Source organism: Dermacentor albipictus, chromosome 1 (genome assembly GCF_038994185.2).
Source record: "Dermacentor albipictus isolate Rhodes 1998 colony chromosome 1, USDA_Dalb.pri_finalv2, whole genome shotgun sequence".
Taxonomy (NCBI): Eukaryota; Metazoa; Arthropoda; class Arachnida; order Ixodida; family Ixodidae; genus Dermacentor; species Dermacentor albipictus.
This window is the reverse complement of record NC_091821.1, coordinates 349,745,314-349,889,492: the sequence shown is the minus strand read 5'-3', so window position 1 is coordinate 349,889,492 and position 144,179 is coordinate 349,745,314. Positions and strand designations below refer to the sequence as shown.

General features: G+C 45.6%; 4 protein-coding genes across 7 annotated transcripts; all 4 read left to right on the top strand.

Annotated features, from left to right (window-relative positions):
- The first annotated feature begins 12,041 nt into the window (after positions 1–12,041).
- LOC135909651 (glutamate receptor ionotropic, kainate 3-like) lies at positions 12,042–25,213 on the top strand. Its single transcript, XM_070529962.1, has 7 exons — positions 12,042–12,107; positions 15,333–15,672; positions 16,445–16,662; positions 19,080–19,190; positions 19,642–19,823; positions 23,397–23,643; positions 25,031–25,213. Exons 1-7 carry the CDS (start codon positions 12,042–12,044, stop codon positions 25,211–25,213), a joined length of 1,347 nt encoding a protein of 448 aa, XP_070386063.1.
- Positions 25,214–43,762: 18,549 nt separating this feature from the next.
- Positions 43,763–64,535, top strand: LOC135909649 (cytochrome P450 2B4-like). Of its 2 annotated transcripts, XM_070531789.1 has the most exons (10): positions 43,763–43,968; positions 45,605–45,684; positions 46,015–46,191; positions 47,456–47,549; positions 48,155–48,310; positions 55,346–55,554; positions 57,211–57,336; positions 62,073–62,177; positions 62,684–62,815; positions 64,119–64,535. In XM_070531789.1, exons 1-10 carry the CDS (start codon positions 43,883–43,885, stop codon positions 64,469–64,471), a joined length of 1,518 nt encoding a protein of 505 aa, XP_070387890.1. In that variant the 5' UTR covers positions 43,763–43,882; the 3' UTR covers positions 64,472–64,535. The 2 variants fall into 2 exon arrangements, with proteins under 2 accessions (XP_070387890.1, XP_065297750.2); XM_065441678.2 differs by lacking the exon at positions 45,605–45,684.
- Positions 64,536–79,422: 14,887 nt separating this feature from the next.
- Positions 79,423–97,212, top strand: LOC135909661 (cytochrome P450 2B15-like). The gene is made up of 9 exons (XM_070531791.1): positions 79,423–79,637; positions 80,973–81,149; positions 82,680–82,773; positions 83,373–83,528; positions 87,603–87,811; positions 89,477–89,602; positions 90,674–90,778; positions 91,197–91,328; positions 96,816–97,212. The coding sequence occupies exons 1-9, from the start codon at positions 79,472–79,474 to the stop codon at positions 97,166–97,168; spliced, it is 1,518 nt and encodes a 505-aa protein (XP_070387892.1). The 5' UTR covers positions 79,423–79,471; the 3' UTR covers positions 97,169–97,212.
- A 2,183-nt stretch (positions 97,213–99,395) lies between these two features.
- Positions 99,396–120,835, top strand: LOC135909662 (cytochrome P450 1A1-like). 3 transcript variants are annotated; one of them, XM_065441699.2, is made up of 10 exons: positions 99,396–99,571; positions 103,244–103,454; positions 106,346–106,522; positions 108,059–108,152; positions 110,835–110,990; positions 112,690–112,898; positions 114,765–114,890; positions 116,472–116,576; positions 117,307–117,438; positions 120,250–120,835. In XM_065441699.2, the coding sequence occupies exons 2-10, from the start codon at positions 103,289–103,291 to the stop codon at positions 120,600–120,602; spliced, it is 1,518 nt and encodes a 505-aa protein (XP_065297771.2). In that variant the 5' UTR covers positions 99,396–99,571; positions 103,244–103,288; the 3' UTR covers positions 120,603–120,835. The 3 variants fall into 3 exon arrangements, with proteins under 3 accessions (XP_065297771.2, XP_065297770.2, XP_065297772.2); XM_065441698.2 differs by having other exon boundaries at positions 103,241–103,454; XM_065441700.2 differs by lacking the exon at positions 103,244–103,454.
- The last annotated feature ends 23,344 nt before the right edge of the window (positions 120,836–144,179 follow it).

Sequence of the window (144,179 nt, the reverse complement as noted above, 5' to 3'; positions counted from 1 at the left end):
GTGTGCGTATCAACGCTCGCCTCTCCTTCAACTGTGCGCGTAAGCACAGCTCACTTGAGACACTAACTACATGCTTGTACATTACGGATTTTGTTCGTGGCAACAGACAACGCCTCCTCAGTTCTTCGCGCTCTTACTACAAGCGTGCTGTTGCCCGCCAGCTGGGATCCAAGGCGTTGGCACTAATTACTTTCTCGCACATTTAGGAACGGTTAACAAGCGCTCAAGCCTGCCTGCCCCACTTCGGCTTGATAACGCTTGCCTCGAATTTTGTTTACCTATCAAACCTGCGTAGACGTGTGCCCACTGGCGTAATTCCTTATGCGTATAGCATCTATATTTTTTGTCCTTAAATGTTTTGGACCAGGAAAAGCAGGGCCATCTCAGGCTTTGCACGTTTATTATGCACGCGCTGGCATATTTTGTATGTATTTTTCTTCGTGACACTGTTTTAACCGACGACTGTCCATCCACTAACCTAATCTTGATAACTGACGTTTTCTTTGTCTAAGCTATCTTGCATCATTTGCTGAGTAAGACCGGGATAATTAGGTTCAAAGTTGCGAAATGGGTCATTGTACAGAAAGTGCAACTCAGTGATTTTATTCTTATGCTTGGTGCTCTTGGAGGACGGCAGGTGTCCTTTAGTTTATTGCGCCATCGCATGACATTGGGTCAGTAGTTGTTTATTTTTCATCATTGTATCGCTGTTGCGATATCCTCTAAGAAAATTCTGGTCTTTCTCTTCGTTTGTCCTTACGCCTGATTTTTGCCTGTATTCATAAAAAGTGTTCTTATACTGGATCGGTTAATAAAAAATGTGTGTTAGATAATCGTGATGATGAACATGTAGTTCGGGAAAGCAGCCGGCCGTACGCAGACAACTGTTACTGAGCAAAAAGCGTTTTATATATATATATATATATATATATATATATATATATATATATATATATATATATATATATATATATATATATATATATATATATATATATATATATATATATATATATATATAGGCAAAGAGGGTTTCTTCAGGCTACCTTTCAAACGTAAAGAACTTGAGTGGTGCTACAAGGTAAACAGAACAAGTATTTAATTTCGACAGTTTCGATCGGTGGACCGATCTTCGTCAGGGTTTACAAAAAAATGGCAGTTCGGCCGTGGTAGGGAAGACACCAGACCGGGTACCCGGTCGTTCTTACATACCACAAACCGAGATTGATGTATCGGTTTGTATGTATGTATGTATGTATTGATGATCTCGGTTTGATGTATGACGTCGTGTATGAAATTCCTCTGTCCTGCGGAAAATCCTACATTGGACAGACGGGGCGTTGTGTCAACGACCGGCTTAGGGAACATGCAAAAGGTATAAAAAATAATGAAGGTGAGCGACTTGTTGATCACTGCAGGGCTTGCACCGATTGCGTTCCACGGTTCCGCGAAGCGAGGATTTTGGGTAGAGGCAAACATCAGACATCGCGTGAAACATTGGAAGCCTTCTACATCAAGAAAGCGGGTCCTAACTGTGTTAGCGATACATCGGTTTTTCTTTACGAGGCTGAGCTGAAGTTTCTATCACGCCTACTTTGATAAAACTATGTACTCCATGTTGCCTTGTACGCATGCGCGGTGTTTTGGAAGGCTATATATGTCGAGTGCTTTCACCCTCATTAAACAGTTGAAGTAGCGCCCGTGGTGTTGTCGTCTTTCTTGTGTGTGTTGTGTTTTTTGGCGCAAAATCCTTTCAGTATGTAAGTGCTTTTTTTGAGCATGCGTTGTTTCTAAGTGGCAGATAGCGTAATGAAACCACTACGCTGTGATAATATGCTCGTTATCGTGTCGCAACTGTGCAATGCGCCTTCTTCGTATATTTCTGCATGTGGTATGCACTATGTGCATCCTGACGAAATTAAGCGAACCGTTCCAGTAAAAGTTACGGACGCCTGCAGATATCACGAAAGGAAAGCTTGTGGGGAGATTAAGCATTCTTAATTTGTTTAGGAATTTACCAATCAGCTTACGTTCAAGAAGGCAAATGCGCGGCGTTTTTTAATTGTCACAGAAGCTTTCTTTAAGTATTTTAGTCTATATTCGGGTACAACTTTTAAAAAAAAGGAGAGGCCTCGCCCAGGTGACCGAAGCGCGACAGCCGATTGCCTCCGCGACTAAAATAGTCCCGCTCAAGAAACCGTGCTTCTAAAACGCGTAATTCTGGGTATAAACAAATACTTTCATATTTTGATGACTAGTTTGGTAGAGCTCTCATGATTTGAATGCGACAGCACGTCGGATCGCGAGAGAAGAGTAACCCCGTGCCTTCTACAACGCTGCAAGTCGTCTGCTTTTTAGCTTCATTGCAAGGGCCAAAAGAAGAGAGAGCAGCTCTGCATGGCTTTTACGTTGGTTTGCATGTACACCACACTTTTAGTACTCGTTTTCCGAGCTTAAAATGACTCAGTTCCTATTTAACGAGCATTTAAAAACACCATGGATCAAACATGCAGGATGTTTGTTTGTAGCGGTGTGCCGCCGCGGGATCCTGTTTTAAGACAAAGCGTAGCGCAGCGCCAGCGATGCTCGTTGCAATCTTTCGTCGCTGGATCACGGCTCAGAAAAAAAAAAAAAACGCATGCAGCATGAATGGTGCATCGTAGCTCATAATATTTCCGACTTGGTAGACCCCCATGAACCGTTTGTGAATTCACTCTGACGAGGGGCAGACGCAAACGAATGACGTGATTCAGCCCAGTTCGAAGCCTGGGCGGCCATCTTCTCCATCGGCGGGGCCACCGGCATCCGGCTCATGACGTCAGTCTAGAGCGCGCGCCCATTGGTGGAGGCTTGTGTGCATCTGCCTTGGAGGAGTAAACGCCCCTTTTTTCTAAAGTTGTACCCGACTATAGTTAAGCATGATGCCTTTTGCCAACTATCGCGATTAAATAATCAGTTGACCCAAGAATAATAAGATATATTTCATGACTTCCTACAAATGAAACCATCTCTTTATTGTTTAGGTTGAGGACAGGGCGCGCTGGTATAGCACACTAGAAGTTGGACTGCGCAACATTTTGACAAGAGAAGCGCAGAAGAGAAACAAACACAGCGGAGCGTTTCGCTGTGTGCTTTTCTTCTATGTGTCATGTCAAGATGTTATGCAATCCGATTTCTTGGTTGTTACCACTTTTCGGTTCTCCTCTTGGGACAAACTTGTGATGCAGTTTCATTAAATATTTAGCTACATCTATAATTTAGTTACCTTATAACCCATACTTCAGTTAAAGTGTACCAACATTAACTTGTACAAAGATTGCCAGATAAGATTTTTTTTGGATGTAGGAAAACGCACGAATAATTTGTTTCTGAGGAGAGAATTCTAAGCCATCGTTTATCCTAAGTTTGGAAAGCAAACCCACTAATGTGAAAGGAATATGACCTTATAGAGATGATTCCGTGCGCTGAATCAAGTTATATAACGCTAAATTTTGCGCAGATATTGTTTTAAACCAGTGAGATAGGCTAAAATCATCGTTAGACGGATCTGAGGTGACATTTTATGTTATTAAGTTTTAGAGACATAAAATTTATAATCAGGAGGCAGTGTCCCGGAAACTCCGAAGTGCTTCTTTTCTTTTTCCTTTTTTTTTGCAAGACACTCCATTCACAACGCAGCTGCTATGTATCTGTGTTTTATTCGTCAGGTTCGACAGCAACATCACTGCTAGGTTTGAATGAGACCATATGGTCATATGCCTCCCGTTAGCACACAGCCATCTTTCTCCCAGATTGCCGAAATTTGGACGCCTAATAAACTATGACCTACTCTGTACTCCCCCTCGGCAACGTTTCCATCTCCGTTACTCACATGTCGGCGGCAAGTAATGAAAACGAGAGTCCTCTTCGGAGTTGCTTCGGGAATACAAGGTCAAACATTTCGCGCACAGCGCGCTCCGCCCACAAGGCACCACAGAGATGGCATTGGTTAAGGCTCGCAATTCCCCGTGGAACACCTGCATATAGTCCGTCATGGAAACATGGCCCGGTACCTGATTTGTGAGTCTTCGCCATGATGACGATGATGGGCTCTCATAATCACGAGCGTTTTACAATTATCCTCCCCGTCCGTGTACTGTTTGATTCGAGTAAAGCAGCTCTTGAACGATACCGGCCGTTATCCTCTCGTTGTCGCCATGTCCGTTAGTACTGACAGGTTCTCTATGTTGGTTTTTCGTGGTTCCCAGCGTGAAAGCAGTAAGTCTTTCGGCGCTGATGACTAGAGCGCTAAACAGAAAAGAGCAAAATATTACGATCGGAAGGCACCCGAGAAAAGAAACCAGGGGGGAGATCTGCGCATCTCTCAGCAGCTACGCATGCTAAACGGCGGACAGCTGGTCAGTATTAACTTACCCCTTTCGAGTTTTTATTTATGAGTGATGTTCATACGCACTTGATTTCTGCACTGTGGCGCCGTGCACCGAAGGGCGCAGACCGCGTTTCACTTCTTTACTTTCAATGAAGGAAGTGAGTGGTTTAGAGGGACCAAGAAAAAAAGTGAGAAGCTACGATCGATACCTACAGCAGAAAGCTTTTCACAGCAACTGTGACAGCGTACATAACCTATTAAAGTACGTGTAATCGTAGAATTTTCTGTCCCACTCCGCTGCACCAAAGCATACTGAACTCGCATAACTTACAAAGCACTCTTTATGCTCGAGCACTATCTAGATTTGTCTCGGTGCTAAACCTGCTTCGTCACATAGCTGAGTCATTCTGCTTAACCTTACACATTCGATGTGGGATACTTTAAACGCAATTCCCCTGAAATGTGTGAACGCTACTCTGTATACGTAACAGCGGCGCAAAACTATGCACCACTGAGGCACACGCATTCGAAGCGTCACATTGCGATGCCAAGACGTTGCAAGGAGATAAAATAAATCGCGCGAGAAACGCCTGCAAAGTTACGTTGGCCCATTTCTGTGGACAGCTCGCACGGCCAACTCATGCAAGATGTAAGAAACGGGGCAAAAATGCTGGAAACGAAATTAGCGCCCAGAGCGCCATCTGGCGCCGAGGCACGCAACATTATCGTTTGTACGCACAAAGGTCGGCGCAAAGTTGCACTGCGGAACGAGCGATGTCTTTTTATATCGTAGCGGTGACTCGTCCCTGCGCAGTGCGCTTGGGGACGCACGTGGGCAGGCGCCAAATGTGAACGTAAGCACCGTCCATTTAGGCGGGCGCTTAGCGACACGTGCCCAGGAAATGCGTCCACGCTAGACGCAGCAGCAAATGGATGATGCCGTGCGAGTGATGGGTGTGCGTTGCCAAAGCAGTTCAGGAATGCTTTCATCACGGGCTGTCTCGGTCACGGTATGCCTTCTTTCAGTGGCTTATGCAATTCTCACGGGGCGCCACTCTCGCCCTTTCCATCATGTGACTGAAAAAAACGTTACGCAGATGGATGCGCACAGGCGGCGATCGTGGCTATTTTGCTCCAGGCTAGCCAACGTGCGGATGCATGCATTAGTCTGTGCGTACGTTTCTGCGCTTGCGTAAGCGCGCGCGTGTGGTCACGTGTGCACGCGTTTCTTCAGTATATATATTAAGGCGAAAAGACTTGCGTATCTATGTTGGCGGCTGATCTTGTCGGAACTGCGCCATGACGAAAAATGGCCGACGCCGCCCTGAGTAGGAACACGTCAAAATTTGCTCGGACGGACGTCACATTTCTCAGGAAGGTTCCTGTAAATAAAGTAAATCAGTGGCTTTTAACAGAAAATTTGCTACATTTAGGTCTGGGTGCGAGTCGAGGCCGCGCCTCCGCCGTGTTAGGCGAGTACGCTTCCCTGAAGCCACGGCTGCTCCACGGCTCTCGCTCGCTGAAGGTGTGGCTATGATGCGTGCGTCGTTGGGCGGTGCACGTGACTCTGCGGAAGAGGTGGCGCCACGTCACGAGTGCATAAAATGAGTGCGTTGATGACGTTCCGACGTCCACAAACGGTAATATGCTTTCGCGTTCCCACACGTAAGCAGTCCTAAGTGTTTGCCGAATCTTAAGTTTAGTAGTCGCGTAATGGCGAGGACGGCCGCGCATGTACGCCACGGGGTAAGAAGCGCGTGTCGCTGCTTCTGCACGAGCACGAAGGCAGGGGGATCCCGAAATGTGGAGGAAAGAAGCAGAACAACGACGGGTACGACGAGTGGAAGAAGCGGAGCGACGACCACCCCGATTGCATAACTTCTTCACGTATTACCCTATTGGCAGCAGGCTTTCGCCTTCCTGTGTTACAAAAGTGTGAGAACTGAAGATGGTTGACTATATATATATATATATATATGGTTTTTCATCCACTTCAATTTTCCTTAGTTTATGGTTTCTTTCATTTATTTATTAAGCACAAGTAATTTCCCTTATGTTGTCCTTGTTGTCAGTGTTTGTTGCCATGGCTTCTTATGATATGACTAATACAATCGGGCTCCTCGGTTAACCCCCTTTCTTCCCGTTTATATATATATATATATATATATATATATATATATATATATATATATATATATAAGTATATATACACACACACGGGGTGTATTTATATATTTACAGAGCTTTTTAAAAGACACTTGCAACAGGTTTCACAATTATGCTTCTTGAGCTGGATTACGCTCAGAGGCTCGCATTTCCACGAGAAATTAAAATCAGTATTTCACTAGTTAACCGTAAACTAATGACATTGCAGTACATATTGGAATTTGTGACTTGCATCTGGTGGCTTTCAAAATCATATTCACCGAGAACGAATTCTGCGGATGACTCCAGTTTCGAGAGATACGTTCCCAATGTTTGCGATGAAATGCACTGGTGCTTCAATAACTTTGAGCTGCAATGTATAGCAACCACCTTCGTGAAAAAAGTAAGTGGAAGAACAGCGCATTTTTACCACAGTTGTGACTGTGCTTATCTCAAGAGTGGTGCTAGTTACAAAATTATTTCCAAGTGGAGGTGCCTTGTGAAATCACTGGCTTCCATTCGTATGTTTCAATATTCGTCCTAAAGTAATTACTTGAAGATATGATCAGCCAATTTTTGTTAATTAGTCAATTCTGAATTTTACTTTTTAGTCAAAGTAATGTGCTCCTCTTCGAGTGATCCAAATTACTAAGCAGATTTGTGCTATATGCCACAGGCAATTAAACAAAGTTCTGTTCACGTTCAAAGAATGCACCTGATATATATATATATATATATATATATATATATATATATATATATATATATATATATATATATATATATATATATATAGTACGCAAAGGGGAATTCTGCAGATAACCTTTCAAACGTAAGGAACTTGAGTGGTGCAACAAGGTAAACAGAAAAAATATTTCATTTCAACAGTTTTTAGATCGGTGGACCGATCTTCATCAGGGCTTACAAAAAAATGGCAGTTCGGCCCTGGTAGTGCAGACATCATACCGGGCGCCCGGTCGTTCTCAGATACATCAAACCGAGAGGGGCAGTTGTGACAGTGATTGACTTTCGGCGCTTTGGCAGATTTACAGCTGCCTTTGGCAACTATGCAAGGCAAGAGGAAGGCGGAGTCCCATGTATGTAGAGCAAGGAGCTCAGTGAGAAAAAAAAGAAAAAAGAGGAAAAGAACAGAAAGGAAGAAAGCACACAGGAGGAGGGAGACGTAGGTCGGAGAGTGAAGGGGGCGGGAAGTAGCGGCAACTAGGTTCCTTTTGACCCGAGGTAAAGAGTTAGAAAACGGTCGCTGCGCAGCACCAGTGCGCGTGCTGCCGCTGTAGCGGGAGTGAGGGCAAGTTGAATAGAGCGGCGGGGGCCACAATAGAGAAGGGGCCCAGAAGGAACACATAAGAGTGGCAACTTGTGGAAAGAAACACAGTGTCACAGTACACATATACAAGGCACGGCCCGTTCCGGCAACTCTGTGGTGCAGCTACGGTGTCAACAAAATATATCGTTCCAAAAAGAATAGATGCGTGCGATTCGCAAAGCAAGTGCACCCCTGGGCTCATGTTTAGGGAGCCAAGTTAAATAGACTCCTTGTGGTCTAGTTTTTGAATCTTTAACCGACAACTGACATCAAGTCAACTCGTGCGGATTGCAAGAAGGGGCAATAGGTCATCCAGAATGACCACTTGAGTGGCAGGGTACAGGAAACTGAATTTATTGGTTTTCCACTCGCCCCCTTCAGTCGCATGCGGAGGGACGCTGGCCACTGCTTGGCCAGCGTCTCAATTTTAGAGTACAGAACATGTAATTGCACTTCCCATGAACTCTCACGGCATATCCCAGAGGCACGTCAGCCGCCCCGGACTCTCAATAATTCCTTTAGCGTACATTCCAAATTTATGGATGAAAAAAGATTCTCTCTGCTCGCGTGCACGGGTGTGCTGGAAACCAGATAGCAAGAGCACAATGCCCACGCGTTCAAAGGAGTGATCTGGCCGCCGAACGTGCCTGGAGAAGGGTAAATTCGGGAGACTTGTCACATGCGCGCGGTGATTGTTGAACCGCAGGCGGAAAGGGGTCTCTGTTTGTCCGATAAATGCCTGTGATATATATATATATATATATATATATATATATATATATATATATATATATATATATATATATATATATATATATATATATATATATATATATATATATATATATATATACCATAGTGCTTCTTCTATAACGAATAAATGCAGTTTCGGGGTGTGGTGAGGTGGGCCATGCTGCGAAGCTGTGATTCGACAGTTCGGGCAACACTGTAAACGTAGTAAGTATCGAACATATAGCTGCAGATTGCCAATCGAAGGTTTCACCACTCAGTCCCTCCGCCGATGCTACAGCAGAGAAGAATACTGTGTCTAAAGAGCGCAGTGACGTGGCCAGCGGCTATGACTGGCTGACGCGTTATAATTGGCTGATGCCACTCTTTGCTGCATACGCATCAAAGCGGAGGTTTTACTCTGACTCCAAGGAGACACACGCCTCTCAAAGGAAAACGACTTTGTCGCACCAGTATTTGGAAGCGAACTGAGCTCCCGAAAGGGCAACATACCTGAACACGAAACCGTTAAAATAGTTTGCACTTGCACAATCTAAAGAGGACATAAATGCTTCCTAAATATTCAAATAAGATCACAAAATGAAATCATGCCCCCGTGGCGCCCATTGTAAGTAAAGAATACAAGTATCTTTACTTGCCATTGAAAATACGTCACGAAACGTCACTGCCTACCCACGCCTTATAATTAGTACCACAAGTATCGCTCCCTTGAAACATTCCGTGTCAAGCCGCATCTGACCTCCTTCCTAGCGCCTTGTCTCTGGGAATAAATGCCAAAGTATTTGACACAAAAAAGTATGTCATGTCATGAACCAAACATATTTTTGTGTTGCGAAATATCGAGTTATACCTGATGGTCCTGAGATGCATTTAAATTATTTAGAAGCCGAAAGAAACATACAGGGGTCTTTTTCATTTCTAGTTCATTAAATAATGTGCAAGTACCAATTTAAGATCGGGACCGTTTTTCAGCATAATAATAAATATAGCTCTCTTTGATATACTGTGATATAAAGGATACAAACCGAGATAGGATGTCTCAGAAAGGTTGGCCAACGTTTTGATAGGAGGACCGATATGCCTTTATACTGGCCAGCCTTTCTTTGGCACCTTATCCCTGTTTATAAGCTTTATGGAACAGTGTGCTTCTCCATCTGTCAGGCCCATTCTTCATTTTGGATCTCCCTGATATAGTACCAAAAGAGGGAGCTGGGCATTGCCAAAGCCCCATAGCGCAGCGTCATTGACCTTCGCAAAAGGCAGTCGAGTCCCGGGCAGTTTAAATGAGTACAATGTTTATACACATGTCATTAAGGACAGTTGCAACAGATCAGACAGCAACAAAGTTTCCAAGTGGTTCCACAATGATGCTCTGACCGCAAAAGAACTTAGTTGTCTTCGACTATTTGAACATTCGTTTCGCAATGGCATCTGAACAGTCTATTGGTTGAGTTTTGCAGATACCGCAACGGATGCGCTGACCCGGAGGTCGATTTCAGCGAGCGGGAGCAGTGATACTCATGGTGGCATTACAATGAATAGTGCTTGAAGTAGGCGTATGTGTGCTGTGCTTGCTAAAGTTATCTTGATTTATTGCCCTTCATGTCTAAGCTCGTACCACGAGCCCTCATTCGATGTCAGGCCGAAGTGAGCCTGTCAAACATTTTTCCTTTCCCAAAATTATTGTCTCCTTTAGTCTGATGAAATAATCTCATCGGTGCCGCCTTCGGTCCTTAACTGTCGTATGTAGCTGATAGGAGTCGCGTTTGTTCCCATCTTTGATGGCCTTCTGTACCTGCACAAAAGAAAATAATTAATATTTGAACGTGTGTTCAACTGCAAGTCTTGAAGAGGGATATTACATATGGGCTTAACACAACGACTAGCACGTAACATTTAAAAATATCCCCATATAGGCAAAAGGACTACTTTCGGAATGAAATCTGTTGGATTTCAAGAAAAGGAGCTGAGTAATTTTATGTGCAGAACGTCTATTTAAACCTGCAGCTTTTCTTGTAAAATAAAGCTGATAAAAAGAGCGAAATCACAATTCCCAAGAAAGGATGTAGCAAAACATCAAGAAGGCTTTCCTGTTGTTTGATATTCTTGTGCACCAAGAAGTCATTCCCCTTTTACCCATTCGCTAGGTGCGACGAGTCCCTATAGTTGTTCAGCAGTTCATTGTAATAGACACTGAGCATTCATTTCATAAAACAAAAACAATGCAAGAAGCAAAAAAGGAAGCAACTTTTCTCATAGTGCGCGATAGGAAACCGATGCGAAATTCCTCTATTATGCATGCATTCGTCAGCTTTCTACAACGCGGCTAAAGAAAACAAGAACAAAAGAACACATAGAAGTTCGACGCAGTTTTGTGATATATTATGCAACAAATGTCAAAGGAATCATCACCAGTGAACAAACACGCTCACGCACCCCAATGCACACTTGTACTGACAAAAAGAACAAAAATCCGCGGTCTTCAGAAACCAAGAACACTGGAATATACAGAAATACTTCAGGAAGAAAAAGAAATAGCTAAAAGCCACAGCTACTGAGACCCAGCGGCGGGTGAACGCACTGTAATTGGAGCATTACTTTTCTTTTTCCCTAGTAGTATCAACACATTTAGAGTTGTACTGAATGAGAGTTCTTTATTCGGGAACCTAACTGAACAGTGATGCAAAAGAGATGGCCCATTTCATAAACGTCACACCAATCACTGCCCCAGCTTATGCACAGTTTTATATACTGTCATGTTTGCCAGCAATCCAAATTTACATCCTAATCGTTCTTTTTTCCAGAAAAACGTTTTCATACGGTTGCTATAACAATGACTTCGTAGAACGTTGGAGGCTCGGTTCTTGAACTCGGAGACCAGTAGCAACAACACTCCACAACGTATGTGTTTGCGTTCTGTAGTCGTTCTCTTTTGATCCTATTGCTGCCGGAGCTTGAATTGAAGCATTCTCATATCAAATAGAGCTACTCTCCTGTTATTTTTTATATATATGTATATATATTATTGAGAACTGTAAGTAGATATATTTTTGATGTTATCGCCAGTAACCCTTTTGGTGTACCCAGATTTCGTAAAGTTGTAGCGTAGGCAGCCAGTTTACGGCACAGGAAGACAATTTTACCATTGTTTTTTACGCACGTGGTCTGTAACAAACTTCAGTATCGACAGATCTTTCTGTTCGCATGACAGTTACGAAAGGAAACCAAAAAGTTCTTCAGTTTTGTTTACGCATAGCTGCTACCTGACTGCGTATTGAACACTTTACGCAAGTACGAGCACACGTATCCATAAAACCTCATGTCTATCATTATTCTTTCAATGCGGGGAATGGCACGAAGCAACCGAAAAACTGCAGCTAGGACACTGGTATAAAACGTCGGCATTTCCTTCCAGAAATAAACGCCTGAGCCAGGCTCGAATGTTAAGCCATGGTCGTGGCTGAGAACACCGGGGCGATGCTCATGACACGAGATGTTCGCGTTACGTATGTCAAGGTAAGTGTACGACATTGTTTGCCCAGCCGATATTTTTTTACCTATTTTGGGTAACTTGTCGCACAGACTACTTAACAAAAAAGTTATTCAGCTCGTAAACGTTAAACCGCTTAGTATGCAAAGCCAAGTTTTGCGGCGAAGAGAAATATTGCTTAGAACCTGCAATTATTAGCAGTGGCAAGATTGAGACTTCGTGTGGTACCTACAACAGGAACTTTATTGTCGTTATTATTATTATTATTATTATTATTATTATTATTATTATTATTATTACTATTATTATTTTAAGTAGTAGTAGTAGTAGTAGTAGTAGTAGTAGTAGTAGTAGTAGTAGTAGTAGTAGTAGTAGTAGTTCTGGTATAACCCGAAGCCAGGCAGGGACCCTTCTGTGGCCGTAGCAATAGCAATACCTTGCATTCTGCAAAACATAACATTCACAATACTTTGGTAGCTTATCTGAGAAAAAGACACATGTGAAGCACCTTAAGTAACTCGCAGTGCGTTTCAGGCGTTTCCTTGTGAAACAGACCACCATTTTCAGAATCTGTGTGTCCTTTTCCTCGCTCTCCCCTCGACATAAAGCGCCAAAGCCTATATCTTGAAGATGCTAGAGCTGCGAAAAACACATGTATAGTTCTGATGTGCACATCTGTTGAATTTCATTGGCATCCTGTTCATTACGCTGTCGGAATGTTTTCACCCAGATTCAACTTTGTTTAAGAGGCCTCGAGCGAGTGCCTAACTGATTCCGATTACATGTTTCATGCACGTCGGTCCAGCACATGGGTTTCCTTATCTGATCAATTGCTGCACTCCCCATGCCAAACACAGAAACTGTTGCAATCTGTATTTTGCTGCTTACCTCGCAGTTCTTGCCGTATTTGGACGTCGAAAAGCATGATGGCCAAACGGTTCTCACTGGTATTATTGGCGGCTTGACAATGCTTATCATCGAAGCACTCAAGCTCAAGTATGAAAGCTTTTCTATCTTCGCGCTGAAGCTCCTACACATGCATAGCAGACAGCTGGATGCGTAGCAAACGTGCCTCTTTACCTCTTTGGGAGCAGATTTTCTGGTTCCAAATATGAGAAACTTTTTGGGTGCATGAAAAATTAAATGCGTTTTGCGAAGGCGCTTGTAGTCGTAGACACAGTCTGAACCGAATTTGGCTGCCGGTGACTTGAAGCAATTTGAGGAGACGACAACGCATGGTTCAGTTCGTAACTATTTGTGGAGGGATACTTTAGGCGTAGACACTTGACCGGCCGGCCCCCAGTGACCTAGTTACCTAGCTCCACCTCTAGCCTTCGCTAGTTGCGATGGCTCCTGATAGACCCTGCATGACTTGTCGAGCTACTGTAATGAAGCCGACGTGAGCGAACTAACGCGTCGAAATAGCCTTCCAACTTAACGAGTGTACGATGGCGTGTTGTGGTTGATGAAGTCGAGAGTCTGACGAAATATGGACTGGTCAGGAAGGGGAAGAATAAACTTAAAAAAAGAAAACACTAGCCGGAGTCGTCTTCTCCTATCTTCCTTGGATCATGGTAAAAGAAGAGATACCAATGAAGTGAAGAAATTTGTTGCAAAAAATTTCATGTAGAAGTTCATCGGGAGCAATGCTATCGTGTCGGGGCTTAAACGTCAAGTTTTTAATACTTTCTTCGCCTTGTTCGGCGTTTGTGTTGTTTTCTTTTTCTTTGGCTATGGCTGCTTCGAGTTGGACAATGTACGGCTAGCATTGTAAATCGGCTCGCTTAAAAAGATGCTCTCGATTACTTTCTAACATCAGAGAAAGGCTTATTTGATTCTTGATAGTTTCTGGGTTTCACTGCGCTCTGATCTGTTAACAATCTATCAAGAACAGAAAATCAATCTTTTAAAGCGCGCAGTGCAACATCAACAAAGTCTAATGTATATTTCACATAGTTTCAGCGTGCCATCACCATGACTATATCGCGGCAAACCAATAAAATCCCACACTGCTGTCACTTTAAGAAGATACACCCACTTGCCGTCACTCAATCTGATAATATCACGACCCACACACTGAACAATATGAAAGACCCAGGAATACCACGGAAAAAATACGTCGCGAATATACATTACATCTGGTTTTAGCTTTACTCTTCTCATCCTTTTTCCTCCGCTAAGTGCAACTTTTGTAGAGCCAATGGATGGCGTGTTCGGGGTTGAGCTGCCCAACGGAAGTTGGTCCGGAAAAATGGGAATGCTCGTTAGGAACGTGAGTATGCTTTATTCCTACGCAGCAAACTCATTTCGTTATTTTTTCATGTTTACAACGAAGGAATTGTCAACGTTTGCCTTCTCCCGCATAACAAGAGATCAGTTTAATCAAGGAGTAACCTTAGGCGCCACGTTAATATACGGCTCAAAATATTGTGCCACAGCATGTTGTAACGAAAAACTGGTTTTGTTCATGCTCCTCTAAATTGTGGGGTTTTACGTGCCAAAACCACTTTCTGATTATGAGGCATGCCGTAGTGGAGGACTCCGGAAATTTCGACCACCTGGGGTTGTTTAACGTGCACCTAAATCTAAGTACACGGGTGTTTTCGCATTTCGCCACCATCGAAATGCGGCCGCCGTGGCTTGTTCATGCTCCTCAACATTGACTTGGCAGATAAATAGCTTTCAAAAAATAAAAAAAGAACCATTTCAAGACATGAAGGAACGCATCATGGCCAGGAGATAACCAACCTGGAGAAAATTCCCGCTGCTCTAGTGGATGGTAATAGCAAGCTAGTGGAAGGCAGTACACATAACATCTATTTTATAATTTCTGTCACCGAGTACGCCTATAAGTGTTCCACCATATTCGTCTAAGCGACGTATAATTACTCTAGCGCAGCAAACCTCCGCGCTTTTGCGTTTTGCAGGTACCATACATGTTTATGAAATTGAGATCAGCGGGAGAATATATAGAGAATAAGTATACACGTGTGCGTGCGTGCGTGCGTGCGTGTGCGTGTGTGTGTGCGTGCGCGTGTGCGTGTGCGTGTGCGTGTGTGCGTGTGTGCGTGTGTGTGTGTGTGTGTGTGTGTGTGTGTGTGTGTGTGTGTGTGTGTGTGTGTGTGTGTGTGTGTGTGTGTGTGTGTGTGTGTGTGTGTGTGTGTGTGTGTGTGTGGGTGGGTGCGTGTGCGTTGCCTTTCCATGCTCAATTTTGCTCGTGTCATCTTAATGTCCGAGTACAATCGCTGTAGGAGGCCGACTTCACTGGAGGGCCACTTATGGTCACCACGTCTCGTATGGAAGCAGCCCAACCGTCCTTCCCGATATCCTACATCGATGTGGTCATCTTCGCCGGTCGTCCCTTCCACTTTTCCGAGGAAGTCTTCGCTTTTCTTCGTGCCTTCACCTGGACCGTCTGGCTCAGCACGGCGCTCGCCTTCTTAGCCCTCTGGGCCGTGTACGTGGGTATATCCGTGGTTTCGTCTGCGCCACGATCTGCGCACCCAGAGGACAACGGCCTTGGGCATTTCATGAACCGCGGCAGCGTTCTGGAATCATTTGATATGCTTGCAAGCTCCCTTCTCTCGCAAGGTAAGCCGGCAAGGGCCGTAAGTAGACGCCTGGGCTAGGAAGACAGGACTACGTATTATGGTTTGCATAGATTTTCACGTTCCGTCGTGCGAAAGAACATCACTATTTAGCCATAGGTTTATTTTTTATGTCTGTAACAACTGACGCAAATTTTATGGCCGATCACGGAGCATAAATTAGAATTCTTGAACAGCTAATGAATTTTCTACTTAAAATCAGTATTCTCAATTTCTTATAAGGAACAAGGTACGCCCAGATTGGGTAAGTAAACGCTACAGTAGAATGGTATGTATCTGCTGCGGTCTGCTTGCACGTAGGGACATCCCTATTTGAGCCCACGAGCGTGCAAGTGTTTTACGTGAAAATATGGGCTGGAGAAACTTTGTGAACATGTGTTAATTCTCCCATATGTGTCCACCACACTTGCACTTCCGAGCCTGTTTCATGATGTTTCAGCTCTCATGAGTCCTCTGGGCTGCTGTTTTTCGGGGCTGTATTGTACTGGAATTCATAACTTTCATTACTGCGCTAAATATTATATTCATTGCTTTCATGCAATATTTTACTCTTTAGCTGCACAAAAGATATATAGAGAGTATACACGTACCTTAATTATTTATTTCTATTTATCCATTTTATAATTGTCAGTTATGCTGAATGTGAAAGAATCTACTGTTTTTTATGCCGCAGGTCATCTATACAGCAATTTTGCGTCACCGGTACTAGCAACATAATGAAATAAGTATAGAAATTTCCCCTCAAAACTTCGCAGCCTCACCTCACGGTCCCACTAGGATGTCGCAGAGAAATTTGATGGCTGTATGGCTTCTCTGCCTCATCGTGCTGCGCACGAGTTTCATCGGGCAGACGAAGGCCTCGCTGGTTGTTCGCGCCGATGTTCGGAGCATCGAGGGCATTGAGGACCTTGCCAGGGATCCAAAAATCACGCCTATAGTTGTTCCCGGCTCTGGATTTCTGTGGCTCCTTGAGGTAAGCATGGTGGCCTGGGGCGCTACGACGTAAGGCTATTCCATACTTTTCGATTAAATTTCTGCAAAGAGCCCTCCACGATCGGTAAAAATTATTTCGGGCCACTCCCACTTCGCTTGCCTGTCACGCGACGTCAGGAAAACTGCGAGAACTCTCCATCTGATATTACCCATACACACTCCCTACGTATGGTTACGCCGAACCAAAGGAAATTAATTATTTCTAATTCTGCGCCTTCTTCACCATCAGCCGTTCGCTATTGGTCAAAAGATTTCGGGCAGCACCCACTTCGCCTGTCTGTCACGGACCGGCACAAAACCACGTAAGCTCACCATGTCAAAGTGGCGTGTGCGCAATTGAAATGTCATTAATATACCGAAGAAAACTGAATTTTTTTTCGGAATAGCCGGAGACTCCCCCGTTCCAGAATAAATAGATAGTGGCTGCCCGCCAATTGCTCTGGCACTTGGTGCTCGGAGCTGCCGAGGCGAATAGATTTATTTGTGTATAATAAAGCGTTTTGCGTGGAAGATAAAGTCGTCGAGCACTTTTGGCACGTACACGACATCACTCTGCCAACTTTTCGTCGCTGCGGATCCGTTTTGAAAGGGGAAGCGGGCCAATCGCCGACACCAGCACTGCTCTCCTCAATCGCTTATATAGTTTCACTGTCATAGCTTGGCCCCATCGAAACTCTCTCCACGTCTGCGTGCTCCTTGCCTTTGGTCAGTCCATAAGATAAAAGTCATACGAGTCAAAGATACGAGTCAAAGTAGGCAATGCTATTCTCTTTGAAAGCAAACAAAAGTGACCTACTATAAACTAGGATAGCGTGTGACAGGGCTATTTAAACAATGCGGTGTGTTACCGCGCGGTGCTTGCGTCGGGGGTTACGGAAATCTGACGTCAGGAGATTGGAATAAAACATATTGAAACAGTTTTACGCGATAGGGCCCCTGAGTTTCTTTCAAGAGCCGAATGATTTAAGTTAGTAACTTCTGCATGCTAAATGATCAGAAACTTCAATTTCCTCCCCTGATAATCACACGGTGCTGTATTTCACAGCTATCACTTGTAGTTGGAAAAGAAATGACGTCGAGGTCGTATTCGTAAATTTCTACTGCAATGTATTCACTGTCTCAATGTCCGTGCACTTGAATCTTAATTTTTCGAGAGCTGACGTTACAAAATATGCAATACAATAAAAACAACAAACAGTCCCCTATTAGGATAGTGGTCTGCGGCTGATGTGTCACAACGTTACGATGATCCTCGCTCATGTAAACCAAGTTGACAATTTTGGCGTAACATTTCGCGTCTGTATCAATGTCTCTAAATAAGCGCAATATGGGCTAGAGATTCGACGATGAGAGATAGAAAAAGTGTGAGGAGAAATTATTTGAGAAAAAGCGGAGATGTTGGCCGTAGGTAAGTTTTCTTAAGCGCTGCTTTGAACGCTGCTTTGAACTTACGCGCTGCAATGAACTGGCATCGGCCAGTTCATTGCCTGTACTCAGAACCCACTGAATTGTAATGTGGTGGCTGTTCTCTTCCGCTAGAGTGTATAGCTCGGCAGTCTGAAGAGCCAATATTCTGTAAGCGCTTTCTTTCATTACGACTCTAAGTATCTGCAAAACTGGTTTCGTGTCACTAAAGACTGTATACTTGAGGAGGCTTTTGCAAAATATAGTGCAGTGTCTCTCTGATTGCCATTAGTTATGTGGATGTTGATGTCGTCTTGTTTCGCAAACGAAACCATCGAATGACTTGATGCGCAGACATGACGAAAGCCGCACCAGAGGCATACGAAGAGATCGATCCGTCTGTATACACGTTCACGGATGAACCACATTGTTTTGACATACATTCAAGTGTTATATGCCTGAAGGCCACGGTAGGTATTGGCGACTTTCTAGAAATTCCTTGAAACGAGAGACGTATCCGTATTTTAGACATTACCCATGGAGGCATACATGGAAAGTCATCAGGGGCAAAGTATGATAGTATGGCAGATTATAGGCATTTAATGGCTCTCGAAAAAGTGGAGTTCACATGTCGGGAAGTGTCGATAAGGGGTAGCAAGCAGAAATGCAATGACTCATAGTCCAGTGTGAATGTGTCGGTGCTTAAAAAGAGCGGTTAACGCTTTCTTGTTGCAGACATAATCCTTGCGATGCTACACCAATTCGGCCTAACCGATCACCCAGTGGCGTACGTGTATCAATTTGACATTATCGAAGAATGTGTTTGCAGTTGCGAGGGACATAATGACCACCGATCACGACAATAAATGTGCTCGTACCCATGTTCAAAATTATGTGTCACCTCCGTGTCGTGTGCTAAACCGCTTCGCTGATCAACCACCTTCACAGGGTGGGATGGCTGCTGATTTTTGTTTACTGCTTCCTTTGTTGCAGACATCGGAAACGGACGTCTTCAAGAAAGTCCTCGAGAAGATCAGAAGCCGGAAAGCAGTTTTCAAACGGCATGATTTGTTCAGTGTACCAATCCTCAAGCGAATTTTGAAGGCAAGTCTTTAATCCTTTCTTTTGCTATTTCTTTAACGAACATTAAGCAGGTGTATATGTTTACCTTCCTTCCGACCGCATAACAAATCCTACGTTTGTTTTTTTCTCCCTAGCTTCCTTTTCTCGTAGCTTGGCGCGCCGCAGCTTCCACTGCTCAAAAGCCGACATTGTTTATACACGTTCTTTCAAAGAATCCGGAAAATAGCCACCACTTTGTCGGCACATATGCATGTCACGCGAAGCTATGCTAAATGGCCAAGAAATAAGACAAGCGAGAGTTTGAGGTAAACTGAACATCCGCGTTGTGCATGCAGGCTTTGATGATAACACAGTACTGTGCGGTTTGGTTTATCGCATTGAAAAAGAGGTACGAAGAGCCTCTGTAAGACTGTGTATGTAGATATTTGTACGCCGTTCGACTGGTACAATGCTGCCGATCCTTTTCTGGCAGGGCGAGGCAGCCATGATCTTCACCCAACAACCCATTGCGGGAGAGATGAAAGAACGCTGCAGCCAACTGGGAGACATGGACGGCGAGTTCTACTACGCGCCGAAGTTGGTGGCGCAGCTGCCGATTTCCTTGTTCATGAGGAAAGGACTGGACAAGGAACTCCGCGCCAGCATCGGAGAAAAGTAAGTTAGGCCACGCGTGTACACACATGCTCAAGGACACATCTGTAATTCATATATTTGACGATTTTAAAGCGAAGTTGTCAGCCTCTCCATGGTCGGTATTTTTCGTATCCATGTACGCAGGCAAAAATGTGGGCCGATCCAGCCTAATACTGGGCAGACTCGCGGCGGAGTTGAAGCGAAAAGTGCATACATTCTTTGCAATCGCGCATACAACATACAGAACAGCATTCGTATCAATAAACGTCATGCACAAAACAAGCAACCGAACCACGTCACTGATACCACGCTCCTGATAAAAAATGCGAAGCGCGTTGCACTCCCCGCTTGCGTTTTCCGGTAAAGATTATTGTTGTGCAAGATGCCGCGGCGACGCAGCTTTCGACGTGGAGAGTGACTTCTATAGCCTTTCGTATATAAAAAAGGACAGCCAAGCAATTGATTTCATTGTTGTTGCAGGACCGCTATGCATAGGCAACGTATTCACTCAACCCCCGAGAAGCAACGGCAATACGAGGAATGGCAAAAGGAAAAAAAAATCGACAATGCTTCCAGCGGGGGCGTGCTGACAAAATTACCATTAGTTCCATTACTACCATTACTCTACATTTCCATTACTGTCATTGGTCTGAAGTAATAAACCATTGCATACACCTTCGGAAATTGTAATGGTAGTTTTCGACAGCTTTTCTGAACATCCACTTTCACTGCGTCGGGATGGCGGGTAAATATTTTTTTTACTCTTTTAGGGTTCCAGGGGAACGCTTTTTCATTAAGATGTCTAAGCAGTGTTTCCAATTACGAAGAGAGGTGTCACATGAAGCATCGACCTCTATAGCGAGAAACATTTCCCCAAACGTGTTTGCTGGTGGTGTGCTACATGCCAGTCGAATTGTTACCTTTTCAAAAGTAAATAGTAAACAGAGCGATAGACTAGCACTCCTTATTTCTCAGCTAGAATGGAGTTCAAGCATGTTTTATGGTGTTAAGGTGTGCACGTGAGAAGCTGAGAAATCACGGTGGTTAAAGGATTTCATGATTGTGGGGGTCACTGTCTTCAAAACTAAGCAACCGACAGACTGCATGTGCCCGCAGAAGCGACCCTCAGACTGAGGATTGCCTGTGCCTGATCAACAGCCAATACCAGTCCTGAAGTTATTTGCTCGTGTCGATATTATGGCACATTGTACAAGACTGGATAATTGAGGACTCATTGAGAAAGAACAAAAAGAAAAACTAAGCTGTGTTCATGAAGCGAAAGAAAGAAAGCGAGTGAGAGAGAAATGTTCGACATAAGTGCACCACTTTCTGTCTGTGTTTTATTCCGTTTTCCGTGCCCTATATTTTGCGCCTAATACCATCATTAAATTGCACCACAAAATTCATTTTCAAGTTATAAACCAAAGTGATACCTGAACTACTTCAGAGAAGGCTAGTAAAATATTTTGGAATCTAACAACTGCGAGTTCGTTTGAGGTAACATGTGTTACTACTCCATTTAATGTAACAGCGTGTACGGGACTACACGTGTACTGGACCAAATATTTAATATAATTCCAATGCCTTAAAGACATCAGTGCTGTCTTGATGGCGTAAACCTTAACAATAATCTATTGCTAAAGCTCGCCAAATTGCACGGCTTGCTTTGCGAACTGAAGGCACACTAACTTTATGAATTTCCGGTTGCACCAACGATCAATTTGCTTGCTGAGAAAGGATGACCATATTTATCATAAGAGACAAAAAGTGCATGCAGCTTTTTAGTAACATAAGCAAAATCAGAACTTTAGGCGAATTCACTGATTAAACTTAGACCAAATAAGGAAGAAGCTAATGAAGTTCGTCTACAGAAGGTGGTACAAGGAAAACAGTCGAGTGTGTGTAGAAGTGATGGACAGGGTAAGGCCCCTCAAACTGCGATAAGATCACATGTGTTGTTTGTCGGGCATGTTGAAATAAATGAGGTTTCTACAAAGCATGTCACATATATTGCCACGAGCATACGAATTATGGCGTCTTCATTCTTTTATGGCTAACGCCCTCCCCTCCAGCATATTTGTTAGGACACCGGAGCTGCATATTAAGCTTAGACCACTTGTTCAGCGATCGATTGCGGAGATTTCGCTTCACGTGAGTATTCTCCCCCTGGCTGTTAGAAATTACAAGTATTTTCATTCTTCATGACAGAGCTTGTGGTAATGTGGTTGAGTGCAGGGTTGGGATGACTGGACAAGACATGCATAACTGCTTCCCCTCCACGTCACACTATGAAATTACATCGTACGTTAACCAGCTGATGACCCGATCGCAGCCTCACATCAGTTGGAGGCATGCTAGCAGCGTTAGAGATTTGTCTATTGCAGCTTACAGCCTGTGACTACGGTAAATATCTGAATGACGCATGTCCACACTACTCCGTCGACAGAAATAGATGTAGCTTTTTTTGTATCTTGTCCATACTTGTCGACAGCCAGTCGAAATTGCATAGGCCTGAATGGTCAGCACTTGTAGATGACAGCCATCCTTTGCCGGGGACTGCGGGAATCGGCTGAACGAACGGCTGTGACAGTACCCATCTTGTTTTTTTATCACATACTTGCCGCCAGTGTTCGCTTGCCATCAGCTGTCATGTGATCAAAACCGCCGTCCGTGTGTGGGCCATGTCAACGAACGTTGGCTGGGTTCGAGAGAGAGAGAGAGAGGATGCATAGAAAGGGTGGGAGGTTAACAAGAGATAGTTCCGGTTGGTATATACCCTATACGGGGAAAGGAGTAGTGGGAAAGAAACAGAGAGTTGAACGGGAGAGCAACAGAGACGGTTAGTTAAATGTGCTTTAGTGGCGCAAAGGCGGCAACGGCTATACTGCGCCAAACACGTAAAGAGAGAGAGAGAGACGAACACTATGTACTCGCGAGCTCTGTAGAGCGGTAGGGGGGGGGGGTGCGGGAGGTTTGATTGAGGTCTATACTAAATGCACAATAATGAGAAAGGTAACTTGAGCTGTAGCAGTAACTTACAATTTGACAATGCGAAAAATCCACTAGTACCATAAGAAGAGATTTGGTCAGCCAGAAAATACGCAAGAACAAAAAGCGGGTAGCGACGCCACACCGCCTTGAAGTCGCCCCACCAGTTTGTCGTGTTTTCATAGATTATTGCAGCGTTTTCTCGAGCCTGGTTAATTTTTCATCCGTAAATTTGAACTATATTCTATACTATTAGAATATACAGTAGAATGAACTTGGAAACCTTAAGAAACTTTTATTGCCCCGCAACGAAGCAAATACAAAAAGATGCCTCGAAATCGGCGTCATTTCACTGATGTACTGGAGTTTTTGTTATGGTGCGAAAATAAAAAAAATACAATTTAAACTTCAATTTTTCTTGTACCGTGAAATTAACCAAATATTGTTTTTAAAGAAGGCTTTATTTGTCTAAACAGAGTTATTGTTTCTTTTTAACATCCCTTTAACTGCACTTTCTCTAAAAACGGGTGCGAGATAAAAAAAAGAAAGGAAATTAGGGCTGCAGGACAGAACTTCCTGCTGACAGTTACGCTCCCCTGATCGCAGGATTGAGCTGTTCATCGAGCGGGGATTGATTCACAAGCTGTTCCGTGACAGCGGCCACGAGGAGACGCCCTGCCTGCGGGAGTCGGCGCTCAGCCAGCAGAAGGTCAACACTGACCGAAGCCAGTTGGACGGTCTGCGAGGAATATTCTTCACCTGGTTCACTGGACTGGCTCTCGCCGCGCTAGTTCTGGTCGCCGAGCAATCGCACTACCGCTGTCACAAGGCCACTGCCTCGTCACGGCCCAAAGTACTCCGTGCCAGACCAGCGCGTCTGCGTCGGCGTGGATTTCGCCCCGTCTTGCTGCCGTCTAATGCGTCACTCGTCCCAGTATTTCCTCAGTGATAAGTAGCATGCAGAATTGATAAAAATGGTTACTCTGTGGCACCTTTGGTTGTCATTTATGCTATGTGAAGGTATGAAAAAAAATTTCCGTCTGGAGAAGCAGCAGTAATTGTGTGTTAGGTGCGATCGCAAGTGGCGTGACGGAGTCGTATTGCTTCGGTTTCGATTCTGCTGTTATGTGTTCACGGTATGAGTTTCTATATGGAATATACAGAAACAGCCGTCTTCGACAGGCAGCCGTTAAGGCTGCAAAGGACATTGCAGGTGACGCGACTGTACCTAATAGCATATTTTGCCATGTTCATGCCATTGCTAGGAGCGCCGCAAGCAACGCATAAATTCTTGATAAATATATTTTGAGATAAAAAGAATGTTTGTGGCTAGCGTTGTCGTTTAGCTTGCATTTTGATATTGCAAGAATTGAAGGCCACAAGAGTAATTTTTTCGTACATAGACAAGTCTATGGTGTCACTTAGATTCTGGCTTCCGGGGCAAGTTTACGACGAGGCCGACCCTGGGACTACATCTAAGAGAGAGAGAGAAAGTAAGGAGAGGAAAGGTAGGGAGATCAACCAGACGACAGTCCGTCTTGCTACCCTGCACTGCGAGTTAGGGAAAAGAGGAATAGAAAGAGAAAGAGTCGGCGAGGGTGAGCCTCGCACGAACACAATAGGATGCACAGTAGGACTGTACTATCGGTCGCTGTGGCCGGCGTTACAAAAAAAGAAAAAGAGAACTGCTGTAGCGCATGAATAGTTTTATGTGCGATCAATGGATGTTGCCAGGGTCCAATCATTTTGTTGCAGAAAACGTTCTGTAGTCCAATTCGTTTAGTGTGGTATGTAAGGATATGCGCTGAACGTCGTGTTGAGGGCGAATCCACAACAGGTGCTCGATGGTTTCTCGGGACTCACAAGAGTCACACGTTGGTGTGTCGGCCATTCCAAGGTTGAAACAATGCGTGCCCGTAAATGCCACATTGGTAGAAAAGTGTTGCCTCCCGACCGAATGTAACAAATTCTCTTTCTTGGTCATGAAAGCTGTAGCGGACACCACCACAAAAAGCAAAGCATGGAACATGAAGGCTAAGGGCAGAAGCCGAACGTCCGAAGTTGGGGCTGGAGGTCATACAATATATGTAAGTCCAAAATCAAGAAAGGGGCTGATAGATGAAATAGCACGCTGTGGTATAAATCTTTATACCCCAATATGTGTGAGAGGTGTCACACAACATTGGTAATGTTCCTAACTGTCATGATGTGCCTCTTGTTCTTTTTCTGCCCCCCATAAGCTTTCTAAGATGTGCCCTCGAAGTTGTTGTGACAGTAGACGAGGCTCCCGCACAAGGCACAAGAAGTCTTTCGTCAAGTGTTCCAGAGGTGTGGAGTATGACATCCCCATGACTTGTGGCAGTGGGTATATCGGCCATACCGAAGTTTTTGAGAACGACCACTTACGGAAGCAAGTGGAATAAGTGAGCAAGAAAGAGGAGACGGGCGCATATATGTTAAACCACGTTACTGGGTGTAGTTTTGAAACTCGATTCTCGGATAGAAGCATTTTGGGCAAAAGCAGTGACACCAGAAACACCTCTTCAAAACTTGCGCTGGAAGCTTATTCTTCAAAAAGAACCAACACAGTTGTATAAGTAAGCCGCCAGTTGCACTGCACACCTCACACTATGAATTTTTGAGCACTCGTCTTTGCACTCATGATGAGTCATCATGTGACAGTGTTGTATTCTTTGGGCACATGCGTTACCAGAATATATATGTAAAACACCTCCGGCTATTAAAAGTTGAAAGTAGCACTTGTCTTCGTTTCTGGCTTCCGTTGTGTGTGTCTTTTGTTGCGATAATTCTCTTCATCAGCTATGCAATACCAACTAACTTAGTTCTACTTGCAAATATTGGCGTTTGCGGGTTAATTACGGCATTGTACAAAAGATGCTCATGTTATCTCAGTAACCTAAAAAAAGAAAATGTGACTACAAGAAAGTTAACTTGCTGCAGGAAACGATGACCGGGTGGCAGTCATCATGAGTGACATGCGGGTAACTTTTTAAAATGTACGGTTCAATTACTGCGATTTAAAATTGTGAAGTCGACTGCTAAAAAAAAAACAGTTTTGCTGGAAATTAGGCTGGGATCGTTCAAGATCGGCAAGTATGCTGTGCTTTTTTTTCTATCTCGCTTTTTTAAACGTTGCTATTAATCATTCTAATGCATTTCTATCCTGCGTGAGAGCCACGAAGAAGTCGTGTCAGCAGGGTTATATAGTGATGAATCATCACTAAGAACAGCCAGCAAACAGACCCCTAGTTCTTCAGGCGAATGTTCTGATAACTCGCGCTTATATAGATTGGCTGTCTTTGGTGTACCATTTGCTGAGATTGGCATCCACCAGCGAAGGTTTTAAAGCGAATAGGTTTCTTTGGCTCTTTCGTCCGCTTTCGTGGGCGGACTTTCACCGCCCATAAGAAAAACGCCGACGCGAAGTGTGTGCGCTATCGACGTAATCTAGTTGCGGAATGCGTTCCATCAGTGAAGGCCATCTAATATATATTCCGTTCTATACAGATTAGTCAACGCTGTGGAAGGTATGCAAGAAGTTCGGTCAAGAAAAGTTATCACTCCGCGCGTTCCGTCTAGGCTTCGCTGCGCGCCAACAGCGTTCGCTCGCGATAGCATGCACGTGAGGCTCCCCGCGACCGGTTGGAAATATAAAACCCGAAAAGAACAACAAAAATAAAAATGATCTAAAACAAGGCATTAGCAGTTGTATACCACATACCAAAGTGTGCTTGTTTTTGAGGATTAAAACTTGTTCCATTCAATAACGAGCCTATATAGAAACCAGTCACGCACAATTGCGGTCAAGAATCATCGAACTATACACAAGTGCGAACTTGTGTATAGTTGCAAGAAAACTGCAAGAAGTCTCTCTAGCCTACCCACCGTTGACTGTTACGTGTGGAACGGAGTACAGCTCCGTGAGACGCACGTGCTGTCACGCAAGAGCTTTGGGGCGTTTGATGGTTTACACGTTATGGTGCAGCGCTCAGTAAGGACCGCCCTCCTCTTCTCCCGCTACGCTCCCCCTCTGTGGCTGCTACGGGAAATGAGGACGGCAGTCGCCTTTCCCGCTGCGGCTAGCTCCACTGGATACAATCGTCCAAATATGACGAATGAACTTATATGTACAGCCGCCTGCGCTAACGCTACGGATGCCGTGGTTAGCAACATTATTCTCCATGGGATCACGCAATGAAACAAACGATGCCTAACTATTCTCGCGACAGCAAATATATATGCCTTCGAGTACATTTTTCCTTTAATAAAACAAATATCATCCCAAAAGCGCTTAGCTATTTACTTACGTTGACATTCTTGGTCACTCTCCTTTTATTCGTACGGATATTGCCGCAGACCTTCCCTCGTTTCATCTGTACCAAATGATTTTGTATTGACCGAAGGCGCCATTTGTAATGAGTGGAATTGTAGATTACTGATTTGTTATCTATGGCAGAAGTGTGCATTTAATTTGACGTGCCAGGCGATTCCATTGTGTTTCTACCGTCAGAAAAAACTCCCTATGGCCGTTCGCACAACTATTATTGCAATGTTCAGCACACCAGGGCTAACGCTTGAACAGAGGGTTTCGAATGACTGGAGTGCAGGAAAGAGCAAATAATGTTTAGGGGTCTCTCGAAAAGTTCTCTGTTAGATGGTTTTGTTTCGTAGCAGCCACAGAATTTGCAAATGACATTTATTTTCTTTTTCACCACTTGGCGTCAAACGTTGCATATCAGGAGCTTCTCTGATGCATGCCAGCTTTGTATTAAGTAATGTGTTCCTGCCAATAGTTGGCTCTGTAGCTTCATGCAGCAACTAGATACACAACCATGAAGAAATTTAGTGATGGCTAGGTCACAAACTCGGTACTCTTCCATCATATCGTGCTGGCGTAGAAAGAATGTAGGTTTGTTCTTTAGTGGGGAAGCGGGGTTCTTAAGTGGGGTTCTTAAGTGGGGTTCTTAAGTGATGAACAATTCATGGTAGGATGAACATGCGCTGAGCTTCCTTGTCCCTTTATAAGCCTACAAGACCACTATAATGTCAGATCGTGTCTATGCATCTTTCTCGCCCAGGCTTCCTAGCAACTTGAAGCGTCAGAACAATTTTGAGTGGAAACAAACACCACTAATTCCCCCCGCGCCCCGCCCCCCCCCCCTTTCTAGGAATCGCAGTACATCAGCTTCAGAGGAAGCCACTGCAGTGGTGCATGAAGTCAGTCAGTGAAGCATGCAGGCTTACTTGCAACTAGATTGCTCACACTTGATTTCATACCATATTTTGCGCTTATAATGATTCTTCAAGCATGTGCGGCTTTTTGGTCAGGTAAATGTACAATTAGGAACAAGTGGGGGAGAAGGAAAAAGAGCAAACTGCGGTTCAGCCTCGAGCTACCGGCTCGCTGTTTGGTTGCCACGCAAATTCAGCAGCATGCTCGCCTTTTCTCAGTTTGATTTTTGCCCTTGCATTTGCGGCCAACGAGATGATACCCCGGACCCGAGGCAAATTGTTCTTATCCGCTGTGCGGGATCATGGACGAAGAGCCGTGAATATTTTTATTTTTCATGTTAAGTTGGAGCAAAGGAGGAACTGACACGGGGACAGGGGATGTTTGCACCCGCCTACAAAGGCGGAGCAAACACCAATGCAGAAAAGTGGTCTGGAAATTGTTTTAGCGCCAAGAAACACGGACACAACATAGGACAAACGACAATACACAAGGCCCTTCGCGTGTCCTGTGCCCCTTCTTGTGTGCTGAAACAAACATTGCAAATGCACCCATCCAACGTCACGACATCTGGGAGGTTCCTTAGTGAGAAAAATCCAATAAAACTCAATTTAAAGAAAGAAAGGAAGACTTAAGCAACCGCATCAAATCACGTTGAGAACAAGCAGTCGATCAGCTTACACACAAAGTGCACTATTTATTTCCCTTAAGCATAATAAAGTTTATTCAATCTGTGCTAACCCCGGACCCTATGAACCACTGCATAACACCGCGTACCGTGGCTACATGTACCGTATACAAACTGTAGCACCAGCTAGTGTTCCTGTACAAGGTCACTAACACCAGCGCGAGTGGGGTGCCCTCTGTCGGGAAGTAACTATTTCTCACCAATAAAAAGCGGAAGTTTCTCTCTTTGTCCCTCAGTACCAAACGAAATGCTGGAGCTTCCGTGATCGTAAGTCTCTGCACAACCTGTTTGTCATGCGTTTGTCAAAGCTGTTTGTACGCCAGCACTCGGAAGGCGGCAGTAACTGTCACCACTTTCTTCAACACATGGCTTCATGGGAGAATGTTGTACAATAAAAGACGAATCGTCTTTTTTATCATGTAGTGTTTACGGTAGGGCACCACATCAGCTTTAGTGTTGGACTTCCTCCTAGAAATAGGTTGTCGCTGTCAAGCTTGGCCAGTTCACCTGTATTCTTCGCGCAGATGACTGAGAGGGCAACAGGTCCGAACGAAGCGGCGTACGTGGTTTCGCATGCCGGTCAAAACATTTAACTTTTCGAAAAGTCCCGCCAGAACAACTGGCGTCGACGCTGCCTGCCTTCTCACGGAGGAAAAGAGAATTACAGCTGTCGGAGCGCTAGTTCTTCGTGTTAGATGGCGCAGCAATTTCGAACTCTGCCCGTCTGACCCAAGCATCGCTGCTGTGTTGCTTTCTTGTTTGCTTGTTTGACGTTTGGACAAAATACTGCTAACTATAGTGCACTGAAATAATGCTAACGCTTCCATTTGCAAGCCAACCACTGCCCTGACTTGTCGAGAAAGAGGCCACACATCAAGTTTTCTACTGCAAGACTGATTTCCGTGATGAAATGGTTCTGTGGGGTAACTACTGTGGCAGTTATCGCCGGAAGAAAACAAGATAAACTAAAAAACAAGATAACAAAGCTAACCGAACTTCTGAGCTGAGGACCTAATTTTAATAACAATCCAACACTTTACTCCCGCGCTCAAATTTCCTCCATTACTGTGTTGTAAGAGTTAAAACAAAAAAAACAAATTATGGGGTTTTACGTACGTGCCAAAACAACGATCTGCTTATGGTGCACGCCGCAGTGAGGGACTCTGGAAATTTGGACCACCTGGGGTTCTTTAACGTGCACCTATGTTTAAGAATAAATGAAGAAAGCGTTCTGCAGATCCCGCGTACTGTGGGAATCAAAGTTAAGCAACGCATTTTGCAGGTAGATGGCTATGGCGTCGACCCTGCGACGGCGCGCCTCGACCGGCTCCTTGATTCTCTCGATGACTTCGAGCAGGCGCTCATTGTGGAGCTCAGGGATGGCGAGGGTCAGAAAGAACGTGGGCTTGCCTGACTGCTCGATCATTGCGAACACGTTTCCCTTACTTGGCAGCAAGTAGTACCCTAGTAGTACGTCACCCTCGAGCTGCTCAGGTAAACTTCTGAGGAATGCAATGTCCGAGTTGACGTACTTCTTGACGAAGCTGCGGTTTTTCAAAGGCTTCTTTGTGAGCGTCGCCAGCTGGTAAGCGTGCATGGTGTGAGGAACTTGCTTTTGAATCACTGTTCCTACGCAGGAATGAGGCATGCCGCAGTGGGAGACCTAAACCTATGTACGCGAGTGTTTTTACATTCAGCCCTCATGGAAGTGAAGCCGCCGCGGCCAGGATCGAACCCGTCATCTCAAATTCTGCAGCACAACGTCACGTATACATGGCCGCTCCACTACTGAGTGTTTTATCGGAAAGAGTTCTTTGCCTAATTTAGGCACCTTGAATCTATCTATCTATCTATCTATCTATCTATCTATCTATCTATCTATCTATCTATCTATCTATCTATCTATCTATCTATCTATCTATCTATCTATCTATCTATCTATCTATCTGTCTGTCTGTCTGTCTGTCTGTCTGTCTGTCTGTCTGTCTGTCTGTCTGTCTGTCTGTCTGTCTGTCTGTCTGTCTGTCTGTCTGTCTGTCTGTCTGTCTGTCTGTCTGTCTGTCTGTCTGTCTGTCTGTCTGTCTGTCTGTCTGTCTGTCTGTCTGTCTGTCTGTCTGTCTGTCTGTCTGTCTGTCTGTCTGTCTGTCTGTCTGTCTGTCTGTCTGTCTGTCTGTCTGTCTGTCTGTCTGTCTGTCTGTCTGTCTGTCTGTCTGTCTGTCTGTCTGTCTGTCTGTCTGTCTGTCTGTCTGTCTGTCTGTCTGTCTGTCTGTCTGTCTGTCTGTCTGTCTGTCTGTCTGTCTGTCTGTCTGTCTGTCTGTCTGTCTGTCTGTCTGTCTGTCTGTCTGTCTGTCTGTCTGTCTGTCTGTCTGTCTGTCTGTCTGTCTGTCTGTCTGTCTGTCTGTCTGTCTGTCTGTCTGTCTGTCTGTCTGTCTGTCTGTCTGTCTGTCTGTCTGTCTGTCTGTCTGTCTGTCTGTCTGTCTGTCTGTCTGTCTGTCTGTCTGTCTGTCTGTCTGTCTGTCTGTCTGTCTGTCTGTCTGTCTGTCTGTCTGTCTGTCTGTCTGTCTGTCTGTCTGTCTGTCTGTCTGTCTGTCTGTCTGTCTGTCTGTCTGTCTGTCTGTCTGTCTGTCTGTCTGTCTGTCTGTCTGTCTATCTATCTATCTATCTATCTATCTATCTATCTATCTATCTATCTATCTATCTATCTATCTATCTATCATCTTGCAGCGACCTAGTGGCCAAAGTAGTCTACCTGCTGGAGCCACTTGGTACGTATGTGCTCCTTTCATTCCTAATGACGCCAGGAAACAAAGCCTGATGGCACGAATGCTCCGAAATCTAATCATGAGCCCAGACAATGTTTCCGCACATCTTTTGTGATGCGCCGTGGCGCCGAAGTGTTTCTTGTATGATGTAGGCGAGTACATTGTAAAGACAGAGGTGCAGGGTTGGGCACACGCATTGTAAGTTCATCAACTTGAATTGCGTCAAGAAAACCTGTACAAGCGTATGCCCCTGCTTTATCACAAGCGTACTGCACCATGAATATACCAGTGGTAGTTTTTAACGGCACCAAATTTTAAGGAATAGGCAAATATAAATCTTCCTGACATTGTTGTTATCATTCGAGTGTTCAGATGGTAACCTCCAGGTACGGAGCAAGTTGAGCAGTTGTTCACGAAGCTACGCTAACGTTTAAGTAAGTGATCTTGGGTGGCTAAAGCAAATTAGTGGTTTGGAGCCTGTCTTTGATATTGTGTAGCTGAGCGAATATCAGTTTATTAAACGTGCTCCAGTAAGAGCTAAGAACAAATATTTTGGAATTAAACGCTTTCTCAAAGTGTAACTGACGCGGAAAAAGATCGTCGGTAACATCGACCAGACCGTTTCCTGCCTCTTGTGATATTGTCATCAATGGTAGGCCTCGGTGAGCATGTTCCTCGCGCCCAGACGACTCTCGGTTTTTATTGACATTGTTTTTCCGAAGGCAAGACATTTAAAGCTGAAATGTCATTGTAGCAGCGAACGTACGCTGCCGAAAGCTTGCTTGGTAACAGGAATGGTACACGAGTCAATGATGGTGCAGATTTGGCGCAACACTGCGCTCAAGACATTAGAGAGTCGTAGGTCAGCGAGCCAGCGGGCCAGCGCAGACGCCAGTGCGCATGCGTGGTACATGTGCAGTACCGCATCTACGTTGTACCGCTGGGCCCGCTGGCCCACAGAGCTATAACCATAGAGAAACGAGAAGAAAGGGGGTTAACCGAGGGCTCCGATTTTTATTAATCATATCATGAGTGGTTTATTGGCTTCTCATAACATCAACAATTTCTTTCTCTATGCTATAACTCAATATTGTGCTACCGCCGACGGAAGCAAGATAACGAAGGTGAACCGCTTAGCAGCTTCTCACGGGGCCGTGCTGATCAAGGGCGGCAATACTGACGTCACAGGTGCTTTCTTTCTTTTTTGTCGATTTCGCTTTCAGAAAGAGATAAGGCTACAAAAGAAGTGTCATGCGTTCTGGTCTCGTGGATTTAAATATGGGTTTTATTGATCTCTGCATTACCTTTGGTCAAAGAGTAGGTATTAGCCAGAAAATGTTCGTTCACTCCTACAAACACCGACGCACACACACACACATACGCCCATACACAGCCCCACTCACACACTCTATCCACCTCGCACGAACACATTCTCTGCCTCGCCACGCACACATGCACACAGACGAATTCTCTCCTTCGCCGTCGCGGTCGTTCGCTTAACTGAATGAACCATAATTTGATTTAAATAGGATAAGCCTGGGGTGGGGAGCGGGAGAGGGGGCCATGCTTGCAAGACATGACTGAGATTGCACGACATAACATAACATTCACGACATGACATAAGTGTCATGATCTTACGCCGGTCGTGATGTCATCGGAGTCGCTTCTTTAACTAGATATACATCAGGATAGGTATGGCATGAACGACATGGCACGACGTGAATCGTATGATATGTATATGATATGACGCGCATGGCATGGCATTTAATTACATGACTATTTAAATGTCGTGACAAGACATGAATGATATGACACGTATGACATGTGTGACACGACATGATGCCATCGTCTTGCTTCTGTCGCAGCAAGGAGGCTCGCGTAAAACACAGAATTGCTGACATCGTAGAAACATGTTCACCCATCCGGCAACTCTTAAGGGACCTCGAAACGGTGCCGGATAGCCAGTCACCTGCAAAATGCTTCGCATAACATTGATCCCCACAGTAGGTAGGATTTACTCATTTTTCTTTTCTTGTATTTATTTAGTATCTGCACAACTTCAGCTTTGACAATGACCGTGATATGTCCATTAATACAGGTTCATTTAAACACAAACAAATATGAATAACCTACCTGATAAAAAAAAGGAAAAAACGACAAAGCACGGAAGTTAAAACTTCCTCAAACGTACAGGTTAACCTAATTTGGTAAGCCAGTGTGCCGGCTCATGTTGCGCTTTGTAGGCCTCACGGATGCATGCAACGCGTTCTACACAGCTTTCTCTGGAAGAACGTGCATTAGTGGCATGCAAGTGCATCATGGCACTAATCTACTGCGGCAAGTGAAACCAAAAAGATGGACTAAGTTGCAGGTAGTGAAATATGCCGCTGGGTAAATTTCTTCGCACATTTGTAAGATAATCGTAGCATTTACATACTGCGGCTCTAAGGCTTTTAATGCTGTTTTATATCATTATTCGGCTAATGTACGAGAGGTAACGCAACGGGTAGTTCCGAGAAAACAGTCTACCATGCCCTTCACGTGGGATCACCTGAAGCTTTTGCCGAGGGACAACAAAGAAGAACTGGCTCTATATGAAAATAGAATCTGCTCTCCCGCACTGAATAGTTCAGGTGCCAGCAATGAGGGAGCCAGTTATGGCCTCCGGAGCAGAAGCTTGAAGTGAAAAATATCCCTGGGTGAATTTCTTCGCGCACTTGTACGATAATAGTAGCATTTACATAACGCTACTCTAAGGCTTTTAATGCTGTTTTATATCTTCATGCGGCTAATGTACGAGAGGTAACGCAACGGGTAGTTCCGAGAAAACAGTGTACCACTAGAACATGCCCTTTATGTGGGAACACCTTAACCTTCTGCCTCTATATTAAAATAGAATCTGCTCGTCCACCGCTGAATAGTTCCGGTGCCAGCATGACCTCCGGAGCAGAAGTTTACGAAATACCATCCCTGTTACTGCCACTACAGAGGGCATTTGCTTTAGCAAAATGAAATGAGTTCAGCGTGAAAAGTTCGTAGTGCATATAGAGTAGCTTGCCATAGTATATTCAGTCACTTAAGTACAAAAGTTGGGCATCATGGCTCAGCGAAGAAGTCTAAATCGGAATCACGCAAGAATCCTTAAGCTGCAATACAGACCGTACTTTAAAATGTCCTCATACTTCATAGTAACCGAGAGTAGAGAAAGGCAGTATCCGGATCTCACATACGGTGACAGTAATATACATGGAGCTTCTGTGATGTAAGTGCTTGTGCGAATGGTAAATCTTTTGACGTTAGGTGATGTTACAATAACTTGGATACTAGAGCACGTTAAGTGGATTACATTTTTACGTTATTTAGATGCTCTGCGGATGTCATGCATGTGATAATATTGGCTGTTTTTAAGCCATACACGAAAATCGATTATGTTGGCTTCTTTGTTCCTTGATTCCTTGATATTCTTACTTAAACAAATGGTAATTTTGTTTCGTATACTAATATTGTCCTTGTTGGTACGAGCTGTTACATGCTGTACCAGAGCGCCTTTATAACGCGATGTTATTATCAAGATCAGCCCGACGGATTTGATCGCATAGCCTTCGAGGTCAGCCGGCATTACATATCACAACAAAGGCTTGCGAACGCACATATTGTGCACTACACGTTTCAGAATCGTCTCACCAAGTCACCCTCTTTGAATACGTAGTCTCCAGGGTCTACAAAGTTTTGATTTGATCATCTCCGGGATCGACGCAGTTTTACTGCTTGGAGCACAGGAGACGCCATACATTGGGGAGGTAGGCAAAGAAAGCTTCAATTTTCAAGCGGAATGCCTTTGTACAATTAAGAAGACTGCCATAATGAACAATATCGCTCTTTAATAGCTAACACTGCATTGTCAGATGGATGGATGGATGAAAAACCTTATTAGGGTCCTTTAGGGCGTGCCCTAGCGCGCAGCGGGCCGCTCCCACGTCGGGACAGAGCAAGAAATGTTTCGGCAGTGGTCACAACAAAACTGCGCTCTAAAGGCAGCCACAGCGCTAGTTCGCTTCCTGAGGTTTACGAGCCTGTGAGATAGGGACTGGTATAGTGACTTGTGCCGCTTCAGTTTCGCGCGCCCATCCCAGTGTATATACTTGTCTAGCTGTCTCGCTTCCCGTCTCTCCGAAGGGCCACACACTAAGCCCCATAGGAAATTGTAGTACTACAAGATAATTTCTGAAACACTGTCTATGGATCCTACTACCGAAATAATATATACCTAATCCGTTTAATATTACAGGAGATAAAAGAAATTGAACGCACTGTAACCATATCGTACGGAGGTGAGCGCGAGTGCCAGCAATGTTCCTGTATCTTAAGAAAACTAGCGATGACAACCGGCATCTCCTCGTGGTTTACGCCGAGAGAAACATATTTAAATTGTGTGTGCCTGATGCACAACGTTACAATAGGCGGACGGTTTACATCATGAGCAAAATCCGCTAGCTCGTCGTCTCTTTGAAATTTGTTCAATCGTAGCTCCTCTTTCTTTCTAACGCTTTGCGTGAACAAGTGAAGAAGAATCCGGCAAGTGAAAAAGGGCGGGTTGCCAAGAACCGATCTGTGTATCTTTGCGTTGGTGGCAGCTGTGTAAGGATGTTAGCTGATTGGTCGCGAATGGAGAGCAATAGCATGTGTGGCCTGCTAGGTGCCCCTGGCTCCCACCAGGAGGCACGCTGAAGTTAGCATCCGATCGTGGAGCTAGGCCGCGAGATGAAAGCCTTTCGCTACTTCTCGATGATCCAGAGGCTTTACCTAATTCTTTACCAACAGACACGCTCTCTCTCTCTCCCTGCCTCGAGTAGTGCCCGCAATAGACGTTCCTTCTCGGCCTTCTCCAATACCGGAACCGAGGGAACTCGTCAATTCACGGGACGAGCCCGGCCTTCTTTTCAAAATGCGTAAGCATTTCTATACGTACCCAATGGAGAAACCCGTCCGTCCGTCCGCCCGCCACGTAAGATGATTGCTTTCAAGGTAAGGCCCGAAGCAGTAAGCGAATTCACCTTCGTGCCGCCTTTCGGTTCAACGCAAACTAAGCCGCGAGAACACAGCGCACACGAAGCTATAAGCAATCGGCACGCTCTGTCCCCATCGCAAATCGCTTTCAAGATAGGGCCCACGAAAGCGCGCCATACGCCACCACCGCCTGAGTATGATTGATGACGTTTGATAACGGTTCCACAAGAACGAATAAGGCTCTATAGAGCGATAATGGGTTATAATGATCAGAATATCTTCAGCACTCCTGGCGCCCTCACGTGCATTAGTTTTTCTGACGTCATGAATTCCCTTTGCGTCGCCGTTCGCAGCTTCTGGTGTCGCCGCAGCGTTGCAGTCTACAGTGGTCGGATCCAGTTTCATAACATGGTTAATAACACCGCGCTGCGTAGAGACGAGCATGTGGTATAATGCCCACCCCCCCTTACGCATGTATAGAGAACTCCTCGAGGAGTTTCTGCGTCAATTTTTTTCTTTTCTGCACGGCGCATTCACCAGCGGTGGCAATGCGCGCTCTGCAGTGAATAATTTACCGCAGTCACGTGTCATGGTGAGAGGAAGGAAGTAAAACAGAAGGCAGGGAGGTTAACCAGAATAACATCCGGTTGGCTAGCCTATACACCGGGTGTCATGGTGAGTGACGCTACTATGTACTGTGTTTTACGTCACAGCGTTTGTGCGTGTTACCCCGACTCGGGCTGGAAGCAGTCTAACTCGAAAGGGGAGGCGCACGGCGTTTGGTTTAAGATGTGAGCCGAATTCGCAGCGTCGTGCGCAGTGCTTTTAATATTTTGCAGACACTATGACCAGCACGTGAAGTATACGCAGCGCTTGCCTGTTTGAAATGGCCAAACGGGGGAGGACCCCTTCAGACCTCTTCTTGCTTTCCCGCGAGCAGGGTAGCAAACTAGGCGGCTTTGTCGTTAACCTTGATGCCTTTAATTTGCTTTCCCGTCTCTCTCTACATCTCTCTGACCACCCCCTAGAAAAAGCACTGGTCTTGGTTTGGAAGTTAGTACGTGTCCAAAACTTTCACAACAATGCCTACCAAGCTGCTTCGAGAAGATACGATAAAGATTATTTGCTTATAATTATTTTTTAACCTTTCGCACTCCGGCTATCTCGTCGCGACAGTTGCATTAATTAGCCCATAGGTGGCCGCTGTCCGCTTCGTTAACAAGCCCACAATTGAGGCAGCGTTGGTGGCCCTCAGCACTCAAGGACTCTTTGAGATCAATTGCGGAAATACACGTGCCGTGTCTCTCGCTTGTTCAGCCTGCACCGTAAATAGCGGAGCGAATGGGGCCGTGAGTAGAGAGAGAAACAGTACGGCACTGAAGGAGAAGGTTGCGGAGAGAGAGAGAGAGAGACGGAGTGAAGGAAAAGCAAGCGTCGCTGCGGTCAGCGCGTGGACCCAAGGACGCGCGCAGACGCAACTGCCGAGTTTGTGGCAGCGTGGTTTCGTGTTTTCACTCACGAAGGCGTGCGTTTCAGGCGTGTCGGTGCCCTATGCGCCAGTGACATTTAAGACTTGCCGTCACAGTGTCCCTCTACACCATACGTCGCATCCTGCCAGGGAGTTCTTTTTCATTGAAGCAAGGTTACTGCGGTAAGTGCAACATAAGTTGGTATGATCGGCTGAGCAGAAGGGACGCTGAGCGTGGCTTTTTCTTTTTTGTCAGAATTCTTTTTAAGCTTGTGAATTCATGCGTCACTGTTGTTCTCGCCTTGCATCAGTTCGAGATTATCAGTTGCGAAGTGAGATTTAAATTTCCAATAGTACTGGTGCAATACTTACTGCCCGTTTTGGGTCCCTCAATGGTGTGGATTGAAAAAAATTAATATCTCACCTCGGAACGACAGAATAAGCACTTCGAAAACGTCCGAATGATGGGCTGTGTACTTGCAATGGCATTTTGCCCATTAAAGGACGATGCCGGCATGCAAACTACACAGAAACGACACTCTTTTTCGTTTCTGTGTCCGCCTTAATTGTCGTGTTTTCTGGGGCACTGTGCGAAACGTCATGACCTCAGCAGAGAGTGCACGGGGTGTTGTAGAGTTTCCTTATTTTTGACGAAATATACACCGTTCGCTGTTTTAAATGAACATTGCCATCCCTAAACACGCTCCACAAAAGTTTCAGACGAAAGCTATCGAAAAGAATTTTGCAATGAAACGGACCTATAATATATGGTCGTTCTGTTAAAAAAAATTTTAAAATAAATGTCAGCTTCCATGTTGCTGTTCTTTTTCGCTTACCATGAGAGGGTTACGTGCATACTGGACCTTCTGCCCCTGAAATATGTAGCAACAGGAGTTTTTGTTTTGATACCTATTAAAACCAGAACAATCTGAATTTATGATTTTACGGCAACTGTAATCGTTATTCAAGGAACGGCGCTGCGCGTATTGGCTTTACACTATAACACGTACACATAAATATAACACGTAGATGGTTGTAAATATTTGAGGCACGTGACTTAAACCTTGAATTCGCAGAAGCAAACGCCACTTGCAACTTTTATTTTCCCTGATGCACAGAATTGTAAGTACACTTTTTTTGGCTTTTCAGGGCAAAATTGCGATCGCACGCCGTAGTGAGGGCTCCGGAATAATTTTTAACACTTGGGATTTTTTACCGTGTACCCAATGCACGGCACACAAGCATTTCTTGCATTCTGCCCCCATTGGAACGCGGCCGCCGCGTCCGGTATCGAACCCGCCTCCTCGAGCTCAGCCACCCAACGCCGAACGGCGAATGAACGCACAAATTCGCAGTGACCCCAATTGTAAACCGCAATACTTATAAATACAAGTACCACCTATATATTGGCTGGAGTTTTCTAGCAGCCAAAAGAATGCGCAACTGTGCCTGACACAACAAGTATTTAGGGAATGTACAATCATAGTTTCAGCACATATGGATTTTATCACCCACAATTGCAGTTGCTGCGTGACGATCATTCAAATTTACGCAGGAGGGGTGAATAAAGCATCTTCCTTCAACGATACCTAAATTATTCATACCTAAAGCCTTCAAAAATCAGCCTACGTAATTTATGGAAGCAATGCTTTGTTTCTTTTGTAGTTGTTGTTTGGAGGATGGCAGGGGCGTTTTTCGGAGGTTCGAGAAAGATCTTTCAAAGCATTCTCGTAGTTTTCTAACGTACAAAGCACTTCTAAAACTTTAATACGATAATAAGCTTGTCTATTAACGTTAATCAGGCTTCATTCAATTAGGCTTCATGCGCGCTATGAAAGTTCGTGGCTGTCTTACCAGGCCTCTGATGCGCTTCCTGGAGCACTATCAAACAAGCAGTTCAATATTCGAACGATAGCACGGACAATCAAATGTTCTGAGTTTTAAAATGGTGTACCGAATCACTCAATGGCATCTCTTCCTTTAAGAAGCAAATAACCTATCCGTAACCGTCTCAGGGGTGCTGCGAGCATTCATTACAGCTTGCATCTGAAGAATTCGTGATAAGTATTACTATTAAATCATTATGCAATAGTTTGTATCTTCACCCTACTCTCCCTGCGGCAATTTAAATGCAGGCTATCGAAGTACGTCACATTTCTACAGGATGTACTATCAACGTATAACTAAATGGGTGAACATTGGCAGTTGCGTATACTGTTGGCCTTTCAGAACAGAAGCAGCGTTTAGCCGAAGTGACCCGCCGTCATGATGCAGCCTTCGCTTGCGCACCTATAGGCTCACGGTATCGACTACCGTTAGCAGTGGGTATACATTCTTATAATTGCATAGTGGAGAAAGGCTCCTGCGTATTGGAGAGACGTTGAAATCCAAGTTGTCGCAATTATCTTGATTCCCTCGTTACAGACACTGTTCTTCTACCTAGGAACTGCAGTGCTGACGTAGTGGCTATGACGTTACGCTGCTAAGCCCAGGGGGCGGGATCAAATCCCGACCGCGTCGACCACATTTCGATGGGGGCCAAATGCAAGAACGTCTTCGTGCGGAGCATTGGATGCAGGTTAAGAGAACCCCACCTGGTAGAAATTATTCCGGAGTCCCCTATTACGGCGTGCCTCATAATCATATGGTGGTTTCGGCATATAAAACCGGAAAATATTGTTTTTCTGCCTGGGATACTTTTCTTAGACGTGAGTGATCAAGAGTGGATAGGCCGCTTGTTCTCCGACGCTATCAGTTTCACCGCGTAGTACTAAGTTGCAATTTCCCGTAGGCATGGTTATTTTTCCCGTTCCTGCGCTACATATAATGCGAAGATGTGACTGCTTAAAGAAGAAAGTTGAAGTGCAACAACTTGTGAGCGGGCGCACGCATCATGCGTATATATACTAGACCGCGCACTGCGACACAACGACACAACGTGATGCCCTCATCGTTTAAGCCTTCCTCGCAAATAGACGTGGCCAACGGACTCGCGAAGGCCACCCCAAATGGTGGCGGATGCTGGCGGCGACCTCGAAGCAAGAAGTAATGAAAACAAAACGAGAAACAGTGGCGCGTACATACATATGTGGCGACCACCGATTGCTTGCTTTCTACAGACGCGTGGATAGAATGCGGGGTTGAGTGAGGGGATAGGGTGAGAGGCGCCCGCAAGAGCATGCGCACTGGGAGCCTAGATACGCGCGCAAAGAGACGGTATCATCTCTTCGCGCGCGTGTGCCCTCGCATTAGGATGCTGCTATAACACAGCTACTCCTGGCGCTTCCTCGCGCAAAAGCAAACGGTCCGATACACGTTGCCGAGAAGCCACCATTCTAGGGATGAGAAACATGTACTACGATATCCACCCATCTTTCAGTTGAGGAAACCACGATACGTCTTATCCACTTTTTAAAACTCCGGTGTCGAAGAAACTAAAGGACATCTACTGTGCTAGTGCCCATCTTTTGAAAATGAAAGACATGACCTCTGCACAGCTCTCAATCAGTTATGGATAGAAAGCCGTTCACCTTGAACAAGATCTTGAGACCATGGCCTCGCATATCGCATCTACAGAAGGCCACATAAGCGCGGCTGCGATATTTGGAAGCTACCGGATTGAGTCAGCGTCTGTGATCCGGACTGAGTGATCGAATGATACTCCGAGTGGACTTTTCTTCTATTAATCCTTCCATCGTCCTTTCCCTTTCCCAAGTTTAGGGTAGCCAACCGGGCTCAGTCCTGGTTAACCTCCCTACCTTTCCTTTATCATTTGCTCTCTCTCTCTCTCTTAGAAGCGAAACCTACCTTACTGGCCAAGCCATACTATAGTGGATTTGCCGCAGCCATGGAGGAAGGAAAACTGAGAAGGGGCCCTTACGTCACTTTTTGTGCAGCTAAGTAAAGCCAGAAGTTGGCGTTGGTCCGCCACTATATCGGGCCAGTTCTCCTCTATCGTTTACATTTCTCGCGAAACCACGCCGCGTAGCGTGCAACCGGGCTGCTCGGACGCGCCCGCTCCGCAGCAGTATAAAACAGAACGATATAATCGCGATGTCTCATTGCATATACCGTTGCCTTCCGGAATGATGCTGAAAGAAGTTCATAATTAACTTCGAAAATTGGGCCGTGAGGTCGAATCCGCTACTTTTACCGGCTTTTATGAAAATAAACATGCTTTATAAGGTTAGCCAACTGAACGGTTCTCATCAACCATAGGTACCAGCCGTTGTGCAGTTATTGCGTGTTTCTTTTTTAAAGGTTCACTTTTAGAGCTGCCTTCTAATTGCTTTTCTCTCCTTAGGCTTCCTGGGGCTGTAAGACGGATTTGCGAGCTAGACGTCGGGTGATACGAAAAAAATTTACTCATTCTCACTGCACTGTAAGAACACATTTGCGATCCATCTGGAGTTTATGAGCACAAATACGTATTCTCGGTGTGGCTTGAGGAATCGTCGTGCTTTATTGAACAAATTTCGGGTTGCCGCGCCTCACTACGACAGCGCGCCGGCGAGGAGGTAGAATGTAATTTCTGACTCCGCGTTTAGATTCATTGACTGCGGCCTGAGGTGCCTTCTTCACGGAACCAAAGTTTTGCGATAGCCGGCGCACGGTGCAGAACAGTGCGCGCGTAGAACGGGCCTACGTGCGTCCATGGAACAGCCGTTTGATGTGTTCGCAGGCGTACGTTCTGTGGAGCTTTGCTCACTCTTGCAGCGCTTCCGCTAACCTTCACATCCCTGCGCTTCTTGCGCGCACAGATAAGATACGCCTGCGGTAGGGAGGATTCGTTCCTTAAGTCAAAGCAGCCGCTTCTTCCCCATATTACCGCATCAAGCGGTTACTGGCCGGCGCACGGTGCCGAGGGCAGCAAAATGCACATATTCTGCGTAACGCTGTATCAGCACGTGTATTGTGGTACACCTGTGCAGATGTCCATGAACTTCAAACGTGCTCTGCTTAAAAGACTACGTGCTGTCGCGAGTACTGCGAGAAACAAGCAACAGTTAAGAAACAAGTGTTTTATTATGCACAAAAGCAAGTTGTTACTGAACACAAATGTTCTAAAACCAAGACTATGAATTCTTGCATAACGTACGTTCTACGGGCAACAAATGCACCGTGCGCTGTCAAAACCAGGACCCACTGACCTGCAAGGCGTTCTTTGTACATATTTTGAAACGCATCGGTTTCGGCCTGCGATGGCACGTTAGCGTGATTCCGCCGAAGAGCGCAAGATTTCCCGCGGAAATTCCTTCGTCCGCTGCCATTGCCGTGCCGCGGTACATTGCGTACAGCGTTGTATGCGCGTTCGTTTCCCGAGCTTTAGCTCCTCCTGTCCTACCTCAACATCCGGGAGAGCACGGTTCAGATAAAACAGCGCAACAAAACACGGAGACTAACTCAAACCAAGACTAACACATGGCGCCTTTGCCACGGTACAAAACCTACGGAGCGACACGCGTGATCACACAGAACCATAACAAAGCCGCTATTGTGGCCCGAAAGATGGCTGCTACAGCAAAAGAAATAAAAAAAAAAACAGACAGCAAAAAAGGAGAACCCGCTACGTCATTTGCTCCACACTTTTCTCCTAGCGCGCGGAGGGAGTAGGGCCTCTCCTCAGTTTTCCTTCCTCTATGACCGCAGTAGTCAGGCGCGACAATGGAGGTCGAAGTTGCGCTTCTGGTACCTATTAAATGCGTTGTATCTACGCCCGCAATGACGTAATGTCTGCGCAAATGCTGTAGCAGACACACACACACTCTCTCTCTTTCTTAGCGCTGACCTGCAAACTCGCCTACGGCTATACTCGGGACAGCGGAGCCAGCCAGCCATGAGCGCTCTTCTAGCGGGGCTCGCCCTTCCATCCCTCTGGGACTGGCGGTGGATCACCACAGCGCTGGTCGTCGCAGTATGCTACTTTGTCGGCCGCTTCTACTACCGGGTGTCCAAGTATCCGAGGGGGCCGTTTCCTTTACCGCTTGTCGGAAACCTTCTCAGTAAGTGACGCAAAACACCGCTTCTATAAAAGTGGTGGGAGTTGGGATCAGGGAAGGTAGAGCCAGTTCTTGTATCTGCCACCATACGATGCCTTCTTCGATCCCACTGCTCATGCATCACCAATGCTCCATCACCAACTTGGCCTATCTTTCGGACTTTCTGAACGTTTCTTTCGTAATGCGTTTGAAGTTTTCCACGACATTTACTGTTTATAACATTTTTTGTTTTATTATGAATGGGAAACATAGCTGCGTGTGTTCATGCCTTAGATCCATTAGTTTAACTTCATATGTTTCTCTGTGGAATTAATTTAGTGTATTTTGTTATGTTCGGGTATATTGCTTAAGATTAACGAGGAAGGTAAGTTCGTGCGTTTCTAAGTGTGCTACTTGAATGTAGTATATTTCACTCTTCCATCATTCACGGGAAAATTGATTGTGAACGCGTAAGTTTTCACATTCTATTGGTAACTCTTTGTTAAAGTGCCTCTCCTGTCTTCACACTCACGCTTTCAAGCGGTAGAGAGCGTTCGGCGTCACTCTACTATATTTAAAGTGCAGTCTCCCTATTTTCTGACGTTACGCCAAAATCTGGATTCTGCTCTCTTTCAGTAGGAAAGTGAATGTCAGTAGAATGACAGAGCCATTTAGTCTTTCCATTTTCTCCTATACATTCGCGAGTGCCTTAAATTATTTTTTCTTTTTAGCGTTCTCAAGCGATAACTGCGTATTCTAATTTAAGCTTAACGACAGTCACGTATGCTATAAGTTTGGTTGCTGTCAACGTGTTCATTAATTTCTGTCGCTGTCCTGTGATACAGTAACCCCTTTGCCTCTGCACACCCCTGTTCAGGTATCAGCTACTCTGGCTAGGCAGTTATGGTGCAGCTGGCAGTAATTTACCTTTTTTTTTCTATTGCATGCACAGCTTAAAAAGAAACCTACTAAATACAGCTGTTAGGTAAATTCAAATTCCACCTAAGAGCCTTAGTTATTGTGGCCGTCATACATTTGTAACCTGTGGCTTGAGTTAGCGGCGACGAACAAATTTCTACGGGAACGACAGAAAGTTGCCCTTTCTGATTATTTTCATATAAACATCTTTATCATCGGTAACACTTCGCAGTTTATCTAACATCTTCCACGTATTCCTCTAAAGCAGTTTGACATCATTAAATACGTAATTTGGCTTTATCAAGTTGCAGGCCTGAGTGATCGTTTCGTTTTCTTGCTCACATTTTTCCACTCACATACAAAGCAAAGAAGCTCGTCATACACTCGTGCGTTCTCACAAAAATGTAGAACACCAGCCAGAGTTGAGATTACAGACTGTTGTGACGCCTGTTTCTCGATCCTCGACTGGCGTTACTATTGGGTGGCGTGGCGTTGTCAGCGGGCAGCAGGCGTCCGGTAGACCATGGCGACTAGGCAAGGACAAGACGATTTCTAGGGCGAAACTCGCACTGTTTATTCAATAGTTGCTGAAGGATGTAAAAGAGAATGAATGAAGTGAAAAAGTACATTGCCAGGCCTCTTAAATAGGCCCACTAAATCCTAGGCGAGATCTTGCTCACGTCAACGTCACATGACAGGCACTGAGTCTGGTTGTGGATGGGCGGCTAATCCCTTCTCCCAGGCGAGTTTGCACGAGATTGCCTCCTCTGGCCGCAACCCACGGAGTCTGGTCGGGGATAGGCGGCGGATCCCTTCTCCCAGGTGAGTTGTCACGGGCTTGCCTCCTCTGGCAGCAGCCCGTGGGTCCTGTTTGGTTCACGGAAAGCGCTCTCCCCTAGAGTTGGACAGTTCATGGAAAGGGTTCTCCCCTTGGTCGCACACACAAAGGGGCCTGTCATCATTGCGGGGTGCCTGCCAGACCGGCAACCACACGAGATAACCATAGCAAATCAGGGACCCATCCTCCGTTTTGATTAGGCATGGTCTTTAAGCATCCTTTTTGCCCGGCCTCTTACACGTCAACTGTAACAAGACGTGTCGCATAGACTAACATGGTCAGAGAGGCGCACATTGTTTCCACGGCCTTCGCAGGCCTTCGCAACGTCAACTTGCCCATCAAGGCGAGCGAATGGTCCAAGGTGTACGGAGACGTCTTCACCGTGTGGATGTCCCACAGGCCCATGGTTTTTCTCAACAGCTACGACGCCATCCGTGAGGCTTCCCTCGACCGCCGGCACGAGTTTGCCGGGCGCTTTCCAACCAAGATGGGTGAGCCTTCGTGCAAATGAGTTCGTTTGCAACGTCATATTTTACGTCTAGTCGCTACACGCTTTCGCGGTCATTTACTTCAATTTCACCTGCCTCATGCTTACCTTAATTTCTTTGTTCATGCTTATATTTTAGTCGCAGAAGCGGTACGCGGCTATCTTCGATCTTCTACTCGCTGTATTCACTGTTCGCCTAACAACATGCATCGGCGATACACGAACACCACCACCGTCATGAGCGCTGGTTGTAACGTTTAAAGACAAGTCCGCTGATACTTTGACCCCCAATCTATAAGCAACCACAAATTCCATGTTTACTCACTACAGCGTGCTGCACTGGAAGTGAATGTTTTTTTTTTGTTTAGATATCAGAAAGGAGCCCATAAAAGTGCTCGAAAGGTGCCGCGCGACAAGTCGCTCGGTAATACTTTAGTATCGCGGGCTTTACTTAAAAAAAAGATAGCTATACAGAACGTATTGAGCGACAGAAACATGTATCTGGGGTGTTTTTTAGGACCGCCTACAATTTCCTGTTTCACGATCTTCTTCTTTAAAAAGGTAATTAAATAATAATGCCTAATTCTTTCGTTTACCATAATGCAAAAAAAAAAGAATAGTTTGACTTGCTCCAAATAACGGCAAGAACAATTAACCTGGTTCTGTCCAGCTACGTAACAACCGCATATTTTCTTTTAAATTTTGCCACAAGTTACATAGGGCACCTTGAATGTAGCAGAACACACGCATGCAAGCACACACGTACACATGTATACACACAGGCGCCGAAACACATGCACATATACACAAACAAACATGTCCGCCGGCACACACACGCACACAAACACACACACACACACAACCACGCGCACGCAAAAAAAAAGAACACTGAAGTGCGTCTTATGCTACTAGCAAATGTACCGCAAATAAATGCGATGCTTCAGGTTTTGCCCGCTATCAGCGTTGATGACGTTAACGAGGAGCTGGTGTAACTTTGCTATTTCAATCATAGAAGCCAATGTCTTAAAAACAGGGACCAATATTTTTATTTCGGTTGTCCCCCAATGCCTGGCGCAGAAAGATTTCCGAATTTCGCTGATTGACGGGATATATGAATCACCATTATAAGAGGATGTTGTACTATGTGCTTTCGTGACATTGATGCATATGTCTATTAATAGGGGAGCTGCCAATACGTGCCTTAGACCCTGCTCAGTCTCGACATGTTCAAGCTTCGATTTTTTTTTCTTTTTTGCTTTGAATTCCAGGTAGCATACAAACCCAGGGAAATCACGATATTATGTTCGAGGATTACAACGCGCGTTGGAAAGCACTTCGAAAGGTGGCCCTCCTTGCTGTGAGGTTTGTATTCCTTATTCACGGCGGACGCTTCGGTTACAGCTACTCGGCATGTGTGGAATTCATATTATTACAAATGGGAAGCTGATCGATGCTTTGAAATTGTCGCAGTGCTGACTCGTTTTACACATTCAACTTCATCAACATGCGACCAACCCTGGAATACAATGAATTCTCGTAAAGATCCCTGGAGATAGAAATTGTAATGTGCTTAACAACTGCACTTTAGGCGTTTAGAATTTAAGGCACTTTGTGCGAAGGCGTTGAAGCATGAGTAAAACATACGTTAATAAATTCGATGTGCTATGCATACAAGCAACGTGTAAGCAGGCATTTCGGATGAGCGCTCTTCTTTTTTTTTTTTTCAACCGGACACATTCGTAGCAAGTTAACCGACTATGATGGAGCCGGCCACAAGTATCCAGCTCTTGAATCCTTTTCTTCTTCCTGTGACAGCAGCGCGCTCTTCCTCTGCGAGCGGCGTTAATCTGTGACACTAAATAAATATCACATGCAACACGCTTCCCCGTGATGGTCGCAAAGCTCGAGTTGTGCTTACTACCGAACATTACTATTTTCCGTTTTACTTGTTATTTGTTCAATCGCAGGAAGTACGCCGTCAGCGAGTCCCTCGAGAAACTCTGCACGGATGTTGTCGACTCTTACGTGGACTCCCTGAAAGAGGGCCCGCAGGTTGTCGAATCGAGGGAGCCGTTTCTACACATCCTGTTCACCCTCGTTGGAGTTTCCGTCTACGGCACAACGTACGGACCATTCTTTGTCATTGCGTTTTATTTATTTATTTATTGCAGAATACTGCAGGCTAATAGTTATGGCGCATGCAGGAGGGGACATACAAGGCAGGCAAATGCACTGTGACATAAAAAGAAAAAGAAAGAACGGCAGTTTAAGACCAGAAAATAACAAGCAGAAAAATTAACAAGCAGGAAAATATGTATACACATACACATATTTATACATGTATACACATATACGCACATCATCATCATCATCATCATCATCATCATCATCATCATCATCATCATCATCATCATCATCATCATCATCATCATCATAATCATCATCATCATCATCATCATCCTGGTTAAGCCTACTGCAGGGCAAAGGCCTCTCCCATACTTCTCCAACTATCCCGGTCATGTACTAATTGTGGCCATGTTGTCCCTGCAAACTTCTTAATATCATCCGCCCACCTAACCTTCTGCCGCCCTCTGCTACGCTTCCCTTCCCTTGGAATTCATTCCGTAACTCTCAATGACCATCGGTTACCTTCCCTCCTCATTACGTGTCCGGCACATGCCCATTTCTTTTCTTGATTTCAACTAAGATGTCATTAACTCGCGTTTGTTCCCTTACCCAATCTGCTCTTTTCTTATCCCTTTACGTTACACCTATCATTCTTCTTTCCATAGCTCATTGCGTCGTCCTCAATTTAAGTAGAACCCTTTTCGTAAGCCTCCAGGTTTCCGCTCCGTACGGGAGTACTGATAAGACACAGCTGTTATAAACTTTTCTCTTGAGGGATAATGGCAACCTGCTGTTCATGATCTGAGAATGCCTGCCATATACATATATAGCACTCATTCACTCACAGAAATGCTCTTCTAGAGCTTTAACAAAATTAGGGGACTGGAAAATGGCCCCGGAAGACAGTTTCAGTCGGAAACGGTCCTCGGGAAAAACTGTTTGAAGGTTACAGTTCTTGCAAAAATTGATTCCAGTAAATGACTTCCTGTGTGGTATGCTCGTCTAGACTATAGCTGTTTAAGTACTGTGGTATGCGAAATGTTTATTTTATGTGCTAAAACAACACATGTGCATGAACAACAAACGGGACATTTTCCTACGTACTTGAAGTAGATGGATGTGATTTGCGTTCATTAGTGTCGTATGTGAATCAAGCCTTCTGTATTGCTCATAAATAAACTTAATCGCTTTCCTTTGCACCATCTCAAGCTGGTAAATTTCCTTTATGAACGGGTCCCATGAGACCGACGCGTACTCAAATTTTGACCTAATAAATTTTATGTATGCAAGCCGTTTAAGCTTACTTGGAGTGCCTCTAAGCTTCCGCCTCAGAAAGCACAGCTTGGAAAATGGTGAGGAACAAATGTCTGAAATATGCGCAGACCAGGTTAAATCGTTTGTTATTGTAACCCCTAAGTATTTATGATGTGTGGCATCCATAATAGAATTATTTAGGAGGCTGTAAGAGAAAGGAGAAACCTGCTTTTTGCGCGAAATTCGCAAGATGACAGTTTTATCTAGGTTAAATGGCATATTCCATTTAAGGCACCATTGATGAACGACTAATAGCGAATTTTGTAAGAGGTAATGATCATTACGCTCGTTTATGCTCTTAAAAAGAATGCCGTCATCTGCAAGAAGGCTGACCGACATTTTCGGAAATAGCAGCCGGCAAATCATTAATATAAATTAAAAAGAGCAGCGCGCCTAAAACGCTTCCTTGGGGTACACCTGACGTCACTGGAAGCACTTCAGATTTACAACCATTAACCTCTACGTACTTTAAACAAGCAATAATCCAATTAATAAGGTAAGTAAGCACGCCAATACTTTCCAGTTTATGAATAAGTTTACTATGGGGAACTGTGTCAAATTCCTTGCGGAAATCTAAAATAAGTACATCAATCTGGCCTTATTTATCAAGCACAACACAAAAATCATGAATTTTTGTAACTATAACTGTGTCACAGTGGTCATTTCTTTCCGAAAGCCATGTTGCACAGGCGATAAAGTGTTAATTTCAGCGAGATATAGGAGTTAAGATAACCAGAAACTATGTGTGCAAGCAACTTGCAACAAGAGGAAGTGATTGAGATTGGTCGATAATTAGAAATGATTAGCTTGTCCCCATTTTTATGGATTGGCACAACGTGGGCCACCCTCCAGTCCTCCGGCACATCACTTGAAAGTAACGAAACTTGAAAGAGCCTCGTGAGGAAAATAGATACCAGTGCTGCAAAACGCTTCAGAAAGATATTTGGAAGCCCATGGGGACCCGCAGATTTGTTATCTGCGAGTTTACGCAGCATAGACACAACACCGTTCACAGAGATATATTGGTACGTCACCAGGATCTTCAACTGGAATTCTAGCGGGGGTTGCCCGTCCCATAAGGAACACGCCTTGAAAATACGAGTTAAAACCTTGCGCTATGATTGTGGAGTCTGTTACAACGCTGTTATTAACTCGAATTTTGGTCAAGTGGTCACTCCTGCGACCTATAAAATACCAAAATTTTTGGGATCACTTCTGATAAATTCGGGAAGCGTCGTGTCAAAATAACGGGACTTTGCTAATTTTAACTTATAGGCAAGTTCCTCTTTTAGGACCTGGAACTGTTAAGGACAAGGTATTTTTTTCTTCCTACTGCGCCTTACTTTGCGTTTCATTTGAATTATTTCGCGACTTATTCAAGGATTGCGAAGATCAATACGAACCTTTCTAAGGGGAACAAAATGTTAATTGTACTGTTCTGTATTTTTAAAGTGCTGCCATAAACTCCGAAGGTCATTGTTGCAAGGGTTATCTAACTGTGATTGTAAAAAGTCCATTATTTCGTTATCGTCAGCACGTGCATACCCCTTGATCATTTTAACCGTACGCATCCTAGAAACAACTGGCAAAACACAACAGAACCACAGACGATGGTCCGAGATTCCAGCTTCAACACTAAGCACTCCATCAAAAAAGGTTTGACTAACAAAGAAAAAGTCTAGGACAGATGCGTCTCTGGTGTATGCACGAACGGTTTGCTTAAGGTTTAAAGAAAACATCAGATCTAGAATAATATCGCATGAGGCAGACAGGCCACAATGCGGTTTATCCCAATCGATAGCAGAGAAATTAAAATCACCGGTAATAATTAAGTTCCGGTTTTGGTAAGGTGGTAAGAGGTCAAATAAACTATACATGAAAGAATTCTCTGCATCAGGTGCACGATACACAGCACAAAGAAAAAAAGTGAGACCATGCGCAGTTACGTGCAACAACAAACTTTCATGCTGATCAAGTTGTTCAAGCAGCGTTACGTTTACTGCTCGCTTCGCAGGCACAGCAACGCCTCCACCACGTGAGGCGCGACCTCGTCTGTATACGACGTAGTCCGGTGGCACAATTTCTTCAAAAATACCACTATGTAACCACGTCTCGGAAATCACCAGTAGGTGGGGATGGTAAAAAAAGAGCAGAACTTCAAGGCTATCTATTTTTTTTTATAATGCATCTAGCGTTCAAGGATATCACACGTAACTGGCACGTATCTGGCGATGGGGTCGTCTTGCCGTCAAGAGAACTTGGAGCGTTAATATTAGTCGACGGCGGTTTATGCTTAGTTTGATTCGGAGAACCGTGGGCGTAAAAAAAAATTACCGACGATTACGTTACTTCCTAATGCGAAATTTGAGCGCAGCAAATAAGCTGTTTCACCTTTTCGATAGATTGAGGCAAAGAAATCGAGCAACACATGTATGCGCTATCACAGAATTTTTTTGTCGCCGGAAAGCATTTGTTGCACCCTGACTGTTTGCGAGCCTTTGTTTGCGTTTGGCCTCGGCCTCGGCCGCGCGAACGGTAGAGTCTTCTCTGCGACGGCGATGAGCTTCTGCTTCAGCCTCGCTTACTGCTGGTTGCTCTCGACGGCGGCGATGAGCCTCCGCTTCGGCGGTGCGAACGGCAGGGTCTTCTCGGCGGCGGCGATGAGCTTCTGCTTCAGCCTCGCTTACTGCTGGTTGCTCTCGACGGCGGCGATGAGCCTCCGCTTCGGCGGCGCGAACTGCAGGGTCTTCTCGGCGGCGGCGATGAGCTTCTGCTTCAGCCTCGCTTACTGCTGGTTGCTCTCGACGGCGGCGATGAGCCTCCGCTTCGGCGGCGCGAACGGCAGGGTCTTCTCGGCGGCGGCGCTTAGCCTCTGCTTCGGCGACGCGTACTCCTGGATCATCTCGACGGCGGCGACGGTAAGCTTCTGCTTCGGCGGCACGCACCTCTGGATTCTGACGGCGACGGCGCTGGGCCTCTGCTCTGGCAGCTCGTTTAGCAGCAGCAGCAGCAGCAGCAGCAGACGGAGGACTTCCATCGGTCGTCTCGCTCATGGCTCAGAAAGAACTGGCAGATAATTTCGCAGTGGCGAACGGCAGCGGCAATTTCGGCTCGGGCGGTGCACATATACAGATCCGCCGCCACCGATCTGGCTCTCTGATTGCCACCGCACAGGGCGAACGGCAGCGGCAATTTCGGCTCGGGCGGTGCACATATACAGATCCGCCGCCACCGATCTGGCTCTCTGATTGCCACCGCACAGGGGTTGCATTGGAGGAGGAGCGAAGAAAGGAATTAAGTTCGAGCCGGCGCTTTGACAACCGGAGACTCGCAGGAAGAGGGGGGAGGGGGGCGGCGTGTACACCCAGCGGCAAACGATGGGGGCAGAAGCGCGCGCAGCAAGCGGACAACACGATAAAGGGAGGAGGGAAGAGATAGCAGCGACTGACTGATGCCGCTGACGCCGATAGTGAGTCAACCCCAGCTGCGGAGTTGGTTTCAGGGACAACGCCGCCGATGCCGACACAAACAATATGATACCCTCGCTTCCGCAGCGCTAAGAACCAGGTCTAGCCATGGGAAGGTGGTCACGTATTCGTCGACGTGCCGGGGCCTACGTGAAATAACCGGCGTGTCGGCAACTGAAGAGCACCCTATCCGCCACACAAGAACAGGGGGGGGGGGGACCCTTTCCTCCTCTTTCTGCATGGCGGCGACGGTGTTCTATGCAGTCACGTTATCTTGACTCTCTAGCGGCGTCAGCGGCATCCAGCGGTATCAGTCGGTCGCTGCTAGCGCTGGGGGGATGAAAGGGGGGCGGAGCTGGTTACGAGGCCGACGACAACGCCGACGACGACGCGAAACCCAGGAACGGACGCCAAAGAGCTGCGCTCTAAAAGAGCGATTCTGAACCTGTGGCTTGTCAAGTACTAGAAGCATTGGCGCGTTTCCTTCGCGGACGACCTGCATTTTTCTCCTGTTGTGAGGCTTTCGTTACACCACTCTCATAGCTGTGATCAATACCGCATGAAGCGGCATCAGGTACTTTAAAGCTTTAATTTTTCCTTTCGTCCCACGCGTAGACTTCTTTGTTAATGACTAATTTGTCATACTTAAGGTACACTTTATCTTCAGGCTCATTATCTTTAGCAGTAGCCCAGTGCAGCTTTCTCATTTTTCTTAGCCTAGGTGAGAAGTTTTCCGAAATGTACATTTGAGTTCCTTTCAGCTTCGAAGCATTTCTGAGAAGTTATGCCTTTTCAGTGAAGTCAAAACCACATAATCACCGGACGCGCTTTCCCTACCGCTTTTCTTCCTAGGTGGTGTAAACTTTCTAGGCTTTATACTTTTATTTCAAGTTCGCGTTCAAAAATTTCTGCTAGAATATGTTCTGAATATGTTAGTGTTTCTCAGTTGACTTTCAGTTTTAGTGTGACATTATTCTACTTACGTGACTGGACTTTGTTACGTAATACTGACGTGATAAGACGTGATACTTATGTTACCGGAATTAGTGTTGTTATGATTTAAATGTTTTTTGTTATGACTCATACTATTTTTTTAAATGCCTGTGTGAAAAGGAGTAGCCGCCGCCTATTAAAGGCGACATCTCCTAAACACCATAAAATAATAAAAAAAACGGACTTCCACCTAGGGAGACGTGTTTTTAGGTACTGTAACTGTACGAGACACTGCTTAATAATTAAAAAAAATAACAAAAAAAGCAAAGAAACCCCAAACAGAACGTGCTAAAATATCGTGTCTAAACTTGTACCAGTGTAGCTCACGTGGTGGATCTGTGCTTGGGTCCGGATTTCTCGTAGTCCAGCGGGATGAGAGCAACAGTAAATACATTTTAATAGCCGCCAAGTTAGAACGACCCATTCAGTGGGATTCGATGTAAAGTGAAGCAAAACCTACTTATTATATTTTACAAGCGGTCAGATATTATTGATACTTAAAATAACACAGTTTGCTGTCACATTCGACAGGAAGCACTATAAGCATCCATAAATAAATCATTCATCTTCCTAATGTAATATGCCTATGCATTGCCCTTGTAGTTTGGAGCAGCGTACTAGGCATGCGATCCCGCAAATGTCTCCAGCATATATTAATGCGTTCGCCGTAGACGTGTCACAGTAAAAAAAAAAGCGCATTTGTGTGAAGTGTGGGAATCTGATCATGTGGGAAAGGTGCGTGTGTGTGCGTATATATATATATATATATATATATATATATATATATATATATATATATATATATATCGTTTTTAATACGTAGCTTAGGCCATGGATCCGGGATCTCAAAGAGGAACGACATAATGCTCTCGCATTTCTCAGCCATTCTCCGCTAAATCGCCATTGAATGCTTTTACAGAATGTCTCCTTTTTGCTTTTAGAATTCGGTCTTATCGTTGGATTCGGTGACAGCCACACTGCCTATACGCCTAAACAGTGCTCTGAACAATTATTGGGCTTGATGCAATGTAACACTTAACTGAACTAAATGTCTCCGCATGCTTTTGTATGTTAGATAAAAGGGAAAATAAGTTAGGTGTCAAGTAATTTAGACGCTTTGGTGTTCTAGCGGTCGGCTAATCTGAAAACTTTGAAGCTGGACTGTTGCGGGTCGTCTTCAACAAGGAGGCAATGGTCACGGCAACCACCTACCGTCGCGTAGTAGTAACACATGACGGCGCTGGCTTCTCTGCACAGGGTGGACGAGGCAAAAGAGGATATCAATATAATGAAAGAGTTCGACCGCAAGTTCTTCGAGATGGCCCCTAACGGACTACCGAGCGACATCGCGCCCTGGCTGGGAATATTGTACCGGCGCAAAGAAAAAGAGATAGAAGATCTCTTTCGAGATTTCACTGCAACCTTTGACAGGTTGTTCAGCTCGGCTGAAGCCACTTATGCACCAGGTACGTAGAAGCATACGCGCTTACTTCCGAGGAGCTTTTATAATGTCTTTAGACGAGAACTTACGGGATTATTATCGTTATCTGAATTTATACCTGCGTTGACGACAGTGCCTGCTTCGATTTGTCAAGATGATGCTGGTGTCCCCAGTTGGTCGATAAGACTGCGCATCTGTAAATAACAAACAGTCAAACATAGTATCTTTCTTGCCTCTATACAGAGTGCTCTTTTTGTGACGCTATAGGCTTACACTTGTTTATAGATAGGAGGAGTTTTTTTAAAATGATTAGAGTTTTCACTTGACGGCGAGCGTTAAAGGGTCGCGCACCTATAAGAGCCTAGAGAGCATACAAAATTCTTTCGAAGGGCTCTAATTCGACAAATACAAATGACTTGGAACCTCTTTAAAAGGCGTAAGCCTCAAAAGTCGAGTGAATTCAGTAGCAACAGCGCTCAGTTTCCCAGCACTTGTATTTTCTGAAACTCATGGCTCCTAGAGCTTTGCTGGCTGCTATGCGAATACCAACAATGACACTACTAAAACAGTTATACTGCTAACGTGGCCCACTACGCAAGCATAATAAACTGCATATCTGTGTGGAGAATCAAATAAAAACAAGAGCTCGCACGCCAAATAAATAAACTTGACAGAACACCCATGACTGTTTATTCTTGCCTTCCGGTGCTATGTAACAACTTTATCGTAATAGCCCCGGGATAAGCGGAGTTCTTTATTCGAAGACAATGGCCGTGATGTCATAATTTCTTCGCAGGGAGCACAAAACACTTTAATGCGCAAAACAGTAAATTCTAGCCTCCCCCACCCCAACCCACGCCCCCTCCTCTCCCATCCACCGAGAGCAGCCCGAAGCAATATCAAAGGAAACCGTGTGTGGGTTCTTCACGAAGAAAGTATGGCACCTGACGAAAGTTGCCTCCTATAGTCCAAGGATCGAATACAAAGCGGCGCAGAAGAAGGTGGAAAGACGCAACGGGATTGTGTTTGACTGGTAAAGTACCACAAGCGTACCACTTGGTGCAGCGAATCCTACACAACGCGTTTAAAAGGTTAAGCGAGTGCATAACCCAAAGAGATCCGCTCTGCTGACGCGTGGTGTAGCCGGGCTCGTATTCGTGATGTGATCCATCAATAGGACAATGATTAAATAAAGACATCGAGATGCAGCAAACAGTACAAGGCAGATTGTCATGCATAACTAAACGACGACTAATTAGTGCAAGAAGGAAAGAAGTTTAGCAACGGCTGCTGCACATTGTCAGCAGTGACTGAAAAATATATATTAGTGGGCCTGCATCAAAGTTAAACTTGAAACGGGCATTAGGTCTTAAAGATCAATAGTATTTATTTTACCTGTGTTGTGCTTAGCGTATTCAGCATATGATTACCTCATTTTATGAATTTCTATATTATTCTATCGATTCGTTTACGGAAACAATGTTTATTTGGGAAGTTACGTTTTTTTCCGACTTTTGTTTTATAAATGTAGTTTATTACTACTTCTTCTACAAACTTGTCTTGATAGCAAAAAAAAAAGAGAAGGAAATACAGAGGTACGTCCCTGCGTGTTGGTTATGTTGTCTTTTATGTCGAAATATCTCATCATTACAGCGTGGTCTGAGGTTCTGTTTTCTTTCAGGCAACAAGGAGAACTTCACTCATGCCATGTTGTCCGCTCGTGAAGAAGCTATACGTGAAGAAAAGGGTGACGCCGAATATCTGACCAAGGGCAACATGGTTCAGGTTCATTTCAACATATTTGGAGGTTGGTACGTCGCGGGATGTTCGTCCGCTTGTTTCCCCGCTTAGATCACGTCCCACAATAAGAGTCAGCGTTGGCGTTCTGTGTATTACAAGCAATTCACGAGTTACCTTAACATCTTCACAAGGGCAATAGTAAATGGGCTTCTTGGTCAAGTGAATGAATTTCTTATTTCGTGGCTTCATGCCACTTACTATAGCATAGAAGTCTTATCGAATGTAGCAAAACAAGAAATGACAATGGTATGTGTCTTTCTTTTAACGTCAGCCAGAAATACCTGGGAGGTTTCTCATGTAACACTGTTCTTAAGTGCTGCCTTTTGTTTTAATTTGGAGATTGCGCAGCATATACACCCGAATTTCATGTTGTTGTCCAATGTAGAGTATCAAATAAGAACGCGCATTCTCGGTCTTATGCACTATTACCAATGCTAAAGATAAAGGGATAGTTATATTACCGATATATTGAAAGGTGTACTTATTTATCTTTCTCCGGTGACCGCTTTTAACCGTCTAACAAATGGTAAACGTTATCGCCCGGCACAGGACGAGCCAGCATGTATCAAACGTTTCTGACATGTTATTGATAGTTCCATCTGTTGGCTGTTGTGACCAAACCTTTTGTAATCTAAATGCATACGCGACGCGAATTGTCTAGTAATTTCTGCAACATGATGATGAATCAACATTTATTGGGCCCAAAATAAATCGCTGGTGCACTCAGGCACCAGGCGGAGTGGTTCTCTAGTTACGGGACCCATATGTTCCCAGCAGCCCCTGGCCACTGTCCGTCAGTGCGAGCTGTAGCGGTAGGGCGGGGCTGGATAGCAAGGTCTCCCATCGCTCAAGGAGTTGGGGATTGGGGGTGTTGGTGGGAAGGGAAGGAGGGGCCTCTTGAGTTCTGTGCACTCTGCCAAGACGTGCGGCAGGGTGTCCTTTTCTCTGTACAATACAAATGAACGGCAGGGTACATGCGGTTCATCAGTACGGGATGCGCAAGCGATCCCGCCTGCGCTCGACGCAGGATTGTTTGTTGTTGCCTGGTGAGCTTGGGGTGCGGTTATGGCAGTCTGCACTTTCCTTCTCGGTACAGCCGGGCAATGCCCCGAAAGCTGGTAACTGGATGCGGTAGCTCTTCCGGCTCCTGCTCGGCCCGGATTGACATTTCTCGGGCATGGTAGTCGGCGATGGTGTTGCCTGCTGCCTGCGAGTGAGCCGGGACCTACACGAGCTCTATGCCTCTTCCCGGAGGCTTGTGCTTGGATAGAATGGCTCTGGCCGCGGAGATTACCCCTCTGAGGAAGCTTCCGTATACGCTGTCTTTGAGTCGGTGACTACGGTGTCTTCGCTCGGCTGTGCGACTGCGAGGGCCATGACTGTTTTTTCGGCAACTGCGGGGTCTGTTGTCTTCAGGAACGCGCTGACGATCAGTCTGTCTTTTGACGTAACCACCACCGCTGCACGGTCACTGCGTTTTCGGAGCGAGGCGTCTGCGTAGAGGACCCTGGGGTTCTTTTCCAGCTTCCGGGCTATGGCTTTGGCCCACGCGGTGCGCCTCTCGTCTTCCTTGCCCGGCGTCATCTTCCGGGGCAAGGGTTTGGTCTGAATAGTCGTCTTCCAGTCTTCCGGAAGGGCCGCCTTGATGGGTACTGGCTCGATCTGCCATCCTATCTTGCGTAGGACGGCTCGTCCGTGTTACGTGTGACTGAGCCGGATTCTCTGATTAGAGAGGTAGTCAAATTCATACTGCCGTTGTGACGGGCGGCAATACGCGCTCATTACAAATAACTTCCGCGAGCTGCCAATTTCTCTCGCATGAACTTCGACCAGCTTGTGCTCGCACGCGCCCTGCGCCGCGACATGCTGAGTTTCCGCCATGTTGCTGCGGACGAGTACCGCCTTTCCGTTCTCCATGGGATCCGTGTAAGTGACGCACCCCGGGAGTTTTTGTTTCCTGCAGAGCGATTACATCGGGCTTGTTTTCTTGCCCGTCAATGTGTAACATTAGTTCCGCTTCTTTGTTGTGAATCCCGCGGCAGTTCTATTGGTAAATTACGATGGCATCCACCCTGGTCTTCTTCTTGTGCTCCTCTCTTGGCTTCTGCATCATCCTTGGTCTGGAATCGATTGCGCCTTTTCGTGATTGCGCCTTTGATTTTTTTCGTCCCGCTCCTTTCTCAGGGACGCGAAACGGTTCCTTACCGATGTTGAGGCTACTTTTGGCGCTAGGTGCTTGTGCTTCACCAATGGCGTGTGAGGCTGACTATCGACAGCTTCGAGTCGGGCGTCCATTTTGCCAAGCCTTTCGTTAATTTGGGAAATTGCGGTCAAAATGGCCATCAGCTCTCCTTCTCGCGGGATCTGTGTCGTTGCCGTGGTCACTGTCTCTGCGGTCACCGCTTCCTCTCCGCTTGCGGGGCTCTCTTCGGCGTCCATCGACTCTTTATTATTTGATGCACGTTGCATGGCCCCAGCCTCTGCCGCCACCCGGCCGTTGTTTGCCGCCGTGCTGTTGTTTTGGGGGCTTGCATTTGCCGAGCTGCCGCTACTCGCCAGCGTTTTGATCTTATTCATAAGCGCCCGTATTTGGGCGTTCTGCTCCTGGATCTGAGCGTTTTGGCACCCTATGATCCTCCTAAGGTCTATCACTTCGCTACCGTTCTTTTGCGAGTTCGCCTGTGAGTTAAGGGGTTGGAAGGGGGTGAGGTATAGGAATTCGGTGTCGCTGGTTCGAGCGACGGGAGACCTGTTGGTAGAGCCCAGCTTTTTCTCAGCGGTCTCTCGGCGTCCGGTTGACTCACTCCGGGACTTCGAACTGGCCCCGGATCTCGAACTGGCCCGGAAGTGCGAGCGGTGGTTGCCGCCCCCGTTGCCGCCTCCGGATGGTGTCGTCAATCGGGAGCGACTGCGGCGGCCGTTTCCGACGCCACTGTTGTTGCTGCTGCGACCTGGCATGTGTGCCCGGCCCCGCTGTTTGGAGGCGCTAAGGCGGGGTACGCCTGCAGGACCTCCCTTGTCTCGGTTCCTTCCCCCGGTGTCTTCCTCCGCTCGGCGCCGTTCCCAGCGTCGCCGGCGGACGACGTAGGGCGTGTTGAAGTAGGCTTTGCAGGCCTTGTCCGCGGTCAGGTGTTTGCCTCCGCACAGGCCACACTTCCGGACACATCCGTGGTCTTCGGCTGGGTTGGAGGTTCTGCACCCTCGGCAGATCGTGTTCGAAGGATCCGGGCACACGCCCATTTTGTGGCCCAATCTTCCACACACATAGCATACGTCGATTTGTTTTCTGTGCAACGTGCACTCCGTGAGCAGGTTATCATACCTCACGTAATTGGGTACTTTGTGCCCTTCGAAAGCAGACCGATTCGGCTTGCCTGTAGGGTCATTGGGTTATGCTTGTGCACAACATTGTCCTGAATCTCCTGGGCCGTATCCTCGAGCGGGATGCCCCTTATGCCAGCCTTCACCGTGCCATGGAGGGCCGCTTCCTAGGCACCTCGTGCGCCACGCCGCGTATGTCACTCCTTCCTACTGCAGCGTATCGGTCGGCTTGCTCTCTCTTGGAGGTGCTCACCACGGCGACATTCTGCTGGAGATTGGGGCACACGACGTCCTCACTTGCTTTATTGGCGGGGATCTGCGCCGCCGCCGCAACTGCAAGACTTAGTTCAACGCGGGTCACGTCACTCACGTGGAGCCCACCTCGTGGTCGTAATACGATTTTTATGTCGCCGCGCGGCAAGTCTGGCATGCGCGTGCCCTTCAACAATTTGCCCTTGTTTACACGTTAGGCCCTCGAGTGACGTGTACCGCTGCCAGTGGCGTCACCACCAAGGTTGTTGCTCAGCCGGTGCAAATTGGCGCCATCTTGGCTCGTTTCAAGTAAGGGATTTAGGCCTAGCTTGCCGATGCCTTTGTGCCTGACTCTCTCATCGGCAGTTTTCCAGCCTTGCGACCTTGTGCACTGGTCCGGCGAAATTTCGATGCCGTCCCCCTATACACGCATAGAGCTAATCATTTTAGGTGAATGCTCACTTGCGTAATCACCGATGGTTCGATGTTCCACTGGCGGCTTCACCGAGACTCGGGCTGGGCCTACCGCTCCCCCGGCCAAGGCCGAAGTCCACGTTAGGTACAGCGGCGGACGCCCCTCTCGGCACACAAAAGTCCTCTAAGTTCGGAAAAAGCGGTCCCCAACCTCGGAATTTGGGTTCCCGGTGGTCCACACAACTTCATGCATCCGGTCGATGCACTTTCATTAAGGTGCAACTAAAAAAATTCGGCAATTCAAAGAAAAAACACCGAGTCCAGGCGAGGTGCGTCCGCTCCCTCCCGTCGTCGTCTTCTCTTCTGCAAGACATGCGGGCACCAGCGATCACGCTAGAACCTTCGACGACTTATGTAGAAAAGCGGACGCGTTTGACCCACTGACAAGATTTTCAACTTCCGCCGACTCTGCTTGCATGTAGCTACCGTTGTGCTCGAGTATTACTTGTTTTGTTGGGCACAAGTTTGCCCAATCAAGAATTAAATTCCTAACTCAGAGTTTTGACACTGTGTCGTTCCTCATCATCACTACAACGTTACAATATTCTTGAAACTCAATCGCGGTTTTGTAGTGCTATTGATGACTCCCTCGAAACCCTGAGTGTCCTGCGTGTGCTGGTCTACGTTGTAGCCAAATTTTGCTGACCATACTGTAATTATTCTCTGTGCTCAAAAAACAACCTGATATTGCTGCAGCCGCTACCGACACGTCGGCCGGAGAACTTCAATGCCTTTTTCTGATGATGGCGAAAGAGCCATGGATTCAAACAAAGATTCAAAAAGAAATTGAGGCCACAATTGGTGAGGACCTTTACTAATCACAACATTTCTGGTGTTTTGGTTCTGTGCAGCAATGTTAGTTATGCGTTTGACATATATTAAATCCATTAGCTTTGTTGTTATAACTCCAGCAGATCGTTTACACTGCAAGATGATTTTAAAAAGGTATGCCTCTGACACATTTTCAACCCATTAGCTGTGTTGTTTTAACTCAAGGAGATCGCTTACAGTGCAAGATGATTTTAAAATTTTCAATCGACATTGTATTTCTAGTTTCTATTCAAGAGATTGTCATAGGTTAATTATCAGAGGGCAGGCAGTTTACTGCACATTGTTTATTATTATTATTTGTTTCTTTAAGAGTAAGCATTTTGTTCGCCACTATACAGCTGAGTTTTGCAAGCTTATTAAGCGATACTCTATGTATACTTGCGGCCAATAAATTATTTCTAGTAGTGCTGCATAACGAATATCAAGAAGAAATGTTGTACGATTACATGGGTGTGTCACTTTATCAACTTTTTCAGGGAACATGCCGCCTGTGTACAAGGACAGGGAAAAGATGCCTTTCACTGTTGCCTGCTTGATGGAGACCCTTCGGCGCTTCCCTGTAGGTCCCCTCGGATTACCGCACAACACCACTACGGACACTAAAATCGGTGAGGGCATGCATTAGGTTGATCACGGTCACGGTAATGCTCTGGTTTAAATAATGAAGTTAACTTAAATGTCTCAGTGGCCGAACTCTTTCTCGTATTTTGGGACACACAGCTGTCGTCATCACATTAAAGTTACCTCGTTGGTCTGCCGTCCCGTCGGCTTCGCGAAGATTTTTCCATCTTAGCGACGCCAGTTGCAGTCTTATGCCTAACGTCTGTAGCTAAAACATTTTGGAAAGTCACTGTCGCTACGCAATAATAAAATTATGGTTACTTGGAGAAATAGATTGGCCTATGAGATAACTTGTATGGCACATTCCCTATATCTCCATTTATCTGGGACGTTAAAGAGGGATCGACGACGGAAAAGTGTGGGCATCGCAATGCGTAGACCAATCGGCATGCACTACTGGACATTTTGCAAATTGACCTCGCATATCCATACAAGACCTCAACTTCGAGTTATATCTGATAACACTCGTGAGCCAATAAAGACAGTGAACATGTTAGTGAAATCGAACGGCAACGACAAACACCGTTATAAGTAAAACCTTTGATAATCAGGTCCATGGGCCTAAAATATAACTGTCGGACATGGTGTATTCTTCAGACCACAGAAAAATCGCCCTAGTGTTATACCTAAATGGTTGTGACATTGTACTGCTAAACTTGAGCGAATACTTTTGGTTCCCGATCGCGGCGGGAGCATTCGAATGGCATGGAATACAAATGCGCTCGTGAACCTTGCTTTGGGTGCACATTCAAAAGCCCCGTGTGGTCAAAAGTAATCCGAAGCACTCCACAATGGCGTCCCTCATAGAAAACTGTGCAGCTTCGAAACGTTAAACCCAATAAATTAGCATGAGGATATCTCTATAGCGAAATATAGGATTCCCAAGTTGCCGACCAGGAATTCACAACGCAAGAAAGAGATGAAAAAAAAAGAGATCTTCAATGTGGTGCTCTAAGTACAATAGCACCAGGGTATCATAATGCGTTGCCGCCGCCAGCTCTAAAGTTTGGTGTCGTCGGCCAGCCACAAAGTCGGAAATAGTTTGGGTATTGTGAAAGCAGTACGTGCCTCATCAACTACTAAAACCTGGACTTATTCACGCATATTATGTGGAAAACTATGGTTGTGGTTAGGGTTTTGAAGACCGCTTCTCGTTGTTTCATGCCTCGGATTGTCTTTACGTACAGCACGCTCATTGGACGGCTCTGAAGGCATAATAAACGCTTCTGAAACCGGCAGAAAACGCGTTCAGGTTGGAACTTGATTGCAAACAGCGTTCGTTTTATGCAGGAAAGCTGGAGATACCGAAGGATACGGGCATATTCAACAACTTGTATGCTGTCAACCACGATCCTAAGATCTGGGACGAGCCAGAAAAGTTCCGTCCGGAGCGCTTCCTGGATCCCGTCACCGGCAAGCTTCGGCGAGACCCCTTGCCGCTGCTTACGTTCGGCATGGGACCACGGTCGTGTCCCGGGGAGAAGCTGGCTCACGTGGACATGTTCTACATCCTTGTGCGGCTCTTGCAGCGGCTAAGCGTCAGTGCAGGCGAAAAGCCACCCAACGTGGACATTGATGGCCTCAGCACGAACATCTTTCTGATTCCTGCCAAGCAGAATATCGTATTCACCAGAAGGAATTAAACACGTCGTCGAATTTGTCGCAAAGATGCAGCTATTGTACTATACGCGTGGACATTTTTGCTGACAATTCCTCGTTGCAATTGCTCCAAACTGTTTCGGAGGTGTCACGTTGCACAAAGTGCACCGTCTGGAATGGTGGACTACTTTTGAGCAATGATGGCTGAAGTCTACTTTTATTCTGATGCGTAGGCGATACTGTTGCGTTCCTCGCCTTAACTGCTGTGGCGGCTCTCCGCATCTACTGGCGCCATTTATTAAATACCAGTGTAAACGTGTGTACAGAAAGTCTCGAATGGTCTCGAAAGGTCTCGAGTTGGCAACCTGTACAAAATCTAGATGTTATGAAGGTGTGTGCCCGCGACTCCTTGAAAAAATGATCGTATCCGTTGCCAGAGGTTAAATTAAGTTGAGTCGCTTAAGGACTCTACAAAAGGCTAAAGGGACCTGTTTTTTAAACATGCATTGTTCACAGTTCGGCACCATGACATCTGCATTAGTGCTCCACGTATAACTTCCACATCAAATTCTTGGCTGCAATGTGCCCTAGCTTGTTATTTGATGTTATGTGACCTAGACATGGCAGACGAACGAAACAACAGCAGGTCGGCAATAAGCGGGATAATATCAAAAGTCGTACGTTGTTCGCTCATCACGATAAATATTTCTCGGTTTGCGAAAAATACCACCAAAAAACAGGCGCCGACGCTGCCTGTTACCTCAAAGAAGAAACGGGGGCTCCAAGGAGTCCTATTTTCTCTTCCGAGAGGGCGCTATACGCAGTATTTCAAGGTATTCTGCCGGCTGAGGCAAAGTCAAATTATTGCGCCTCTCTCCACTGTGGTGCCGAATATAAGTATACCTTGTGGCCTTTGGGACAGTTTAAACACTACTTTTTTCAGGCATGATTAACTGTAGTAAACGTTTCCGGTCGTGTATAACATTATTCTTTAGTGGACTCATAGAAAGATGCATAGATATAATTGCAAAACGTATCCATTTCGCATCCAACGGCATCCAACGCTGGCTCTGGCCCGCTGGTGCAACGTGCCGCTGAAGCAACCGGGGAGATGTGGGGAGGGCTGGAGTGGGAAGGTATTTTAGAAACTTCCACCTAGCTGACATGTCTATTTCGTGAGCTGCTGAAGTGCTGATAGGCTGGGGGCGCCGGTCGACTCCGGACGCGTAACCCAGCCCAGCCAATAAGAACTTCAGCAGCAGGCGAAATGACCATGTCCACTATATGTCCACACTTACAGATTACTGCCCTCCCTCCAGACGGGTGGAGGGAGGGCAGTAATCCCACCCCTCCCTGGACGCGGCGACATATATTGTACTGTTCAGCCTGCTCCGTAAGTTCAAGTGCTCACCTTCGTGAGCCTGTTATGGCATCCACATATCGGGTGATTATGTAATATATTCCGTTCCGTGTCGCTAAACAAAATGGCGCTTGTTTGAGCGAAAATGCAATTCCATATGAACAGAAAGTGAACCGCTTGTAGCGGATATACAGAAGTTAGCAAAAGGATAGCTTATTTGATACATATAATTACGAGTAGAGGACGGCTAAGTAGTAAATGCTAAAATAACTCCTCCCAAAATTGCCAGAGGAGCAATGATGACCGAAGTTGAGGAAGTCGCTGCCCTTATAGTTCCGAGAGTGCAAGCAGGCCTTCAGAATGCTTTCGTCGGAAGGCTGTCTCCATAATCAAGATCACTATTTTCTTGTTTAGCGGCACCTTAATAAACAAAGGGTTTAGTGTTAGCGTGGGATAGAGTCCAAAGGTTTTACAACGATGCCTGCCGAGCTGTTTTGAGAAGATACGATAAAGATTGTTTGCTCATCGTTGCTTTTTGACCCTTCGCACTCGCGCTATCTCGTTGCCATAGCTGCGTTACTAAGCCCATACATCGCCGCTGTGTGCTCCAGTGCCAAGCTCGCTATACTGTAGCAGCGTTGGTCTTAATTTTAAAGTGCAGCTGGAAATCATTGAAACCATCAGGCAAACATGCTATCAATGTTAATTAAGAATGGACAACTATGCACATGATATTATATTTTGAAAGGACGTAGAAAAAATGCACTGGTTTTGATCACTTCCATTAACTAGTCCAATAAAACACTATGAGCCCCCTTAAGCGGTGCCTGTAAATTATTTCGGAGCTTTTGTTGTGGGTCGCATCATAGAAATTCGACCCGTAACATCATAGAAAATTTACAAAACGACTGTCAGACATTCGCTGCTTTTCAAATACGGGTAATCCAACAAATAAATGCTAAATGTCAAAGCAACCAGTTGCCTTATAATACGTCCCGGCTCATCGTGAATTTAAGAGGACGATTTACCATTGGCGCATCTATCAAGATGCATAGCAGCAAAAAAATTGCGTTGGCCGGCATAACCGCTCTACCCAGCTTTATTAAAAGGGACTTACAAACAATTTTCATGGTAGCCACTTTTTTTAGCGCAATAGAAAGCTTACCTGTCAGAGTGTCTAATCATGAAACGGTCACGGGCAAAACGCCATGGAAAATGTTTTATTTGAACCTTTTTATTTGCAGTGATGATGATGATGATGATGATGATGATGATGATGATGATGATGAATCAACATTTATTGGTCCCGAAATAAATCAGTGGTGCACGCAGGCACCAGACGGGGTGGTTCCCTTGTTACGGGACCCATATGTTCCCAGCAGCTCCTGACCCCTGTCCGTCAGTGCGAGCTGAATCGATAGGGTGGAGCTGGATAACAAGGTCTCCAATCGCTCAAGGAGTTGGGGATTGGGGGTGTTGGTTGGCAGGGGAGGAGGGGGGGTCCTGAGTTATGTGCATTCTGCCAAGACGTGCGGCAGGGTGCCCTTTTCTCTTTTGCAAAAAACTTGGGGTGGGGAGCCTGGGGTGGGGTGCGGGAGTGGGGGCCGTGCTTGCATGACATGACTGACATAGCATGATATGACATAACATTCACTACACGACATAAATGTCATGATCTTATGCCGGTCGTGATGTCATCAGGGTCGTTTCTTTAACTAGATATACATCAGGATAGGTATGACATGAATGACATGGCACGACCTGAATGGTATGATATGTATATCATATGACGTGCGTGGCATGACCTGTCATTACATCACTATGATTAAATGTCGTGACAAGACATGAATGATGACATGTATGGCATCACATGACGTCGTCTGGCGTCTGCCGCAGCAAGGCTCGCCTAACACACACAATTGCTTACATTGTAGAAACATGTTCGCCCATCCCACGACTTTTTGAAGAGCCGTAAACGATGCCAGACAGGCAGTCGCCTGCAAAATGCTTCGCATAACATTGATTCCCACTGTAGATGGGATTTGCTTATGCTTCTTTTCTTGTATTTATTTACTGCCTGTACACCGTCAATTTTGACAACGATCGTGATATGCCTATTAATACAGGTTCATTTAACCACAAACAAACATGAATAACCTACTTGAAGAAAGAACAACAAAAAAACCCGGAAGTAAAAACTTTCTCCAACATACAAGTTAATCTAATATGGTAAGCCAGTGTGGCCGCTCAGGTTGCGCCTTGTAGGCCTCACGGATGTACGCAACGCTTCCGATATAGGTTTCTCTGGGAGAACGTGCATTAGTGACATGCTAGTGCATCATGCCACTAATCTACTGTGGCAAGTGAAACCAAAAAGGTGGACCAAGTTGCAGGTAGTGAAAAATGCCGCTGGGTAAATTTCTTCTCACACTTTTAAGATAATCGTAGCATTTACATAACGCTACTCTACAGCTTTTAATGCTGTTTTATATCATTATGCGGCTAATGTACGAGAGGTAACGAAACGGGTAGTTCCGAGAAAGCAGTGTACCACTACAACATGTCCTTCATGTGGGGACACCTGAAGCTTTTGCCGAGGGACAACGAAGAAGAACTAGCTCTATATGAAAATAGAATCTGCTCTTCCGCTGCTGAAGAGTTCAGGCGTCAGCAATGAGTGAGTCAGGTATGGCCTCTGGAGCAGAAGATTAGGAAATGCCACCCCTGTTACTGTCACTACACAGAACATTTGCTTTTGCAAAATGAAATGAGTTCAGCGTAAAACGTTGGTGGCGCATATACGGAAGCTTGTCATAGTCTATTCAGTTACATAAGTACAAAAGACATGGATAACCGGTAAGCGTGGAAGACCAAATCTGAATCACCGAAGAATCCTTAAGCTGCCATACCGACCGTACTTAGAAAAAGTCCTCTATATACTTCATAGTAATCGAGAGTAGAGAAAGGAAGTATAAGAATCTCACATACTGTGAGAATGATATACATTGAGCTTTTCTGATGTAAATGCTTGTGTGAATGGTAAATATTTTGACGTTATGTGATAATACAACAATTTATATACCAGCGCACGTTAAGTACATGACATTTTTACGTTATTTAGATGATCTGCGGTTGTCATGCATATGATAATATTGGTTGTTTTGAAGCCATATTACAAAGTGCCAAGAAAAGTGATTGTGACCGCATTCGAAAAACTGGACAATTGCCCTTTTACAGAGCAGAAAGCTCTAAGACACTGGTCCAGACGGGCTTCTGCGCTCAAGGCCTTAAGGGCTTTGCTGAAGTTTTTAAGGACATGCGAATTGTGCAACCGTCTCTGCTGCAGCGTGTAGTATCGCGTTACTGTTTGAATTTTCCGGTTTCCTTCTTCTCCGCTTGTTCTTCTTTCTCCTTTTAGCCCCTTCACCTTTTTCCCCAGCAAAGGGTAGCCAGCCAGTACTTACACTGGCTAATTTTCCTGTGCTTCCTCCACTTTGTCCTCCCCCCCCCCCCTGAAGCCATACACGAAAATCGATTATGTTGCCTTCTTTATTCCTTGATTCCGTGATCTAGTTACTTTAACAAAGGCGAATTTCGTTTTGCATACTAATGTCCTTCTGAGCTTTAAAGGGAAGCTGAAGAGTCTGTCGAATTCAATAAGACGCTCATATACGGATGCGGGAACCTTATAAACCATGTAGGTCAAATTTGGTTTTTTTTTTTTCAAATAGGAGCGACGTAATCGTCGGTTGAAATTGCGCTGTAGCTCCGCCCCCCGTCGAATGCCGCGCGCTGCTGCTGACGCTGACGATGCGAGCGGAGACCGGAAACCGCGGTGTTGTGACGTCAACTTTAGTGTTTTGCTCCTTCGCAGCCTGCGCGACCGTGCCTGACCGTGCTTGTTTCTGCGTGCGTGCCGTCGTAATCTGCTTCGATCGACCCTGCATTTCTTTGTTGGTGCGTCTGTGTGTATGTAGAGTGGTGGTCAACGTGGGCAGCATCAACTGATGTGGTGGGCCGATCATGCCGTCTTTCTGTGCAGCCTGCACGAACACCAGCGGCCGCGACGATGTTGTCTTCCATTGCTTCCCACAAGACAAGAAGCTTTTAAGGAAGTGGGAGGCTGCTGTAAAGCGAAAGAATTTCAAGCCCTCAAGAACAACACTGCTGTGCTCCAACCACTTCCGTGACGACGATTATCACCAGAATTTCCACTAGCAGTCTTTCTAAACGCAGCGCGAAAAGATCGGAGCATCGAAAACAAAGACGGCACGAGTGCGGACTGACTGATGATAACTGGTGTTGGAAGGCCTTGTGAATACACGAATTCGCCCAAACCAGGATTTTGATTTACTGCGAGCTCCTTCATGTTAGCACGCTGAACGGAAGGTGCATGTTTATTTCCCGCCCTCGACGCAGGTTTCGTCGCAAAGCGCCGCGAATTTTCTATTTGCACGTGTGTTGTAAAACAGCCTGCACGCAGCTACCATAACGCAGTGCAAATGTACAGTTTGAATGTGCTGGAAAGCCGGCCCACGCCAGGACGCTACGCTCCCCCCGTCTCTCGCGCACAGCGAGAAACCGACCGTCTCACGTAGCCGACGGAATTCGCCGCCTTTACGACTTCGGTTACGAGTAGTGTGCGGATGGCGCACAGATGAAGGTCACTGCACGTACTGCATGAACCGGGAAGCTTTTCACACGTTTGAACCGTCTTTGTAGGTTGCCGACAGCTTTGGACAGCGCACAAATGCCGGCGATCGCATCCCCGCTTACGTTCCACGAGGAGGCATGCAGGAACACAACACTACAGTTGTTTGACCGGAAACGAGCTCACTAGATCGGCGAAAGATCGGCGAGATCACTAGATCGCTTTGCAAAAAACATACTCATCAAAGAGCATTTCCAACATGAGGAGATCCCAAGACTTCGCTTTCGTTCTCGTCGAAAGCACTGATCGCACCAGCATCGTTTGCTTCTTCGAGAGGCCGGCTCTTTGCAATCGGCTCGTACATGTAGGGAGCAACGCCGAACTCTTCAGAAAAACGCGGTCTCTCTAAATTTTCTATTACCTCTTAATTTTCTATTACGGCGCCAAACTACCTGGCACCGCGCTTCATGTGGAGCGGCAGCGGTCGGTCGCTAAAGTTGACGTCACGGGTCGCCCGACCAATCACAGGCGGAAACGAGACGCGCGAGCTGGGCGTGTCCGCTGCTGCACTTTTCGTCGAAATAAAATATATTTGCGCTTTCTTTCGCTCAATTTCGATACAATATTCGAATTCGGAGGGTTGAAAACCATTATGTACACATGTTCACTCATGTTTTCTGGACAACCTTTCAGCTTCCCTTTAAGAATGTAAATGTTTGCTGCTTTGTTAAAGTCCTACTGTGTTATTTCTACGCTGTCTTTATCTCTATTCCTAACTTGATTTTCTTATTCCGTCATATTTATTGAAAATCCGTTGATAGTGTATTGTGTGTATTTGATTGTTATTTGGTTTTTTGTCTGCTTCTAATTTGCTGCTCTGTTTCTGGCCACCTTGTATCTTGGTGTTCCTTGTGTACTTTCTAACAGTAAGTCCCTCAGACGGTGTGATTCTGTGACCTGATTTTGTAATAAAATATGCGACACCTGCAATTCAAAATAAATAAAGAAAGAAAGAAAGAAAGAAAGAAGAAAGAAAGAAAGAAAGAAAGAAAGAAAGAAAGAAAGAAAGAAAGAAAGAAAGAAAGAAAGAAAGAAAGAAAGAAAGAAAGAAAATTTTCATAAACCTGAACAAAGTAAACGATCGTTGTTGTTTCCCATTCGATGGTTAATCGAGGCGTCCATAAGCGAGACGTTCCTAAATCACCGTTTAGCGCGGCACTAAATTATACAAATGCGATTTCTGACATATAAGCTTAGCTCCAGTACGTAAGTAGTTGCTCTTAACGTTAACGCCCCAGCTAGTTCTTGCGCTTTTCTTTTCCGCAACTCAGCCCCACAGTGTGAGACCCCTCTTCTTCACCCCTGCGCCTACAGCGGTAAACACCGATCCAAACCCGGAAGAAGAGCTACATGCAGGTACATATGCTGTACCAGAGTGACATTATAACGCGATGTTGTTATCCAGATCAGTCCGACGGATTTCATCGCATAACCTTCGGGAATGGCCGGTGTTACAAACCAAATTAAAGGTCTTGCGATCGCACATATGGTGTACTGCAGGTTTCAGGATCGGCCCACCAAGTAACCCCCTTTGATTACGTAGTAGTCTCCAGGATCCACAAAGTTTTGATTTCATCATCTCCGGAATCGAACCAGTTTTACTGTTCGGAGCACAGGAGACGCCAAACCTCGGGGAGGTAGGCAAAGAAAGTTTAACTTTTCAAACAGAATGCCTTTTGTCTAATTAAGAAAACTGCCATAATGAACAATGTCACTTTTTGACAGCAAACACCACCTCGTCAGAGCAAAAAGGTTCGGACAGTGGTCACAACAAACATGCGCGCCTAAGGCAGTGACAGCGCTAGTTCGCTTCCTGAGGTTTACGGGCTTGTGAGATAGTGACTGTTATAGTGACGTGTGCCGCTTTAGTTTCGCGCGCCCATTCCAGTTTATATACTCGTCTGTCTCCCTTCCTGTCTATACGAAGGGCCACACACCAAGCCCCATAGGAAACTGTAATACTATAAGATAATTTTTAAAACACTGTCTACGGATCGTTCTGCCGAAATAATATTTCAAATCGGCTTATTATTAGAGGAGATAAAAGAAATTTAACGCACTGTAACCGTACCGTCAGGAGGCGAGCACGAGAACCAACAAAGTTCTTGGATCTTAAGAAAACTAGTGATGACAACCGGCATCTCCTCGTGGTTTACGCCCAGAGAAACATATTTAAATTGTGCGTGCCTGATGCACAGCGTTTCATTAGGAGGGCAGTTTACATGATAAGGAGAATCCGCTAGCTCGTCGTCTCTTTGAAAGTTGTTCACTCGAAATTTTTCTTCTCTACTCGTAACAAGTGGAGAAGAGCCCGGTAACTGAAAAAGGGCGGGTCGCCACACACAGATCTGTGTATGTTTGGGCTTGTGGCAGCTATGTAAGGACGTTTTCTGATTGGTCGCGAGTGGAGAACAATTGCGTGCGTGGCCCGCTAAGTGCCCCTCGTTCCCACCAGGGAGCGCGCTGACGTTAGCGTCGGATCCCGTAGCTAGGCGGCGAGATGAAAGCCTTTCCCTACTTTTCGACGATCCAGAAGCTTTACCTAATTCTTTACGAACTGACACGCTCTATTTCTCTGCCTCGAGTAGCATCCGCAAGCGACGTTCCTTCTCGAGCTTCTCCAATACCGAAACCGAGGCAACTCGTCAATCCACGAGACCAGCCCTTCCTCCCTTTTAAATACGAAAGAATTTCTACGCGTACACAACGTGGAAACCCGTCCGTCCGTCCATCCGTCCGTCCGTCACGTAAGATGATCGCTTTCAATGTAGGGCCCGCAGCAGCGAGCGAATTCTCCTTAGTGCCGCCTTTCGGTTCAACGCGAAGTAAGCGGCGAGAACACAGCGCACACGAAGCTATCAGCAATCGGCACGCTCTGTCCCCATCGCAAATCGCTTTCAAGATAGGGCCCACGCAGGCGCGCTATACGCAGCCGCCCCCGGAGTATGATTGATCACGGTTGGTAATGGTTCGACAGGGACGAATAAGGCTCTTAAGAGCGATAACGGGTTATAATGATCGGAACGTCATCAGCACGCCTGGCGCCCCCACCTGCATCATTAGTTTGCTGGCGTCATGAATTCACCTAGCGCCGCCGTTCGCAGCAGTTCGTGTCGGCTCAGCGTTGCAGTTTAACTGGTCGGATCAAGTTTCATAGCATTGACAATGATGCCGGACTGCGTAGAGACGAGAAAGTGGCAGAATGTTTACGCATATATAGACAACTCCTAGAGGAGTTTCTGCGTAAATGTTTTCTTTTTTTTTCGCGCGGTGCATTAACCAGCGGCGGCGATGGGCGTTCTGCATTGGATAATTTACCGAAGCCACGTGTCATGGTGAGTGACGTTGCTATGTACTGCGTTTTACGTAGTTCAGGACAACATTCATTTGGGCTAGATGGTGCATACTTGAATTACGAAGGAACAGCGCCAACCAAGACGATCACGAGTGGGGAGAACGACACAGGATAAGCACCAACTTCATCTATCTTTATTCACGGAAAAATCAGCAAATATACGGAAAATCACAGACATGCGCACAATGACCAAAATGAAGTTGGCGCTTGTCCTGTGTCGTTCTCCCCACTTGTGATCGTCTTAGTTGGCGCTGTTCCTTCGTAATTCAAGTATGCGCTTTACGTCACAGCGTTTGTGCGTTTTACCCCGACTCTGGCTGAGAGCCGTCTCCCTCCAGAGAAAAGGCGCATGGCGTTTGGTTTAAAATTTCAGCTGTTTTCGTGGGGGCGCACGCAGTGCTTTAATACATTGCAGACACTGTGGTCAGCCCGTACCGTATACGCAGCGCTTGCCTGTTTGAAATGGCCAAACGGGGGAGGGCCCCTTCAGACCTCTTTTTTCTTTCTTGCGAGCTGGGTAGCAAATCAGGTGTTTTCTCGTTAACCTCCCTGCCTTTAGTTTGCTTCCCCATCTCTCTATCTCTATCTCCGTAACCTTGCCCTAGAAGAAGCACTGGTCTTGGTGTGGAAGCGAGTACGTCCAAAGGTTTCACAACAATGCCTACCAAGTTGCTTCGAGACGATACGATAACGATTATTTGCGCATAATTGTTTTTTGACCTTTCGCACTCACGCTATCTCGTCGCGACAGTTGCTTTACTTAGCTCATATGTGGTCGCTGTCCGCTTCGGTAACAAGCCCACAATTGAGGCAAGGTTGGTGGCCCTTAGCACTCGAGGGATCATTGATATCAACTGGGGAAGTACACGTGCCGTGTCTCTCGCCTGTCTAGCCTGCACCGTAAATGGCGGCGAGAATGGGGCCGTGAGTAGAGAGAGGAAGAGTACGGCACTAAAGGAGGAGGTTGTGGAGAGAGAGACGGAGTGAAGGAAAAGCAAGCGTCGCTGCTGTCAGCGCGTGGCCCCAAGGACGTGCGCATACGCAACTGCCGAGTTGGTGGCAGCGTGGTTTCGTGTTATGACTTACGAAGGCGTGCGCTTCAGGCGTGTCGCGGCCCGATGCGCCAGTGACATTTAAGACTTGCCGTCCCAGTGTCCCTCTACAATATACGTCGCATCCTACCAGGGATTTCTTTTTCATTGAAGCAAGGTTACTGCGGTAAGTGCAACATAGGCTGGTATGATCGGCTGAGCAGAAGGGACAATGAGCATGACTTTTTTATCTAGTTTTGTTTCCTTTCTTTTCTTTTTTGGCCAGAGGTTCCTTGAAGCCTGTGAATTCAAGCGTCGCTGTTCTCGCCTAGCAGCAATTTGTAATTATTACTTGCGAAGTGAGATTTAAATTTCAAGTAGTATTGGTGCAATACCTACTGTCAGCTTATTGGGTCGCTTAACGGTGTGGAATGGAGAAATGAATATCTCGCCTCAGAACGACAGAATAACCGTTTTGAAAGCGACCGAATGATGGGCTGTATACCTGCGATGTAATTTTGCCCATTGAAGCACAATGACGGCTTGCAAGGTGCGCAGAGTACACTCTTGGTAGTTTCTGTGTCTGGCTTGCTTTTCGGCTTTTCTGACGCACTGTGCGATGCGTCATCATCTCAGTAGAGAGTGCACGGGATGTAGTAGTGCTTCCTGGCTTTTGACGAACTATACGCCGAACATAGCCATTCCTAAAAACGATCCACAAAAGAATCAGACGAAAGGAATCGGAATAAATTTTGCAATGAAACAGACCTATAATATGTGATCGCTCCGCGAAAAAAAAAAGTGTCGGCTTTCATTTGTTTTTTTTTTCGCTTACCATGAAATGGTTACATCCATGCTGGCTCTGCCCCTGAAATATGTAGCAATAGGATAAATTTTTTTATATGCCTATTAAAACTAGAACAATTTGAAATGGTGATTTTCCTGCAACTGTCATCGTTATTTAAGAAACGGCGCTGAGCGTATTGGAGTTATATTACGACACGTACGCTTAGGTATAACACGTAAATGTTTGTAAATATTTGAGGCACGTGACTTAATCCCTGGATTCGCAGAAGCAAACGCCACCTGCAACTTTTATGTTCACTAATGCACAGAATTGGAACTACATTTTTTTTGTTACTTTTCAGGCCGAAATTGCGATCGCACGCCATGGTGCGGGACTCCGGAATAATTTTAACCACTTGGGATTTTTTAACGTGTACCCAATACCGGCACACGAGCGTCTTTTGCATTTCGCTCCTATTGGAACGCGGCCCCCGTGTCCGGTATTGAACCCGCCACCTAGAGCTCGGTTACCCAACGCCCAAGCAACTGAACAGCGGATGGATGCACAAATTCGCAGTGACCGCAATTGTAGACCGCAAGACACACGCGGTACTTATAAATATATGTACCGCGTATATATTGGCTTGCGTTTTCTAGCAGCTAAAACACTGCGCAACTGCGCCTGACACAAGTATTTAGGCGAATGTATAAGCATAGTTTCAGTGTATATGGATTTTATCACCCGCAATCGCAGTTGCTGCGTGAATTGCATTCAAGTTTACGCAGGAGGGGCGAATAAAGCATCTTGCTTCAACGGTACTTAAATTACTTAATAGCTTTCAAAAATCAGTGTATATAAGTTGACGGAAGCAATGTTTTGTTACTTTTGTAGTTGTTGTTTGGAGGATGGGAGGGGAGATTTCCGGAGGTTCTCGAAAGATCTTTCAGCGAATTCTCGCGGTTTTCTAACGTGCAAAGCATTTCTAAAACTTTAATACAAGAATAAGCTTGTCTATTAGCGTTAATTAGGCTTCATTATTGCTATTGGAGGCTAGCTAAGCATGCTCGCTATGAAACTTTGTGGCTGTCTTACGCGGCCTCTGAAGATCTGCTGGAACACTAGCAAATAACCAGTTCTATGTGCAAATTTTAGAACAGGCAACCGAATGTTTGTTATGAGTTTTATGTGACGGGCAAATTCCCTCAAAGGCATCGCAAATCGACTACCCGCAACCGCGTCAGGGGTGCTTCGAGCATTCATTACAGCTTGCATCTAAAGAATTCGCGATAAGTATTACTATCGAATCATTATTCTATAGTTTGTATCTTGACCCTACTCTCCTTTCGGCAATTTAAATATAGGTTAACAAAGTGCCCTATACATTTCTATAGTATGTATTATTAACGTACAACTGAATGGCTGAACATCTACGGTTAGGTATACTGCAGTTGGCCTATCAGAACAGAAGCAGCCTTTAGCCGAAGTGACCCGTCGTCATGATGCATCCTTCGCTTCCGCATCTATAGGCTCACGGCGTCGACTACCGTTAGCAGTGGGTATACATTCTTACAATGGCACAGAGACGTTCAAAATCCAGGTTGTCGCAATTATCTTGGATCCTTCGTTACAGACACTGTTCTTCTACCTGGAAACTGCAGTGGTGACGTAGTGGCTATGGCGTTAAGCCGCTAAGCCCGAGGGCGCGGGATCGAATCCCGGCCGCGTCGACCGTGTTTCAGGAGAGCACGTTGTTGGGCGAGTCGGTCGTACATACTTAAAGAAGGGAATTGCGCTAAAAAACACACGGACGAGTAAGGACATGGAGTAAGGATGTCCTTACTCGTCCGTGTCTTTTTTAGCGCAATTCCCTTCTTTAAGTATGTTCGACCGTGTTTCGATGGGGGCGAAATGCAAGAACGCTCTTGTGCGGAGCATTGGATGCAGGTTAAGAGACCCCCATGGGGTAGAAAGTAATCCGCAGTCCCCTATTACGGCACGCCTCATAATTATATGGTGGTTTCGGCATTTAAAACCCGAAAACTTTTTTTTTCTACATGGTATGTTTTTCTTAGACGTGAGTGATCAAGAGGTGAAAGACCACTTGTTCGTATACGTTGTCAGTTTCACTGCGTAGTACTAAGTTGCAATTTCTCATAAGCATCGTTATTTCTCCCGTTCCTGCGCTGCATATTAGGCACAGATGTCACTGTTTTAAGAACAAAGTTGAAGTGCAACAACTTGTGAGCGGGCGCGCGCATCATGCGTACTATATACTGGACCGCGCACTGCGACACAACGACACAACGTCATGGCCTCATCGTTTAAGCCTGCCTCGCAAATAGACGCGCCCAACGGATCGCGAAGGCCACGCCAAATGGTGGCGGTTGCTGGCGGCGAGCTCGAAGCAAGAAGTGATGAAAACAACACGAGAAACAGTGGCACGTGCATGCGTATGTGGCAACCACCTATTGCTCGATTTCTACAGACGCGTGAATAGGATGCGGGGTCGGGTGAGGGGATCAGGCGAGGGGCGCCTGAAAGAGCATGCGCACTGGGAGCCTATGAAATCACGATCCGTCGTATCCCCTTTTTTAAACTCCTTAGAAGTGAAACCTACTTTGCTGGCCAAGCCGTACTATAGGGGGATTTGCCGCAGTCATGGAGGAAGGAAAACTGAGGAGGGGGCCCTGACGTCTACTCTTTGTGAAGCTAAGTGAAGCCAGAAGTTGGCGTTGCTCCGTTACTATATCGGAGCAGTTCTCCTCTCTTGTTTGCATTTCTCGCGAAACCACGCCGCGCATCACGCATCCGGGCGTCGACTGGCCGGCGCATGGTTGCGAGGGCAGTAAAGTGCACATATTCTGCGTAACGCTCTATCAGCACGTGTATTGTGGTACACCCGTGCAGGTGTGCCTGAACTTCAAACGTGCTCTGCTTAAAAGACACCGTGCTGTCGCGAGTACTGCGAGAAACAAAGCAACAGTTAAGCAAGATGTGTTTTAATATGCACAAAAGCAAGCTGTTACCGAACACAAATGCTCTCAAACCAGGAATATGCATTCTTGCACAACGTACGTTCTACGTGCCGCAAATGTACCATGCGCTGTCAAAAGCAGGAATCACTGACCTCAAAGGCGTTCATTGCATAGATTCCGAAACGCATCGGTTTCGGCCTGCGATGGCACGTTAGCGTGATTCCGCCGAAGAGCGCAAGATTTCCCGCGGAAATTCCTTCGTCCGCTGCCATTGCCGTGCCGCGGTACATTGCGTACAGCGTTGCATGCGCGTTCATTTCTCGAGCTTTAGTTTTTCCTGTCCCACCTCAACATCCGGGAGAGCACGGTCCAGATAACACAGCGCAACAAAACACGGAGACTAACGTAAACCTGCCCACACGGTTCCTTTGCCACGGTACGAAACCTACGGAGCAACACGTGTGAGAGCACATACCCATAACAAAGCCGCCATTACGGCCCGTAAGCCTGGCCGCTACAGCAAAAGAAAAAAACATACAGCAAAAAAAAAGGATCCCACTTCGTCATTTCCTCCCCACTTTTCTCCTAGCGCGCGGAGGGTGTAGGGCTTTTCCTCAGTTTTCCTTAATTCATGACCGCAGCAGTCAGGCGCGACAATGGAGGTCGAAGTCGCGCCTCTGGTACCTATTAAGCGCGTTGTAGCAGTGCCCGCAATGACGTAATGTCTGTCGCAAATGCTGCAGCATAACTCTCTCTCTCTCTCTTTCCTAGTACTGACCTGCGAACTGCCCACAGCTTGACACGGGACAGCGGAGCTAGCCAGCCATGAGCGCTCTTCTAGCGGGGCTCGCCCTTCCATCCCTCTGGGACTGGCGGTGGATCACCACTGCGCTGGTCTTCGCAGTATCCTACTTCGTCGGCCGCTTCTACTACCGGGTGTCCAAGTATCCGAAGGGGCCGTTTCCTTTACCGCTGGTCGGAAACCTTCTCAGTAAGTGACGCAAAACACCGCTTCTGTAAAAGTGGTGGGAGTTGGGATCAGGGAAGGTAGGAGCCAGTTCTTGTATCTGCCACCATACGATGCCTTCTTCGATCACAGTGCTCGTGCATTACCAATGCTCCATCACCAACTTGCCCCATCTTTCAGACTTTCTGAACGTCTCTTTCGTAATGCGTTTGGAGTTTTCCAAGTCATTTACTGTTTATGAAATTTTTTGTTTTAATATGAAAGGAAAACATAGCTGCGTGTTCATGCCTTAGATCCATTAGTTTAACTTCAAATGTTTCTCTGTGGAATTAATTTAGTGTACTTTGTAATGTTCAGATATATTGTTTTAGTCTAACGTAGGAAGGTAACTTCCTGCATCTCTAAGTGGGTCAGTAGAATGTAGTAGATTTCACTCTTCCATTATTGCGAACGCGTTAGTTTTCACATTCTATTGTTAACTCATTGTTAAGGTGCCTCTCCTGTCTTCAAGTGGTAGAGGGTTCGGTGTCACTTTACTATTCTTAAAGTGCAGTCTCCCTATTTTCTGACGTTAAGCGAAAATCTGGATTCCGTTCTTTTTCAGTAGGAAAGTGGGGAAGTGTGTAGAATGACAGAGCCATTCAGTCTGTCCATTGCCTCTTATACATTGGCGGGCGCCTTAAATTATTTTCTTTGTTTTTGCATTCGCAAGTGATAACTACGTATTCTAATTTTAGCTCAACGATAGTCACGTATGCTATAAGTTTGGTTGCTGTCAACGTGTTCATTAATTTATGTCGCCGTCCTGTGATACAGTAACCCCTATGCCTCTGCACACCACCGTTCGGCTATCAGCCACTTGAGCAGGGCAGTTATGGTACAGCTGGCAGTAATTTTCTTTTTTTGCCATTACATGCACATGTTACAAAGCAACCTACTAAATACAGCTGTTAGATGCATGCAAATTCCAGCTAAGAGCCTTAGTTATTGTGGCTTGAGTTAGCGGTGACGAATAAATTTCTACAGAAACAACAGAAAGTTTCTGTTTCTGATTATTCTCATATAAACAACTTTATCATCAGTCGCACTTCGTAATTTGTCTAACATCTTCCATGTATTCGTCTGAAGCAGTTTCTGGCCTCATTAAATACGTAATTTGACTTTCTCAGGTTACAGGCCCGAGTGATCACTTCATTTTCTTGGTCACGTTTTCCCAGTCATAGACAAAACAAAGGATGTCGTCATTCACCTCGAGCGTTCTCACGGCACTGTAGAACGCCAGCCAGAGTTAAGATTACATACGTGTCGTATAGACTAACATGATCAGAGAGGCGTACATTGTTTTCACGGCCATCGCAGGCCTTCGCAACGTCAACTTGCCCGTCAAGGCGATCGAATGGTCCAAGGTGTACGGAGACGTGTTCACCCTGTGGATGGCCCACAGGCCCATGATTTTTCTCAACAGCTACGACACCATCCGTGAGGCTTCCCTCGACCGCCGGCACGAGTTTGCCGGGCGCTTTTCAACCAAGATGGGTGAGCCTTCGTGCAAATGAGTTCGCTTGCAACGTTTTATTTTACGTCTAGTCGCTGCACGCTTCCCCTGTTATTTACTTCAATTTCACCAGCTTCATGCTTATCTTGATTTATTTGTTCGCGCTCATATTTTGATTGTACAAGCGGTACGCCGTTATGTTTAAAATTCGATCTTCTGCTCGCTGTATTCACTTTTCGCCTAATGACATTCGTCGGCGATACAGGAAGAACACCACCGTAAGGAGCGCCGGTTGTAATGTTTAAGGACAACTCCGCTGATATTTTGACCCCCAAACTATAAGCAACCACAAATGTCATGTTTACTCATTATAGCGTGTTGCACTGGAAGTGAATATCTTTTTGTTTGTTTGTTTAGATATCAGAAAGAAGCCCACAAAAGCACTCGAAAGGCGCCACAAGACAAGTATCTCTGTGCTTTTTTTAGTATCGTGGACTTTAAGAACAAACAGAAACAGCTGTAAAGCACGTATAGAGCAACAGAAACATGTATCGGGGGTCTTTTTTATGACGCCCTACAATTTCCTGTTTGGCACGCTTGTTCTTTAAGAAGTTCATGAAATAATAATAACTAATAGTTAAATTTGCCGAAATGCAAAAAAAAAAAAGATACGCTGACTTGCTTCAAACGACGGCAAGAATCATTACCTTGGTTCTGTCCAGCTACGGAACACCCGCAAATTTTTAAACATTTTGACACAAGTTGCGTAGAGAACCTTGTATGTAGTATAACATACATACGCGTGCAACCACACACGCACGCTTGTATACACACAGGCGCAAAACACATACACGTACACACAAACAAAAATGCGCGAGCGCACGCCCACACAAAAGCGCTCACAACAGCACGCACGCAGAAAAAAAGAAACCACGCAAGTGTGTCTTATGCTACTACCAAGTTTGCCGCAAATACATGCAACCCGCCGTGATTGCTCAGTGGCATTGGTGTTGGGCTACTGAGCACGAGGTCGCGGTATCGAATCCGGGCCACGGCGCCCGCATTTCGATGGAGGCGAGATGCGAAAACACCCGTGCACATTGATTTAGGTGCACGTTAAAGAACCCCAGGTAGTCAAAATTTCTGGAGTCCTCCACTACGGCGTGTCTCATAATCAGAAAACGGTTTTGTCATGTAAAACTCCATAATGAAAAAATAAATAAATGCAGTGCTTCAGATTCGGCTGCCATCAGCGTTGATGCCGCTAACCAGGACCTGATGTAACTTTACTATTGCAATCATAGAAGCCAGTGTCGTAAAAACAGAGACTAAAGTTTTTATTTCTGTTCTCCTCCAATGCCTGGCGCAGAACTATTTCCAAATTTCGCTGACAAGCGGGATATAGGGGTCACCATTATGGGAGAAAGGCGAATGTTCTACTATGTGCTTTCGCGACCCCACGTCCTGGCTAATAGGCGAGCTGCCAATACGTGCCTTACACCCTGCTCAGTCTCGACATGTACAAGCTTAGATTTCTTTTTTTTCTTTCGCTTTCTTGTTTTGAATTCCAGGTACCCTACAAACCCAGGGAAATCACGATATTATGTTCGAGGATTACAACCCGCGTTGGAAAGCACTTCGAAAGGTGGCCCTCCTTGCTGTAAGGTTTGTATTCCTTATCCACAGCGGACGCTTCTGTGACAGCTACTCGGAACGTACGGAATTCATATTATTACAGAGGGGAAGCTTATCTACGCTTTGAAGTTGTCGAAGTCTTCACTTGTTTTATACAATCAACTTCATCAACATGCGATCAACCCTAGAATACAATAAATTATCGTAAATATTCGTGGAGATAGAAATTCTAATGTGCTTAAGAACTGCATTTCTCGCGTTCAGAATTTAAGGCACGCTGTCCGAAGGCATTGAAGCATGAGTAAAACATGCGTTATTAAATTCGATGTGCTGTGCATACAAGCGACGTGTAAGCAGGCGTTTCGGATGAGCGCTTTCTTCTTTCTTTAACCGGACACATTCGTAGCAAGTTAACCGACTATGACAGAGCCGGCACAAGTATCCAGCTCTTGAATCCTTTTCTTCTTCCTGTGACAGCAGCGCGCTCTTCCTCTGCAAGTGACGCTAATCTGCTACACTAAAAAAATGTCACAGGCTACACGCTTCTCCCTGATGGTCGCAAAGTTCGAACTGTGCATACAACCGAGCACAACTATATTCCGTTTTACTTGTTATTTGTTCAATCGCAGGAAGTACGCCGTCGGCGAGTCACTCGAGAAGCTCTGCACGGATGTTGTCGACTCTTACGTGGACTCCCTGAAAGAGGGCCCGCAGCTTGTCGAATCGAGGGAGCCGTTTCTACACATCCTGTTCACCCTCATTGGAGTTTCGGTCTACGGCACAACGTACGGACCATTCTTTGTCATCGCGTTTTGCCTAAAGCTTGAAGCGCACTGGCTTTTGTTCGGGGTGCCGGCGCAGCACTGCGCCAGCCGCGAGCACCCAACAACAAAGGGACATTTGGCCAATAAACTTCGAAATCATATGAACTTAGAATGACGTCAGGATAAAAGCTCCAACGAAAGCGACTCGCCTTCACCACTGCGTGGCACACGCTTCGCGCTTGCTGCGCTGGCTCACCAGTCTCCTCGCTTATTGCTGCCGTCGCTGCAATATGAATGCATCACTGCGCATGCGCGATGGTGCGCGAACTCTTGAAATGGAATCGACCGTGCTCGTAACTGTGTCACAATCACGTGGTCGAAGCCGTCGGCACGTGCAGTCCGTTACATCCTGACGAGCTAGCGGGGATCCCAACAAACCATTCAGCCAGCTGCAATTTGGCAACATGACGAATGTACCCTCCTAAATTGAAGTTTCCCGCCCAGGTGAGAAAAGGCTGAATTTTGATATGACGGATTTGCTAGCCCAGGCGGTAGTCAGAAGGCAGTGAATTTAAGTGGCTCCTCGTGAATCTGATTTAGTTCTTACAAAGACAATTTAGACACAGAGGCAAGTGTTGCTACCGCGTCTATTCTTGCGTGTGGAATTCAGACATATTTCCCCATTGTCTTGCCACCGATTGGGTAGATTCCTCCGCGTGACTATTGCCATTGACGACACTGCAGTGTGCCGGCAGCCACTGATAAAGTATATCGCATTCAAAAGGCACAGTCCGATAAGGGGACGTTACAAAGGCGATAGCAGCATGCGGACACTCGAGGCGCGTTTGGGCCTTCGGGGCGTCGTTGTTGCTGCCGCCGCCGGGCGATCCCGTTGTCGATGGCGAATCCCACGCGCGTAAAGGCTTAGAAGGTCTCCGAGAAGCGCAGTGACCTTGGTCGCAAATGCGACGACGCCAAGTGGACTCTCGGTCACGCTCCACTTTATCGGCTCGCCTCCCGCTGCTGGCATAAGCATTGCGCGCGCATGCGTAGCTATTCTCGCTGAGTAGCCATGTTCGTACCACACAACGGTACATGCGCTGGTCTTAGCAGAACGGACAGTAAATGTGAAACTGTAGCTATTCAATCTTTTCGTTGGGCACTGATAAACGTCGACGGGTTTCCATCGGTCTCACCTCGTGATCCATGGCGACGTGCGTAACGCCGACGCTCCTAATTACGCTAACCGTTCCGTAATACCTGGTATCCGCCAGGGGGCTGTTTCTGATACCGAGCAGCCGTTACTTGCATGCTGCATCACGCTAACATGAAGCCTCCACCTATTGTTATATGTTTTATATAGAGCACCATACGAGGATCTCAAGCGCAATACTACACCTTGCTATCGGTTTCAATATTTCACTTGGCGGAACGAACGACTTTCGTTTCGCTTTGCAAGTGTTGTCCGCCTTTCATAAGTGACCAGAGAAATCGATCCTTGAGCATGGAATTGTGGGACGAAAGGGTCAATATGCTACATTGCTTTATCGCTATGAAGACGTAACATCTGCTTTAGTTGAATCTTTCCTAACAGGAGTCATAATATTTTTCGTAGTTGGAGTGGCATAGGCCAATCAAGTAGGATATTTTATTTATTGAGTTCGTTTTCATGCATACATAATGAATCGGCGGGAAAAAAAGGAGAGCCGATGAATAGATTGACGAGCCCTTACCCCAAGGAAATCAAGAAAAAAGGGAGTGACAAAACTGGAAGTCGATTGCACATGAAAATTTAAATAAATTTTTGCGAATGATATACTAAACCTTCAAATTCACTTTTAAGCTTTTCTTTTGGTAATTTTTAGTGGGCCGTCCGCTGGTGAAGAATCGAGCAGTGTGTTGCGAATAAATTGCTTGCACACAAGCGTTTGAGCTTGTGTGCAAACAAGCAAGCAAGCAAGTGTTTGAGCAACAACAGCAGAGCTTGTTGCAAAATTGTCTTTGCTACGCTACATAAATTGAATGCCAAAAGGGGAACAATGGGTCATCCTTTGTGTCTCACAGGCAGCTTTGTCTTCCCTTCATAGTGACATTAGGAATTCGCAAAGCATGCCATTAGTTAATTAGCTACTAAAGGAACTCACAAAAGCAAGTGAAGAAAATCGCATGGTAATGTTCCAATAGCCCACTGCAACATGTCTGGGAATGTTGCAGCAGATAAGGCACATGGACAAGCGCATGTTAATAACGCCACACATGGTCTCCCTCTAACACAAAGCTGATTGCGCCGCATACTAAGACAGATCCCAGCCCGAGGCTTCAAAGCGACATGGTTTGATCGCAACTCGAAATCTTCATATTTATTTTGCATGGACCCATCGCTTGAATTTAAAATCCCGTCCACATTATATGCAACCAGCGTCTCTGAAACGCTCATTCACCATCCGCGGCTGGGTACCGCGTACACAAAACACTTTCTACAAAAGATTTCAACAGCTGGTAGTGCGGAATGCACTTGTGACCACGATTATAATGTACAGCATCTTCTGCTAGAGTTTCCGCGATACGACACACACAGTCAACGCTTAGCACTTGATTTAGTGGCATTATATCGCAGGCCTTTCAGCCTCGGGGAAAAAAGATCCTGGGCCAATACACTCATTGCAAAGACGAGCGTTAGTGGTCCTTCAAATATTTCTAGAAGCAAGCAATCTTCTCTGAAAGTATTGAGTAGAGTATTTAAATGTGATAGCATATTCTATGTTCTTATATTAGCCGACTTTGGCCAATCCAACGCCTGGTCCTTTTTTTGTAACTTCACAAGAATTTAATCCATGATTTCTTATGTGTCCTTATTTTAGTCTAGCTATGTGACCGGACTTTGTGTTTACTTTAGTGCACATATGTGACTGCACTTATTGTTGCTGTGTTTATGAGTTGACTTTCAGTTTTAGTGGGACATTAGTCCACTTTCGTGACTGGACTTTGTGTTTTATGATGCTTATGTTACCGGGATTGGTGTCTTTACGATTTCAATATTTTTGTTATGACTTATTCCATTTATTTCAAAAATCTCCACGTGAAAAGGAGTAGCCGGCGCCAATTGAAGGCGACATCATCTGCTAAACACGATAGATTAAAAAAAACGCAGTTGAATCTAGGGAGCCGTGTGTTTAGGCACTGTTACTGTGCGAGACAGTGATTTATAATTGAAAAAGAAGAAGAAGAAAAAAAACCTGGGAAACCTCAAATAGAACGTGCTAAAAGATCCTGCCTAAACAGTACCAGTGCAGCTCACATGGTGGATCTGTGCTTGGGTCTCGTTTTCTCGTAGTCCAGCGGGATGACAGCTGCATTAAATATATTTTAATAGCCGCCAAGCTAGAACGACCCATTCAGTGGGATTTGATGCAAAGCGAAGCAAAACTCAAACAAAGCGGTCAGATATTATTGATCGCATTTCTCTGGCATTCACCGCTAAATCGCCATTGAAAGTTTTTAAAGAATGTCTCCTTTTCGCTTTTAGAATTCAGTCTTATCGATGGATTCGGTGTCAGCCACACTGCCTATAAGCGTAAACACTGCTCTGAACAATTATTGGGCTTGATGCAATGTAACACTGAACTGAACTAAATGTCTCCGCATGCTTTTCTAGGTTAGATAAAGGGGAAAGTAAGTTAGGTGTCAAGTAGTTTAGGCTCTTTGGTGTTCTAGCGGTCGCCTAATCTGAAAAGTTTGAAGCTTGACTGTTGCGGGTCGTCTTCAACAATAATAATAATAATATTTGGGGTTTTACGTGCCAAAACCACTTTCTGATTATGAGGCACGCCGTAGTGGAGGACTCCGGAAATTTTGACCACCTGGGGTTCTTTAACGTGCACCTAAATCTAAGCACACGGGTGTTTTCGCATTTCGCCCCCATCTAAATGCGGCCGCCGTGGCCGGGATTCGATCCCGCGACCTCGTGCTCAGCAGCCCAACACCATAGCCACTGAGCAACCACGGCGGGTTGTCTTCAACAAGGAGGCAATGGTCACGGCAGTCATCTACCGTCGCGTAATAGTAACACATGACGGCGCTGGCTTCTCTGCGCAGGGTGGACGAGGCAAAAGAGGATATCAATATAATGAAAGAGCTCGACCGCAAGTTTTATGAGATCGCCCCTAACGGACTGCCAAGCGACATCGCGCCCTGGCTGGGAATATTGTACCGGCACAGAGAAAAAGAGATAGAAGATCTCTTTCGGGATTTCACTGCAACCTTTGACAGGCTGTTCAGCGCGGCTGAAGCCACTTACGCACCAGGTACGTAGAAACATGCGCGTTAACTTCCGAGCCACTTTTATGCTGTCTTTAGCGAAGAACCTACGCGAATAATAACGTAATATGACTTTATACCTGCGCCGACGACAGTGCTTGCTTCGTTTTGTCAGGATGATGCTGGTATCACCACGTTGGTCGGTAAGACTGCGCGTCTCGAAATAACAAACAAATCAAACACACTATTTTTCTTGTCCCTATGCAGAGCACTCTCTTTGTGACGTGACAGGCTTGTCGTTGTTCATAGATCAGAGGGGTTTCTTAAAAATTATTAAAGTTTTCACTTGACGTGGAGCGCTAAAGGGTCGCGCACCTATAAGTGCCTAGAGAGCATACAAAATTCTTTCGAAATGCACAAATTCAAGGAATACGAATGACTCGGAACCACATACGGAACTTTCAAAGGCTCAAGTCTCAATAGTCGAGTGAATTCAGTAGCAACAGGTCTCAGTTTCCCAGCACTTATATTTCCTAAAGCTTATGGCTCCTCGAGAGTTGCAGGCCGCCATACGAATACCAACAATGACACTACTAAAGCAGTTATACTGCTAACTACGCCACCTACGCAAGCACAATATCAATGGTTTCTCAAACCTTTACACTGCATATCTTTGTAGGGAGTTAAATAAAAACAGGAGCTAGCACGCGAAATAAATAAACGCGACAGAACGCCTGCGGCTGTTTTTTCTTGCCTTCGGGTGCTATGCAACAGCTTCATAGTAACAGCCCCTGGATAAGCGCAGTTCTGTCATCGAAGACAATAGCGTCATGCCATATTTTCTTCACAGGGAGAACAAAACACTTCATTGCGCAAAGCAGTAAATTCTACCCCCCCCCCCGCTTCGTTTTCTCCCATCTAGGGAGAGTTGCCCGAAGCTATATCAAAGTAAATCGTGTGTGGGTTCCTTGCGAAGAAAACATGGCACCTGAAGAAAGCTCCCTCCTATAGTACATGGATCGAATACAAAGCGGCGCAGAAGAAGATGGAAAGACGTAAAGTGATTGTGTCTCACTGGTAAAATACCACAAATGTTCTGCATGGCGCAGCGAATCATACACAACGCGTTTAAAAGGATAAGCGGATACATGACCCAAAGAGATCCGCTCTGCTGACGAGTGGTGTTGCGGGGCCCGTATTCGTGATGTTATCTATCAATAGGACAATGATTAAATAAAAGGATCGAGATGCAGCAAACAGTAAAAGGCACATTGGTATGCGTAAATAAACGACGACTAATTAGTGCAAGAAGGAAAGAAGTTTAGCAACGGCTGCAGCACAATGTCAGCAGTGACTCTATAATATATATTGGCGGGCCTGTATCGAAGTGAAACTTTAAAGAGGCATTAGGTCGCAAAAATCAATAATATTTATTTCACCTGTGTTATGCTTAGCGTACTCAGTATATAATTACCTCATTTTATGAATTGTTATATTATTCTTTCGATTCATTGATGAAAACAATGTTTACATGGGAAGTTCTGTTTCTTCAGGCTTTTTTTTTTATAAATGCAGTTTATTACTGTTTTTATGGCAAACTTGTCCTTTATAACAAAAAATGCAGATGTGCGTCCCTACGTGTTGGTTATCTTATTTTTTATGTCGAAGTTCCCCATCATCACATCGTGATCTGAGATTCTGTTTTCTTTCAGGCAAGAAGGAGAACTTCACTCATGCCATTTTGTCCGCTCGTGAAGAAGCTATACGTGAAGAAAAGGGTGACGCCGAATATCTGACCAAGGGCAACATGGTCCAAGTCGTTTTAAACATATTCGGAGGTTGGTACGTCGCGCGATGTTCGTCCGCTTGCTTCTCCTATTAGATCACGTCACGCAATAAGAGTCAGCGTGGCCGTGGTGTGTATTACAAAAGGAATGCTCGAGTTATCTTAACATCTTCACAAGGGCAATAGTAAATGGGCTTCTTCTTGTTCAAGTGAATGAAATTCTTATTTCGTGGTTTCATGCCGCTTACTACAGTAAAGAAGTCTTATCGAATGTAGCACAACAAGAAGTGACAATGGTATCTTTCCTTCTAAACGTCAACCACATACACCTGAGAGGTTTCTGACGTAACATTGTTCTCAAGTGCTGTATATATTTTTTTTTTACTTTAGAGATTGCGCCGTATATACACCCGAATTTCGTGTTATTGTCCAGTTTAAAGAATCAAATAAGAACGTGCCTTCTTTGTATTTTGCAAAATTAGTGATGCTAATGTTAGAGGGACGGTTATATTACCGACATATTGAAACGTGTACTTATTTGTCTTCTAACTTTATTTATCTTTTAACTTTTAACCAGCGGATAAATGGTAAACGTTATCGCTCGGCACAGGACGCGCCTGCATGCATCCAAAGTCTCTCACATGATAGCGATAGTTATATCCGTTGGCTGTTGTTACCAAACCTTTTGTAATCTGAATGTATACGTGACGTGAATTGTCTAGTACTTTCCGCAAGACATGCGGGCACCAGCGATTGCGCTAGAACCTTCGACGACTCATGTATAAAAGCCGACGCGTTTGACCAACTGATAAGATTTTCAACTTCCGCCGACTCTGCTTGTATGCAGCTACCGTTGTGCTTGAGTATTACTTGTTTGGTGGGCACAAGTTTGCCCAGTAAAGAATTAACTTCCTAACTCACAGTTTTGACACTGTCTCGTTCTTCACCATCACTACCACGTGATAATATTCTTAAAGCTCAATCGCGGTTTTGTTGTGCTATTGATGACTCCCTAGAAACCTTCAGTGTCCTGCTTGTACTGGTCTACGTTCTAGCCAAGTTCAGCTGACCATACTGTATTTATTCTCTGTGCTAAAAAAAAAACAACCTTTTGTTACTGCAGCCGCTACCGACACTTCGGCCGGAGAACTACAATTCCTTTTTCTGATGATGGCTAAAGAGCCGTGGATTCAAACAAAGATTCAAAAAGAAATTGAGGCCACAATCGGTGAGGACCTTTGCTAGTTTGTGGTTTTTAGCTTCCTGTGCAGCAATGTTTGTTAGAATGCCTTTCAACGTTTTAGCTGTATTGCTATAACTCCAGGAGATCGCTTACATTGTGAGATGATTTTAAAATTTTCAATCGACATTGTATTTCTAGCTTCTATTCAAGAGGTTGTCATTGCTTAACTAGCAGAGGGAAGGCAGTTTACTGCACATTGCTGATTATTATTATTATTATTTGCTTCTTTGAGAGTATGGATTTTGTTCGCCACTACAGTTGAATTTTGCAAGCTTATCAAGCAATACTCTGTGTATATTTGTGGCTAATAAATTATTTCCAGTAGTGCTGCATAACAAATATCAAGAGGAAGTGTCGTACTCTTACACGCGCGGGTGTGTCACTTTAACAACAATTTTCCCAGGGAACACGCCGCCTGTCTACAAGGACAGGGAAAAAATGCCTTTCACTGTTGCCTGCTTGATGGAGACCCTTCGGCGCTTTCCTGTAGCTCCCGTCGGACTACCGCACAACACCACTACGGACACTAGAGTCGGTGAGGGCATGCATTAGGTTGATAACGGCCACGGTAATGTTCTGGCTTAAATAATGAACTTAAATGTCTCAATGACAGAACTCTTTCTAGTATTTTGGGACACGCAGCTGACGTCATGACATTAAAGTTATCTCGTCGGTCTGCCGTGCTGTCGGCATCGCGGATTCAGTTCTATCTTAGCGACGCCAGTTGCAGTCGTATGCTTAACGTCTGTTGTCAAAACGTTTTTTGAAAGCCACTGTCGCTACGCAACGATAAGGTTATGGTTACGTGGAGAAACAGAATGGCTTATGAGATAAATAGTATTGTGGCACATTACCTATCTCTTCCTTTAAGTGGGATGTTCAAGAGGGATCGGCTACGGGAAAATGTGCCCGTGGCGATGCGTGGATCAATCGGCAAGCACTGCTTGAATATTTTACAAACTGACCCCGTATATCCCTACAAGACCCCAACTTAGAGTTATATCTGATAACATTCGTGAGTCAATAAAGACAGTGAACATGATAGGAAAGTCGAACAGCAACGACAAACGCCGTTATAAATAAAACCTTTGATAATCAAGTCCATGGGCCTAAAAAACACCTGTCGGAGTACGTTTGGTTCCCGGCCGCGGCGGCAGCATTCGAATGGGGTTGAATACAAATGCGCTCGTGCGTGTTGTGCCATTACCACAAGCCCGGATTCCGAATCTGCAAGATGCGGAATCTATCCTGCGAGCGCCCTAATTCTCCCTTCACAAGTCAAGATGCTGAGCCGTCGGGCAGCGGTGTCCTGCTGCGGGAGAAGCCTCGGCGAGCCGCATGTTTGGACGTGTCAGCGTGTGCCAGACAGCCCGGCGCCGCACCTCCCTTTGCCTGGAGGTCACCGCGCGCGCGAACTTTGAACCGGGTGGCCAGCGCGGTCGCTGGTTGGACCCCTCGGACGACCGTCGTGTGCTGACTTTGTATTGGGCCGTTTGAGTGACAATGGTTCCTCGGGGATTATAAAAGCAGCAACGCGCTGCCTGAAAAACAGGATCCGCCGACCCACCGGGAGAGAGTGTCGCTCCCGACAGGGGTGAGATGTGTCACGTTTTTTCGCCGGACGTCGTCGTGCGAGAACAGTCGCGTTTGTTGTGAGCACTCGGCCCCAGTGCCGACCCGTTCATGTCCTGTATGATAACCTGTATATAATGTATAAAGTCCCTTTTGTTATTCTCATCGACGCCAGGCTCGGAGTCTTCGCTACCAACGCTCTGTCACGAAACGGGTGACGAGCGCTACGGGACCACAAAGCCGTAATCGTGGTGCAGCGGTACAAGTTCGTAACACTGGTGGCACCGGTTGGATGTCCGTAACACTGGATGGCAGCTACGGGATTGACCGGCATCAGCTACCTCGGCGCGGTGAGTGCCTGAAGTTTACCTCAAACACCAGACTTTCTCTGACACAGGTTATAGTAGCTTAGGGAAGGATTTGGTGTTGCATTGTGATAACCTTGTGTGGTTCAAGCCTAGTAAGAGTGTTTTGAAAACCAGGGGATGCTGAGGGGGTAAACTGGGCAGTGTGTGAAATACTTGCATATGTCTTACTAGTAGTGTTATAGTAGCGTACGGCAGGTATATTCAAAAAGGGTAAACAGCAGGAGGACAGTGTGAACGATGGAGAAGTACAAGGTGAAGGAACTTCTCGAAATTTGTGAGGAGTTGGGCATTGAGTTGGGCTCAACCAAAAGAAAGAATGCGATCCTTGAGGTCATGAGGACTGGGGACGTAACGGCTGAGGAAGCCGCTGAGGCCTGGGCGGAAATCAATGAACGTCGGGAAAGGGAGGAAAGGAGAGAAAAGGAACGCCGCGAGGAGGAAAAGGAGGAAAGGAGAGAAAAGGAACGCCGCGAGGAGGAAAAGGAGGAAAGGAGAGAGAGGGAACGACGCGAGCACGAGCCTAAAATGAAAGAGTTGGAGATCCGAAATAACTCGCCGGCGCCTGGTCTCACTTCTAATGTTCCAAGAATACGCGATCAACTTCCACCCTTTGTCGTCGGAGAGGATATGGCCAAATACCTCGTGAAATTTGAGCACGTGTGTGAACGGAATAGCATTGAGCGATCCCTTTGGGCACAGAATCTGTTAGCCTTGCTTCCTGGGGAGGCATCAGACGTAATAACTTGCTTATCGAAAGAGGCGTTTGAGAGCTACAGTGATGTGAAGGAAGCGCTACTGCGGAAGTACAAATTGTCGCCCGAAGCTTTCCGGCAGAGGTTCCGGTATGCAAAAAAGGGTAAGGAGTCGAATGTTGACTTCGCGTTTCGTCTAAAAGCCGACCTGGTGGAATGGCTGAAGGGCGAAGAGGTTTTCGACGACCGCGACAAAATTGTCGAATGCATCGCGTTGGAGCAGTTCTACCGTTGCATTGATGAGGATGTCCGGCTCTGGCTGCAAGATAGGCTAAAGGAGGTTAAGCTAAACAAGGCAGCAGAGTTAGCGGAAGAGTATTGCACCCGCCGCAGCTTGCACAGCAAGGCAGTGCGCATAGAAAAAGCAGATAGAAGAGATGGGTTTTACGGGAAGCCCGACGAACGGAAGGAAATCACGCGTCGCGAGTTTCGGGACGACGAGTCCCTTCCCAAAGAAACTGTAAGGGATGGACAGAATGCATCTCAGAATGATGACGATGGTCCGAAACAGCGAAACGAAATGACGCGTTCTTTTGAAAAACGGAAACCGTTAACCTGCTACAATTGCAAAAAGCAAGGGCATATCGCTGCAAGCTGCCCAGAGAGAATTGCTTTTGCAACGATACAGGAAACTCACAAGAACATACGTCTATTGGAGCCCTATGTGCAGGAAATTAAGGTAAACGGCAAGAAGTGCCGAGCACTGCGGGACTCTGCAGCAACTATGGACGTTGTTCACCCGTCTTTCGTCTCCTCAAGTGATTTTACGGGAGAGTGCGTTAGGATACGGCAAGTGGCCGAGAAGGAGAGTGTCTGTTTACCGATCGCAACGGTTATCATTGAAGGAGAATTTGGGAAACTTAACACCGAAGCCGCTGTGTCAGCCGCCCTCCCGGAGCAATTTTCCTACCTCTTCTCAAATAGCTCGGAGCAGCTGCTGAGGGATCAGGGCAAATCATTCTTTGCCGACGTGGCGTACATGGCCCCCACGCGATCCAAAGCGCGCCCGCTGTCGAGGGAACTTGACTTAGCGTCGGTGAGCGAACAGCGGTGCGGTACAGGGACCGATCAGGGTAACTTGAGTGGCGAGCAGTCACGGGAGAGGCAGAGCTCGGAGGCTGGCCTAGGCGAGCGGGTCCTGGAGGTGAGTGGGAGTGACGCGTGCAGTGCTAGCCGCGATAGAGACGCGACGCCGCAATTAGGCGACGCGGGCTCCACACTCGCTCCGGTTTCCGCCAGCTGGCAGGAGCAGGCTGCAGTTGAAAGGGAAACTCGGATTCGCGAACAACAGGAAGATTGTTCACTAGGCGATCTGAGGAAGAGCGTCAAACGGGGAGTGAAAAAAAAGGGGGTTTCATTTGGCAAGGAATCTGGCTTATTGTACCGCCGCTACACGGATAAGCAGGGTCGCAAATATAAGCAGCTTCGGATTCCGCGAAAATATCGCCGGGAAAAATGAATGACCTCATTTGCTTCCTCAGAAGTATGTTTTCGGTCCAAGTGATTTCAAGGGGACCATTCTATTTGTAATTATTATTGCTGATTAATAATTGTTTCTATTTTGTTGCGTTGTTAATTTGAAAATTGGTTGTTTGAGCCTTGTGTACTAGATCGTACACCTGCCTCTTGTTGCAGCGGGAGCAAAAAGAGGGATAGCAATTTAGTTAGGTTGATTTGGATTATGGCCTTGTCTGGTGTTTGACGGGAGACAGAGGGCACTTGTTCGTGTTGGGTGTTGCCTTTTGCCGGTCGGTTTTGCAAGCTGCAGAACGACCAAGCGGGACCAGTGGCGAGAAGCAAGGTCTTAGGAACGACCCGAGCGGAGCTGGTCAAGGTGCCTTGGCGACGACGCGGTGAGCAGAGCTCCTGTCCTGGCGAGTCGGACCTGGGCACGTGAAGTTACCTGGCGTCCCGACACTGGACGTGAACTTGGACGAGCCTGACGAACGTGCGCGCCCGGCATCCGAGCCACGTGGAGGCAGCTCGTCTTCCCGGCGCCTTATCTGAGGGCGGGGATGCTGTTGTGCCATTACCACAAGCCCGGATTCCGAATCTGCAAGATGCGGAATCTATCCTGCGAGCGCCCTAATTCTCCCTTCACAAGTCAAGATGCTGAGCCGTCGGGTAGCGGTGTCCTGCTGCGGGAGAAGCCTCAGCGAGCCGCATGTTTGGACGTGTCAGTGTGTGCCAGACAGCCCGGCGCCGCACCTCCCTTTGCCTGGAGGTCACCGCGCGCGCGAACTTTGAACCGGGTGGCCAGCGCGGTCGCTGGTTGGACCCCTCGGACGACCGTCGTGTGCTGACTTTGTATTGGGCCGTTTGAGTGACAATGGTTCCTCGGGGATTATAAAAGCAGCAACGCGCTGCCTGAAAAACAGGATCCGCCGACCCACCGGGAGAGAGTGTCGCTCCCGACTGGGGTGAGATGTGTCACGTTTTTTCGCCGGACGTCGTCGTGCGAGAACAGTCGCGTTTGTTGTGAGCACTCGGCCCCAGTGCCGACCCGTTCATGTCCTGTATGATAACCTGTATATAATGTATAAAGTCCCTTTTGTTATTCTCATCGACGCCAGGCTCGGAGTCTTCGCTACCAACGCTCTGTCACGAAACGGGTGACGAGCGCTACGGGACCACAAAGCCGTAATCGTGGCGCAGCGGTACAAGTTCGTAACACTGGTGGCACCGGTTGGGTGTCGTAACATGCGCCTTGGCTTGGGTGCACATTCAAAAACCTCGTGTGGGCAAATGTAATCCGGAGCACTCCACTACGGCGTCCTTGATACACAACTGTGCAGCTTCGGAACGTTAAACCCAGCAGTTTAATTTACCACGAGCATATCTCTATAGCGAAATATAGGATTCCCAAGGCGCCGTCCAGTGATCTACAATGAAAGAAAATGATGAAACAAAAGAAATCTTGATTGTGGCGCTCGAAGTACAATAGCAGCAGGATGTCATAACGCTTCGGTGATTGATCATAACGATGATGATCAACAATCAGAAGCAGCAGCAGCAGCACGTTGCCGCTGCCGCCACCTCTAAAATTTGCTGTCATCAGCCAGCCACAAAGTAAGAAATAGTATAGGCATTGTGAAAGCAGTACGTGCCTTATGAACTACTAAAACCTGGACTTATTCACGCATATTACATTGAAAACTACAGTTGTGGTTAGGGTTTCGAAGACCGCTTCACGTTTGTTTCATGCCTCGGATTGTCTTTACGTGCAGCATGCTCGTTAGGCGGCTCTGCAGGCACAATAAACACCTCCGAAACCGTCAGAAAACGCGTCCAGGCTGGAACCTGATTGCAAAACGTGTTCGTTTTATGCAGGAGAGCTGCAGATACCGAAGGACACGGGCATATTCAACAACCTGTATGCTGTCAACCACGATCCTAAGATCTGGGACGAGCCTGAAAAGTTCCGCCCAGATCGGTTCCTGGATCCCGCCACCGGCAAGCTTCGGCGAGACCCCTTGCCGCTGCTTACGTTCGGCATGGGACCGCGTACGTGTCCCGGAGAGAAGCTGGCGCACGTGGACATGTTCTACATCCTTGTGCGGCTCTTGCAGCGGCTAAGCGTCAGTGCAGGCGAAAAGCCACCCAACGTGGACATTGATGGCCTCGGCACGAACATCTTTCTGCTTCCTGCCAAGCAGAATATCGTGTTCACCAGAAGGAATTGAACACGTCGTCAGATTTGTTCCAAAGATGCAGTTATTGTTCGATACGCCTGGATATTTTTGCTGACAATTCCTCGTCGCAAGCACTGTGAATTGCTTCGGAGGTGGCGCTTTGCACAAAGTTCACACGTCTGCACACACGCTTACACTAGTATGCAATAAATGGCGCCAATAGATGCGGAGAGCCGCCACAGTTAAGTCGAGGAACACAACAATATCGCCTACGCATCAAAATGAAAATCTGAAATGGTACACTATTGCGCAATCGTGGCCGAAGTGTATATTTATTCTGATGCGTAGGCGATACTGTTGCGTTCCTCGCCTTAACTGTGGCAGCTCTCCGCATCTACTGGCGCCATTTATTACATACCAGTGTAAACATTTGTACAGAAAGTCTCGCGTGATATCGAAAGGTCTCGAGTTAGCAGCCTATAGAAAAACTAGATGTTATGAAGCCGTGTACCCGCGACTCCTTGAAGAAATGACCGTATCCGTTACCACTGCTTAAATTATGTGGAATAACTTAAGGACTCTACAAAAGGCTAAGGTACCAGTTTTTTAAATATGCAGTGTTCACAGTTCGGCACCATGACATCTGCATTAGCGTTCCACTTCGAACTTCCACATAAAATTCTTCGCTGCAGTGTTATGTGCCCTAGCTTGTGATGTGATGTTATGTGACGTAGACATGGCCAGACGAGCGAAACACAGCAGTTCCGCAATAAGCGGGATAATATCAAAAGTGGTACGTTGTTTGCTCATGACGATCACTATTTCTCGGTTTTCGAAAAACGCCGCCAGCATAACAGGCGCCGACGCTGCCTATCGTCTCACGGAAGAAACGGGGGCTCAACGAAGTCCTATTTTCTATTCCTAGAGGGCGCTATTCGTAGTGTTTCAACGTATTCTGCCTGCTGAGGCATAGTGAAATTACTGCGCCTCTCTCCGCAGTGGTACCAAATTTACGTATACCATGTGGGACAGGTTAAACACTACTTTGTTGAGACATGATTAACTGTAATAAACGTTTCCGGTCGTGTATAACTTCGTTCTTTAGTGAGGTCATAGGAAGATGCATAGATAGAATTGCAAAACAGTATCCATTTCGCATCCAACGGCATCCAACGCTGTCTCTGGCCCGCTGGTGCAACGTGCTGCTGAAGCAACCGGGCAGATGTGGGGAGGGTTGGAGTGGGAAGATACTTTAGAAACGTCCACCTAGTGGACATATCTATTTCGTCGGCTGCTAAAGTGCTGATTGGGTGGGGGCGCTTGTCGCCTCCTGACGTGTAACCTTGCCCAGCCAATGAGAACTTCAGCAGCAGGCGAAATGAACACTTACAGATTAGCCCCTCCTCACCCCATATTGCACTGTTCAGCCTGCTCAGTAAGTTCAAGTGCTCGCCTTATGTGAGGCGGTTGCGGCATACATATATCAGGCAATTATGTAATATATTCCGTTCCGTGTGGCTAAACAAAACAGCACTTGTTTGAGAGAAAACGTAAATAATTCTATATGAACAGAAAGTGAACAGTTTGTAGCGGATATAGAGAAGTTAGCAAAAGGATAGCTTATTGGATACTTATAATTACGAGTAGACGACGGCTAAGGGGTAAATGCTAATATAACTCCTCCCAAAATTGCCAGAGGAGCAATGACGGCCGAAGATCATGAAGTCGCTGTCCTTGGAGTTCCGAGAGTCCAAGCAGGCCTTCAGAACGCTTTTGTCGGAAGGCTATCTCCATAATCAAGATCACTATTTTCTAGTTTAGCGGTGCCTTAATAAACAAAGGGTTTCGTGTTAGCGTGCGAGAGAGTCCAAAGGTTTTACAACGATGCCTGCCGAGCCGTTTTGAGAAAATACGATAAAGATTGTTTGCTCATCGTTGCTTTTTGACCCTTCGCACTCGCGCTATCTCGTCGCCATAGCTGCGTTACTTAGCCCATACGTCGCCGTCGTGTGCTCCAGTGCCAAGCTCACTATACTGTGGAAGCGTTGGTCTTCAGCACTGAGGAGCTGGTCGATGCCAACCAGTGCGACAACAAACACACCGTTTCTCTCGTCTTTCCGGTCAGCACCGTAAACGGAAGCGAGAATGGGGTCGTGGGTCGAGAGAGAAATAGTACGTCACCATACGAGATGGTTGTGGAGAGAGAGAGAGAGAAGGAGCGGAGAAAAATAAAGGTTGCAGCTGGCAACGCGTGGCTCAAGGACGCTCGAATACGACGCAACTGTCGAGTGTGTAGCAGCGTGGCTTTTTGTTTTGACTTGCGACGGCGTGCGTTTCAGGCTTCTCGTGTCCTGATGCGCCACTGACACTTGAGACTCCCCGTTAGAGCATCCCTCTGCACTGTACGTCGGATCCCACCAGGGACTTGTTTTTCATTGGAGAAGCCTTATTCAGGTGAGTACAAGCTGGGCTCACCAGCTTGGCTAAGCGCAGGCGGAACTTGACGAGTTTCTCGCCCAGAGTTCCTTCCGAGTTTGTCAAGTCGCGCATCGGAGTCGGTTTCGTCTTACAGCTGTTAGAAATTTTGAATAGAGAAGTGAATTTCAAAGTTCATGTGCTATTGAGGCAGGGACTTCTTTACGGATTCAAGAAATGCTTACCTTGCGCCTGAAGAAAAAAAAAGGAGAATGAAAAGATCAACGCTGAGACGAAGTGTTATCAAAACGCGAGACTGCATCTGAACATGCCAGCAGTGGCAGTGAACTATTTCGCCTCAAATTCTTGTTAAAACAATCCATGCTTATTAGGGGTGTGCGAATATTCGAAATTTCGAATATGAATCGAATATTTTCCTTATTCGAAGCGTATTCGATTCGAGAAATGCATATTCGTAAATTCCCGAATATTCGAGGACGGCCGAATAATCGTCGAAACGGCGAAAATATTCGGACAGACTGTGAATAATTTAGCAATTAACGTTTTTTTCGCTTGCTCCACATTGTCCTAAGAACATGTTTATTCACTGAGAGCTTCACATGACCCGCTCAGCATCTGTATGCTCTGCATCAAGATGGCAAGTTGGGCCAGTTGGTTAGGATTCATAGTAAGGTTCGTTACAGCGCAACACAAAACAAGGACAAAAGAAGGTACAAAACGACGACACAGCGTTACAGCACTGTGATCTTAAGTGCTGTAACGAACCTTACTATAAATGTGTACGCTCTGTTCCAGTCTATCTGTATCAGGCCCGTGAGGCATGATCAGTTTCGATTTTTTTTACCAAGCTTTATTCCAGGGCTCTTTCATAACAATATATGATGTACTTTCGGGCTTTGTAAGTATGCACAATAAAATATGCACCTAGAAAATGTTACCTGGACCAATGTTGTCACAGTGCATAGAGAGCCTTTACTTTCTAAACATGTTGAGCAGTCAATTTTCCTTCGCGATAATCTGCAACAAGCGTTTACCTGACAGAGCATCACCTTACATTACCTGAGTGCATTACCTAGAATGAGTGCCTCTTTAACCTGAAGCAGCCTCGTAAAATGCAATATTATTTTTAAAAGGGTAATAAAGCTATTGTTACCTCGTTTTGCAATTTTTTGATTGTACACATATATTCGATATTCGATTCGATATTCGAACAGAGTTTTTCGCCTTATTCGTATTCGATTCGTATTCGAAAATTTTAATATTCGCACACCCCTAAAGCTTATATTTCGTTTTTTAACATTGGCGATGGTTGCTTCGTAAACCGTGTTCATATTATGCGGTTTAGTTTTGACGTTCCATGTATATTGCAAGTATTTATTGGCATGCGAGTTAAACACCACTACATTCACAACGGAAACGCCATTTGTAGTTTTTATGATATTATTATTATTATTATTATTATTATTATTATTATTATTATTATTATTATTATTATTATTATTATTATTATTTTACTGTCATGGCAACTGTGGATATTCATGGCGCCTACGATTCCATGTTGTCTTTGTGTGTGCGTTATTTATCATATATTGACTGCCGTTTTATCGGGGCTAAGATACTGTGGCAGCTGTGCTTGACACAAAAAGTAGGCGAATATTTTAGCACAGTCAATATGTGCACGATATGACAGTTTATTATTCCAGTTTCTGGGTCGAGTTCACGCTTTGTAATAGCGGGACGACTACAATTAGGTTCAAAAGACTACGCGTTTCTTTAATGAAACTTACTCCTTTGCTGGTAATAAACAAATTTGCCCAGATGTTTTTAAATATGTCTTTTTAGAAGAAGTTATCAATGGTTCATGCAGCTAGTCACATTTGACTACTACTTCAGTTATTAAGGTCATGCAAGACAGCTTCAGAGCGGTACTACGAGAATAAATAAGTCTGGAAGAGTTCATGATGCTTCGGTATCACCCTTTAAGCTCCTGTGCATATGCTGGCAAAAAAAAAAAAGAACGTAATTTTAAAGCGCCGCTGGAAATCTTTGAAACCACCAGGCAAACATGCTATTGCTGTGTACTAAGATTGGACAACTAAGCACATTATAGTAACTTTTGAAATGACGAAGAAAAAATGCACTGGTTTTGATCACTTCCATGAAGTAGCCCAACAAAACACTACGAGCCCCTTTAAGCGGTGCCTGTAAATTATTTCGGAGCTTTTGTTACGTGTCGCATCATAGAAATTCAACCCGTAACATCATAGAAAAACTGCAAAACGTTTGTCAGACATTTGGTGCTTTTCAAATACGGGAAATCCAGACGGCCGGTGCTACAGATAAATGCTAAATGTGAAAGCAACCAGTTGCCTTATAATACGCCCCTGCTCACCGTTAATTTAAGAGGACGATTTAGTACTGTCAAAATGCATGGCAACAAAAAGATTGCGTTGGCCGGCATACCCGCTGTACCTAGCTTTCCAATTTTTATGGTAGTCACTTCCAAATTTCATGGAAGTCACCAATTTTCATGGTAGTCACTTTTCTTTAGCGCAATAGAATTTTACCTGTCAGAGTGTCTAATGATGAAATGGTAACGGACAAAACGCTATGGAACATTTTTTATTTGAAGCTTTTGTAGTCCTTCACTCCAGAAGCATGCTGAAAACAGGGTGGTGAACGCAATTACAACTATGCGCGTGCATTTGGAGGCAGGCAACAAGTGCGGTCCTAGCTTTGGGAAAGTATTATTTTTTTCATTAAGCCGATGTTCCAACAAGTCAACAAATACTGCAGGATCAACGTCTCGAAAGAGCACAATACGTTCCCCCATACAAAGCTCTCAATAAACTCCAGGCAAGGGACTGGCGCCGCCAGCAAACGAACACATACCCACACTTGTCTCGTCTACACGCAATCTGCCCAGACAGATATACGTCCCGGACATGTCTCTGATGTAGCAACCACACAGCGACACTCACGCACATAACACACGAATGCACCGACCGTCCGGGCGACGCAATTTTGCCACGAGTCACAGCACACACACTCACTACGTGGTCTTGGGAGGCGAGACTGGCCGAACTGGGCCTGGGGAGCCAACTGGCGACCCTGGACGATTTCTGCGACGATTTTTGTAATAATAAAGTTCGACCCTCCTCCTCCTCCTCCTCCTCCTCCTTCTGCGATTCATGTTTTGTGAAAAGTTAAATTAGATATAGAATAATAATGTTACGAGCCCTATCACAGTGTGTGTGTGTGTGTGTGTGTGTGTGTGTGTGTGCGTGCGTGTATGCGTGTGTGTTTGTGTGTGTGTGTGTGTTTGTGCGTGTGCGTGCGTGTGTGTGTGTGTGTGTGTGTGTGTGTGTGTGTGTGTGTGTGTGTGTCTGTAGCCGTCATGTCTTAACATGCTTACCTGCCTTCACCAGCTAGGACAGTTACTCTGCTGCCGATAACCCCACAAAACTCGTATCTTTTTCTTTTATCACTCTTCCTCTTTTTCTGTCCCCATTCTACAGCTTTTCTTTCCCTCCGGCAAATAAACTCTGTCTAATCGCACTGCCTTTTTAGTAAACAGCTTCTCTCTCTCTCTCTCTCTCTCTCTCTCTAAGTGCGTAGCAGGGCGCATAATAAGCTCATGAATTTCGCGAAACGCGACAACGCACTGTTCCCCTTATTGCTGCTCAGTAGTCTCGCCGACCGCTGGAGGACTCGGCACGCAGAAGCTAGCCAGCCATGAGTGCTCTTCTGGAGAGGCTCGCCCTGTCATCCTTCTGGAACTGGCGGTGGGTCACCACTGCGCTGGTCTTCGCAGTATCCTACTTTGTCGGCCGTTTCTACCAACGGGTGTCCAAGTATCCCAGGGGGCCATTCCCTTTGCCACTGGTCGGAAACCTTCTTAGTAAGTGATTCACAACGCCGTTTCTAAACGGGGCAGGAGTTACGATAAAGAAAAGCATTAGGAGCAATTGACTAAGAATTCGTGCAACTTTTCCGTATTTGTGAACGTTATCGTCATCATGCATCTGAAGTTTTTTGGGGGCTTACTTGATCAAATGAGCGCTACGAAGACGCGGACGAAAGAACACATGTACGACAGACAAGGCGCTTAGGGGGCATTTATTGTTTTCTTATTTCTGCGTTACTCTAGCGCAATAAAGTGAAATCGTTTTCTCGTGTTTGTTGCCTCAAGCTTGTCTTTGCTGTTAGATTAATTTCGTGTGTTTTCTTGCCATACTTTCCTGAGCTGAATGCTTAACTTGGGGTAACCGTCCGTCATAGCAGACATATTACCATCGCTTGACATGGCAAACAACTGATAGGCCTAACTTAAACCTTACAGTTATACCATCGTGCGCAGAGAAACGATGGTTGTATCCTGAGCCTTCAGGATTATGATGTGAACTCTGTTCCACACACTCCAGCATTATGTGTATTTAGGGAGTGCCCCAGGAAGCTGCCCGACGGTGTTAATTATTTATTTAATTGATCAGCGGTATTGCTCAATTTGGGATCCCGGCCAGCTAAAGCTATCTAACATTCAAAATTCGTCCAGAATCGCAGCACTCCGATTATTTCGATCTTATACTTTATGAATAGTTTCTCCATCAGCCACCGTACATATCGTCTCACACTGATCATGCACAAAAAGTTTGCGTACCCTTTCGTTGACACAAAAGTATAATCAGACTCATTTTTACCAAGAAGCTCGGAAGACTGGAACAACCTCCGTGTCTTTGTCACATATCATTCTTGGTTAACCCTCCTACCTTTGATTTATCATTTGCTCTCTCTCTCTCTCTTAACTAGAAGAAATTCAAGACAGCGGATAAAACTAATATCTTTTCTTGTACCTCCTCTCTATAAAGCCAGGGGCTGACTGAAAACATGGTAATCAAAAATTTACCATACAAATAATTATTTAATAATTAGGTAACTTTTAGGTATTGATTGTGAAATTTAATTGTTGATCAGTGTTTATTAATAACTGGTTATTATACAATTATTCGGTAGGACAGTTTACAGAATAGACACTGTCGCGAACACGTTTGGCGCACAGCGAGTTCTTGTAAGTCAAGTATTCATTTCATAGAGGAAACACTAGAATAACAAATATATAGTTAGAAAGAATAAACCGAATGCTGTGATTCGGAACGAATTCTGAAAGGTTAGATTGTTTTACCTGGTCAATGGCCCAAATTGAGCAGGCATATTCAAGTTGGTGCCTAACCAATATTTTGCAAAAGTGAAGCTACAGGGTGGCGGTGCCGATGAAATGTTTCGACATAGAAAGCCGAGAACTCGACTTGCCCGGTTTGTGATACAGATTACACGAAGAATCAACGATAGCTGCTGTGTTATAATGAGCTAGAGATATTTGTAAGAAGCCATGGCTGTTAAGGGTGTGTTCTTTAGACTGTAATGAGCAGGATTAGCAGAGCAATGGAACAGCTTTGGTAAAGTGTTCAGCAATAGCTTTCTTAAAGCTCACTGTAGCTTAATGCACTCTTTTAGTGTATGCAGGTACAGTGTTGCCACTTGTTTCTTTATCTAGCCAGAAGCTAATCTTCCCGACTTTGTATATCATTCACAGTTTATGCCTTTTTTTTTTGCTTTTAGCAGAATGTGCGTAATATTGTAAACTACCACAGAGATGTGCTTTACTTAAATGATTCCCCCCCCCAGAGAAGCAACAGTAGCTGACTCGATAGCACTATAGCTAGAAAAATGGATTTTCCTCGTCTTTCGGAGCGAAATGTGCCAAGTAGAGGGCAAAGTACGCGATGCCTTCGCTGTCGCGTACTTTGTTCTTCTTGTTCTTCGTCTTGTTCGTTGGCTTCTATCTTACAAAGAGCTTACCTTCGTGGCGTAACCGTCATTCTGCTGGGTCGCAATGCAATGGATGAAACTGCAAGTGTAACAGATTACGAAATTGGATATGTTGGGGGCGGAAAAAGAAACATCCTAAACTTTTGCGCGCCCGACACGTTCAATTCTGACGATTACCAACTCGCCCAACGCTACATCACCCCGTCATTACATTCAATCTAGGAAAGTTGATATGTCTACGTAGAGCAACGGCGTCACGAAGTACTAAGTGCTGTCATATTATGCACGTGCTAATCGATAAGTGATAACTCAGCACGCTGACCCTCGCTTTTAATTGCTCTTTGCGCTTGCTGTAGAAGAATCTTTCACGTAAGGCTAACGTGTACCTTATTCAATTGTGTTATCTATTTAAAATATTGATGTTCCTGGATAGACGTTACGAGGAGGGGCGTGAATAACTCACCGAAGAAAAATTAGTCCAAGCAGGTGCATCTGCACCTACTACACAATACTAGAGTCCGACGGCACATATATATGAAAACAGCAAAAGCAACAAAAGAAATCTAGATCGCGGGATCGAATCCCGGCCATAGCGGCCGCATTTCGATGGGGGCGAAATGCGAAAACACCGGTGTACTTAGAGTTAGGTGCAGGTTAAAGAACCCCAGGTGGTAGAAAATCCTGAAGTCCTCCACTACGGCGAACCTCATATACAGAAAATGGTTTTGCCACGTAAACCCCATAATTATTTAAAAGAAATCCAGGAGAAAATAAGAAGAAATAACCGCTAAATAACCTAGTGCAGGTAAGTGCATACTACGATTTAATACAGGAGCAGCGTCATGCCATAAGAATAAAACACAAATAATAGGTGAGAAAAATAAAATAAAAGGCATAGCTCAGTAGTCGCTAAATAGGGCAAACATAACGACCCCCCCTCTCCTCCCCCCCCTTTTTTTTCAGGTCTTCGCAATGTGAGCTTGCCGACCAAGGCTAGCGAATTGTCCAAGGTGTACGGAGACGTCTTCACCCTGTGGATGTCCCACAGGCCCATGGTTTTTCTCAACAGCTACGATGTCATTCGCGAGGCATTCCTCGACCACCGGCATGAGTTTGCAGGGCGCTTTCCAACTAAGATGGGTGAGCCTTCAGTACACTGAGTTGGCATGCAATCTGGTCTGGAGTACCTCATCGCTGTGCTGCAGACTTCTTTCAGTGCCGTTTCGTTATACGCTTCTTTATTGTATTTTATTAATTTATGGTTCTACCTTAATCCTACAAGCGCTACGCGCCCTTGTAGATGCTATGTTCGGCTCACGTATCTCATATGAGTTCCTATTTTCGTCGGCGATGCACTACAAGCATCAAGAGTGCCGGCTCCAGCATTCCGTTTGATGGTCCACTGTGAAGATACACGGCCCTAATTCCAGATGCAACCAGTAATTAAATGACTCATTGAAAAAGTTAATTGCAGCAGCATGTCGCGCTGAAACTGAGTGTTTTCTGGGGAGAATCAAACACAAACTTGTTTTGGTCGTTTTAAACACGACGCATTCTTTTCCTCGTATGAGGGCCATTGCGGTAGGTTTCCGTCTTGAGTAGTTTCGTGCCTCTTCAGAAAAAAATAAACACGTTGGATTGCGGAATTCGAACCAGGGTCCCCCAATGCAAAAGATCGTTGTCACCCAATAGGTCACCAATAGGTCACCAAACACATGTACACTTCCTTCTTTCAACTAGCGCGCTATAAGACAACTGGCACATGCATCACATCACATCTCAGAAAGTTGCAGAGCCACTTCAGTCTCCTTACGTGTATGGAATGCGAAAGCAGTAACAATCTTCCGCCCGATACTTTTCACTTGGTCATGTGCTCAAATTGGGGAAAGTCAATTTGGGAGTGGGCTAGGTCGGTTTTTAACGTGGCTCAATTTTCAAATTTGGCAGTGTCAATTTTTTTGGTGTGGGCCACGGCACCCATCCGATGCCTTGGCTGTTTACCGCGGGATTTCGCAGTGCGAGCCGCCGCAGATCCAGCGCAGGGTACGTGACGTCATTACTTGGTCACTTGAATTTCGGTACCATCGGATGTGAACAGTGAACACTGGACGCTCAGCGGATTTCCCGCCTTACGGGGCCTATAATGCTTTCGCATTAAACATTTGCTTATAAAATCGACGGCACTAGCGCCTTCTTAACCATTAGTAGTATTGCGTAAATATATAGTGTATGTTTAGCGTCATCTGATTATCGATAGAAAAACACAAAACTGGCAATAATATACCTGACTCCTACCTTTTCCAGCACGACAGGACATATATCAAAAAAAAAAGAACGTGCCTGTGCTCTTAGCTTCTTCAGCGACTGGCATTGATAAAATTAACGAGAAAGTCACACAACATTATCACATTCATATAAGCCCTTTAATTAAGGGAATGAAAGATTATGTTCATTTCGATTTCTTTTCGGTGCCTGGTGCATTAACACGATAAAATTTGCTGACAAGCATTTTGAAGCAGTGTTACACTTATGTAGCAAAACGAATGACACAATGCGTTATGGCGACATCCGAATTGTCTACTGATTAAAAGGTCCGCTGTCAATGCATGATTTAGAGCTTGCTATGTGTGGGCATATAAGAGGTTCGCTTTTTTAACATTTTATTTTCAAATTCAGGTGCCCTGCAGAACCAAGGAAATCACGATATCATGTTCGAGGATTACAACCCACGTTGGAAAGCACTTCGAAAGGTGGCCCTTCTCGCTGTAAGGTTTGTAATCATCGACTACAACTGACGCTTCCGTGACATTTATGGACCACCACAGTCACAGGAAATTCTTGCCACATGTGCTGGGCATAATTTAACTACCTGCGGGACACGGCATATAAGAATCTGTTCAATGTTATCCACTGGTGCGTCTGTTACTTCAATGACCTTATTTTACTTCACGATTGAACCCTCGGGAAGAATAAATTCCCTTTACACGTGTGTTCTCTTCTAAACTATCTTGTGCTTAACGTATCTATATTAAGGAGAAAGCCTGAAGCAGCTTGTTGCGATGGCCCATACCCGAAGAAAGCTACGCCTAGTCCAGTGATACAAAAATATCTACGTTCGTAAGCAACCAAAGATGGCTGAATATGAATGAAGAAACGAAATAAAGAATGAACAAACGAAAAAAAGAAAGGAGGAACAAAAGAAAGAACAAAATAACCTTTAGGTAGTGCATTAGGTGCTCACATGTATCATTGAGGAAGTCGACCTTCAGCGCCATACGTTTAGGGAGCCACACTGTGGCTTCTTGTGTCTTGCAAGAGGTCTGACCCCTCCGATCGTAAAACTTAAACAGACTGACAACCATTGTTGCGCGTGCTGTAGCCTTCCACTATGTTTAACCAACAAGCCCAACTTGTTACTCTGCTCAACTAATTTTCATGGTACCTATTTCCTTTAATGCAATGGAAAGCTTACCGGTCAGAGTGTCTACTCATAAACTAGTGACACGGAAAACGCCGTAGAACATTTTTTATCAAAATTTTTTGATCCGCGGTGAAGCTGTCGTTCACAGGAAATATGCTGAAAATGGTGATAGGTGAGCGCGATAGCGATTATACGCCGACATTAGTGCGGCCGTAATTGTGAAAAAGTATTATTTTGCTTATGAAGTCGATCTTGGTGTGATTCATGTATTCCGTAGTGTTAAAGTATTTATGTGATGACAGCTACGTGTTTTCGTTGTTTCCTGTGGAACTGCTTTGGTATTTAACCAGACAAAATGAAACCAAACCAATCGAAAACGGAACAGTGCTTTTACACGGGATTTGCGATTCAGCGTGTTACCGTAGCCACGCATTTGCTTTTGATTTTCGAAGCATAGAGTTAATTTCCTTTCGCTTTATCCTCTGGTAGCTTCCACACTTTTAAAGAGGGAAGGTGCTTAAGGTCTGTAGTCGGCACCCCTCGATGATCCGAGTGCACGGGGGCCGGGCGAAGGAAGAGCCGTTCGGTAAAGAACGCTTTATTCAAAAGCCGAGGCGTCTGTTCGAGTCCAAGCCTGAAACTCCGATCTTCTGCACATAACCAAAACATGATTTTTTAATCCTCAGCTGCACAAAGAGTTACAAATCAGCCAATCACGTATGTGAGTTCACCCCATTGCAACCAATAGCACAACAACCTTCGTGCCACACACAGCATTGGTAGAAACAGTGGCACACTTTACAACACGCCATGGGATAGGTTCGCTCAAAAGACACTTGTCATCTCTCTCTTCCCTACGTTAGGCTCCAAGTATCCGCCTTGATGTCCTCCCCTTTTCTCCTGCAAGTGGCCGTCATGCGAGCTGCGAGAATGTTTCCACGAAACCACGGCTCATTGACGGTATGTCGGCGGGACAGTGGGCTGCCCTGCCAGTACTAAGAAAACTCGGTCCCTCATGCAGCTGCGGGCCGGTTCGCTTGAAATCCAAACACCACAATTGGGACCCCATGGGGGCCGCACTGAAACACATCCATCGGTCGTATCAGGTTAACTGGTCGTAAGGATGCCGCCGATTTCACAAGGCATGGGCATTAGCGGTGGCGGCGACCTCAAGCACTCCCTACCTTTTACCTTCACACTCGTTTCCCCGAACTCTCACCTCATGTTCGGACCGTCTTCCCTTTTGTTCTGAGCGAGTGTGCAGATCTGAAGCCTCTACGGCGCAACCGCTAATCCAATTTCTTTCCACGCGTGGGTGCTTCCGGCGTCCCTTCTTCGCGGAACCCACCTGTGTCCTTCGTTTCCAGTTATTGGCCGATACAGCAGCGTGTGAAATCGTCCTGCACTTTGCTGTAGTCGCATAACACAACACACACACCACACAACAGCAGCAAGACCAACTTCCTAACAACTCGTAGGATAAAGGGCACTTGTCTAATAATATAGCAACTGTAATTTTGAGCAATACTTAGGTTGTATATAATCACAACCGACTTACGTACAGTAATCTCATAGACTACATCCGAAGTACCATGATATCGCCGCCAGGCCTCGCCACTTACTGGTTTTTGAGACTTTCTCGGCCTTTTTAAACTTATATTTACAACCAAAATAGCGACCAGCGTGCTAGATTCTATCACTTTAAATTAAGGTCACTTCATTTCCATAAACGTCTCACAACAAATTGTGGCCAGTTGTCAGTCCCTTCAATGCACTACCGCGTGTGCAGCAGGCTCTCGCCTTCATGTGTCACAGGAGTGTAACATGCTGCCGAACTTTTTTTTTTGCATTCCGGATCTCGACACAGTGAGCGTAAGCGAAAAAAACATTGCTCGCCTGTGTGCGTTGTTTCAAATCACCAAAGCAATCCATGGAACACATTTCGCCACGACCATCGCAGAGTGCGAATTGTGCCTTCCCACGCGCATAAATATTTTGCAATTTACTTCTTTTCTGTTTGATTATTCGCAGGAAGTACGCCGTGAGCGAGCCCCTCGAGAAGCTCTGCACGGACGTGGTAGACTCCTACGTGGACTCCCTGAAAGAGGGCCCGCAACTTCTCGAATCGAGAGAGCCGTTTCTACACATCCTGTTCACCCTCATAACAGTCTCGGTCTACGGAACAACGTACGGCGGCTTCTTGGTCATTGCGTTTTCTTTAGCACATTCTAGAGCCGCCCGGGTAACCCAGTGTCTATAGCGTTGGGCCTCAGAGCTCGAGGTGCGTGCCATCAGTGCCAGCTTCAATCCTGGCTGCGGCGGCTGCATTCTGATGGGGGCAGAATGCACAAACGCTTGTGCGTCACACATTAAGTGCACGTTGAAAGGATCCCGAGAGGTCAAGATTAATATGGCGCCGGCCCCAACTATATGGCCTACTCTCTCTCCCCCCGTCACCTTGACTATCATCGCGTAAGAGCTAGAATGTACACCGCTATTCGAGTCGCGCGCGCTGTCTGATCACGCAAGGCTCGGCGAAAACATAGCCGTACCATGAAACACAAATAGAACCAGTGACAACATCCAAGAACTTTCCGATACAGAAAGGCGCGTCTTGTGCTAAGCTATAACTTTCAACATTTGTTAGCCGGTGGAAGGCGGTCACCCTATGAAGGTAAACAAGTACGCGAGTCGATATTGTGCTTACTTTATTGACTTAAGCATGCATGATGAGGTAGGGAAGAAAAGACGCGGAAAAGCTTCATGGGGGCCTCTATGCCACCAAAATTAAAGACACAAGCATAAATTTAGATTACATAATCAAGTGAACATTAAAGATTCCTAAGTATATCTTAGAGTTTGGTGTTACTTTCAAGTTGGGATGGTGGGGGGGGGGGGGGGGTCTTATCTTTTTGCAGTACCGGGATACGTGCTACTAATAACTGGCCTTTTCTCAGCTTCCAAAAGCTGTTAGTTTCGGAAACAATGTTCGACAACTGCTAAACTAAAAGCACAACATGCCGACATTAACTTGAGTAAAATTCCTGTTCCTTATTACGTCGGTGTCACTGCAACGCAGGCCTGTGCTTGGATCTAGTTTTAGTCCTACGGCGAGAGAGGAGCAGTAAGCACCCTTTGATGGCCTCTGCGCTACAAAACTTATTCATTGGGATACTGCACAATTCGAATCAAAACTCACTTGACAGCTTGCATTTTGCAAGCGGTTAAGAAATATTTCTGCTACTTCAGCTGACCGGCTGTCGCGTCATTCAGTACAAAGTATTATTTATTATTATTTCGGGCGACAACATATATACAGTAGAAAGGGAAGAGAAGGAAGGTAAGGAGCAGGCTGGCAACTGCCACCGGAAGGGGCACAACGCCTGTCTGCTCTTCAGAAACGAGAAGACAGAAACAGAAAAGTGAAAGAAAAGAAGAAGGGATGGCCGTGACGAATCAACTGATAATAATTATTGCGTCATCAGCGCTCCTATTGAACTGCCCCATGCCTCGCCCTTGCCATCTGCAGTAGCTTGCTAATCGTATCTCCAGGCAAATGTCCCCAAAACCCATTAAATAATTTTTCCCTTTCTCGTTCAGAATAACATCTTATTGATGGACTTAGTAATAGCCGCGTCACCTACAGGCCTAAGCATTTCCCCAAATAGTTGTGCGGCGCTTTAGTGAAATAAGTGTAAGGGAAAGTTGAGTGTTTATTGAGTTAAGCGTTGTGTTAGTCTGGCAATCTGCCAATCTATAAATTTGGAACCTTGACATCTACGCGTGTTCACGAACTAGTACAGAGTGCATTCTATATGTAAATTATAGCAGTGGCGCTTTGCGCAGCCAACTGGTGACGCATGACGAAGCTGGATTCTCTGCGCAGGGTGGAGGAAGCAAAAAAGGATGTCAAGCGTATGGAAGAAATCAACCGCAAGTTCTTTGAGACCGCCCCTGATGGATTGCCAAGCGATGTCGCGCCCTGGCTAGGAATACTGTACCGGCGCAGAGAAAAAGCGATCGAACGCATCTTTCACGAGTCCTTCGAGTTCTTAAGCAAGTTATTCAGCGCCGCCGAAGCCACTTATGCACCAGGTACGTAAAAGCGTGCCCGCTAAATTCTCAGCCACTTTTCCGCCACCTTTAGACAAGAAGGCACGCAGTAATCAAGGGTCTCTCACTTCACACGTACACTTACGACAAAGCCTGCTCGAGTTGTCTATATTGTGCGGTACGACGTACAATAAACAAACACTACTTTTCATGTGCTAATACAGAGTAGATTTATTGTGGCGCTATTATAGACTTATCGTGGATTATACATCTGTAAAGCGCAATATTGCTAGAAGGTTTACACTTGACGCACTTAGGATGGCTTGCCTCAAGGCTACTTGCGAGATAGTAAGTGCTTTGACAGGGTTCCCGTTCTACAAATGGGAATGACAGGAAAGGTGGTGGCACAGCAAGGCTTACGCCTAGACAGTCAGGCGGCGCCAATAAGAATAGTTGTTAGTTTCCCAGCTCTTGTACCTCTGAAACTAGCATGACCGCTAAAGCAGTGCTGCTTGCCATACAAGCACCAGCACAGACACTACGGATGCAGGCATATTGCTAACGTACGCGCCTGCGGTGGCACGAAGCTAAAGTTTGCTTAGAAATGCTCTCGAGATATTCGCGTGGAGTTAAAATAAATCAAGAAGCTCACCAAATCAAATAGCGTGACTCTGGAACACTTTTTTTTTTTACATTACACTCCTTTCTGGCTTTTCTCGTAAACATTTACGCTTGGATAAGCACAGTAATGTGGAAAGTTGGGCTAGCTGGTGATTAATTATCGAACGATATTGGTGAAGCAGTGCACTGACCAGGACAAAGCGCGGAGAGACACAGACGCAGCGAGTGTCCTGTATTTATGTGTCTCTCCGCCTTCTCCTGGTCAGTGCGCTCCTTCCCCAACAGGGTGTGAAAGATAAGTGCATTTCTGACGCCGAACACTGCAGTGGTGAAAATCGTATCTTACTTTCAGGGTGAAAAAAGAAAAGAGAAAGACACGTTCACACGTAAAAAAAAAAAATGTGTGCACCAATACGTATAGCGCGGAGCTGCAAAGCAAATCCATATTTGTCTCACAGGGGGGAAGCTTATCCGTTCAACTGAACACAATCCCGGTCTGAGAATGAAACACGGGAGCCTGGCGTACACTGGCGCAGAAGCGCAGAAGGAGTAGCCAGGAGCAGCTACTCCTCAGTGACGAAGAACCGCGAGCGTCGCGCTTGCTGCATCAGACAGTATTCAATGCGTTCAATAGGATAAAAAAAATGAATAAAAAATTGCTCTGCCGACGAGAGGTGCCGGGGTACCTTTAACCGCGTTTGAGAGGTGCGATATACCAATAGGACAATATTTAAGATAAAAGGTCGAGGTGAAGCAAACAGCACAAACAGTTTGTCACGTGGGACGAAACGACAATTCGTACGAGAACGAAAGAAGCTCGGCTACGGCTGCAAAACAATGTAACCAGTGACTGCACATCCTATTGTTTAGGTACATATGCAGCGTAATATTTGAAGCAGGCAGTCCGCGGCTGCAAAACATGTCTGCGCCGCTTAGCGCATTTAGTGTAAAAGTCCTTATCATGAATCTCTGTCTGATGATGTCGCCTAATGGTAACAGAAATTTTAAGCGGGAAGTGCTGCTTCTTCCTGCTTCTTACGACGAGCACGTCTTGCTTAACAGAAAAGTTGCTGAGATACGTTTGCAGTTGCTGTGTAATTACTATTATTATTACCATTATTATTATTATTATTATTATTATTATTATTATTATTATTATTATTATTATTATTATTATTATTATTATTATTATTATTATTATTATTATTATTATTATTATTATTATTATTTTGCATTACAATTTCTACTCATCGCTGGGTAATCAAAGGCAAAATAATTTTTTTTCAGGCAAAACAGAGAACTTTACTCACGCCATGTTGTCCGCTCGTGAAGATGCTATACGGGAAGAAAAGGGTGACGCCGAATATCTTACCAAAGGCAACATGGTCCAGGTACTTGTAAACATATTTGGAGGTTCGTATACTTGGTGTTTTCTCCATCCGCTTGCGTTCTCCCTTAAAGGCCAAATAAAAGAAAATGTGCCTGCGTGAAAAGCGTGGTTTAAGATAATGTAAATATATATAGGAAGCTTCGCAAAATGCTCTTGACAATAGCCGTTTGTGGTGTGGGAATTGAAAGGAATACCGCCATTACCACTCGCCGAACGTGACACATGACCAAAAATGCGCGGCTTCATGGAATTTCCTACAGTTACTAGAGGCAACTCTGGCGCTGTGATCGTTGAGCCACTAGGGAATGACCGGTAGTACATGGATTTGTCTCATCTTCGTGCTTGGCGGTTAAAACGTTCTTGTGACTTCGTTTATTACGCTTTATCTTGGCCTAAACTGGCGTAAATTTCAGATGAATTTATACTGTTCTTAATGCAGAACGTAATAAGACCCTGCAAGCACGTACAATCGCTGCTGATTGCAGTGGTTCCACTTGTACATGTGTCCTTGGCGTAATGGTTCCAACGTCGGGCTTCGATGCTGTGTTCGAATTCTGCCGTCGGACAATTTTAATAATGTTTGTTTTATTTTCTATAACGCAGCACTTTCTTAAAAATGATCACTTTACGAAGCCAAAAGCCATTTAAAGCCAGAAGAATGACGTTTAGGCAAATCCATGTATTTACCCATCACTCCCATGCTGGCTGAACTGTCCGGCTTGTAGTTCCGGTAGACACTAGCGCCCCAGTTCCCTCTGGCTATTGCATGAAACTCTATGTGCGGCTCCATGGCATGACCTCGGAGATCAGGTGTTGCCTACAGCTGCCCGTGGTGTGGTGAAAGATCTCGGAGGCGACGTGCTGGGACATACGTCACGGCCTTTCACCACCAAGTGCACGCGTCATCTGCTTAGCTGCTGTTTAGAGGCTGGCAATAAGAATATCTTACAACCGCCAGCCCTGCGCATTTGCGAAGACTGTTTCAATGGTGTGTACAACTCATATAAACATTATAACCAGTATCGCGAAAGTGCTTGTCGCAGTAGGCCGTACATGGCCAGGTTAGCGTAATGCTTGCATAAGGACAAAATTAAATGCGCAAGCTTTCGTTCTACCGTTAAGCTGGCTTTCTTATTTCGCGCGTCTTGCAGTTTAGTCTGGTGGGGTTGACTTGTAAAATGCAGCGCGACAATAATGCTGGCTGTTTTTTTTTTGTTTTTGTTTTGCTAACGTTGGCCAGGCACATTTGGAATGTCTTCGTGATAACTTTGATAACCAGTTTTTTTTTCGCAAATTATTCAAAATTCGGAGATTGTGCAGTATGAACAGGTAATATTTGAGTTCTTAGCCAGTTTAAAGAGTTACAGAAGAAGCTTGTCTTTACGTTGTTTGACAACATTTCCTATGCCAAGGGTCAAAAGACAGACATTCAACTGAAATGTTCTTCGGGCACTTTTATTGCGGTTTGCGTTCCGCTGTTAAAGACTTTCTACAAGCGCAAGAGCCTCTTGCAGGACTCTCGTGATATACTGTTATAGATTTGAGCGAAATTGTGTTGACCATTTTGTAATGATTCTTTACGAAAACAAAATTATCTTCTGCAGCTGCCACCGATACTTCGGCCGGAGAACTTCAGTGGCTATTTCTTATGATGGCTAAAGAGCCGTGGATTCAAGAAAAGATTAAACAAGAAATCGAGGACAACATCGGTAAGAACATTCGCTATACTCACGACGTCTTCTCTTTTTATTTGTGCACAGCAATATTAGTCATGTACATCCATGCTTCACTGATTTCAATGCTTTAATGATCTTTTCATGACACCTCGAGCATTGTAGGATGATTTGAAAAATTTCAAACAATAGTAGTGCTTTGTTATCGCTGTTGCTTTGTTCGAGAGATTGTTATCGGTTAATGTACACAGAGAGAGAGATTGCTGCCCATTGCGTGTTTTTGACTGAGAGTTTATTTTTATGTGAAGCATACTAGCCGCGCAACCACACTCTTCCTTGCTGCGCCGCGCGCGGCCGCGTAGCTACCATATGACGTCATAACAGCTGCAAAAGCGGAGGCTCAACTCGTGCGCTCGCTTGCGGCCGCGTAGCTACATAGCCGGGTCTCAGCTCGTGCGCTCGCCTGCATGAGTTGTTTCTTCGTCTAGCCAAACCAAATATAGCCAAGCAACAGCAGTTCACCGGGCTAAACAGTGGTTCAACAACTAAAATAAAGGCTAGTATGCTTCGCATCCTGGGCTTAACCTTAGCTAAGCCACAGCCATTTTTTTCCCTGTCATCGAATTTATAATGGTTACCATGCAACATTCTTCGTAGTGTGGATATTTGTCGCTGAATGAATTATATGCAGTAGCATTGCTACCAGGAATGTCAGGTAGGAATGCTGCGTGCTAACGTGGGTGTGTCACTTTGGCTACTTTTCCAGGAAACACCCCACCTGTCTACAAAGATAGGGAGAAGATGCCTTTCACCGTGGCTTGCTTGATGGAGACGCTTCGATGCTTCCCTGTAGCTCCCTTCGGCTTACCGCACAACACCACGACGGACACTAAGATCGGTGAGTGCATGCAGTATAATTTCTTCACAGCAACGTAAACGCCATAGCCGAAATACGGAACAATGAAAAGTCATAATGGCAGCATTTCTTAAAGAATATTTTTTTGCTTACTGTAGTGAGGTCTAACCATGCCGTCGTCGGTTCCTTTGTAGCGGCAGTGATGTCTGACGTCTTGTTTTTTTTCTTTAGCGATAGCCGTTGGACTCGCTGCTGTAGTGATTTTAATGTCTACCCCTTGTCGTGGCAGCATTTCCAACGTACTTTGCGAGAACCGACAAAGCACCACGGGAGTTCGAACTGTACGAAACAACAAATTCGCAGTCGAATGGTTTACCTCGCTGCCACATCGCTTTTTTTCTCTTTCATCTGCATTTCTCCTAACTATTCAGTAGCGTACATGACTATGTGCTTACAAAAACCATGACACACACACACACACACACACACACACACACACACACACACACACACACACACACACACACACACACACACACACACACACACACACACACACACACACACGCACACACACACACACACACGTACACATACGCACAGACACACGCACACGCACACACACACGCACGCACGCACACACACACGCACGCGCGCACACTCACACACACACACACACACACACACACACACACACATACACGCACACACAGAATAAAGAATCTTGAAATTTAAACCTTTCTCAAACCGCCAAGTTCATCTAATGCCTCGCGTTAGTGTGACGGTTCCAGTTTCTCTTTGTAGGCCTCACGGAGAGAGAGAGAGGGAGAACTAAACTTTTATTTTCTGAAACACGTAATACGAGTCAGGACCCACTTCACCCTAGGTGAACCGGGTCCGGGGAACTGGATTCCTTATTCCAGGAACCCTCACGAAGAGATGGAGTGTTTTCTGTTTTTCTTTCTTTATAGTATGGGATGATGCATTTCGCATTGAGATATAAACAGAACAAATGCCCTGATAAAGACAAACTCTAGAACAAAAGTTTGAGCTCTCACAAGTGTTAAATTATTTTTTCATCTGTGAAAATTAAGTTGTCCTGAATGGCAGGAATGATTCAAAATCTTCTCAGCCACTTGTATTTCTTTTTCTTTATGTTTAATACATTGAAGATTGAAATGTAAAAGGCACAAGCAAAAATAAGAAAAAAGAGCATCTACTGAGAAACACAGAATGCCTAACATACCTATCGCATGTAATCAACATCGCCATTTAATGTGGTGGCTGGTCTTGAGTAGCAAATGCACTTCATGCATAGGCTATCAACTGTTGGAAAACTGACGCTATAAATGTCGGGCTTTCAGCCCGTGTATTACACGTCTTACTGCACCAAAGGCTATGTAAACTGAGACGTATAATCATACGAAAAAGTGGCGAATAACTTAATGAAATTAGATGAGCCGTCACTAAATAACGACTTTTTTTTTCTTCTTGAAAGGAGATTCTTGTGCGCATCGGCCAATATTTACTCTAGTCAATACAACACGAAAACGTAAAAGACCTGAGGCATAATATTGTGCCAGCTGTTGCGTCGTGGCTTAGCAATATCGGCGAAACTAATATTTCTTTACAACTGTTGTTATAGCGACTGTAGTTACTCAACAGTCCAGTTGTTGTTACAAGGACGAGATAAATGTTCTATGGCTGAAATCGCCGAATTATGAGATATTCTCCGTGATCTTCTTCAGCTCGGATATCAATAAATATTCAGCGCTAGAAAGGCGCATTAAGTACACGAGGAAATGAACAAGTGCTACATAAATATTTGGGAAAGTGACCCCATTTACCCGCAGCAGAGTTTTAGCTTTAGATATTCCTAGGAACAGACATTGGTTAACAGGAATAGGGAAGACGTTAGAGAAACGGTGGGGGGGGGGGGGAAGGTATATAAGGGCCTAGGGAAAATTATTCTTACGAAGAAAAATATTTTCGAATTTGACTTGTACGTGCAGAAGACTGTTAGCGTACATGCTCACTCTGTAAGTAAAGACAAAGGAAGTCACCTATGGTGCATGATAACATAACCGACGTGCCGGTCAGCGATTCACAACACGAAGATGCTTCATACAATGGACCCTCGATGTACATCTACGCAGGGGCATTGCACGGTTTTAACGATCACGCGCCAGCATGCCACCACTTAACTTTGATACAAACAGCCACAAAGCCAGTAATTGATCAACGAATAACGAAACGAGCAAGTGCGTGATCTATCACGAAAGTCACAACCGCTGCAAACGTGTTGCATGGAGAACTAAGATTAAGTGATCCCAAATTATATTAGAAGGGAAACATCAGCCTGGAGCCAACGTTTCGACCAGAAGACTCGTCTTTATCAGCGCCCTGTTGACAAAAAGTCCCTTTATGTGAAGCTGCTCCTGTTGGGACATTCCCGTGTTCGAGATCATTCACCCCTGCGTCATATTAACCATTATGTTAGGCTTAGGAAGACTGCTTCATCTTATTTGCACATTATGATTAGTTTTGCATTTAGCGTTCTCGGCATATCTGTCTATTGCCCACTCAGATCCTAAAGCAGACTTTCAGGTTATGCTTCTCAAATTTTCCCTCTGTCCTCGTCATCATCCATTTTGTTCCTCCTTATTTTCCTCTTCCCCTCTCACCGGCGCAGAATAGCTGCTCATAGTAACCTATGCCTCAGGTCGACCTTACTGGCCTTATTATCAAACATTTATGCTGTTCTTCTTAGTAGGCAAAAGAAACCCTGCAGAAAGCAGCAACAAGCGTATTTTGCTTGAAACCTTATTTCACCGTGCATTTGGTTGCATGCAGGAGAGCTGGAGATACCAAAGGACACGGGCATACTATTCAATGCATACGGCGTGAACCACGATCCTAAGCTTTGGGACGAGCCAGAAAAGTTCCGGCCGGAGCGATTCCTGGACCCCGTCACAGGAAAGCTTCGCCGAGACCCCCTGCCTCTTGTTACATTCGGCATGGGACCGAGGATGTGTCCCGGGGAGAAGCTGGCGCACGTGGACATGTTCTACATCCTCGTGCGGCTCTTGCAGCGGCTAAGCGTCAGTGCAGGCGAAAAGCCACCCAACGTGGACGCTAGTGGCTTCGGCTCGAACATATTTATGCTGCCTGCCAAACAGACTATCACGCTCACCCGAAGTCAATAAACGCGCTGTGTATAATATTCCAACGATGCAGCCGTTTTATTTATTATATATTAGAATATTTTGCTGACCACTTATTGTTGCAAGTGCATTAAACCGCGTTGGAGCTGTCCCGTTGTCCCGCTGTCCGCAACGGTGGCTCAATAGCTATGACGTTTTGCTGCTAAGCGGGATGTCGCGGGATGTACACCCCGTTTCGATGAGGATTTACTGGTAAACCACGCGTGTTCTTAGAGTTGGGTTAAAGAGCCTCGGATGGTCAAAATTAACCTGGAGTTGTCCACGACTGCGGGTTTCTTAGCCGCACTGTTGCTTGAAAACGTGGAATCCGACAAGAAATAAATAATTTTATTCGTTGTGCAAGGTGTAATGGCTGCGTTAGTCGATTACATGTGCGCAACCCTGACTAATCTCTACATTAATTTTAAAACGCTTGTGATCTCATGGCGTTTCTTCAGCCAGTGTGAAATCTGCCTATGGCCACTATAAATCTACTGGCCCAATTTGTTGTGCAGCCTTGGCAAACGTGCGCAGATGTGAGGTTCCAAATGGCTGGGACACAGGAAATGGCAAAGTATGCTACTGCATCACATTAAAAAAGATTTCGAGCCAGCTTTTTGTCTGCTAGCAGCCATCGAATTTACGGAATACCACTTGTTTTCTCTTGTATGACTTGATGTGCTATGTGCCAGATTGTAGAGCCAGGCTGACAGAGTCCACCTGCTTTTTCAGAAATGTGCTTTCGGAAAGTGACTCGCTTGGCTGCTCCATGCATGTGCCCGATACTCACATGACCTCGACACGTGCTATCCTTTGTGAAGTTACACTGTTGTTCCAAGCCAGAAATATCCTTGTGGCTGGAAAAGCGCCTAGCTTCATATCGTTCACGTAGCGGGATATGTATCGCCTGCGTTCTCAAATTTCCAGTCGCATCTGGCTAGCACTTGTTGATGCCGACGGCGTATTTTGCGCCGACCTCAATAACGAAAAAAAAATTCTAATAAAAAAACATGCAGCGTGAATAGCTGTCGATAGGCAGACCTAAATGTCGACTATGTGGATAACAGAGGTGTGTGCACTACCTTTTGGGAAAATTAGCGGTGAGCCGGTTTGTCAACATATCACTCATTTTCACTCCCTGCGTGGAGCAAGATTCGGAGATCTTTACGTGGGCTATGAAAGACTACCCAGTCTCTGACAGTAACTTCATCGACATTTCACTTGCAGTGTTCCGTGAAGTTTTCCAGCTTTGGTCTGTGAAACAATCGTTACTCGTTCATGCGCCTAACATTATTTCACTGTGTTTTGATAGAATAGAAAGTTTTCAACCATTAGTGAAGCTTGTAGATCACGTTTCACTCAATAATAACTTATAGTGCTAGATCAGTATTGCAGTGCATGTGTCATTTCATGACCTTTCTTCTACAAAAAATTACTTTTATGCTTACATGTTCTAGCTAGGTAGTGTAGCTTCTAAACATAGAAAAAAAAACAATGTTGTACAAGCCGACAAGGCATTCCTACAGCTCGGACTACAATGCAGACAAGTGCTGTGTTAGCGATGTCATACTATGTTTTCGTATGGCCGGATATAGAATACGGCACCGCTAAACCGTAAAAATTACGAAAGGACCCACGGTGTGCCACTTCTAAGTTCTTTCTGATTCTTGTTACGTTATAAGTGAGCAATTCCTGCTATCATATGAACATATTACAAGAGCAGCGGTACTGCCATGAGTAGCCCAAGAAAGGCTGGCTCAGGCAAATTAAGGGTATTAAAAATAAAATTATGGTGTTTTACATGTCAAAACCACGATCTGATTATGAGGCACACGTAGTGATGGGAGAGAGAGAGAGAGAGAATGAAACCTTTATTTGAAGCAGTGACTTGTCAGTCGAGGTGGGAGGGTCCCTTATTCCAGGAACCCTCTGACTTGTATCGCCCTCCGGGCCCGGGCGACGAGTTTGCGCTGGTCGACCAGGTCCGGCTTGGAGATCGAAGCCTCCCATGTTTCAGCGGGGAGGTGTGGGTCGGCATCTGCTGCTGCTAGTTGTGTCACTGTGATGCTTGCTCGGGTGTTCTTGCATTGCAGTAGGAGGTGCGCCAGGGTGTCTGGCACATTGCAGTGTGGACAGATATAGCTGTATAGCGTTGGGTGGAAATGATGCAGTAAGCTTCCATGGGTAAAGGTATTGCTCTGGAGTCGCCTGTAGTTGGTGCCTTCGTTTCTCGTTAGTTTTGCATGTGGTGGAGGGTATACCTTGCGTCCAAGCCGATAGTGCTGCAGTAGTGCTTGATAAGTTACCGGTATTGTTTCTGTTTCCTCCGCTGATTTGGGTGGGTGGACATGCCTAGAATCTCGTGCGGGGAGGCCCGGTTGATGCTTTGCGCGGGCCGCGGTGTGTGCCGCTTCATTCCTCTCGAGGCCCTCGTGTCCCGCAACCCACATGATGCAGATGTAGGGGGGAGGAGTGTCGCCGCGTTTCAGTATGTTGATCGCTTTGATGGAGAACCTGCCCTTCATGTAGTTACGTGCTGCTGTTTGAGAGTCGGTGAAGACCACTATGACATCCTCGCTTGTACGGGTGGCGAGTGCTAATAGCGGCCTCCTCAGCTGTGTCGGCGCGTTTGGCAAGAATTGTCGCCAACGCCAGTGTCGTACCCCTGTAGTCTGTGACGTTGATGGCGAAGGCATTTCGACCCGGATACTTGGCTGCGTCCACGTAGCGCACCTGCAGGTCGTTACGGTGCTCGTGTCTGATGGCGTTTACCCTGGCGAGCAGTCTGCCTCGATGATGTTCTGTATGCATGTTCCGAGGTATCTGAAGAACTTGTAGACATTCTCGGAGCTTCGACGTGATCTTACGTTCACCATCGTGTTCTAGGTTGGTTACGTATCCTGTGCGTCGGAGGACTGCTCGGCCTGTGGTTGTGAGCTTGACTCTCTCGATCTGGTTGATGAGGTGCGCTTTCTCGAATTCTTCCCAGGAATTGTGAACTCCCATGCGAAGCAATTGGTCAGTGGAGGCGGTTGTCGGCAGTCCTAGGGCGAGCTTTGTGGCCTTTCATATTAGGAGGTTTAGAATCTGTAAATTTGGACCACCTGGGATCCTTTAACGTGCACCTAAAAGTGCATCACGGCTGTGACAACAGCGTAAGAAGAACGTCTATCAAAGAAAGATGCCGAAAAGTGCCGGGAAATGAAAATTACGCGACATAGAAACCTCAACCAGTCAGTGCAACAGCGCTGATTATTCATAAGTTTGCGCACCTTAGCAACTATACTATCCCAACACATTCCCAGCGTTTACTGCGCCAATAATAAACCTACATCGTCAATAAAGACATTATATAATTGCGACCAACTAGTACAATCGTGGTTAGTGGTACATATACCACAAGCTAATCGATGTGCGCATTAGGATTACGTTCGTTTGGAAACCTGAGCTTCGTTCATGTGGAAAAAATTATTTGCGGACTCGTGACCACAGCGCGGCTTCGCAACATTTGGCGGCAAAAAACGCGCCACTAGTGGCAGAGCTACTCATTCAAGTAGGAGAGTCGTTAGGAAAGAATAAAGCATGGTCGCAAACTATGGCATACCACTTTCTCTTCAGTCTGGTAGCTTGATTGTTTGTACCTGCTCACAATCACTAGAATAGCGCCACACGATAAGTTTGTCTGCACGCCTGCATCCTTGTGTGAATCTGCGTTTGATAGTGGCTTGGCATGGATTGCTGCAATGGTTAAATTTATGGCTCTCTTACAGCGCGTTCGTAGAATAACCGGTCATTGTGATGACTCACTGTGCTGCTCGTTGATGTTTTGAGGACCCTAACGCCCTATCCGCAATTTAACAGCGTCTTCTCAATGTCTACAGGCATATGCGGTCACCAATACTACTCTTGTCACATGCACTCTGGTACGCGCTTCCTTTTGAAAGGAAGGGAAGGAAAGGGATCAGATAGAATGAGAGGAATATGAGAGAGAGAGAGAACAATAAATATGAAAGATAGAAAAGGGTAAGCCAGGTTAAATCCTCGTGCGAAGTTTTAGTCGCACAACAACAAGCGGCCGCTGGGAGCCTTTGCGTTTGAGTTTCAGATTAACAGAATTATGTCTTCTTTCACTCTCTCTCATTCTGAAATCTTGTGCGCTTTCTTTATAGCCAAGAAAAATTAGAACCTCAATTCTCATAAAGGAGAGAAATGAATTAAACACTTTATTGTGGAAAGCTTTGCGCACATTCAACGAAGATAAGAAAATGACACAAAGACCAGCGCCGACTGACAACTTGTCAGTCTGCGCAAAACTACGAAACTTTCCACAATGAATTCATACCAACTAGCCCGCCTTTCAGTGTTATTGCCGATTAAGCACCCCCCTCCCCTATAAATAAGCGCTAAAGCTTCTCTATTGTACGGGTTATGTTGAAATTATTCAAACATGTTCTCGAAAGCGAACTTGAATGATCGAGGTTCGTGCAAGTTCGTGGACAAATATCTTTCAAGTTGGTTTAATTATGTTTGTAAATTAATAAAGCTTGGCCATTGAAAAAAGAAAGAAATACACTTAGTTGCCCGAAAGGGAACTGAGCGTTAGTAATACGTTTGCATATCCGTACGTTTAATTTTTTCCACGCATTGACCTGAATCGCCCTGTATTCCGCTGAATTACGTAATCAGGCCCGATATTTGCAACAGTGTATATACCAGTGCTGCCACCAAGTACTAAGAGACTGAGTTCCAAAAAGTCAGTGGGATAATCTGTGGGTTTGTATCTCTTTAATAGCGAAAGAAGGATGTGTTTGTGCTTCAGTGTACATTCCTTCAGCTTCTTACCTTCCCTTATTGTGTAAATATTCACTGCGACACTTAAATTTGTACGGATTTGTGCATTATTACCTACATTTATTTTCTCCCCACGTTGCCGCATTCTCTTCGCTAGACTCGATAACGCGCTGGAGGTGTCAGTTAACGCAACGTTGTTCGTCGGTTCTTGAGGATACAGTAATAGCGTGAGAGGCAGTGCTGTTCTTCACTTTGCTCAGAATTCATGCGTTTACTTGATCAAGTGAATGACTTTATTTGCCTATTTCACGCGTTTTCGTGGGCGGCGTTCGTTTGTTGGCGGTGGTTGGTTGGCGGTCGGCGGTGGTCGGACTTTCACCTCGGACAGAAAAATGCCAATGTAGAGGGCGTGTGCTCCCGCGCGACCGAATTGCGGGGTACGTTCGGCGATGAACGCCATCTGGTATAGTTTTTACAGCGAAGCTGTTAGCCTCTCTTTGGTCGCGATTTCCCGTGACTGAGTGCGCGGGGCTCACAAAAAAAAAGAAAAGATAGAAAACACAGCAGCTGGAGGCTTTGGGTTTGTGTTTCCGAGCAACAGCATTATGGGTTCTCGTATATTCGAATTACAGTTCGACGCTATCTTGTCAGCAGGTTGTGTGCAAGCCGTACTTTACGAATTTTCTGACGCATTTTGCTTTGACAAATTGAATTAGTTTGATAACGCACATGCGCTAGGCGGAGGGCCTAGAAGAATGAGTATATGCTGTGCTAACGGTAACGCCACGTATCGGTCGCGGCCACTCACACAAACCTCAAATGGCAGCCGTCTCAGTGTTCGTATTGTGTCTTGTTAAAATAAACTTGTCTAAACAAACAGAGCCGTTTCCGCGTAGCCTATTTATGTTTTCTCTATAGATGCAAACAACAATACGAAGCTATCGTGTCTGCAGCATGTAAGCTGCACTTTACAAATTTTTGTGACGCTATTTACTTCCAAGCATTCATTTAGTTCAATAATGTCCTTGTACTTGGCGGAGGGCTTAAAAAAATGAGAATACATTGCTGCACATCCGCACGCGCGTGTCGTACGTCTCTTGTGGTGGCGGTGCTTGCCTATCACCGGTAACAGCTTCGCTGTACTTCCACTATCACAAGGTGGAATGGAGGCAGATTTCTTTTTCTTTTTTTGACGAGTGTGGAGTCGCGTGAGAAGAGAGAGAGATACAGAGATAAAGCAAGAAAAGCTTATTCTGCTAAGTGAGAGGGGAAGTCCTCTGAGGGTGGAACCCTTATGTCCAGGGCCCCTGCGAGCCACGCGATGTCCTGGGCCCGCCGAATCATACGGCACTAGCCCCAAGTCCGAGTTGCGTTGGGGCGTCAGAAGGCTTACAAGCCGCCTTCCACGCCAACTATCGCGCACCTGGAGGCAGCATACATATGACGAATCGGATTGTTTATACAGCCATCTATATTGCTCCTACGTATGTGCTGGTTTACCGTTCACAGAATTACACAACAGAGCAACAAACGCTTCGTAAATATCTTCACTGTAACAAATGCGCCCCTTCCGGCGCATCATTCCTTTATTAAATCGAGTAGTTTTCCTGAAGAATTCGGCTATTTGCTTACACTGACATCATCGTCGATCGATTATGCGCATTTGTTATGTCACAATATCTTCCCTTTGGTCAGAGTATAAAAAGCCACAATCGCCCGCATCAATATATTCATCGTGCTTTGTTGCCAATCAGGTAAGTTTCCTCACGCAACTTTAAAAGAGGTTGCTGCGTAGCATTACACCTCCACCTAGTATAGGTTCGATCATGCTGAGTATGTGCACCAAGCTGTAGAATCTATGTAGTGAATTTATAGGCAATGAGAGCACGGCTTTTCTGCAGTGTCCGGAATAAAAAGGTCTACCAATATATTGTCACGTGGAGTGACGTGTGAAGAACACAGTAGCAATACTGTGAAAGACGAAACTAACTTTTATTGGGCGAACCTGTGCCCACAAAAACAGGCTACACTTAAAGAATGGCGACAACGGCGAACACAGTCGGCGATCGTCAAACTCTGATCACCGGATAGAGCGCGTCAGCTTTTCTACAGCAGTCGTCGAATGTTCCAGACTAATTGCTTGGACCTGCGTGCCTTCCACAAAGTTCTACACCATTCGCGTCACGCGACGAAATCAGATAACATAAGGTTCGGCGACAACAGACAGTGGATAGAAGCATCGATAACTTTCCAGAAACTTCGGATGCATGCAGGAGCGTCCCGCGCTGTGCGATAAAATTTGTTAGGCGGCGAAACGTGTACCTTGATAAAGACAAGTACACGTGTCAATATATAAATAAGCCCTTGTCTTCAAACACATCTATACAGTGCTGTTCCTAATGAAGCTTATACTAAACGGCCTTTTAGTCCAGTACAGACCTCTTCATTGCATGGCACAGGGTTCCTGAACACCGTCGCCAATAATATTTTACTGGACATGTTCGCCTACTCTCTGTGGGACTGGCGGTTGACTGCAACGGTGCTGGTCATTGCAATATCTTACTTTCTGGGGTGCTTCTACTACAACGTTTCTAAATACCCGAGAGGACCATTACCATGGCCAGTGGTTGGAAACCTGCTAAGTAAGTACCATGACAGATCACTTTTCTTGAGCTATCTCTAAGTGCGATTTGATTTAGCGTCGTTTTCAAACATCACTACGAACAATGCACTTGCGGCTAATGGCCGCAGTTGCGTTCTTGCTTCTGTGATGCATGCGAAAACATTTATTTGTCTGTTCCCTATTGTAGCTCTTCGAAAAGTGAACAACTTGTCTATCAAGGCTGACGAGTGGTCGAAGGTCTATGGCGAAGTCTTCACTCTGTGGATGGCCCACAAGCCTATGGTTGTTCTAAATACATACAAAGCGATTCACGAGGCATTTCTAGACCGCAGGCACGAGTTTGCCGGACGCATTCCGACCAACCTGGGTAAGTTTGCGATCTCCTCCACGCAACCTCATGGAAGAAAGAATGATAACAAAAAACTTTGAAGGACTATTAACTTTGAAGACGAAGTTTAGTTGAATTGTTAGGCGATATTATTAAAACGTGGAAGAGAAATCTGCTATTTTAACTAGGAGCGCTAAAAGACTCGAATGCTCGCGTGTCAGCGTTTACTTGAGACGCGCAATAGCGACACGTAAGTGCAAATGCGCAATAGTGTAGAACCAAACGTTGCATCGCGATGAAAACTGAACACAAAGGGAGGGGGGGGGGGGAGATAACTACGACGATGTATTGAAAAACGAACAAGGCTGGCCGTCATTTAACTGCATTTGGGTAAATTACGTCGCTTTCTGTGATCCTTTGCCCTTGCCTATAGTTAGAGGATCTATAGAATTGCCGCCAAAAATCTGCTGAATGTAGTGAGAAGAGACCTCGCATGAGCAAAGCATATAACTCGAAAACGCGGTGGCAAAATTCGAAAGTTGTTAGCCATAGCACAGATATATACCATAAGAATCGTACTAATAGCGGAGCGCCTAGGGTCTTTTTGAGTATCCTAGCTAAGCGCTTGGCGTACGGGAATTTCTTAGTGTGTAGGTCGAAAATATTTTTTGTAGTGATGCAGTGTGCTTTCAAAAACATGCTTGCTATATGCGAAACTCGCGCAGTAACTAGTGGAGTGACGAGAAATCGTTCAATTGCGGTGAAAGTCTCGAACCTGACTTTTAGAGCAGAGAAATTATTGTAAATTTGCAGATGTAGAAGAACGCGTAGAGATTTGGAGATGAAACTTCTCAGACGCCTTTACAGGAACATCTGCCTTTTAAAGCGTGCGTTGTAAAACTGTTTCTTTCGGAGTTTGGAAATGTGTAATGATGCTTATGGAGTACTCAATTTATCTGACATCGCGAGGACATCATCCAAAAGCGCGCATATAAGTCGCTTGGTTATACCGCGTCACTGCGGTACGATTGGCAGGCGGGTGGAAGTGATTGTGACTTGGTGGCTCAATAAGCGATTAAGAAATCTAAAACCGGCTCTGGCATTCGTGGTGTATCTGACTACTTAAGGTTACCGCTTTTTTTTTAAATCTAAAACTAACTCTTTAGTCGCGGAGACCATATTTTTGGACGCGATCTGTCTTAGCCATTTCTGTGCAGTGGTAGCAAGGAATAGAGCCGAAACATTAAACTCAGGGTAAATTGAACATTCTGCTGGCCTAAACAACTTTCATTTTACCTCTGAGTGACACGCAGCGTTACAGAGTACAGCTTTGCTGAATGCACTATATGCCGTGTTTCACATAACGCTTGAAGTGCGCAATGTCTTTCCATTCTTTTTTTCTTTCTTGAACTACTTCCCTCAAATAAACAACTTGTGCATGTGATTCACGTAATTCTAGAGGGTGCATCAATTTTGTTTCTTGCGAAGAAACGTTACATGACTGACTACAACATTCAAATATTTATTTAGCCTGTAACTATAATGACTCATCGTAAAATGCGCTAAGAGTCATTCTACCACCTTGATTTGCTTTCAGCGCAGTCTCAAGCAATCTGGCATAAAATTATGCATGTTTCACACATGTATCGACAGTCGATCAAAATTCTCATGAATTGAACATATAATGAAGAGTTAACATTCAGCGCCAGCTGGCCTGATTATTCCTTATCATTGTTAAGTTTCTTGAAACTTCAATTTCTTGCTTTTTCACGTTGTTACGCATTTCAGGCCAACTACAAACACAGGGACATCATGATATATTCTTCGAGGATTATAACCCCCGATGGAAAGCGCTTCGCAAGGTGGCGGTGCTGGCCTTAAGGTGCGTAACTCTCAATTACAATTGAATGCATCCCTTTTGAAGCTATACTACATCTGCAAATTTCCGTTTCCTACCATAACTGCTTGGTGCCAAAAACTCAATATAGGTATAGGAGTTTTTTTTTCTTTCTTCTTTTTTTCCCGGTACACCCGCATTGAAATAGGCCACCATGGCTGGTAAGCGAACCTTTGAACTTGTGTTCAGCAGTGTAACATCATTAAAAGGCACAACGACTTTTGCATCTTATGACATTTCATTATGTCGTCTACCCTAACACGCATGGATGCAGCATTTAAACGCCGTACTAGTCTCCGCATAACAATATACACTAATCATGGTGTGTTCATCTAACCGCAGGAAGTACGCTCTCAGCAAGCCTTTCGAGAAGTTGTGCACAGATATCGCCGACGCGTACGTGGAATCTTTGCAAATGGGGTCTCGAGTCGTCGACGCGAGAAATGCGTTGATCCACATCCTCTACACCATCGTCGGTGTCTCCGTCTACGGGGCAAGGTTGTATGAAATCATAAGCCTCATTCCCATCTTCCCGTCTTCCCATTCATTTGTTGCCCATAACTTACGTGCTCCTAAACCAACTAACCTACCAGAACAGTTTTATGGCTACACCCCAAATCTTGGATGAAAAGGGTGAAAAATTAGTGATTTCTAAGGCATATGGCTCAGAATCATGTTTAACAGAGTGGTTATAATGCATAATACATAAATGAAGATACCGAAGGAGGTACCTGAGCACAAGGATATAAGGGCACTTCTTGTTAGGCAGTAGGTAAAATAACTACCATTATTGCGGTTCATGATGGGAATATTAAAAAGAAACAATACATGAAATAGGGAACAATAAAAAGCAACATCTTTAATACAGAGATATCTTTTATTTTCGGTCGTACTTTTGTCGAACATGCTAGTGGCTTTACAGAACGAGGTGCGAGTATCAAGAAGCAACGCAAGTAATAAAGAACACAGTTAGCTTACTTGCTTATTTTAGTGCGAAAATACAACCAGCCTACGAACCTGAATTTCACCTCTGTATGCATGAAGCCTATTAAAGCATCCCTGCGGAAAATGAGAATGTGCAATCGGCGGTGGAATCGAACCTCGACCGTCCAGAACAGCAGCCCTGTGGTCTAACCATTAGGCCACGATTCTAAGCATACTACATTCGTTCCGAAGCCACCCAGCTCATTGAAACGCTCGGCGTGTGCACCCCATGACATTTCCTCGTCTTTTTTTCTTTGTGCAGCTTGCGCGTAAGATCGTGAAGCTTAACCGTGCTCCCTATAATATGTGCACGCGTATTTTGCCGCTTAGTCACGCCTCTCTTACGCCTAGCCTTGCACGCAACGACGCCCGCTGGCGTACGTCTGAAAAAAAAAAAACATATGTCAAGATAAACTATAAGAACAGATGAACGAGATAAAGATCCATACCGGCTGGCGCATAGCTACGAGTGGTGTTTATGTCAAAGTAGCGCAGTCTTAACAGAGCATCGTTTGCCGCCAGCGTTGGAAACAATCCGCTATGTGCCAGGAGAAGATAATCGTGCCGTGATAACGGCAGGTGACTTGCGAATTCTTTTCCAGCGTTAGTCGAACGCGTCCTGAGCAGCGGCGCGTAATCTGACGCCTGTGCGCCAGTGTAAGGCGCGGGTGGCATCTCTGGCCGCGCTTTCGTGCGTTATTATTAACAGTTGTGAGGTATGCGCAGGAGACATGAGCGCGCCGCCAATGCCGATACAAACTCGTGCAACGACAGCCTATGCAAACCACCACCGCACGGGCGCATCAATTACGCATATCGGTTTAGTGAGTGGCTAGATGAAGTGACAAGCAAGCACCGGCCGCGATTCGGTGACAAATTTTAAATTCCCAGGGGCCATAGAGCAAGCTACACCATTCACTTGCATGGCTAGAAAGAATGGTGACGGCTGAACGTCACAGAAGCGCTCGCAGAAGGTCTAGAATATTAACCTATAGCAAGGAAGCGTGCCATATAGAAAGGCAGGTGCACGGCCGGGCGATGGATCAGTGATACAGAGATGAGCAGCTTTCTGCCACAAAAAAGACTGAAAGTTCATTCAAACTTACCGTGCAATCCTTTGTAAGGAGCCGGAAAATCCACAACGCCGCACGGTTGTACCTTGCAGCAGTGAAAGACGTGGGAATTGATGAAACCCGCGACGAAGCCGCCGATGCTGCAGTTGGCTGCAGCACATCCGAAACCGCCACAGGAACGAGGCCTGCGTGCGCCTGGCCGTGTTCTTCCGCGCGGTGGCGTCGTCGAGCAAGTTCCGAGCAAAAAGTTAGTTCGATTGAAGTTTTAATGCTGCGTTAGCGAAACGGATGTAGGATGGGCTTCCTGGCAATCGCAGACAATAGCGGTACTCCCCTCATCAGTCGCACTAAACGTAACTGTTTGCATGCCATGCTTGTATGTGGGATATCGCTAAAGGGCACTCGGCGAATGTGCTGTTGATGACGAGCGGCAAGTTTTCTTGTTTTCTTGCGAGGTCTCTACAAGTTTTTGCGATCCGGAAACTTGATGGCGTAGCGTCACTAAGCTTTGAGCTTCGATACAGCGGCAGTATCAAATGGCGACGGGCCTAGAGGCGTTGCCACACCTCTGGCCGCGGTCGAAATAGGAGGCGAATCAAGTCTGAACATATTAAATAGACAACGTACGTGTAACATGTAATTATTGTATGTCTAGCCTTTAACATATTAGTGTAGCCTTGAACTCTATTAAGGTATATCACTCAGGTGAAAACAATAGGAGGTGGCGTGTGCCATGCGGTGTGCCGCTTCAGCGTACATCCCAATCGAGGTAACTAGCGAAGCTCCGAGAAAAGACGTACTGCTAGCTTTCATGCTCCTAAAATTTTCTCGGTATTATTTTATAAGCATTGTGTACCTAGCCCCTGGGCATCAAGCTTTGCAAAATAAAAACACTGCAGGACAACTTGCCTGGAAGGGCGTTTAACATGGATAAAACGACCTGATGACGGTGGCCGCGAATATGCCATGATCAACCAGACGCACGCGACACGTTTAAAGAGCACGCGCACTCATGGGTCTCGAGTTGTGCTTGTGCAAGGGCCCCTCGTCGACTCGAGAGAGCTGAAAGACGAACAACTGCTTTCTGCAACAGCAACTTGATTTTTTGAATTAGTGACAGCTCGCGATGTGCGGCGTCGACCAGACTGCTTGCCGGTAAAATTCAGAAGCGTGGAATGGACCATGGGGAACTACGGGCGGCCGGCACACGGCAGGCATAGCTTTGGTTACAAAATAAAAAAGAACACATCTTCGTATTCGTTGGCACATACTGTTTTTATGATACGTCCCAGGTCAACTTCTACTAAAACTTTGGTGGCCAAGCATAATAATCTTAGAACGCATTCTAAGAGAATAACCTTAGTCTGCGTGCACGAAGGAATAGTGGACTTCGCCCATTGGCGTTATAGTTGATCGAATCGAATACGCACCTTTCATTCACATCACAGTTTGTTCACGGTGGCCGACTTCGTCGACATGGGTTCGCTGGAAAGAAAATCTGATTAACATACACGCTGCGAAGCCAGTGTCGGGTTTAGCTTGATCCGGAGTTTTAAAAAAATGCGGGTAAAATTTACGACGTGTAACTTCACTTATGAAGGCTTGAATGAGTATAGGCGTGCGGCCATGCGGCTGCACGGCTGCACGGCTGTAGACAAGCGTTATTTCTCTCTCTCTCTCTCTTTTGCCGCTGAATACAGCACAATGGTAGCCCGTTGACCTCGAGTCATCTGAAATCACAGCAATCACAGACGGAACGCGTTAGAATCAAACTAATTCGCAATAAAATTGCAACCGTTCCAAGCTGCCGCTGGGAGAACCGCCCATCCGCAAATACCAGGGCGAGGAGAAGAGTGGCGCGGTGCGCTGGCTCGGGATTATGTTCCTCCTTGCCGATAATACGGTCTACGTATAAAGGTTCCACAGCTGGGTGATTCCACGAGAGATCAGCAGGAGTAAAAAAAAATCAGATTTTAGATTCCATTGAATATTTTGTATTTTATGCGCATATCCCTTGGTTGCACATCCCTTGGTAGCATATCCCTCGGTAAGAAAATAATTGCGAAATTCATCAGTGTGGAGGCGGCTAGTTCATGCACAAGGCACTCTCGCTAATTCACAACAATGTGAAATACAATATATCAGAGCTACTAATATTTTACACTATTGCTGTTATGTCATATTTTTAATTAACTCTGACTTTTTATTTCATTTAACGCTAGTGCAGCAGTTGGTTTGGCGTCGTTAGAAATCATATCGGTAACTTTGAAACATAATTCACATCTCGAAAAAAGCAAGCCTTTCAGACAGTGACGAGTCTTTTTTTTAGTCTTATAGAAGTCTTATGAAGAATGACGCTATAGAATCAAATAGCATTGCTTGACAGCCGCATTCGCAAGTGGAATTGAAGGCAAAGTTCTAAACGAGTACAAAAGGATAAATCTCGAGTTAGGTTTAAGTGACCAATTAGTGGACCAGGACGTTCATAATGTAACTTTTCATGACAACACTGCTGCCGAATGCTCGAAAATAACATAAATGTAGTAAGCATTGTCGCTGCGAATATGAAAACACGATATAGGCTCCCGTGGCACCTGATGACCCGTTCTAAATGGTAGATCTTGATCAGCTACTGAAAATGAAAAGGTTATTTATGCTGCATTTCGATGAGACGGAAACTGCAGGTTCCAGAATCTCTCTCTATTGTTGTTGTTGTTGTTATGAAGAAATCAATTATGCTAAACCTCCCCACACTATTTTGTCAATGCTATTCGGGGGTCTGCGGTGCCTTCTCTGAGCGGTCTTCTGAGAAAGCAAGCGCTAGCACTCTATGGACCACGACTTCTAATGTAGAACCTGGCAACATGTGACACCTACATTAATTCCCCCTGGTTGTCACTGGAAGTTTCAGTTGCAGAAGACCAGCGGTCCCCCTTCTGTCGCCATTTTCTCCACAACTACTAAGAGTACATGTTGAGAGTACCTCCACCCTGCGCCTTATTACTCGGCTCGTCATGATCACGTACATAAAGTTAACGTACGCCGTCATAACACCGTCGCGTGCTCAATTGACTGGAATAATCTACCTCCATAATTAGTAGGCATCAGTGACCCCACTCTTTTTAAGAATGCACGAATCAACATAAAATAATGTATGGTAGCAAATGGCATAATCACGTACTTATTCGTGAACATTGTCTGCTTGGTAAAGTGTACTCTTTCTGTATTTTCCTATTACGTAAGTCTCTTTTTTGGTTGTTATGAATACATCACTAGTTTTTTCATATCTCTGTTGTTCCCTGCACTGTGAAATCATAAGAACTAATCCTGTATCTTTTTACTCTTGGAATGTATCCTCGTCCCTACCCTTTGCAGTGTACAGCAATGTACCTTGAGGGTATCACAAAGAAAATAAAATAAAAAAAGATATATTGGCATGAAACTGTTTCTAGAATGGTAGTCTAGGCTGCTCAATGTTTGCCCTTTGTTTGCCCAATGTTTGCCCACGACTCAGCACTTGGCAGCGGCCCTGCAGTGGACAAATCTAAGCCGTGCAGGCGCGGCCTTGCGTAAGTGTAGCAACTTGAGGGGCCAACGGTCATTGGCACAAGGGAAATCGCGAAAAATTGAGACAAAGGTGTGCTTAAAATTAGCCGCCATACTGTGCGAAGCTTTTAATTGTGTCAGCAATTGTCGCGTTCAGTGCTGGACAATGCAAGAACCTTGCATTGCTGCCAGTTCTTCACAGCATTTTTGGCAGTGCGAAAGGCATGGTATTACATTTTTCTCCAGGTTGGGCGACAAGAGCCAGGATATTCAGCGCCTGGAAGAGCTCAGTCTCAAGCTCTCCGAGTACGCACCGAACGGCCTTCCCAGCGATATCGCACCCGTGCTGGGCATTCTGTATCACCACAGACAGAAGAAGATCGAAAGTATATGTCGCGAGTTTCGGCAGATTGTCGACATGCTGTTCACTAAGGCTGAAGCTTCTTACATTTCAGGTGGGCATGGTCCGTACAATGCTGTCTGCTAAATTTCTTCTGATTCAATCTTCTGCAACCTCCAATTTTAATTATGGCCACCAACAGCCTATTCAAGTGTACTGCACGACGAACGCTTCTCTCGATATTCTACAATTACTCTTGTTCTAAGTCAGATAGCTTTCTGCTGCTTTTAAGTAACTCTGACCCGCCATGGTGACTCTGAATCTATGGTGTACTGCTATCGAGCAGAGAACCTGGAATTTGGGTTTGGTCATAACAGGCGCATTCCTATAATGACTGAATAGCGGCCGAATAAAAAAAAAGACATTGCACATAAATTAAGGCGCACATGACAGAACTTCAGGTGGTCATATTTAATCTGGAGCCTCAAAGAAGGGCATGTCTCATAACCTAAGCGTCGCCTGGAGACGTTAAATCCCATATCTATAGAACAATCAGCTATGAAATAATTTTACGCTTAGCATGAGCATTAATTAGCTACGCAAACTAGGTTGATTAATGAGACTTTAGCATGCTAGATAAGGCTGTTAAATCTTCTGAGCGTATATGTGGCTTGACTGGGGCAGCGAGACTACATCCTGAAAAGCAAAAACAAAACTGCTCAATCACTGTGAACGTGAAAGGTATAAACAAGTAATAAGATGTGAGTATACAACACCACAAGAGATTATATATCTCGCGCTACAGGGATTATGTTACAAAGAGTTGCACGTACAAAAGGACGAACACCGGAAGAAATGAAGTAAGTAGACGTCTACTGCCTTTCTTCTGTTTTTGTCCTTTGTACGCGCTGCTATTCCTAACATAGCCGTGCACTAACTAGCCAAGCAAGAGGTTCTTCTACTCAAGAAGGATTCTTGTTTTTGTTCTTTACCTCAGAATTGGCAAACAGATAGATGGCTGCAGCGGCACAAATATACTTACTGTGTGCCGTAGAATCACCTGGCAGTCGTAGGCAAAGCTGAGAGAGTGATTTATGCGACCTTTCAAAGCCGTCTCCTTGGTCTTCGAACTCGCGGATAAGTATGTTGTTTCTGTGGTTTGTGCAACGCGTCTTAGTAAACTATGACTGCACTATGGGATCCAATTTGTACATGTATCCATCACATAGACCCGCTAAGATGTGCCCCTGTGTCTGTTTGAGCTTTGCGTAAATTGCAAGTGGTCGCTTTCTACCTTTAATTTATATTATTTGTCACGTTATTGTGCTACCCGCGAACGTAAAGTGCTGTTTCTTGAATAATTTGTAGAAAAAAACGGCATGACATCGTCCATATCCGGAGTATGCCATTCCCGTAATTATGTACATAAATGCTACCAGCTTAGGAAGGAGTGCCGGAAGGAGTTCCTGCAGTAGCAGACCCCTAATTAACTTTTGACACGTGGAGTTCTGTAAAGCTTTCAAGCACTTTTGCATTCGAATTCATCAGAAGGTGACCACGCCCTGAAAGTGAAACCGAGGCCTATTGCTTAACAGCAGGTCTCGACATTTCCTTGCGCCTTCGTCTACGTCTCTCTCGTGGCGAAACAACTTCACATTGTTGCTTGTAGCTGAGCGTCGCATCTGCAGGTGCCTACTGATTGCGCATCGGCATGATGACCAGTCCCTCGTGCAACTCTTTTGATTCCGACGACACTATAGTACATATTGTTGTCGGCCTTTCTTCCTGTAATGAAAAAAACTGCGTGCTGCTTTGAGCCGACCGACGGAAAGATAGTTAACACAAGGAAACACGTTGGGACCATGGACCTTGTGCGTCACACACGAAGAAAGCCACCGGGGCTTTGTTGCACATTTCAAAGTCGACAAGGCTGTGCTACCGCCTTTGAATGCATGGTGGACGATGTTGCATGTGCGCGCGCCTCATTCTTTATTAAAAGGAATCTTTCTTTGGTAACCCCACACATTTTCCTGACCATAGCTGCTCTCTTGCCGAATATATTTGTTGATATATATACACAAATGTGACATCAAAATACTCACGAAGTGCCTCATATGAACCTTATATGACGATCATCTATTTCCAGCTCCTTTCTCCGTAACAAAACAAAGTAAAAAATCACTTCATACATAAATCCTGCGCAATAATGTTTCCTCACAGACATTTAGAAAGCACACAGATCTGTTAATGGAAAGGCCAATGATATTTAACGAATTCATTGATGATTAGCTTAATTTTCTTTTATTTACTCATTCGGTATGTTCCACTGGGGGAGTGGTCGTTCTTGGCGAATGCTGCAGAATATAACACACGAGGTACGGAATCCCTAAATGCTGCTTGACACGTGCCGTACTCTTTCGTCCATGCACCTGTCATCCCCAAATTATACGCATTGCCGTTAGCTGTTAAAACACTTAGTTGGCCGCTTAACATATATTTCGATCGCTTCGCATAGATCGGAACTTGTGCGTTGGATCTGCGTGAGTATTAAATATCATTCCATTTCCCTTTGCTTTTTCTTTCTTTTCGCGATCACCGCTCCCACAGAAGGACAACGAACCAGGTGCAACATGGTTCGCCTATCCTTCCTTTCATTTTAAGGAGAAGCTTTCATTGCCTCTTCCCCTGGGTTTGATGTTAGTAATCGCTTTCTCGCCGGACATATTTGGGGATATATACAGACAACTTGGGATCCTAGATCTTAGCTGGTGCCTGTCTCGCCTAGTAGACAACGCGGGTAACTGCATGGGCATATGTCATTTCTTGGCCAATCCCACTAGAATGAATGTGCAACTGTTGCACAGGGAGTATGAAGCCTAATATGTATTTATGTACACGTGGTGCTTCTCTGTGCTCGCAACGATCATCAACGTCATTCCCTCGCCAAGCATCATGCATCGCCTTCATCTGCGTGGCATGACAGCTAAGAGCTACAGGCTACAAGGCTGTGCTCGAGTCGTCCGGAACTTCTGCTACCTTGTTAACTCAACCAAGCATCGCATTGTTTACATTGCGACACCGCGTTGGGTCTGCGTGGATTTTTCTTGTTCTCCCTTTCTCCATCATCGCTGCTATTAAGCGATCGTGGTAGTTGCTTAGTAAGAACTACGTTGTGCTTTTCTTTTCAGGAAATACAGAAAACTTCGCTCACGCCTTGTTGACTGCTCGAGAAGAAGCTATCCGTGAACAAAGCGGCGATGCTGAATATTTGACCAAAGAAAACTTAGTTCAAGTAGTGCTAAACACGTTTTTAGGTAAGTACCATCAACACACTTCTAATTGCCAAAAAAAATTGCCATCCTCCCGAAAGAAATTTTAATTAAATTATGAAGTTGCACGTGCCAAAACTACATGGTTTTACGTGCCAAAGAAGCTCGAATCTACAAAAGAGCGCGGAATACATTCCACAAAAAGGAACTTTTGTAAATAATTCTCCCTTCTTGTTTCCCTTTGTAACTTTTCCCTTTCATGAAACTTATTCCACTTTGTGGATTTTCACATAACCGATGTTTTCTGATGTGCTTGTTTTTCTATTTGTTTTTGAAGAGCTGAAAATTTTCTTTACGTAACTATTATCGAACAGAAAGTTCTAATACGTTGCTTTCTCTGTCACGACTTCGCTCTGTGGAAACAACATTTACACATCCTTCTTTTTTTTTTTTTGATGCTCCAGGTGCCACCGATACTTCGGCCAAAGAACTGAACTGGCTGCTCCTGTGTATGGTTAGAGATCCGGAGATTCAAGGGAAGGTTCAGAAAGAAATTCAAGACACTCTCGGTATATAGCTTTGCGTCATGGTTTCTTCATTGCTCTATGACACAAGTTCGACATCATGTACATATGGAGTTCCGCTATCGCAATGGTGACCGGCACATGGGCATGAACTTTATTACTCTTTTAATTCGTATAAAGCTTAACGCGTTCAAGTCCTGCCTCGTTCAGGATATCTCAAGTTTGTTGTTTGTAATGAACCGAGCAAAATCTTATTTCGCTCCATATGTTTTTTTTTTCTTTTTCTTTTTACCGGCGGCCTCGTCATTGTACGTTCACTGACTTTTTGGGGTTAAACAAGCAACCTTATCTTGGTCACGGTTGTCCCAACGTCGCTGCCGTTACCAAAAATCACGTTCCTAAACTATACTTGATCTCACGTTTATGAAAGAATGACATTCGACGTGCTTGATGGTAAAAACTTTATACGCCTTACAACTTGCCACGTAAAGCGCCCGAGTATAAACATAACTCTCCATTTTTATCACTTGTATTACCATAGCAATGATTGGCAAATTCGCTGGACGACGACGAAGTGTCTTTTGATACAGCGCTGTTCTTTCTAGCTCCGGGTTATTTCTGTGAAAACCTAAGTTCATCCGCTGGTCCTCGCTCACTGCTCAGTCGCAATGGAAGTAGACGACCCCGCACGTCTGCCGGCGACGGCGGCGTCAGCGGCGGCCGCCTCCAGGAAGCGGATCGGTCAGCAGAGCGACACCGACAGCGAGGACACCCATGTCTACTCTCTCAGCAGTGAGGACACTTCCGATGACGACTTCCAGCTTGTACAGAGCCGCAGAGCGAAGCGACGGAACACCAGGACGTCCTCATCGTCAAGCACGGAAACAGTGAGACAGACACAGAGGCCGGACGCCAATACCATCATCTTTGTGCCCCTGCTTCCCAACGTCAACATGAAGCTACTTAACAGGCAATCTGTGTCGATGTCACTGGAAGCCTTGGTGCCTAATGAAATATCGGACATTCGAGTGAACACCCGAAAAAATCTTCTGGCGGTTGATGTCCAGCATGCGGCTGCTTTGACCACTCTACGCAGCGTAACGGACCTCGATGGCATTCAGGTGCGCTCTTACATCCCTCTGGGATCTGACGTAGTCACCGGCGTTATCTACGACGTAGACGTCGCCATCCTTAATAACGACTTGCCGATTCTTATCAAGCCAGCCAATGATGAGGTCATCGTTGATGTTAAGCGGCTAGGCAGTTCACGCTGCGTGAAAATAGCATTCAAGGGCAAACATATACCCTCGCATGTCAAGGTTGGACACTTCAGACATGCAGTGCGGCCTTTCATTGCGAAACCTCTCCAGTGCCGCAAATGCATGAAACTGGGACACGTGAGCAGCGTCTGCGAAAATCAGGCAGCATGCCCCCGCTGCGGAGAGCCCCACGCTGCAGATAAATGTGGCGCGACTGTGGTGAAGTGTTCAAACTGCGGAGGATCACATGAAGCTTCATCGAAGAAATGCCCACATATTAAGAAGGAAATGGCCATCTTGAAAGAGATGGCGAGAGATCATTCATCTCATCGCGAAGCCGCCGAAAAAATCAGGAAGCGACGTTCACGTCACCGGCGCTCCTCAAGACAGGCTTCTCAAGGAAGGCGCATGCCACTTCCTACAACACCACCTCCTCCTCCACCGCCTAGGCCAGACAATGTGGAAAGGACCGCGAAGAGCAAGTCCACTGAGAAGGCCACATCTGCAGAATCTTGGCCGGCTCTACCAAAACGACAACATTCACCAACAGAATCACAGCAAACTTTCGCTGGACAACCCCCGACGTCTACTGTCGGCGATGTGTGCGACCAAGACAGGCAGGTGGCTGATATGCTGCAATCGCTAATTAATACAATGCGCATTATACTGAACAAGCTGCAAACACCAGCAGCTCGAAGCGCTCTGCAAATACTGGATGCACTAAATCCAGTGCTTGCTAGCATCGTTTAAGCACCATGGCTCGACCAATAGTCCCCTTCCGCACTGAACTTAAAAGTGCGTCGATCTTTCAATGGAATGCCAGGGGTCTAAGGACCCGTATATCAGACTTTCGACAATTCATTTTCACAAATCGCTTCCCCATACTGGTCATTTGCGAACCAAATACATCAACTCCACTCAGACTGTCCGGTTATGAATCTTTCGTCTCGTCCACACGCGGTGCGAGTACGAAAGTGATCATCTACATCCGCACGGACTTCACATATGTCGCTAACGCAATAGAGCCTCATGACGACAACCAATATGTCTGCCTAAATGTCCAAAAGAAGAATGTGTCATTTACACTAATTGGTGCCTACATATCCCCAGCGGGTCACTTTGACGGCGAACGACTCAAGAAAATATTACTAATGAACAATGGTCCCTGGGTTATCACAGGTGACTTCAACGCGCATCACCAGCTATGGGGAAGCACTAAAATGGACTCCAAAGGCAGGAGCCTTGCCTCCTTTGCTGCCGACCATGATTTGTGCTGTGTAAATGACGGCAGCCCTACATTTCTGCGAGGCACGACCTACAGTAGCTGCTTGGACTTGACTTTGGTGTCACGGCGCTTTGCCTCGAGCGTCAAATGGTTTACAGACGTAGAAACACATGGAAGCGACCATATTCCAACATATATAACGATTAGAGGAATTGACCAACGCTCCTCTACTGTGTTGCGTACAGTTGATTGGACAAAATTTAAGAAGGATATGGATGACACTTGTCGGGAAGGCCTCTCACACACTTTCGAAGAAACAATCGCAGAGGCATTGAAAACGTCCATGTGCTCGCTTACAAGGTCAACAAGGCGAACAGACTTGGACGTGGAACTGGATAGGCTGCGTGCGACACGCCGACAGGCGGAGAGGAGGTATCGGCGCACGAAGTCCGTCTTGGATCTGAGGGCTTCACGGCGCATACAAAAGAAAATCCAGCGTCGCATGGATAAATTGGAAGATAAGCGATGGAAAACATTCTGTCAGTCGCTTGATCCCCGAAAATCGCTCTCGCACATATGGAGAACGGTTAGGGGTCTTCGCTCATCTCCGCATCAAAGGAAGCCCTTCGCTGCTCTGGCCCTCTACCAACTTCGCTCGGAACTTCAATTGGCTGAAGAGTTCTGCGCACGGATTGCTGGGTCCGTGGCCATCATTACTGACGCAGCATTGAATGACATCCCTGAGGCACGTGTACCAGAAATCAACGTGCTATTTTCACTCGAAGAGCTCGATGCTGCGTTGGCGACTTGCAGGCGTTCTTCGTCACCAGGACCTGATGGCATCACGTATGCTGCCCTATGCCACCTTGGACATGACGCACGTGATGAGCTTCTCAACTACTACAATGAGTCTTGGCAGAACGGCGCCGTTCCTAAACAATGGAAATCGAGCCGCTTGATCCCCATTCTGAAACCTGGAAAGTCACCGCTTGAGATCTCATCATATCGTCCGATTGCGCTTTCGAGCTGCGTCGGCAAAGTGATGGAAAGAATGATTCTTGCCCGATTGGAATGGTACCTAGAACGATTCAACATCTATCCGAACGCCATGACAGGCTTCCGTCGGGGTCGCACGTCCATAGACAACGTCATTGACATCGTAACATGGGTCCAAAATCAAAAAAGCCTCAAGCGCCTGTCTGCGGCACTTTTTCTGGATATAAAAGGAGCCTATGATAACGTCACCCATGAGGCCATACTAAACTCACTTGAGGCTGTTGGAGTTGGTGGCCGGATGTATCAATGGATTCAAGACTATTTGACTGAAAGGCGTTTTTTCTTACAGACCGAAGACGGCCCAACTTCAGACCATTACATCTGCCGTGGTGTGCCGCAAGGTGGAGTGTTGAGCCCTATTTTGTTCAACCTCGTCCTGGTAGGACTAGCGGATTACCTACCGCAGACAGTACATGTCTCAATATACGCCGACGACATTTGCATCTGGGCCTCTGCGGTGACTCGCCCTCAGCTAAGAGCCAGGCTTCAGCGGGCGGCAACCATGACGGCTTCTTATCTCCGAGAACAAGGCCTCAGTGTGTCTACTGAGAAGTGCGCATTACTTGGTTTTACGCGGAAACAAATGTCATCGTATCCTGTTACCATCAATGGTCAAGCTGTATTCTATGTTAAGACACATCGGTTTCTGGGCGTCATCATTGACC

Excerpts from the sequence above, each read along its gene's own strand:
- LOC135909651 (XM_070529962.1), top strand. The coding sequence starts at position 12,042 with ATGGTCGTGGCTGAGAACACCGGGGCGATGCTCATGACACGAGATGTT. Across the intron at positions 12,108-15,332 it reads TTCGCGTTACGTATGTCAAG|GAGGCCGACTTCACTGGAGG; the intron begins GTAAGTGTACGA and ends CAATCGCTGTAG. Across the intron at positions 19,191-19,641 it reads TCCTCAAGCGAATTTTGAAG|GGCGAGGCAGCCATGATCTT; the intron begins GCAAGTCTTTAA and ends CTTTTCTGGCAG.
- LOC135909649 (XM_065441678.2), top strand. The coding sequence starts at position 43,803 with ATGAGCGCTCTTCTAGCGGGGCTCGCCCTTCCATCCCTCTGGGACTGG. Across the intron at positions 46,192-47,455 it reads GCGCTTTCCAACCAAGATGG|GTAGCATACAAACCCAGGGA; the intron begins GTGAGCCTTCGT and ends TTTGAATTCCAG. Across the intron at positions 55,555-57,210 it reads TGAAGCCACTTATGCACCAG|GCAACAAGGAGAACTTCACT; the intron begins GTACGTAGAAGC and ends GTTTTCTTTCAG.
- LOC135909661 (XM_070531791.1), top strand. The coding sequence starts at position 79,472 with ATGAGCGCTCTTCTAGCGGGGCTCGCCCTTCCATCCCTCTGGGACTGG. Across the intron at positions 79,638-80,972 it reads GCTGGTCGGAAACCTTCTCA|GCCTTCGCAACGTCAACTTG; the intron begins GTAAGTGACGCA and ends CGGCCATCGCAG. Across the intron at positions 91,329-96,815 it reads CACTACGGACACTAGAGTCG|GAGAGCTGCAGATACCGAAG; the intron begins GTGAGGGCATGC and ends CGTTTTATGCAG.
- LOC135909662 (XM_065441699.2), top strand. The coding sequence starts at position 103,289 with ATGAGTGCTCTTCTGGAGAGGCTCGCCCTGTCATCCTTCTGGAACTGG. Across the intron at positions 106,523-108,058 it reads GCGCTTTCCAACTAAGATGG|GTGCCCTGCAGAACCAAGGA; the intron begins GTGAGCCTTCAG and ends TTTCAAATTCAG. Across the intron at positions 116,577-117,306 it reads AGAAATCGAGGACAACATCG|GAAACACCCCACCTGTCTAC; the intron begins GTAAGAACATTC and ends CTACTTTTCCAG.